The sequence below is a fragment of the Mustelus asterias genome, chromosome 2, assembly GCF_964213995.1.
Source record: "Mustelus asterias chromosome 2, sMusAst1.hap1.1, whole genome shotgun sequence".
Classification (NCBI taxonomy): domain Eukaryota; kingdom Metazoa; phylum Chordata; class Chondrichthyes; order Carcharhiniformes; family Triakidae; genus Mustelus; species Mustelus asterias.
In genome coordinates, this window is record NC_135802.1 from 8,296,447 (window position 1) to 8,421,340 (window position 124,894).

Here is a 124,894-nt window from a genome sequence, read left to right on the forward strand (position 1 = left end):
TGAGGAGTTAAAGCAACCTCTTTGTTGCTTTGGAGAAAGGCAGAGGTGTGACTGGTGACAGGATTTTTGGGGTAAGATTTAATTTAAAGGACTTTTTCGCGGGTGTTAGTTATTTATTTAATGATTTTTAAATTTTGACGCGAAACCGGCAGTGGCCGCGGGGTTTACCAGGAAGGGTCTTTTGAGTTTATTTTAGTGCACGGGAGGTTTAAAAGGCAGGCCCCACTATCTAACAGGCAGCGTTGGGAGCGGGCAGCGGAGTGAGAGGGAGCTGAGTGAGAACTGAGGGGCTTTGGCTCATCGGGCTTAGGCAGAAAGGGCGGGAGGAGGCCAAGTGGGTGACAGCCAGGAAGGGTAAAACACAGGTGATTGAGAGCACCCCGGTGGATGTGCCCCTACATAACATATACTCCTGTCTGAGTACTGTTGGGGGGGGACAGCCCATCTGGGGGAAGCAGCAGTGGCCGTGTCTCCGGGGTGGAGTCCGGCCCTGTAACTCGGAGGGCCAAGGAAAGGAGGAGGAAGGCGGTATTAATCAGGGACTCGACAGTCAGGGGGACGGACAGGCGATTTTGCAGAGGCAGGCGGGAGTCTCGCACGGTGGTCTGCCTCCCTGGGGCTGGGATCCAGGATGTCGCTGGGCGAGTCCCAGAAATCCTGAGGTGGGAGGGAGAGGAGCCGGAGGTAGCGGTACATATTGGTACCGCTGATGTGGGTAAGAAGGGGGAAGGGAACATGAAAAAAGAGTATAGGGAATTAGGGAGACAGCTGAGAAGGAGGAAAGCAAAGGTAGTAATCTCGGGATTGCTGCCTGTGCCACGGGAAGGTGAGGAAAGGAATGGAGTGAGGTGGAGGATGAATGTGTGGCTGAGGGAATGGTGCAGGGGGCAGGGATTCAGGTTCCTGGACCATTGGGACCTCTTTAGGGGCAGGTGTGACCTGTATACTAAAAACGGGTGGCACTTGAATCCCAGGGGGACCAATATCCTGGCAGGAAGGTTGGCTAAGGCTACTGGGGAGAGTTTAAACTAGATAGGTTGGGGGGAGGGGATCAAAGCGACGTGACTGAGAGTGAGGAAGGTAGCTTGCAAACAGAGAAGGTTTATAGGCAGTGCAAGAGGGCAGGTGGACTGGGAACAGAGAAGGGGAGAGGTCAGACCATGGGATTGAGAGGTGTCTACTCTAATGCCAGGAGTATAGTGAATAAACAACTAGCTAAAGGAGGAGAGGGCTTGGGAGATGTTAGTAGCGCTTCAACAAACCGGGTCCAGATAAAGGCTGGCATAAAGACACTTTGCCTGAATGCACGAAGCATTCGAAACAAAGTAAATGAGTTGATGGCACAAATCCATACAAATGGATATGATCTAGTGTCCATCACAGAAACATGGTTGCAGGGTGACCGGGACTGGGAACTGAATATACAGGGTTATCAGGCATTTAGGAAGGATAGACAGGTAGAAAAAGGAGGTGGGGTAGCTTTGTTAATAAAGGATAATATCAGGACGGTAGTGAGAGACGACATAGGCTCTAAGGAGCAAAACGTGGAATCGTTGTGGGTGGAGATAAGGAATAGTAGAGGGAGAAAGACACTGGTAGGCGTGGTCTATAGGCCCCCAAATAATAACTTAGAGGTGGGGAGGGCTATAAACAAGCAAATAATGGATGCGTGCAAAAGTGGAACGGCAATAATCATGGGGGATTTTAACCTACATATTGACTGGTCGACTCAAATTGGACGTGGAGGGCTTGAGGAAGAGTTCTTGGAATGCTGTCGGGATTGTTTCATTGAACAGTATGTTAGAGAACCTACGAGAGAGCGAGCTATCTTGGATCTGGTTCTGTGCAATGAGACAGGTAGGATTAAGGATCTTCTTGTGAAGGATCCTCTTGGGATGAGTGATCATAATATGGTGGAATTTCTGATACAGATGGAGGGTGAGAAAGTAGGGTCCCAAACCAGTGTCTTCTGCTTGAACAGAGGGGAGTACGATAGGATGAGGGTGGAATTGGCTAATGTAGACTGGGCGAGCAGACTGGTAGGTAGGACAGCTGAGGAACAGTGGAGGATTTTTAAGGAGATTTTTTTAAGTACTCAGCAAAAATATATTCCGGTGATAAAGAAGGACTGTAAGAAAAAGGATAACCGGACGTGGATAACGAAGGAAATAAAGGAGAGTATTAAAATAAAATCAGATGCGTACAGAGTGGCCAAAAATAGTGGAGAATTAGTGGATTGGGAAAGCTTTAAAGAAAAACAGAACGATTAAGAAAGGAAAGATAGATTATGAAACTAAACTAGCTCAAAATATAAAAAATGATAGTAAAAGTTTTTACAAGTATATAAAAAGGAATAGTGGCTAGAGTGAATGTTGGACCCTTGGAAGATGAGAGGGGGGATTTAATAGTGGAAAACGAGGAAATGGCTGAGACTTTAAATAAGTTCTTTGTGTCGGTCTTCACGGTGGAAGACCCAAATAGTTTGCCGAATATTGGAGATCGAGAGTTGGTGGGAGGGGAGGTCCTTAATACAATTACTGTTACTAAGGAGGTGGTGCTTGGTAGACTAATAGGACTGAAGGTAGACAAGTCCCCGGGCCCGGATGGAATGCATCCCAAGGTACTGAAAGAAATGGCTGAGGTAATAGCAGATACGTTCGTAGTAATTTATCAAAATTCGCTGGACTCTGGGGTAGTGCCGGCTGACTGGAAAACAGCTACTGTTACGCCGCTGTTTAAAAAAAGGAAGTAGACAAAAGGCGGGTAACTACAGGCCGGTTAGCTTAACGTCCGTAGTTGGGAAGATGCTAGAGTCCATTATTAAAGAGGAAATAACAGAGCACCTGAATAAGAATGGTTCGATCAAGCAGACGCAGCATGGATTCATGAAGGGAAAGTTGTGTTTGACGAATCTACTGGACTTTTATGAAGATGTCACTAGTGCGGTTGACAGAGGGGAACCGGTGGATGTGGTGTTTTTAGATTTCCAGAAGGCGTTCGATAAGGTGCCTCACAAAAGGTTGCTGCAGAAGATTGGGGTACACGGAGTTAGGGGTAAGGTGTTGGCGTGGATTGGGGATTGGCTATCTAACAGGAAGCAGAGAGTTGGGATAAATGGGTGCTTTTCTGGTTGGCAGTTGGTGACCAGTGGCGTGCCGCAGGGATCGGTGCTGGGGCCTCAATTGTTTACCATTTAAATAGATGATCTGGAGGAGGGGACTGAATGTAGGGTATTCAAGTTTGCTGATGACACGAAGGTGAATGGGAAAGCGAATTGCGTGGAGGACGCGGAAAGTCTGCAGAGAGATTTGGATAGGCTGAGCGAGTGGGCGAGGATCTGGCAGATGGAATATAACGTTAGCAAATGTGAGGTTATCCACTTTGGAAGAAATAATAGTAAATTGGAATATTATTTAAATGGAGAAAAATTACATCGTGCGACTGTGCAGAGGGACCTGGGGGTCCTTGTGCACGAATCGCAAAAACTCAGTCTGCAGGTGCAGCAGGTGATCAAGAAGGCGAATGGAATGTTGGCCTTTATTGCGAGGGGGATAGAATATAAAAGCAGGGAGGTCTTGCTGCAACTGTACAAGGCACTGGTGAGGCCGCAACTGGAGTACTGTGTGCAGTTTTGGTCCCCTTATTTGCTAAAGGATATATTGGCCTTGGAGGGAGTGCAGAGAAGGTTCACCAGGTTGATACCGGAGATGAGGGGTGTAGCTTATGAGGAGAGATTAAACAGATTGGGTCTGTACTCGTTGGAGTTTAGAAGGATGAGGGGTGATCTTATAGAGACATATAAGATAATGAAGGGGCTGGATAGGGTAGAGGTGGAGAGGTTCTTTCCACTTAGAAGGGAAACCAGAACTAGAGGGCACAGCCTCAAAATAAGGGGGGGCCGGTTCAGAACAGAGTTGAGGGGGAACTTCTTCTGAGGGTAGTGAATCTCTGGAATTCTCTGCCCATTGAAGTGGTGGAGGCTTCCTCGTTGAATATGTTTAAATCACGGGTAGATAGTTTTCTGATCGATAAGGGTATTAGGGGATATGGGGAGCAGGCGGGTCAGTGGAACCGATTCGCTTCAGATCAGCCATGATCTTGTTGAATGGCGGGGCAGGCTCGAAGGGCCAGATGGCCTACTCCTGCTCCTATTTCTTACGTTCTTATGAACTGACTGCTGGGACAAACCCAGACAAGTCTGAGTGAATTCCCAACTCTGCTCCTGCTTAGGCTAGCAGGTCACATGATCCATTCTGGGGAACACCCCTTAAGGGCTAGTACACCACAGATAGACTAGGTTATCAAGGGTTTGGTCAACAGGTGGGTTTTAAGGAGTGTCGCAGAAGTAGTGAGGTAGTGTCAGGTGTAAGGAGGGGATTCCTGAGCTTCAGGCCTTGGTAACTGAAGGCACAGACACCAATGGTGGACCAATTAAAATCCAAGATACTCAGTCCAGAATTGGAGGAGCTCTGATATCGGAGGCTGGTGTTGGAAGAGGATTAGTGATTGGAAGGACTGATATTGAGGGATTTTAAAATCAGTCAGTGAGCACAGGGCTGACAGGAATGCCATGTTGTTGTCCTTGTCTTAATCCCAGCACCAAGTTTCTGGAGGATTTGTGTGGGAGATGAGTTCAGACTAAAAGCATGAATGAGGGTTTCAGCGGCAGCTGAACTGAGATGGAGAGAAGTGATTGAGGTGGAAATAGAGAGACCTTATTGATGGTAGAAACTCCTGTAATCAAATGTGTCAAAGTTGTTGCAAACACAGACTTAATGTCAGACTGTTGCCAGGGAGGGTCAGACAGAATGTTGGATAAACAATCTGCTGAGGTGGAGCTGGTGTACAAAAACTGTAGATTCACTGGCAACATCCTGGTAAATCTTTTCTGCACCCTCTCAAGCCTGGTGTGGCGACCAGAATTGAACACTATATTCCAAATGCGACCTCGCTAAGGTTCTATAAAGCTGCGACATGATTTGCCAATTTTTAAACTCAATACCCCGGCCAATGAAGGCAAGCATGTCGTCTGCCTTCTTGACTACCTTCTCCACCTGCATTGCCACTTTCAGTGACCTGTGTACCTGTACACCCAGATCCCTCTGTCTGTCAATACTCTTAAGGGTTCTGCCATTTACTGTATATTTCCTACCTTTATCAGATCTTGCAAAATGCATTGCCTCACATTTGTTCAGATCAAACTCCATCTGCCATCTCTCCGCCCAAGTCTCCAACCGATTGATATCCTGCTGTATCCTCTGACAGTCCTCATCACTATCCACTATCCACAAATCTGCCAACCTGTGTCGCCCGCGAACTTAATAATCAAATCAATTACATTTTCCTCAATCATTTATTTTATATACGTATTACAAGCCAGGGTCCCAGCATTGATCCCTGAGAAACGCACCCTTCCACTGCTACCCTCTGTCTTCCATGACCGAGCCAGTCCTGTATCTATCTTCCAGCTCACCTCTGATCCCATGGGACTTCACCTTCTGCACCAGTCTGCCATGAGAGACCTTGTCAAAGGCCTTACTGAAGTCCATGTAGACAATATCCACTGTCCTACACATCAATCATCTTCGTCACATCTTCAAAACTCGATCAAGTTAGTGAGACACAACCTCACCTTCACAAAACCATGTTGCCTCTCACTAATACATCCATTTATTTCCAAGTGGGAATAAATCCTGTCTCGAAGAATCCTCTCCAATTTCCCTACCACTGATGTAAGGCTCACCGGCCTGTAATTACCTGGATTATTCTTGCTGCCATTCTTAAACAAAGGAACAACATTGGCTATTCTCCAATCCTCTGGGACCTCCCCTGTAAGAAGTCTCACAACACCAGGTTAAAGTCCAACAGGTTTATTTGGTAGCAAATGCCATTAGCTTTCGGAGCGCTGCTCCTTCGTCAGATGGAGTGGAAATGTGCTCTCAAACAGTGCACAGAGACACAGAAATCAAGTTACAGAATACTGATTAGAATGCGAATCCCTACAGCCAGCCAGGTCTTAAAGGTACAGACAATGTGGGTGGAGGGAGCATTAAACACAGGTTAAAGAGATGTGTATTGTCTCCAGACAGAACAGCTGGTGAGATTCTGCAAGTCCAGGGGGCAAGCTGTGGGGGTTACTGATAATGTGACATAAATCCAACATCCCGGTTTAGGCCGTCCTCGTGTGTGCGGAACTTGGCTATCAGTTTCTGCTCAGCGACTCTGCGCTGTCGTGGGTCGTGAAGGCCACCTTGAAGAACACTTACCTGAAGATCTAAGACTGAATGCCTGTGACTGCTGAAGTGCTCCCCCACAGGGAGAACAGTCTTGCCTGGTGATTGTCGAGCGGTGTTCATTCATCCGTTGTCGTAGCGTCTGCATGGTTTCCCCAATGTACCATGCCTCGGGACATCCTTTCCTGCAGCGTATCAGGTAGACAACGTTGGCAGAGTTGCAAGAGTAGGTACCGTGTACCTGGTAGATGGTGTTCTCACGTGAGATGATGGCATCCGTGTCGATGATCCGGCACATCTTGCAGAGGTTGCTGTGGCAGGGTTGTGTGGTGTCGTGGTCACTGTTTTCCTGAAGGCTGGGTAGTTTGCTGCGGACAATGGTCTGTTTGAGGTTGCGTGGTTTGAAGGCGAGAAGTGGGGGTGTGGGGATGGCCTTGGCGAGATGTTCGTCTTCATCAATGACATGTTGAAGGCTCCGGAGGAGATGCCGTAGCTTCTCCGCTCCGGGGAAGTACTGGACAACGAAGGGTACTCTGTCCACCGTGTCCCGTGTTTGTCTTCTGAGGAGGTCGGTGCGGTTTTTCGCTGTGGCGCGTTGGAACTGTTGATCAATGAGTCGAGCGCCATATCCTGTTCTTATGAGGGCATCTTTCAGCATCTGGAGGTGTCTGTTGCGATCCTCCTCATCCGAGCAGATCCTGTGTATTCGGAGGGCTTGTCCGTAGGGGATGGCTTCTTTTACGTGTTTAGGGTGGAAGCTGGAGAAGTGGAGCATCATGAGGTTATCCGTGGGCTTGCGGTACAGTGAGGTGCTGAGGTGACCGTCCTTAATGGAGATGCGTGTGTCCAAGAATGCAACCGATTCCGGAGAGTAGTCCATGGTGAGTCTGATGGTGGGATGGAACTTGTTGATGTCATCATATAGTTGTTTCAGTGATTGCTCACCTTGATTTCTGTGTCTCTGTGCACTGTTTGAGAGCACATTTCCACTCCTCCATCTGACGAAGGAGCAGCGCTCCGAAAGCTTATGGCACGGTAGCACAGTGGTTAGCACTGCTGCTTCACAGCTCCAGGGACCTGGGTTCAATTCCCGGCTTGGGTCACTGTCTGTGTGGAGTTTGCACATTCTCCCCGTGTCTGTGTGGGTTTCCTCCGGGTGCTCCGGTTTCCTCCCACAGTCCAAAAATGTGCGGGTTAGGTTGATTGGCCATGCTGAAATTGCCTTTAGTGTCCTGAGATGCGTAGGTTAGAGGGATTAGTTGGTAAATATGTAGGGATATGGGGGTAGGGCCTGGGTGGGATTGTGGTCGGTGCAGACTCGATGGGCCAAATGGCCTCTTTCTGTGCTGTAGGGTTTCTAAGATTCTAAGAAGATTTGCTACCAAATAAACCTGTTGGACTTTAACCTGGTGCTGTGGGACTTCTTACTGTGTTCACCCCAGTCCAACGCCGGCATCTCCACATCATGACCTCCCCTGTAGCCAGTGAGGAGACAAAGATTTCTCAAGCCCCAGCAATTTCCTTTCTTGCCTCTGTGTTCTGGGGTATATCCCATCAGGCCCTGGGGTCTTGTCTACCTTAATGTTTCTCAAGAACCCCAATACCGCCACCTTTTTGATCTCAACATGATTCAAACTATCTCCACACCCTTTCCCTTGGTGAATACTGATGCAAAGTAATCATTTAATGCCTTGGCCATTTCCTCTGGCTCCATAAAGAACAAAGAAAATTACAGCACAGGAACAGGCCCTTTGGCCCTCAAAGCCTGCACCGACCATGCTGCCCGAATTAATAAAACTCCCTACCCTTCTGGGGACCGTATCCCTCCATTCCCATCCTATTGATGTACTTGTCAAGATGCCCCTTAAAAGTCACTACCATATCCGCTTCCACTACCTCCCCCGGCAACGAGTTCCAGGCACCCACTACTGTGTAAAAAAAAAATCTGCCTCATACATCTCCTTTAAACCTTGCCCCTCGCACCTTAAACCTGTGCCCCCTAGTAATTGACTCTTGTGACTATCCACTCTGTCCAGGCCTCTCATAATCTTGTAGACCATGCATAATTCCCTCCCCTGTCCTCGAGTGGGCCAGCTGTCTCTCTGGCTACCCTCTGGCTTTTTATAAATGTATAAAAAGCCTTGGGATTTTCCTTAATCCTGCTGGCCATTGACTTTTCGTGACTCCTTTTAGCCCTCCTTACTCCTTGCTTAAGTTTACTTCTACTTATATTCCACACTTGCTTCGTGTGTTCCCAACCTCCTATTTTTCTTGAAGGAACTCTTCAAAATGCAGCTAATGAAAATACAATAAAACTTACTCCAACTTATAAATCAAAAAGGGTTTAATAAAGAAACATCATTACTCCAAAATTGGGGCCTCACCCTGGGCCACTCCAAGCTCTCCACAATTCTATATAGTTCCTTACAAAGAACAATACAGCACAGGAACAGGCCCTTCGGCCCTCCAAGCCCGCGCCACTCCCCGGTCCAGGATTGAATCCTGAATCCAGGATCCCCGCCCAATTCTCCAGCCTATCTACATCCTAATATCCTATCCACCGAGCTGTCCCTCACAGCTACGATGCTTTGTTCATCACAACCTATTAACTCACCCCCACCCCCCCATTCCAGACCATGTGATCTCCAGGGAGAGGCGAAAACCCAGAGTGAAAACCCCAGGGCCAATATGGGGGAAAAAAAAATCTGGGAAATTCCTCTCCGACCCCCTGTGGCGATCGAAACGAGTCCAGGAGATCACACTGGCCCTGATCAGAAAATGCTTCCCAACCCTATTCATTTCCACTTCTGCTTTACGAACACCATCTGAATTCCCTGCCCCCGAGACAGGTTCCCAACTATCCGCAGTCTCGCTCTGTACTGGCACCAGCAAGATGATCATAGAATGAAGCCTTGAAACGAGAAACAAAGAGCAATTAGCCCGCGCCGCTCCTGGTCCAAACTAGACCACTCTTTTGTATCCCTCCATTCCCACTCCATTCATCTAGCTGTCTAGATAAGTCTTAAACGTTCCCAGTGTGTCCGCCTCCACCACCTTGCCCGGCAACACATTCCAGGCCCCCACGACCCTCTGTGTGAAATATGTCCTTCTGATATCTGTGTTAAACCTCCCCCCATTCACCTTGAACCTATGACCCCTCGTGAACGTCACCACCGACCCGGGGAAAAGCTTCCCACCGTTCACCCTATCTATGCCTTTCATAATTTTATACACCTCTATTAAGTCTCCCCTCATCCTCCGTCTTTCCAAGGAGAACAACCCCAGTTTCCCCAATCTCTCCTCATAACCAAGCCCCTCCATACCAGGCAACATCCTGGTAAACCTCCTCTGTACTCTCTCCAAAGCCTCCACGTCCTTCTGGTAGTGTGGCGACCAGAACTGGACGCAGTATTCCAAATGTGGCCGAACCAACGTTCTATACATCTGCAACATCAGACCCCAACTTTTATACTCTATGCCCCGTCCTATAAAGGCAAGCATGCCATATGCCTTCTTCACCACCTTCTCCACCTGTGACGTCACCTTCAAAGATCTGTGGACTTGCACACCCAGGTCCCTCTGCGTCTCTACACCCTTTATGGTTCTTCCATTTATCGTGTAGCTCCTCCCTACATTATTCCCACCAAAATGCATCACTTCGCATTTATCAGGATTGAACTCCATCTGCCATTTCTTTGCCCAAATTTCCAGCCTATCTATATCCTTCTGTAGCCTCTGACAATGTTCCTCACTATCTGCAAGTCCTGCCAGTTTTGTGTCGTCCGCAAACTTACTGATCACCCCAGTTACTCCTTCTTCCAGATCATTTATATAAATCACAAACAGCAGAGGTCCCAATACAGAGCCCTGCGGAACACCACTAGTCACAGGCCTCCAGCCGGAAAGAGACCCTTCCATTACAACCCTCTGTCTTCTATGACCAAGCCAGTTCTCCACCCATCTATCCACCTCCCCCTTTATCCCATGAGATCCAACCTTTTTCACTAGCCTACCATGAGGGACTTTGTCAAACGCTTTACTAAAGTCCATATAGATGACATCCACGGCCCTTGCTTCGTCAACCATTCTGGTCACTTCTTCAAAAAACACCACCACATTAGTGAGGCATGACCTCCCTCTCACAAAACCATGCTGACTATCGTTAATGAGTTTATTCCTTTCTAAATGCGCATACATCCTATCTCTAAGTATCTTCTCCAACAACTTCCCCACCACGGACGCCAAGCTCACCGGCCTATAATTACCCGGGTTATCCTTCCTACCCTTCTTAAATAACGGGACCACATTAGCTATCCTCCAATCCTCTGGGACCTCACCTGCGTCCAGTGACGAGACAAAGATTTGCGTCAGAGGCCCAACGATTTCACCTCTCGTCTCCCTGAGCAGCCTTGGATAGATTCCATCAGACCCTGGGGATTTGTCAGTCTTTATATTCTCTAACAAACCTAACACTTCCTCCTTTGTAATGGAGATTTTCTCCAACGGTTCAACACTCCCCTCCGAGACACTCCCAGTCAACACATCCCTCTCCTTTGTGAATACCGACGCAAAGTATTCATTTAGGATCTCCCCTACTTCTTTGGGCTCCAAGCATAAGTCCCCACTTTTGTCCCTGAGAGGTCCGATTTTTTCCCAACAACCCTTTTGTTCCTAACGTATGAATAAAATGCCTTGGGATTCTCCTTAATCCTGTCTGCCAAGAACATTTCGTGACCCCTTTTTGCTCTTCTAATTCCCCGTTTGAGTACTTTCCTACTTTCTTTGTACTCCTCCAGAGCTCCCTCCGTTTTTAGCTGCTTGGACCTAACATACGCCTCTCTTTTCTTTTTGACCAGTCCCTCAATTTCCCTGGTTATCCACGGTTCTCTAATCCTACCCTTCCTATCCTTTTTTACAGGCACATGCTTGTCCTGTAGCCCTAACAACCGTTCCTTAAAAGACTGCCACATACCAGATGTGGATTTACCCTCAAACAGCCTCTCCCAATCAAGAGCTGCCAATTTCTGCCTGATCCCAATAAAGTTAGCCTTCTCCCAATCCCAACACCTTACCCTTGGGACACCACTCATCCTTTTCCATCACTATCCTAAAGCTAACAGAATTGTGGTCACTATTTGCCACATGTTCCCCTACCAAAACTTTGAAGACCTGACCGGGCTCATTCCCCAGTACCAGGTCCAGTATAGCCCCCTCTCTAGTCGGGCTGTCTACATATTGTTCCAACGAACCCTCCTGTACACATTTTACAAATTCCCCCCCATCCAGAGTCCCTGCCCTCAGCGATTTCCAGTCTATACCAGGGAAATTGAAATCTCCCACTACAACAACCCTATTTTTCCTGCACCTATCCAGTATCTCCTGACATATGCATTCTTCCACTTCCCTTGGGCTGTTGGGGGGCCTGTAGTACACCCCCAACATAGTGACTGCGCCTTTCCTGTTTCTAAGCTCCACCCAGAGTGACTCGTTACACGACCCCTCTGAATTGTCCTCCCTCTGCACCGCTGTAATATGCTCTCCAACTAATACCGCTACTCCCCCACCTCTTTTGGCCCCTCCTCTGTCTCGCCTAAAACACTTGTACCCTGGAATATTCAGCTGCCAGTCCTGTCCCTCTTTCAACCAAGTCTCTGTCACCGCAACCACATCCAAATTCCTTGTGTGCATTAAGGCCCCAAGTTCGTCTGTCTTGCCTGCTACGCTCCTTGCATTGAAGTATAAGCACTCCAGACCTCCAGGCCCAGTGAGGTCGTCCTCCCCCAGAGTGCTCTTCTTCTTTGCCAGCCTTGTCCCAGCCCCAAGCTCTTCCCCAGCCTCCACACTTATAGACCTAATAGTTTGTTCCTGAAAACTTCCCATTGATCTATGAAAATGAAGCCCTCCCTCCTGGACCAGTCCTTTAGCCAGGCATTCATTTGTACCAACTCCCTATTCTTAGCCTCACTGGCATGAGGCATTGGGAGCAGCCCAGAGATGGCCACCCTAGTGACCTTACTTTTTAACCTATTTCCCAACTCCCTGAATTGCTCTCTGAGGATCCCCCTACTCTTCCTATCTACGTCATTTCCACCAATGTGTATAATGACCTCCGTTTCTTTATCTTCCCCTTTTAATATGCCTCCTATCCGCTCGGAGACATCCGTGACCCCAGCACCAGGTAGGCAGACTACCATCCTGGAGTCCCGTTCGCACCCACAGAATCGCCTGTCTGTGCCTCTAACTGATGCATCCCCCACCACTATCGCTCTCCTAACCCCTCTCTTCCCTTTCCGGGCCACAGAGCCTGACTGTGTGCCAGTGACCTGGTCACTGTGTCTTACCCCTGGAGAGGCACACTCCTCCACACTATCCAAAACAATATACCTGTTTTGGAGTGGGACAACCACAGGTGACCCCTCTTCTAACTGTTCACTCCCCTCCCCTCTCACACCTGTCACCAAGCCCTTCCTATTTTGAGAGACCACCACTGGAGTACTCCCTGGTACTTTACCCTTCTGCCCTTTACTCCTCCTAACTGTGACCCACGTGTCTTCCTCCCGATGCCCCGGTGTAACTAGTTGCCTATAACCCCTGTCAATTTTTCTCCCATTTTCCCTGACTAGACTAAGGTCAGCGATCTGCAGCTCCAGTTCCATGACACGGTCCCTCAAGAGCTGCAGTTCCACGCACCTGGCACATATGTGAACCTCTGGGAAGCTAGGTGTTTGCAGGAACTCCCACATCGGAAGCACTGAACTGGCCGATCACTCATACCTGCCCTTATCCTTTATAGGGTTGGATAAAAAATAACTAGCCTTGCCTCGCCCTTTCAGCCTAAGCCCTGTGAGCCAAAGCCCTTATAGTTCACACTCTGCTTCCCACTCACTCAAGCCCTGTGAGCCAAAGCCCTTATAGTTCACACTCTGCTTCCCACTCACTCAAGCCCTGTGAGCCAAAGCCCTTATAGTTCACACTCTGCTTCCCACTCACTCCACTGCCCGCTCCCGACGCTGCCCGCTGTATAGTGCAGCCGGCTTTTTAATGCTCCCGGCGAACGCCCCAGGTAACTGCCTTTTATACTAAGACTCAACCTCCCAGAACCCCCTTCAGCTGACCTCACTTCCTCAATTCAGGTGTGCTGGTCCTGGGGATACTGGAGGGGGAGGGGGAGGGGGAGGGGGGGGGGGTGGCGGGTGTTGATAACCTGGGGTACAGGTTGTGGACCGTGGTTTAGGCCCGGTGCTGTGGGGTGAGGGTTGGGACTTCCTTGTGACTCAAAGACTCCTTCCAGGGTGACATGGTATTGGTGAAAATTTTGCTGGGAGCTGAATGCCTTCATTTGGTTCACATGGTACCACCCGGCTTTCTTGTGGTCTACCATGACCTTGTATACATAAGAACATAAGATAAGAACATAAGAAATAGGAGCAGGAGTAGGCCATCTAGCCCCTCGAGCCTGCCCCGCCATTCAATAAGATCATGGCTGATCTGACGTGGATCAGTACCACTTACCCGCCTGATCCCCATAACCCTTAATTCCCTTACCGATCAGGAATCCATCCATCCGCGCTTTAAACATATTCAGCGAGGTAGCCTCCACCACCTCAGTGGGCAGAGAATTCCAGAGATTCACCACCCTCTGGGAGAAGAAGTTCCTCCTCAACTCTGTCTTAAACCGACCCCCCTTTATTTTGAGGCTGTGTCCTCTAGTTTTAACTTCCTTACTAAGTGGAAAGAATCTCTCCGCCTCCACCCTATCCAGCCCCCGCATTATCTTATAAGTCTCCATAAGATCCCCCCTCATCCTTCTAAACTCCAACGAGTACAAACCCAATCTCCTCAGCCTCTCCTCATAATCCAAACCCCTCATCTCCGGTATCAACCTGGTGAACCTTCTCTGCACTCCCTCCAATGCCAATATATCCTTCCTCATATAAGGGGACCAATACTGCACACAGTATTCCAGCTGCGGCCTCACCAATGCCCTGTACAGGTGCATCAAGACATCCCTGCTTTTATATTCTATCCCCCTCGCGATATAGGCCAACATCCCATTTGCCTTCTTGATCACCTGTTGTACCTGCAGACTGGGCTTTTGCGTCTCATGCACAAGGACCCCCAGGTCCCTTTGCACGGTAGCATGTTTTAATTTGTTTCCATTGAGATAGTAATCCCATTTGTTATTATTTCCTCCAAAGTGTATAACCTCGCATTTATCAACGTTATACTCCATTTGCCATATCCTCGCCCACTCACTCAGCCTGTCCAAATCTCTCTGCAGATCTTCTCCGTCCTCCACACGATTCACTTTTCCACTTATCTTTGTGTCGTCTGCAAACTTCGTTACCCTACACTCCGTCCCCTCCTCCAGATCATCTATATAAATGGTAAATAGTTGCAGCCCGAGTACTGATCCCTGCGGTACGCCACTAGTTACCTTCCTCCAACCGGAAAAACACCCATTTATTCCGACTCTTTGCTTCCTGTCGGATAGCCAGTCCCCAATCCACTTTAACACACTACCCCCAACTCCGTGTGCCCTAATCTTCTTCAGCATTTGCCTTCTTAATTACCTGCTGCACCTGCAAACCAACTCCTTGAGATTCCTGCACAAGGAATGATGGATGTCAGAGCCACCGGCCGGTCAGTTGCGCCTCCACGAAGACTGCATGTGCCCTTGGGTCAGAGCACGACCATTGTAAGGTCCCGGATGGCTTTGACCGTTTGCCAGACGGCCATCCCTGCATGCTCAGTCAGCATGTGGGGGCTCATCCAGCCCGCTCCTCCACCCTCCAGCACGTCCCTGATCCTGGTCACCTCGAGGTCCACGGCCCTCCTCTCCGCCAGCCACCTGAAGTTACACGACTGGAGGAGCGGATTCCAGAGCAGCGGCTCTCGCACGAGAGCCACTATTCTGGGGGGAGAAAGTGCAGAATGTAATGTTAGTCATAGCTGGGGTGTGGAGAAAGATCAACTTAATGCAAGGTAGGTTCATTCAAAAGTCTGACAGCAGCAGGGAAGAAGCTGTTCTTGGGTCAGTTGGTACGTGACCTCAGACTTTTGTATCTTTTTCCCAACAGATGAAAGTGGAAGAGAGAATGTCCGGGGTACGTGGGGTCTTTATGCTTATTAATTTTGCTGAGTTCTCTGATTTACAAGCCCTCTGACTTGGTAACTTGCAGCCTGTTCAGCCATTCAGTTTGATCATGGCTGATCTCTACCTGTACCAGAAACCTGAGCCTTGACGAACCATGTCCAAGTTTCAGTTCAGTCCCAATCTCAGCAGTTTTTTAGGGTTGAGACTTCCATATCCTGTTAGCTTTTGTGTGAAGTGCTTCCTGACATCATTCCTGAATGGCCTGGCTGGAATTGCAAGCAATGCCCTTGTACCACCAAAGGAAATGGCTTCTCTTTATTTTTCCTATTAACTCAATCCCTCAATTAGATTCACCCCTTTATCTTCTACATTCAAGGCTGGTCAAGAGAACACGTACACAATTTAACCCCTTGAACCCCAGTAACCATTCTGATGAACCTGTCACTCTCTGGCCCATAGATCCAGGAAACATTACTGATTCAATCTTGTTTGGTTCCTTGTGTATTTCTGATTTACTTTTGACTAGATAATGAAGCGATGGTCTCTGGTGAATAATTAAATCATCAGTCCTCATTGGTTGTGTTCTTCCGCGGTTGACTGCCATTGTCCTGTGCTGCCCCCTCATTCCAAATCAGTCAACTGCATCTGTTCCATTTATACCCGTCATTCATTTTCTCTGCTGCTTCCCCTCCTACATTTGGTGCCAATAGCTCTGTCTTTTTAAACACTTTTCAAGATGACTGTCATTGGTTAGAACAGCATTTATTGCCCATCCTGAATTGCCTTTGAGAAGGTGGTGGTGAGCTGCCTTCCTGAACCGCTCCAGTCCATGTGATGTAGGTGCACCCAGAGTGCTGTTAGGGAGGGAGTTCCAGGATTCTGACCCAGTGACAGTGAAAGAACGATAGTGTTTCCAAGTCGGGATGCTGAGTGCCTTGCAGGGAAACCTTCGGGTGGTCCCAGGTACCTGCTGCCCTTGTGTCACGAGGTGATAGAGCTCATGGGTTTGGAAGTTGCTGTTGAAGCCTTGATCCATCGGTTGTGGGATTGCTTAGCTCCTTTGCAAAGCTGCTTTCGCTGTTTGACATGCTCTGTTTAAAAGGCATGATCTTTATGTTCTGAGCTGGTGCTTGGTGTTGAGAAATCTAAATTAATGAAATGCCTTTTAATACAATGAAACCTTGCAGGGTGCTTCACAGGAGCATAAAGCAAAGTGAACCAAACCACATTCAGATATTAGGCCAGATCGAGGGTTTGGTCAATAGGTGGGTTTTAAGGAGTGTCTTAAATGAGCAAAGTGAGGTAGCGTCAGGTGTAAGGAGGGGATTCCCGACCTTCGGGCCTTGGTAACTGAAGGCACAGACACCAATGGTGGAGTAATTAAAATCCAAGATGCTCAGGCCAGAATTAGAGGAGCTCCGATATCGGAGGCTGGTGTTGGAAGAGGATTAGTGATTGGAAAGACCGATGCTATTGAGGGATTTGAAAACACGGATGGGAATTTTCACATTTAGACCAGGATGCAAGTCAGTGAGCACCGGGCTGATAGGAACACAATTGTTAGTGTGAATGAGTTCAGGAGAATCACTGCACATGGGTCTGCTCTGATTCTCAAACAGTTTATTGAGCGCTCTCGCCAGCGGGGAGAAGTCACAACACAAGCCCAAATGCAACTCCACTGAGGCAAAGGAAATCACCAACCTTTATACAGTTACTTGGCCCATTTCAACCAGACAAACCATTCATAGAGTTTATTGATTACATACATGATCCCTTGATCCAATTGAAGTGGCTGTTAGTCATGGTGGGGTGTCTGCATCAGTGGTTATCTCTGGCATCTTGGTATTCTGGGATATATCCCATCAGGCCCTGGGGACTTGTCCACCTGAATGTTTCTCAAGAACCCCAATACCACCACCTTTTTGATCTCAACATGACCCAACCTATCTACACACCCTTCCCCAGACTCCTCACCCACCAAGTCCTCCTCTTTGGTGAATACTGATGCAAAGTACTCATTTAATACCTCGCCCATTTCCTCTGGCTCCATGAATAGAATTCCTCCTCTGTCCTATAGTGGGCCAACGCTCTCCCTGGCTACCCTCTTGCAATTTATATATGTATACACAGCCTTGGGATTTTCCTTATTCCTGCTGGCCAATGCTTTTTCGTGACCCCTTTTAGCCATCCTTACTCCCTGCTTGAGTTTCTTTCTACTTTCCTTGTATTCCACACTTGCTTCGTGTGTTCCCAGCCTCCTAGATTTGACAAATGCTTCCTTTTTCTCTCTGACTAGGCTCACAATATCCCTCGTTATCCAAGGTTCCCAAAACTTGCCATACTTATCCTTAATCCTTACAGGAATGTGCTGATCCTGAATTCCTATCAACTTGGGAAGCTTGAAAGAGTCCCACATGCCAGATGTTGATTTGCCCTCAAACATTTGCCCCCAATCTACATTCTTCATTGTTGTAATTAGCCTTGCCCAGTTTAGCACCTTGATGCGCTACTCAAACACGAGGCCTGAAGCTCGGTAAATGAAAGGCTTTTATTTACTGTAATGAAGCTGCCAGAACTTATATACACTATCCCAGACTGAAGGGGTCCCGGCCAGAGCAGGGACTCTTATACCTCTCCCAGGAGGCGGAGCCCGACTGGGATGTGCCACAACACTACAGTACAAAGGTGTAACAACCCCACCCTAACCCCAACAGCAACAATAGCACAACCCAACAGTAACATATGTACATCCTTGTAGTACTGGCCAGCCCCTGGCTCAGTACTATCCAGTGGGAACCAACGGTGGTTCACCACACACCTTCACCTGAGGACTACTTGTCTTTATCCATCAGTACCTTAAAGCTTACTAAATTGTGGTCACTGTTCCTGAACTGCTCCCCTACTGAAACATCAACCACCTGGCTGGGTTTTTCCCCAATACCAGGTCCAGTATGGCCCCTTTCCTAGTTGGACTATCTACATATTGTTTCAAGAAGCCCTCCTGGATGCTCCTTACAAACTCTGTCCCATTTCATGCCCCTAGTACTAAGTGATTTCCAGTCAATATAGGGGAAGTTAAAATCCCCCACCACAACAACCCTGTTACTTTTACACCTGGCCAAAATCTGCCTACATATCTGTTCCTCTATCTCCCGTAGGCTGTTGGGAGGCCTATAGTAAACCCCCAAGATTGTGACTATTCTTGAGCTCTACCCATATTGCCACGCTATATGAGCCCTCTGTAGTGTCCTCCCGGAGTACAGCTGTGATGTTCTCCTTAACCAGTGGTGCAACTCCCCCCACCCCTTTTACATCCCCCTCTATCCTGTCTGAAACATCTGTATCCTGGAATGTTAAGCTGCCAATCGTGTCCTTCCCTTAACCAAGTCTCTGTAATGGCAACAACATCGTAGTTTCTAGTACTAATCCAAGCTCTAAATTCATCTGCCTTACCTGTTACACTTCTCACATTGAAACAAATGCACTTCAGTCCACCACACCCTCTATGATTCGCAACCCCACCCTGCCTGCTGTTTCTGAGTCTGACTGGCTCGACTCTCTGGTTCCCCTTCAGCTAATTCACCTTTGCTTTGGTTCCACCCCCCCCCCCCCCCCCCCGGCCGGCTGGCCGGCCAAACTAGTTTTAAATCCTCCCGTGTGACACTAGCAAACCTCCCAGCCAGAATATTTATGCCCTTACAGTTTAGATGCAACCCGTCCTCCTTGTACAAGTCCCATCTGCCCCGGAAGAGATCCCAATGGTCCAGATATCGGAAACCCTCCCTCCTACACAAGCTGTTTAGCCACGTGTTGAGCTGCACTATCTTCCTATTCCCAGCCTCACTGACACGTGGCACAGGGAGTAATCCTGAGATTACAACCCTAGAGGTCCTGCTTGTTAACTTTCTACCTAACTCCCTAAACTGCTGCTGCAGGACCTCATCACTCTTCCTGTCTGTCGTTCATACCAATATGTACCAAAACCTCTGGCTGTTCACCTTCTCCCTTCAGAATGGTTTCTGCCCATTTTAGAGACCTCCTGGACCCTGTCATCAGGGAGGCAACATACCATCCTGAAATCTCTTTCCCGTCCAGAGAAACGCCTATCTGCACCCCTAACTATAAGGTCCCCTATCAACTATTGCTGTAGCCCTCTTGGTCTCTCCCTGCTTAGCAAGAGCCAGACGTGGTTCCACTGCTCTGGCTGCTGCTGTTATCCCTTGATAGGCCATGCCCCCCAAGAGTATCCAAAACGGTATACTTGTTAGAGAGGGGATTTCTGCACTGACTGCCTGCCCCTTCTGGCGGTCACCCATCTATCTGCCTGCACCTTCAGTGTGACCACGTCTCTAAAGCTCCTATCTATGATGCTTTCCGCCTCCTTCATGCTCCTAAGTGCATCCAACTGCTGCTCCAACCTATCCATGCGGTCTGTAAGGAGCTGCAATTGGGTGCACTTCCTGCAGACATAGTCGTCCGAGACGCTGGAAACGTCACGGATCTCCCACATCTCACACGTGCAACACTTAACCCCACTGACCGACATTTCGAGCACCAATTAAATTATTTGAGAAAATTTATAAAACTCTTACCTTCACTTTTACCTTCTCACAGTGGCCTGTTTTTTTTGGTCAGAGGAGGGGGGAGGGAGGGAAACACTAATGTAGTGTTTTAGGCTAACCACTCCTTGACACCAGATCTTCCGCTTCCCACTTCTTGGTAAACGTTGCTGGTCCGACTTCTCCCAGAATGCAGCAGTGAAATCCCTCATCTACTTGATGTTCTTCCTCCTGTTTTATCACTGGAGGGAGTTCTTTCACTTCCAAGTTCTTCGATTGTTTTTCTCAAAAATATACTTTATTCATAAATACTCTGAAATAAACCATTACAGAAACAACACTTCCAATCAGTACAAACAGTGCAAAAAACAGCTCCGTTCCAAGACATTACATTTATTACAGTTCAGTTCTTCAACAAAAACTCTATACGTTCCTCACATTTCACTGTGCGCTGTTTTTACACTCAGTTACGCAGTGTCTGCCTCGGTTGAGACGCTTTACACGGTGGCCTTTCCCCATTGTGCCTTTGCGGCAGCTGCCCGAAGCTTGAGAGTGTCCCTTGGCACATAGTCCTGGACCTTGGAATGTGCCAGTCTGCAACACTCGGTCGAGGACAAATCTTTCAACTGGAAGATCAGCAAGTTTCGGGTGGACCAAAGCGCGTCCTTCACTGAGTTGATGACCCTCCAGCAGCAGTTGATATTTGTTTCGGTGTGCGTTCCCGGAAACAGCCCGTAGAGCACAGAGTCCTGCGTCACCGAGCTGCTCAGGATGAACCGCGACAAATACCACTGCACCTCACTCCAGACCTTCTTTGCAAAGGCACATTCCACAAGGAGGTGTGCGACCGTCTCATCCCCCCACCCAACCGCACCCCCCCCCCCCCCCCCCACAGCCTCTTCGAGGGCAGCGTGCGCTGGTGTTGAGACCTCGAGCGTGCATGAAGGATCTGATAGGAAGTGCCCTTCTCACCACCAGCCAAGCCAGGTCTTGGTGCTTGTTTGTGAGTTCTGGTGATGAGGCATTCTGCCAGATGACACTGACAGTCTGCTCAGGGAACCATCCGACAGGATCCGCCATCTCCTTTCCCCTCAGGGTCTCCAGGACATTACATGCTGACCACTGCTTGATTGCCATGTGGTCAAAGGTGTGTTTCCGGAAAGATTTCTCCATGAAGGACAGGTGCTGCGGTACGGTCTGACTACTGGGAGCGTTCCGCGGCAGTGTGGCCAGACCCATCCTCCGCAACACTTGGGACAGGTAGAACCTCAGTAAGTAGCAGCACTTGCTGTTAGCGTAGCGAGGATCTACACACAGCTTGATGCAGCTACACACAAAGGTAGCCATCAGGATGAGGGCGGCTTTGGGAACACTTTTCCCTCCGTTCTCTAGAGATTTGTGCATTGCTTCCCTCCGGACACGATCCATCTTTGATCTCCAGATAAATTTGAAGATGGCCTGGGTCACTGCTGCTGCGCAGGATTTGGGAATTGGCCAGACCTGCGCCACGTACAACAACACGGACAGTAGCTCACACCGGATGACCAGGTTTTTGCCGGTGATAGAGAGAGAGCATTGCTCCCACAAGCCCAATTTCTGCCTTCCTTTGGCGATGCACTCTTCCCAATTTTTGGCGCATGCCCCCACCGCTCCAAACCATATCCCCAGCACCTTAAGGTAGTCTGCCCTGATGGTGAAGGGGACAAAGGATTGGTCAGCCCACTTTGCTCGTTGACTTGGCTCCCGAGGCCCGCTTGAACTGCTCACAGGCTTGGAGCAGCTTGCGAACAGACAACGGGTACGAGTAGAAAACAGCCACGTTATCTATGTTCAAGGAGGCTTTGACCTGTGTGCCTCCGCTGCCTGGGATGGTAACCCCTTTAATACCTGGGTCCTTTCTGATGGACTCGGCAAAGGGTTCAATGCAACACACAAAAAGGATGGAGGGAGAGAGGGCAGCCCTGTCTGACTCCAGACCTGATCTGAAACATATCTGATTCCCACCCATTGAGACTGTGCTGCTGATGTCTGTGTAGAGCAGTTGGATCCAATTGTGGATTCCCTCCCCAAAGCCCGTTTTGGAGAGCACATCCATCATGTAGGTGTGCGATATTCTGTCAAAGGTCTTCTGGTCTAGGCTGATGAGGCAGGTATCCACCTGCCTGTCCTGCACGTAGGCAATCGTAGCCTCGCGCTACTCGGGGATATCAGAGATCTTCCTGCCCGGTACAGCACAGGTTTGATCAGGATGGATCACTGACCCCGGAGCAGACTTGACCTGGTTGGCGATGACCTTGGCTAGAATTTTATAATCCACTTTCAACAGTGAAATGGGTCGCTAATTTCTAATTTCTTCCCTTTCCCCCTTTTGCTTGTAGATGAGGGTAATGATGCCTTTCCTCATGGACTCTGACATGCTGCCTTCCAGAAGCATACTCTCGTATACTTCCAGCAGGTCCGGGCCCATCAACTCCCACAACGCCAGGTAAAACTCAGCCGGTAAGCCATCGCTTCCGGGAGTTTTACCCTTCTGCAAGGACTCGACGGTCTTTGTCAACTCATCCAGAGATACCGGTCTGTCCAGGCTCCCCCGCTCGCCATCGTTTAAGACCCTCGTGATAGACGACAGGAAAGACTGGGAGGCCGTGCTGTCTGTTGGCTTCAGGTCATACAGTCCGGCATAGAAGGATTTGCAGATCCTCATTGTCAGACTACGATGACCTTCCAGAGCCGCCATCTTCCTTCAGGCTGCTGATCAGAGGTTTCTCTGTGCACCTTCTGGAAGAAGAAACGCGAGCACGTTTCATCCTGCTTCACGGAGCGGACCCTGGATCGGAAGATGACCTTGGAGGCCTCTGAGGCAAAGAGTGAGGCTTGCTGGCTCTTCACCTCCCGGAGATCCTCCTTGACATCAACCCCCATCGACTGCAGTTGGAGCAGATTCTGTCTGCTTTTCTGGAGTCGGGACATTTCCCCCCCGTCTCTCCCTGGCCTTCTGAACCCCTTTACCGATGAAGAACCTTTTGATGTTCCCCTTGATTGTTTCCCACCAGAGCGTTGGAGACTGAGGGTTTTGCAGTTCTCCAACCCTGGTAATCCCTTTTTTGAGTTCCTCAGTTCTCTGGGGTCAACAGTTCTACGTTTAGCTTCCAGGATCCCCGTCCGCTTTCTGATTTTCCTCTAGGTGACAGTTGGCCAGTAGGAGGCAGTGGTCGGAGATGAACACCGGCTTGACGTCGGTGGATCTGACTGCGAGCGTGTGGGATACAAACATTAAATCAATCCTGGAGCAGACAGACCCGTCTGGCCGCGCCCACATGTCTACGCTGTGCTCCGTCTGCAGGGCTGCTGAAGACATCATGCAGCTTTGGTGTCTTTAACTGTTTCCAGCAGGAGGCTGGACCTAGCGCCCAGTTTGCTGTCGGCCCAGCTGGATCACCCGGCCGTGTCGATGATACAGTTCAAGTCCCCGCAGAATGATTGGCCTGGAGGTGGTGAGCCGCAGTGGGAGTTGTTGAAAGACTGACGGCCGGGGCATACACATTGATCAGCCTGAGAGGGCAGTTCTTGTCCGTGACGTCTGCTACGAGTTGGCGTCCTCCCATCACCTCAACTTCGGAGATGGTGAAGTTGCTTCCTCTCAGCAGGATGCCTCGGCCGGAGGAACGGCAGTCGTTCCCGCCTGACCAGATGGACGGTCCGTGGGACCACACACACTCCCAGCGCCTGTAGCTGCTGAGGTGAGCTATCCCACACACCTGCAGGAACAACAGGTCAGCCTTGACCTTGGCCAGGTAGGTTAGGTTGGCCGCACATCGCAAAGTGTCTTTAATACTTCGCACATTAATAGATGCAAATTTCAATGACATTTCTAAAGTGTAAAAGATTTGCCAGTTCTTCAGTGTCCGGAGTCTATCAGTCAGCATGCTCCAGTTGCTGCATGCCTGTGGTGCTGACACAGCTCTGCAGGGATACAGGGCTGAGGGAGCAGTCCCACACTGCCTCAGGTACCTGTCCACGACTGGGTGACATCGGCGGTGTTCTGTCACCCTGGGTTGGTGCCGGGGTTTCCGGACAGTCTGTCTTGGATGTTGTTGCTGTCGGTCTTTGTGTTTCCGGGGGTCGGGGGAGCCTTGTCCGCACTGCTGCTTCCATTGGCTGGATGTTCCCCAGCTGTTTCATTGTGGGTGGTCTGCGCTGGCTGTGGTTCCCGTGCTGTCTTTGTGCTGAGCCTCTTGTTCTGCCAGCTTGTTTTTCCTCGTCTGAGGAGGCGTCGCCACTGGAGGCTCTCGCTGCGAACGATTTCCACTTTCGATTCTTGTTCCTGGAGATTGGATGCTGCCAGGGCCCCTCGAGATCTCCGCCCTCCTGCTGCAGGGACCGTACACTCTCTGCTGGGGGTGTGGGTGTGTCATCCTGCTGTTCCGGGGCATCCACCTTTGCTTCGGATGCTTTCTCTGTGCCAGCTTCTTGTGCGGTGGAGTTCTTCTCGGAGGAGGCAGGAGTTTCCTTTGTTGCCTTTCTCGCTCCGCCACTGGTGATCTGGGTGTATGTGACCTTTCATAGAACATAGAACATAGAACATAGAACATTACAGCGCAGAACAGGCCCTTCGGCCCACGATGTTGCACCGACCAGTTAAAAAAAAAAACTGTGACCCTCCAACCTAAACCAATTTCTTTTCGTCCATGAACCTATCTACGGATCTCTTAAACGCCCCCAAACTAGGCGCATTTACTACTGATGCTGGCAGGGCATTCCAATCCCTCACCACCCTCTGGGTAAAGAACCTACCCCTGACATCGGTTCTATAACTACCCCCCCTCAATTTAAAGCCATGCCCCCTCGTGCTGGATTTCTCCATCAGAGGAAAAAGGCTATCACTATCCACCCTATCTAAACCTCTAATCATCTTATATGTTTCAATAAGATCCCCTCTTAGCCGCCGCCTTTCCAGCGAAAACAATCCCAAATCCCTCAGCCTCTCCTCATAGGATCTCCCCTCCATACCAGGCAACATCCTGGTAAACCTCCTCTGCACCCTCTCCAAAGCCTCCACATCCTTCCTGTAATGTGGGGACCAGAACTGCACACAGTACTCCAAGTGCGGCCGCACCAGAGTTGTGTACAGTTGCAACATAACGCTACGACTCCTAAATTCAATCCCCCTACCAATAAACGCCAAGACACCATATGCCTTCTTAACAACCTTATCTACTTGATTCCCAACTTTCAGGGATCTATGCACACATACACCTAGATCCCTCTGCTCCTCCACACTATTCAAAGTCCTCCCGTTAGCCCTATACTCAACACATCTGTTATTCCTACCAAAGTGAATTACCTCACACTTCTCCGCATTAAACTCCATCCGCCACCTCTCGGCCCAACTTTGCAACCTGTCTAAGTCTTCCTGCAAACTACGACACCCTTCCTCACTGTCTACCACACCACCGACTTTGGTGTCATCAGCAAATTTGCTAATCCACCCAACTATACCCTCATCCAGATCATTAATAAATATTACAAACAGCAGTGGCCCCAAAACAGATCCCTGAGGTACACCACTTGTAACCGCACTCCATGATGAATATTTACTATCAACCACCACCCTCTGTTTCCTATCCGCTAGCCAATTCCTGATCCAATTTCCTAGATCACCCCCAATCCCATACATCTGCATTTTCTGCAGAAGCCTACCATGGTGAACCTTATCAAACGCCTTACTAAAATCCATATATACCACGTCCACTGCCTTGCCCCCATCCACCTCCTTGGTCACTTTCTCAAAAAACTCAATAAGGTTAGTAAGGCACGACCTACCTGCCACAAAACCATGCTGACTATCACCTATCAATTCATTACTCTCCAAATAACTATAAATCCTATCCCTTATAATTTTTTCCAACATCTTGCCGACAACAGAAGTGAGACTCACCGGTCTATAATTCCCGGGGAAGTCTCTGTTCCCCTTCTTAAACAATGGGACAACATTCGCTAACCTCCAATCTTCTGGTACTATACCAGAGGCCAACGACGACCTGAAGATCAGAGCCAGAGGCTCTGCAATCACTTCTCTTGCCTCCCAGAGAATCCTTGGATAAATCCCATCCGGACCAGGGGATTTATCTATTTTCAGACCCTCCAGAATATCCTGCACATCCTCCTTATCAACTGTAATACTGTCTATTCTACTCCCTTGCAACCCAGTGTCCTCCTCAGCTATATTCATGTCCCCTTGCGTGAACACCGAAGAGAAATATTGGTTCAATGCTTCACCAATCTCCTCCGGTTCCACACATAACTTCCCTCTGCCATCTATAACTGGCCCTAAACTTGCCCTAACCAACCTTCTGTTCTTGACATACCTATAGAACGCCTTAGGATTCTCTTTAACCCTATCCGCCAAAGTCTTCTCGTGTCCCCTTTTAGCCCTTCTAAGCTCGCTCTTCAACTCCCTCTTAGCCAATCTAAAGCTTTCTAGTGCACTACCCGAGTGCTCACGTCTCATCCGAACATAAGCCTCCTTTTTCTTTTTAACCAACAAAGAAACTTTTTTGGTGCACCACGGTTCCCTAGCCCTACCAATTCCTCCTTGCCTGACAGGGACATACCTATCACAGACTCGCAGTAGCTGCTCCTTGAAAAAACTCCACATGTCGGACGTTCCCAGTCCCTGTAATCTCCGAGTCCAACCTATGTTTCCTAATTCTCTCCTAATAGCCTCATAATTACCCTTCCCCCAGCTAAAACCACTGGCCCGAGGTTCATGCCTATCCCTTTCCATCACTAAGGTGAACGTAACCGAATTGTGGTCACTATCACCAAAATGCACACCAACTTCCAAGTCTAGCACCTGGTCTGGCTCATTTCCCAGCACCAGATCCAATATAGCCTCACCTCTAGTTGGCCTGTCTACATACTGAGTCAAAAAACCTTCCTGCACGCTTTGAACAAAAACTGACCCCTCTAACGTTTGGGGCAGACCTTGTAAACATGGCCAGCCTCCCCGCACAGGTTGCAGCGTTTGCTTTCTTTACAGTCATGAGTCGCATGTCCCTCCTGCAAGCAGTTTCTACAGAAGGTGGTGCTGCAGCTTGCAGCAAAATGGCCGGTTTTTCCACAGATGCGGCACACTCGTGGCTGTGCCCCGTGTAACAGAGGAAGCCTCTGATCCCTCCGATGGCAAAATTGGAGGGGGGGGGGGGGGTGCGGTGCAGGAGGCCTCCATTGGGGTCAGTTTTCGAGGTGAATTTCACCTGTCGCTATCACGTCCAGACACAGTACTTGTCCATCAGATCCACGCTCTCTCCCTTCACCTCCACACACCTGGAGAGGAACGTCAGCAGGGGTTATACATCTGGAAGGTGATAACCCGGTTCCGCTGCGACGGCATTGTGAACAGAGGCTCTGCTGTCAGGATGGAGAGGGGCCCCTGGGTGCCTTTTTCCTTCAACACCGTCAGGAACCTGATGCAGCTGGACAGGCTTCTGAAGCTGACATTAACAAACGGCTGGTTCTTTTACTCTGCCACTCTGTAGAAGTCTGCTGCTTTAAATCCATGTCACTCGAACAGCCCCTTCTTCATGAGGTAACCCCGATCCACAGGCCAGCCTCCTCCTGAAGGCTTCACCCGGACCGTGTTCAGCAGCCCTTGGCCTGTTGCTCTCGGAGCAGCTGCAGTCTTGGCTCTAAACACTAATGCAGTGTTTGGGGCTTACCGCTCCTTGACACCAATTAATGCTGCTCTTCCTGTTTATCACTGGAGGGGTTCTTCTGCTTCCCACTTCTTAGCAGATGTTGCTGGGCTGACTTCTCCCAGAATGCACCAGTGAAGTCCCTCAGCTGCCTCAACCGGACTTGTTTATTATCTAATTCACGATCCACCTCTTTAAAGCAAAACACACAATACAGTTCACTTGGAGCCAAATTAGTTAATTTGGTCCAGAAATCTGTCAAATTAAAAATAAAAATCCATCTCCAATGTATATAAATTCTTAATTGCCAAGTTAGGTATGTAATGAATCTCAGAAAATAGTGTCGTCTCTGCCAGTTAAAAACACAAGAGGTGAAACCGATTCCAATGTGATAACCTCACTGTATCTTCAAAGACGAGGCAGAGGGAAGTGAGCACATGGTTTCCTCCAAACTTTAAATAATCCTGGATTCAAATTGTGAAAGGAAAGGATTTAAAGTTCAAACTGATTATTTCAAACTCCAATTTGTGTACTGACTAAAATTTCAATTTACTTTCCAAAAATTATGTTCAAAGTAACTTCCCATATGTATATCCTCTATCTCTTGAACAACTGTGGCCATTGATTATACTCAAGATTAAGGAATTTCAAATCCCTTCGCTTTGCGTTAATTCAAAATCTCACTTCTGGATTAAACTAAAGGAGGAAGACAGGTACTTTGGCCCAGAAACATAACTGCGCTGAAATATTAATCCCTGCTCCCCCTATGCCTGGCCATTGGAAGATGGATCCTAGTCCCTCTTGCGGACAGGTATCGGGTTACCACCACCTCTGTTTAAGCTAGCTCTGCTGTTGTTTCATCAACTGAAATGTCTGGGTTGTTATTTACATGGCAAATAAGAGGTTCAATTGAGCTTCAGCTGCCTCTTATCGAGCCCACCACTGGGCTGTTAATATTACTTGGCTATTAATTGGAACACCCTCCAAGCATTCCAGTTTAATGACACAAACTGGAGCTGACTCTCTCATTATTTGATTTATTATTGTCACGTGTATCAGTATACAGTGAAAAGTATTGTTTCTTGCGCGCTATGCAAAGTATACTGTACATGGAGAAGGAGAGAGTGCAGAATGTAGTGTTACAGTTATAGCTAGGGTGTAGAGAAAGATCAACTTAATGCAAGGTAAGTCCATTCAAAAGTCTGACAGCAGCAGGGAAGAAGCTGTTGTTGAGTCAGTTGGTACGTGACCTCAAGCTTTTGTATCTTTTTCCTGACGGAAGAAGGTGGAAGAGAGAATGTCCGAGGTGCGTGGGGTCCTTAATGATGCTGGCTGCTTTGTTGAGGCAGCAGGAAGTGTAGACAGTGTCAATGGATGGGAGGCTGGTTTGCGTGGTGGATTGTGCTACATTCATGACCTTTTTAGTTCCTTGCAGTCTTGGGCAGAGCAGGAGCCATACCAAGCTGTGATACAAACAGAAAGAATGCTTTCTATGGTGCATCTGTAAAAGTTGGTGAGAGCCATAAAGGACATGCCAAATTTCCTTGGTCTTCTGAGAAAGTAAACACATTGGTGGGCTTTCCTAACTATAATGTTGGCATGGAGGGACCAGGACAAGTTGGTGATCTGAACACCTAAAAGCCTGAAGCTTTTGACCATTTCTACTTCGTCCCCATTGATGTAGACAGGGGCATGTCCTCCATTATGCTTCCTGAAGTCAATGACTTTTTTTTGTTGACACACATTCATTCAACCATCTCCCTTTATTTATGTAATAAGGCCTCAGAGGTGGAAGTCCCTTGACCAGAATTCCTTTATTTACAAGATCCAACAACACTATACAGAGTGCTCTGTGTGCCAGAGGAACTGACACAGAGCATGGCGCTCCCTGATTGGACCAGCAATTAGGCTCTTTTTTGTTATCAAAGCAATTACAAAAATTGTAATGATGGATGTCAGCGCCATCGGCCGATAGTCATTAAGGCTGCTTGGTTTTTCTTAGGTACCAGGATGATGGTCATCATCTTGAAGCAGATAGGGACCTCAGATTGTTGTAAAGAGTGGGTGAAGATGTCTGTGAATACCCCCGCCAGCTGATCCACGCAGGATCTGAGTGCACGTCTGGGTACCTCATCCGGGCCAGTCGCTTTCCATGGGTTGACCTTCAAGAAAACTGCTCTGACATCTGCAGTGGTGACCCCAGATACAATTACACTATTCAAGAAAAAAAATGCCATCTCAATTACAAATTATAAAGATAACACTTAACAAACAACAACAAACATGTTTAATATTTAACTACAATGGCACTAACAAGGAAGCACCATAACAGGCAGCTGGTATTCTTTGCAAGTTGTCCACAACCCACCTTCAAAGCTGCAGACCACTCGCACCCACAATAGGCCAGCAAGTTTTACCATCAATTAGGCTTCACTCGGGGAGTTCATATTCAAGCAGGCCAACTTCAATTGCCTGATTCACATTCCCACCTCTGCCCCCCTCCCTCCAACGAAAGTCCGAAGAATCCTTGCCGTTTGCCTCACGGGTCTTTTCCTCCGTTGAGCTCCCTTTCCTGGGAGGTGTTTGTTGCAGTCTCGGTCGCACGCGCTCCCCCCCCCCAATGCCCAGACCCAGGAACCCGCGTACTCGCGTACTCGCGTCACCAGGCCCAGCACGAGACAGAGGCATCAACGGGCCCAGTTGATAAAATAGAAGAGGGGCCAGTGTGACTGGGGTAGTGGGGGTCGGGGTTCCATTCTTCCCTCTCCCCCCCCCCCCCCCCCCCCCCTTTTTTTTTTTTTTGTGGTCTTCTGGCCAGGTGGGATGCTGTGCTCTCCCCCCATTGGCAGCCAATGTGGCAGCGGCTGCTGGTGTGGCCTCCCCTTGCGGGAGGCCAGGTGGTACTTGGTTGCGGGGGCTCTGGATGCCGTTGCTCCTGCATAAGTGGGCCTGAAGCAGGGAGCACAGAGGGATTGACACTGCTGGTTAAATACAGGACATGGGGCTCCCTAATTGAGCCATCATTTAGCTCGGCAATCAGGGGCATCTTTCGATGCCAACCGAATAAACCAAAGCAAACTAACTTGGACAACTCAAAGGGCAGCTCCCTCAAAGGAGGGGGAACAGCCCGAAACAAAAAACAGAGCACAAAGGAAACTTAACCACATTTTAATTTGATGTTTTATCGGGGTTTATAATATACCCCAGCCCCTGCGGTGCCCAGCAGGCACGGAAGGCATCAACTGTGCCCATGGACACCACATGCTCCCTCTCTAGGGACACCTGGCTGCGAATATAGCCACAGTAGAGGGGCAGACAGTTTAGGATGGATGACCCCCATCGATCGCCTGCTGCCTGGACCTGTGGATGGTGCACCTCGCCAGGCCCAGGAGCAGGTTCACCAGAAGGTTGTCCTCCTGACCCGCCCCCCTCCGTACCAGGTGCCCATAGATCAGGATCAGTTTGAAGTGCAAACAAAACAGCAATAAAAGGTTTTTGGGGAAACTGAAAAGGGTGTGTAGCCTATAACACACAACATAGACACGGCACTCAGCAGTCGGAGTTTATACTCGAGCAGGCCAACCTCAATTGTCTGATTCAAGTCATCAGCGTTCTTTACAAGTCTCCCATGTGGGACCTTGTCAAAGGCTTCACTGAAATCCATATAAACTGCATTGACTGCACTACGCTCATCTACACACCTGGTCACCTCAGAAAATTCAATCAAATCTGTTAGGCATGATCTCCCTCTGACGAAGCCATGCTGACTATCCCTGATCAAGCTTTGCTTCTCCAAGTGGAGATAGATGCTCTCCTTCAGAAGTTTCTCTAATAGTTTCCCTACCACTGAAGTGAGATTCACTGGTCTGTAGTTCCCTGGTTTATCCCTACAATCCTTCTCAAATAGCGGAACCACATTAGCTATTCCCCAGTCATCTGACACCTCCCCCGTGGCCAGAGAGGAATTGAAAATTTGGGTCAGAGCCCCTGCAATCTCCTCCCCTGCCTCCCAGAGCAGCCTAGGGCACAATTCATCTGGACCTGGAGATTTATCCATTTTCAAGGCTGCCAACATCTCCAATGCTTTGTCCTTTCCTGTGTCAAGAACCTGTCTCTCTCCCTGAATCCCATAACATTGCCTTCATTCTCTTTGGTGAAGCCAGATGTGAAGTATTCGTTCAACCTCCACCCACATATTGTCCCCAATGGGCCCTACTCTTTCCCTGATTATCCTCTTGCCATTGATATACTTATAGACTATCTTGGGATTTTCCCTACTTTTACCAGCCAGAGTTTTCTCATATCCCCCCTTTGCTCCATCCTGCATTTTCTGTAGATTTCCCAACATTTGAGCCCCCCCCACCCCCGGCCATTGCTCTTTTGTAGACTACCCTCCAAGTAGCTGTTCCGTCTACATTGGTCATTTTTACTAAAATCCGCTCTTCAGTCCAAAACGCTTTTTGCAACTTGTCCATTTCTTTGTCCATAACAAGCTTAAATTGTACCATGTTGTGATCACTATCACTCAAATGCTCCCCCATCACCACCTCAAACACCTGCCCGGCTTCATTCCCCAGAATCCGGTCCAACGCAGCTGCTTCCCACTTCTACCTACAAAGGTTCATTCGATACCAAAAGAGAAAATGCTGGAAAATCTCAGGTCTGGCAGCATCTGTAAGGAGAGAAAAGGTGTGAGAGTCCAGATGACCCTTTGTCAAAGCTAAAAGGCATAGAAAGTGGGAGATATTTATACTGCATGGGGAGGGAATGAAAGATGAAACCTTCATTCGATGCCCCCTCCCAAGATATCATCTCTCCTTGCTGCAGTAACTGCTTAACAAATAATGCAATACTCCCTCTCCTCTCTCGCCTGAAGATTCTATCTCCCAGAATCTTGAGTTGCTAATCCTGCCCCTCCCTCAACTATATCTCACACCCATGTGTCAATCATCGCCCTTAACTCATCCGTTTTACCCGCAATACCCGGGGCGGCACGGTAGCACAGTGGTTAGCACTGCTGCTTCACAGCTCCAGGATCCCGGGTTCGATTCCCGGCTCGGGTCACTGTCTGTGTGGAGTTTGCACATTCTCCTCGTGTCTGCGTGGGTTTCCTCCGGGTGCTCCGGTTTCCTCCCACAGTCCAAAGATGTGCGGGTTAGGTTGATTGGCCAGGTTAAAAATTGTCCCTTAGAGTCCTGGGATGCGTAGGTTAGAGGGATTAGTGGGTAAAATATGTGGGGGGAGGGCCTGGGTGGGATTGTGGTCGGTGCAGACTCGATGGGCCGAATGGCCTCCTTCTGCACTGTAGGGTTTCTATGTTTCTTTCTATGTTTCTAATACTCTTGGTTAAAGGAGAGGCCATCCAGCCCGTCCTTACTCCCTTAACTTAATACAGCTGTACCTCCCTCTGACTTGATCGTTTTACTCTATGATTCTGTGCCCTTATTCTAACAGTCTGTGTCCCCTCCCCCTGCTAAATTAGTTTAAACTCCTCCCTAGAGGACTAGCAAAATATCCCACAAGGGTGTTAGTCCTGTTCTAGTTCAGATGCAGACGGTTCCGCTTGTACAGGTCCCACCTTCCCCAGAAATAATCCCAGTGATCCAGGAATCTAAGCCCAGTTCAGGGACGAGGTTTACACATGGAGCACGAACCAATAAAGCCTATCGTCAGAAAATCCTGGATAAACTGAGCAAGTCTGGCAGTATCTGTGGAGAAAGAAACAGTTAAAGTTTTGAGTCCTTATCTATATTTAAAAAACTGACAATGGGAACAAATGTGGTGAACTTTACACTTGGAGGGGATGGGGCAGAACAGACAGCCAATGATAGCTAAGGAGAGATTGACAGATGTCATGGACATGAGACAGTGTTAACAGTGGCAATAGCAGAGAATGTGTTAATAAGAGAACCAAGGTCAGTGCTCCGTGGGAACAAGACTGAACAACGAGACTGATGGCCATGTGGGGTTGGGCTGGGATTGTGTAGGGACTGGTGGTGGCGGCGGCCAGTGGAACTGAATAACAGAAAAGCAAAAGGGGAGACAAGTTGGAGGTGAAACCAGAGTACCCGGAGGAAACCCACGCAGACACGGGGAGAACATGCAAACTCCACACAAGTGACCCAAGCTGGGAATTGAACCTGGTGCTGTGAGGCAGCAGTACTAACCACTGTGCCACCGTGCTGCCCATTTAGGGCCTTAAACAGGAGAAGGTAAATGGGCAGGTGTTGCACAACCTGCGACTTTGCGGTGTTGTGGGAAATTTACCACTTCAGAGTCAGACTTGGAGGTTTCAATAATACAGTTTTATTTCGGACAAAGCTTTGGGAGAAAGCACTGGTACTCCGCAGTACTTGGCAGCTACCTTCTCAACTACACAATGGTAGTTGATCATTTTTAGACCTTTTTAGACAATAGGCAGTACGGACATTAGCCGTTAACACATCGTTACAAGTTGAGTAGACAGATACGGACATCGATAGTTAACACATCGTTACAAACAGACAGATACGGACATGGACAGTTAACATATCATTGTTCATCGAATGGATACATTTATGCAGTTATGTGCTCTATCAATGACTGGTTTCGATATATACATTCAGTGGCTGATCTTGTTACATTTATGTCCCCATTTGTGGCTGACATTATCAGACTCATTGTTCTGGGTCTGCTCTTATCTAAAGTGCCTCAAGCTCTGAACAGCTTCCTGCAGCAATTCAGATACTGCAGGTTTTAACTTTTTGTGTAACTCTGCCAAAAGCCAGTGCCTTTTAATGTCCCTTCCCAGGTAACCATTTTGTGTGCCAGGTAACCATTTTGTGTCCATCACTTTAATTCCACCATAACAGCAGGAAGATGGTGTGGGAAGGGGATGAAGGGTTGGGGGCAATGCAGGAGTGGATCAGGGTGTTGTGGATGGACAGGGGAGGTGATGGCCCAGTGGTATTATTGCAAGACTATTAATACACAAACTCGGCTAATGTTCCGGGGACCCGGGTTCAAATCCCACCACAACGGATGGTGGAATTTGAATTCAATTAAAACAAATCTGGAATTCAGAATCTAATGATTGTCGATTGTCGGAAAAACCCATCTGGTTCACTAATGCCCTTTTTAGGGAAGGAAATCTACCATCCTTACCTGGTCTGGCCGACATGTGACTCCAGAGACACATCAATGTGGTTGACTCAACTGGCCTCAGGAAACTAGGGATGGGCAATAAATGTTGGACCAGCCAGTGACACCCACGAATGAATAAAAAAGCTGTTCCTATGGAATTCTGACAGTGCGGGGTGAGGGGAAGATGTGTTTCATGGCACCATTTGACAAAATGGGAGTTGACAAATGGCAGGGGATTATCCTTTGAATGCGGAGGCTGATGGGGTGAAAAGTTGAAGACATAAGACACACTTTCTTGGTTCTGGGAGGGAGGGAAAGAGTGAAGACAGTATGCGGGAGATAGGCTGGCCTCAGTTAAGTGCCCTGTTTGCATGATTGCTTTTGGAGCCAGTCACATGATTTGATAACATTAGAGTTGGGAGCAGAAGTCGTCAAATTCAGCCCTTCGAGCCTGCTCCGCCATTCAATCAGATCATGGCTGATCTCTCCCTGGTCTCCAATCCACCTCCTCACCTGTTCCCCATATCCCTTTATCCCAATTTTTATTAGAAATATATCTATCTCTCATTCTTGAAACCATTCAATGATTCAGGCTCCACTGCACTGTGTGACAGTGAGTTCCACAAATTCACCACCCTCTGCGAGAAGTAGCTCCTCCTCATCTCCATTTTAAATCTACTGTCTCTCAACCTATACCTGTGACCTCTTGTTCTAGATTTCCCCATAACAGGAAACATAGAAAACTACAGCACAAAACAGGCCCTTCGGCCCCACAAGTTGTGCCGAACATATCCCTACCTTTTAGGCCTACCTATAACCCTCCATCCTATTAAGTCCCATGTACTCATCCAGGAGTCTCATAAAAGACCCTATTGAGTTTGCCTCCACCACCAGTGGCAGCAGCCGATTCCACTCGCCCACAACCCTCTGTGTGAAAAACTTCCCCCTAACATTTCCCCTGTACCTACCCCCCAGCACCTTAAACCTGTGTCCTCTCGTAGCAGCCATTTCCACCCTGGGAAAAAGCCTCTGAGAATCCACCCGATCTATGCCTCTCAACATCTTGTATACCTCTATTAGGTCTCCTCTCATCCTACGTCTCTCCAAGGAGAAAAGACCGAGCTCCCTCAGCCTATCCTCATAAGGCATGCCACTCAATCCAGGCAACATCCTCTTGTAAATCTCCTCTGCACCCTTTCAATCTTTTCCACATCCTTCCTGTAATGAGGCGACCAGAACTGAGCACAGTACTCCAGGTGGGGTCTGACGAGGGTCTTATATAGCTGAATCATTATCCCCGGACTCCTAAACTCAATCCCTCGATTGATAAAGGCCAGCACACCATACGCCGCCTTAACAACCACCTCCACCTGCGGGGTCGATTTTAGAGTCCAATGGACCTTGACTCCAAGGTCCTTCTGATCCTCTACCATACTAAGAGTCTTTCCCTTTATATTGTACTCCTTCATCCCATTCGACCTGCCAAAATGGACCACTACGCATTTATCTGGGTTGAAGTCCATCTTCCATTTCTCCCCCCAGCCTTGCATCCTATCTATGTCCCTCTGTTACTTCTGACATCCCTCCAGACTATCCACAACCCCACCAACCTTCGTGTCGTCGACAAACTTACCAACCCATCCCTCCACTTCCTCATCCAGGTCATTTATGAAAATGACAAACAGCAAGGGTCCCAGAACAGATCCCTGGGGCACGCCACTGGTGACCGACCTCCAATTAGAAAAAGACCCATCTATGCCCACTCTCTGCCTCCTTTGGGCAAGCCAGTTCTGGATCCACAGGGCAGCAGCCCCTTGGATCCCATGCCCTCTCACTTTTTCGAGAAGCCTTGCATGGGGGACCTTATCAAATGCCTTGCTAAAATCCATATAAACCACATCTACCATTTTCCCTTAGTCAATGTGTTTGGTCACATTTTCGAAGAACTCCACCAGGCTCGTAAGGCACGATCTGCCTTTGACAAAGCCATGTTGAGTATTCTTGAGCATACTAAACCCCTCTAAATGCTCATAAATCTTGTCCCTCAGGATCTTCTCCATCAGCTTACCAACCACTGAGGTTAGACTCACCAGTCGGTAATTTCCTAGACTCAATTTACATGAATAATGGTTGGAATGCGAATACTTACAGCTAATCAAGTCTTTAAGAAACAAAACAATGGGAGTGGAGAGAGCATCAAGACAGGCTAAAAAGATGTGTATTGTCTCCAGACAAGACAGCCAGTGAAACTCTGCAGGTCCACGCAACTGTGGGAGTTACAAATAGTGTGACATGAACCCAATATCCCGGTTGAGACCGTCCGCGTGTGTGCGGAACTTGGCTATCAGTTTCTGCTCAGCGACTCTGCGCTGTCGTGTGTCGCGAAGGCCGCCTTGGAGAACGCTTACCCGAATATCAGAGGCCGAATGCCCGTGACCGCTGAAGTGCTCCCCAACAATCACAAGTGCTCGACAATCACCAGGCAAGACTGTTCTCTTCCTGTTGGGGAGCACTTCAGCGGTCACGGGCATTCGGCCTCTGATATTCGGGTAAGCGTTCTCCAAGGCGGCCTTCGCGACACACGACAGCGCAGAGTCGCTGAGCAGAAACTGATAGCCAAGTTCCGCACACACGCGGACGGTCTCAACCGGGATATTGGGTTCATGTCACACTATTTGTAACTCCCACAGTTGCGTGGACCTGCAGAGTTTCACTGGCTGTCTTGTCTGGAGACAATACACATCTTTTTAGCCTGTCTTGATGCTCTCTCCACTCCCATTGTTTTGTTTCTTAAAGACTTGATTAGTTGTAAGTATTCGCATTCCAACCATTATTCATGTAAATTGAGTCTGTGTCTTTATAAGCTCTGTTTGTGAACAGAATTCCCACTCACCTGAAGAAGGGGCTTAGAGCTTCGAAAGCTTGTGTGGCTTTTGCTACCAAATAAACCTGTTGGACTTTAACCTGGTGTTGTTAAACTTCTTACTATATTCTCCTTAACCAGTAGTGCAACTCCCCCCACCCCCTTTACATCCCCCTCTATCCTGCCTGAAACATCTGTATCCTGGAATGTTAAGCTGCCAATCCTTCCCTTAACCAAGTCTCGTACTAGGAACTACGATGTTGTTGCCATTAAAATCCAAGCTCTAAGTTCATCTGTTACCTGTTACACTTTTCGCATTGAAACAAATGCACTTCAGTCCACCACACCCTCTGTGATTAGCAATCCCACCCTGCCTGCTGTTTCTGAGTCTGACTGGCCCGACTCTCTGGTTCCCCTTCAGCTAATTCACCTTTGCTTTGGTTCCCACCCCCCTGTCAAACTAGTTTAAATCCTCCCGTGTGACACTAGCAAACCTCCCGGCCAGAATATTTATGCCCTTCCAGTTTAGATGCAACCCGTCCTCCTTGTACAAGTCCCATCTGCCCCAGAAGAGACCTCAATGGTCCAGATATCTGAAACCCTCCCTCCTACACCAGCTGTTTAGCCACGTGTTGAGCTGCACTATCTTCCTATTCCTAGCCTCACTGGCACCGGGAGTAATCCTGAGATTACAACCCGAGAGGTCCTGCTTTTTAACTTTCTACCTAACTCCCTAAACTGCTGCTGCAGGATCTCATTGCTCTTCCTGCCATGTCGTTAGTACCAATATGTACCACGACCTCTGGCTGTTCACCCTCTCTTCAGAAAGCTTTCTGTCTGTTCAGAGACATCCTGGACCCTGGCACCAGGGAGGCAACAGACCATCCTGGAGTCTCTTTCATGTCCACAGAAACGCCTATCTGCACCCCTAACTATTGCTCTAGTCCTCTTTGTCCCTCCCTGCTTAACAACAGAGCCAGCTGTGGTACCACTGCTTTGGCTGCTGCTGCTGGTATCCCTGATAGCCCATCTTTCCCAACAGTATCCAAAACGGTATACTTGTTAGAGAGGGGGATGACCACAGGGGACTCCTGGACTGACTGCCTGCCCCTTCTAGCGGTCACCCACCTATCTGCCTGCACCTTGGGTGTGACCACGTCTCTAATGCTCCTATCTATGACACTTTCCACCTCCCTCATGCTCCTAAGTGCATCCAACTGCTGCTCCAACCTATCGTTCTATAGTTACCTACTTTTTGCCCCCTCCCTTTTTTTGAATGGGGCATCACAGCGTGTTTCCAATTCACAGGGCCCGTTCCAGAATCCAAGGAATGCACTCACTATCTCTGCTGCCGCCTCCTTTAATACCCTTGGGTACAGGCCATCAGATCCCGGAGACTTATCTGCCTTTAATCCTATTAGTTTATTCAATACCTTCTCCCTGGTGATGGTTATTGCAGCAAGTTCCTCTGCATTAACTGCAGTTCCTGGAAAATGTTTCATTATTCGCTACAGTGAAGACGGGCAAAATATTGGTTGCGTCCCTGCCATCTGTGTTCCCCATTAATACCTCACCAGTATTGTCCTCTCAAGGGCCAACACTTACTTTAGCTATTCTCTTCCTCTTTACAAACTTGTCGGAGTTTTTGGTATTTTTTTTGCTATGTTTTCTGCTAGTTTCCTTTCGTAGTTCACCTTGACTCTTGTTTATTTTTAGTAGCCTTTTGTTGAACCTTTAAAGTTCTCCCAATCCTCCGGCTTACCACTAGCTTTTGCAGTTTGTTACACCCTAGTTTTGCCATTATGTCCTCTTTGACTTCCTTGTTTAGCCGTGGAACGTTTTTCTTCCTTTTACTATTCCTCTTCCCTTCAGGAATGTACTTCAGAACAAAGAAAATTACAGCACAGGAACAGGCCCTTCGGCCCTCCAAGCCTGCACCAACCATGCTGCCCGACTTAACTAAAACCCCCTACCCTTCCGGGGACCATATCCCTCTATTCCCATCCTATTCATGTATTTGTCCAGATGCCCCTTAAAACTCACTATCGTATCGGCTTCCACTACCTCCCCCGGCAATGAGTTCCAGGCACCCACCATCCTCTGTGTTTAAAAAAAAACTTGCCTCGTACATCTCCTTTAAACCTTGCCCCTCGCACCTTAAACTTAGTAAGTGGTCTCACAACACCCGCTTAAAGTCCAACAGGTTTATTTGGTAGCACAAGCTTTCGGAGCACTGCCCCTTCGTCAGGTTAGTGAAGAGTTTGGTTCACAAACAGGGCATATATAGACACAAACTCAATTTACAAGATAATGGTTGGAATGCGAGTCTTAACAGGTAATCAAGTCTTTACAGATGCAGACAATGTGAGTGGAGAGAGGATTAAGCACAGGGTAAAGAGATGTGTATTGTCTCCAGCCAGGACAGTTAGTGAGATTTTGCAAGCCCAGGCAAGTCGTGGGGGTTACAGATAGTGTGACTTGAACCCAAGATCCCGGTTGAGGCTGTCCTCATGTGTACGGAACTTGGCTATCAGTTTCTGCTCAGCGACTCTGTGTTGTTGTGTGTCATGAAGGCAGCCTTGAAGAACACTTACCCGAAGATCAGAGGCTGAATGCCCATGACTGCTGAAGTGTTCCCCAACAGGAAGGGAACACTCCTGCCTGGTGATTGTCAAGCGGTGTCCATTCATCTGTTGTCATAGCGTCTGCATGGTCTCGCCAATGTACCATGCCTTGGGACATCCTTTCCTGCAGCGTATCAGATAGACAACGTTGGCCGAGTCGTAAGAGTATGTGCCGTGTACCTGGTGGATGGTGTTCTCATGTGAGATGATGGCATCTGTGTCGATGATCTGGCATATCTTGCAGAGGTTGCTGTGGCAGGGTTGTGTGGTGTCGTGGTCACTGTTCTCCTGAAGGCTGGGTAGTTTGCTGCAGACAATGGTCTGTTTGAGGTTGTGCGGTTGTTTGAAGGCAAGAAGTAGGGGTGTGGGGACGGCCTTGGTGTTCGTCTTCATCGACGACATGTTGAAGGCTCCGGAGAAGATGTCGTAGCTTCTCTGCTCCGGGGAAGTACTGGACGACGAAGGGTACTCTGTCCCGTGTTTGTCTTCTGAGGAGGTCGGTGCGGTTTTTTGTTGTGGTGCGTCGGAGCTGTCAATCGATGAGTCGAGCGCCATATCCTGTTCTTATGAGGGCATCTTTCAGCGTCTGGAGGTGTCTGTTGCGATCTTCCTCATCTGAGCAGATCCTGTGTATACAGAGGCTTGTCCGTAGGGGATGGCTTCTTTAACGTGTTTAGGGTGGAAGCTGCAGAAGTGGAGCATCATGAGGTTATCCGTGGGCTTGCGGTACAGTGAAGTGCTGAGGTGACCGTCCTTGATGGAGATACATGAGTCCAAGAATGCAACTGATTCTGGAGAGTGGTCCATGGTGAGTCTGATGGTGGGATGGAACTTGTTGATGTCATAGTTGTTTCAGTGATTGTTCACCATGAGTCCAAAGGAAGAAAATGTCATCGTTGTATCTAGTGTATAGCATCGGTTGAAGGTCCCGTGCGGTGAAGAAGTCTTGTTCGAACCTGGTGCATGAGGATGTTGGCATATTGAGGTGCGAATTTGGTCCCCATGGCTGTTCCGTGTGTCTGGATGAAGAACTGGTTGTGAAGGTGAAGACATTGTGGTCCAGGATGAAGCGGATGAGTTGTAGAATTGCATCTGGAGATTGGCAGTTGTCGATGTTGAGTACTGAGGCAGTTGCAACACTGCCGTCGTTGTGGGGGATGCTGGTGTAAGTGCCGAGACATCCATTGTGACGAGGTGTGTTCCTAGTTCAACTGCTCCATGTGTGCTGAGTTTCTGTAAGAAGTCTGTAGTGTCGCGACAGAAGCTGGGGATTCTTTGTACGATGGGTTTCAGGATGCCCTCGACGTAGCCAGAGAGGTTCTCGCATGGTCCCGTTGCCTAATACGATGGTATGGCTGGGTGTGTTGGCCTTGTGTATCTTCGGGAGACAGTAGAGATCTCCAACACGGGGAGTACGTGGGATGAGAGCACGGAGGGTGCTCTGAAGGTCCGGATCAAAGGTCTTGATCAGTCTGTTGAGTTGAAGGGTGTGTTCTTTGGTCGGATCTGCGGGTAACTGTCTGTAGTGTTCCTCGTTGTTCAGTTGTCGGTACACTTCTTTGCAGTAATCCATTCTGTTCAATATGTCGGTGGCCCCTCCTTTGTCTGCTGGTTTGATGACAATGTTGCGGTCGGTCTTGAGAGCGCGGATGGCGTTGCGTTGTGCTTGGTGACGTTCGGGGCTGTCTTGAGTGCAGTTGATGAATCTGGTGTTGATGCACCTCCTGAAGGCTTGGGCATACATGTCAAGGGCAGCAGCCTTCCGGAGGAGTCCAATTCGACTCTTTCCTCTTCGTTTGCTGCACTGCGGATCTCTCTGACGGCTGTTCCGGTTCATTGGCTGTCTCATTGTGTTCGCTGTTGGCCTCTTGGAGTTTGTGGAAGAACTCCCGCAGCCTCATTCGCCTGATGAATTCCTCTGTGTCCGCTGCGAGACTGATGGGGTCTATTTTGGTGGTGGGGCAAAAATTGAGCCCTCGGCTGAGAACTTTGATTTCATCTGGTTGAAGTGTGTAGTCCGACAAGTTGACAATGGACTTCCCTGCAGTGGCACTGTTTTCTACTGTGGTACCAGGACATTTGGTTGTTGCTGGGGATGCCGAGACAATAAATGAATGGACACCGCTCGACAATCACCAGGCAAGAGTGTTCTCTTCCTGTTGGGGAACACTTCAGCAGTCACGGGCATTCAGCCTCTGATCTTCGGGTAAGCGTTCTCCAAGACGGCCTTCACAACACACGACAATGCAGAATCACTGAGCAGAAACTGATAGCCAAGTTCCGCACACATGATGGCCTCAACCGGGATCTTGGGTTCATGTCACACTATCTGTAACCCCCACGACTTACCTGGGCTTGCAAAATCTCACTAACTGTCCTGGCTGAAGATAATACACATCTCTTTAACCTGTGCTTAACCCTCTCTCCACACTCTCATTATCTGCACCTGTAAAGACTTGATTACCTGTTAAGACTCCCATTTCAACCATTATCTTGTAATTGAGTTTTTGTCTATATATGCCCTGTTTGTGAACCAAACTCTTCACTAACCTGATGAAGGGGCAATGCTCCGAAAGCTCGTGCTACCAAATAAACCTGTTGGACTTTAACCTGGTGTTGTGAGACTACTTACTATGCCTACGCCCGTCCAATGCCAGCAACTCCACATCATGACCTTAAACTTGTGCCCCCTAGTAATTGACTCTTCCATCCTGGGGAAAAAGCATCTGACTATCCACCCTGTCCATGCCCCTCATAACCTTGTAGACTTCTATCAGGTCGTCCCTCAACTCTGTCATTCCAGTGAGAACAAACTAGTTTCTCCAACCTCCCCTCATAGCTAATGCCCTCCATACCAGGCAACATCTTGGTAAATCTTTTCTTTACCCTCTCCAAAGCCTCCATATCCTTCTGGTAGGGTGGTAACCAGAATTGAACACTATATTCCAAGAGCAGCCTAACTAAGGTTCTATAAAGCTGCAACATGACTTGCCAATTTTTAAACTCAATGCCCCGGCCGATGAAGGCAAGCATGCCGTATGCCTTCTTGACTACCTTCTCCACCTGCATTGCAACTTTCAGTGACCTGTGTACCTGTACACCCAGATCCCTTTGCCTATCAATACTCTTAAGGGCTCTGCCATTTACTGTATATTTCCCATCTGTATTAGACCTTCCAAAATGCATTACCTCACATTTGTTCGGATTAAACTCCATCTGCCATCTCTCCACCCAAGTCTCCAACTAATCTATATCCTGCTGTATCCTCAGATGGTCCTCATCGCTATCTGCAAATCCACCAACTGTTGTCGTCCGCAAACTTACTAATCAATTCCGTTACATTTTCCTCCAAATCATTTATATACACTACAAACAGCAACGGTCTTAGTCTGCCATGAGAGACCTTGCCAAAGGCCTTACTGAAGTCCATGTAGACAACATCCACTGCCCTATCTTCGTCAGCCATCTTCGTCACTTCCTTGGAAAACTTGATCAAGTTAGACACGACATCCCCTTCACAAAACCATGTTGCCTCTCACTAATACGTTCACTTATTTCCAAGTGGGAATAAATCCTGTCTCGAAGAATCCTCTCCAATAATTTCCCTACCACTGCTGTAAGGCTCATCGGCCTGTAATTACCTGGACTATCCTTGCTACCCTTAAACAAAGGAACAAAATTGGCTATTCTCCAATCCTCTGGGACCTCCCCTGTAGCCAGTGAGGATACAAAGATTTCTCTCAAGGCCCCAGCAATTTCCTCCCTTGCCTCTCTGTATTCTGGGGTATATCCCATCAGGCCCTGGGGACTTGTCTCCCTTAATGTTTCTCAAGAACCCCAATACCACCACCTTTTTGATCTCTACATGACTCAAACTATCTACACACCCTTCCCCAGACTCATCATCCTCCAAGTCCTTCTCTTTGGTGAATACTGACACAAAGTACTCATTTAATATCTCACCCATTTCCTCTGGCGCCACGCATAGATTCTCTCTGCTGTCCTTGAGTGGGCCAACCCTCTCCCTGGCTACCCTCTTGCTCTTTATGTATGTATAAAAAACCTTGGGATTTTCTTTAATCCTGCTGGCCAATGACTTTTTGAGACCCCTTTTAGCCCTCCTTACTCCTTGCTTAAGTTTCTTTCTACTTTCATTGTATTCCACACTTCATGTGTTTCCAGCCTCCTAGCCCTGACAAATGCTTCCTTTTTCTTTTGACTTGGGCTCACAATATCTCTCGTTGTCCAAGGTTTGAGCGATATTCTCCCTGAACAACCGCCATTGTTCCTCGACTGTCCTGCCCTCAATTATTTGTGCCCAGTTTACTTGGGCCAACTCTTTTTCCTCAGGCCTGTATAATTAATTACCTCTGCCCAACATTAAAACTCTAGTATGGCACTCCCTTCTCTCGTTCAATCTGAATCTGAAATTCTAGCATGCTGCAAACAATCTCCAAGAGGATCTTTAACAACAGGGCTATTTATTAACCCTTCGTTATATAACACTAAATCTAAACTAGCCTGCTCCCTGATCGGAACAATCCCTCATACATTCTGAAATCTCCCTCCAGGCTGTCCGTGCCAGTTTGATTAATCCAGTCAATATGCATGTTAAAATCACCCATGATTGCTGTTGTACCGTTCTCACACGCCCTCATTATTACTTGGTTTATACTATGCCCCACTTTGCAAGTATTGCTTGGGGGCCTGTAAATTAATCCTATCAGTGTTTTCTTTCTTTTTATTTCCACCCAGATTGATTGGCCCTTAGTGCCATTGGCATTTCTTAATACAGCCTTGATGTCATCTTCAACCAATAAAGCAACTCCACCTCCTGCTCCATCCTGTCTATCCTTCCGGAATACTTAATACCCTCGGACATTCAACTCCCAGTCCTGGTCCCCCTGTAACCATCGTTCAATAGTCCCCACCAAATCATGCCCATTTGTCTCGATTTGTGCCGTCAACTCATTGACCTTATTCCAAATACTGCGTGCATTTAGGTGCAGAGGTTTTAAATATGTCCTCCTGATTTGTCTTGTATGATGATGTCAATGGGGTGTTTCACTGGCTCCTGCTGAGTTTCATTTTCTACTCTGCAGGCAACTTCTCCAATAAACCTGTTGTTGCTAGATTGAATCTACACGTGCAAACCACATCTTTTTATTATTGTTTAAAACCCACAACCCCTAACCTAGTTAGGTCATTACAAGAAGGAAATTGGCGATGAGTCAGAATTTTGTTGTTTTTTTTCAATTCTAAGAAAATCTTGTGGCTCCTCGCAATTTGAATATTAGGCTGGGGAAAACCAACAGCAGGTTAGGGTGGCACAGTGGTTAGCACTACTGCCTCTCGGCACCAGGGACCCAGGTTCAATTCCAGCCTCGGGTCATTGTCTCTCTGGAGTCTGCATGTTCTCCCCGTGTCTGCGTGGGTTTCCTCTGGGTGCTCCGGTTTCCTCCCACAGTCCAAAGATGTGCGGGTTAGGTGGATTGGCCATGCTAAATTGCCCCTTTAGTGTCAGGAAGAGTCATAGGGTAAATATGTGTGGTTATGGGGTTAGGGCCTGGGTGGAATTGTTGTCCGTGCAGGCTCGATGGGCCGAATGGGGGCCTCCTGCACTATAGGGATTCTATGATTAAAGTACCAGTGAAGGAAGACAGAGTAAGGACAAAAAAGGGGAAAAGCATCACATTTCTTAGCAAGAAAAAAATTTGAGTAGACTCCTGTAAGCTGCAAGGTCCTTGCACATGTTGTAGTGTGTAGGGCGGCACGGTAGCACAGTGGTTAGCACTGCTGCCTCACAGACCTAGATTTGATGCCCGGCTTAGGTCGCTGTGGAATTTGCACATTCTCCCCATGTTTGTGTGGGGCTTCCTCCGGGTGCTCTGGCTTCCTCCCACACTCCAAAGACATGCTGGTTAGGTTCAGTGGCCATGTTAAATTGCTCCTTATTGTCAGGTGCACTAGTGGGATAAATGAGGCTACGGGGATAGGGTGGGATTGTTGTTGGTGTAGACTTGATGGGCCAAATGGCCTCCTTCTGCACTGTCAGGATTCTATGTGGCAAAGTGGGAGACTCACTGCCCAGTTAAAGGGTGGAAGCTCTGTGATTTTAAGATAGGCTTTCTCTGTTTAGAGAAGAGTGAGATTCCAGGCAGTATCTGGGATATTTAAATAGAGGAGATTCTCTGCTGTATCTGGGACCATTTGAGAAAAAAAATACATCAAGTTAATGGTCTCCAGGGTAAAAAAAGAGCACTGAAAAGACAGTAAAATAAAAATATATGGAGCAGTCTTGAGTCACTTGTGCCTACAAGAGAAATGACGGGTCAATTTGGTGCCGAGGGCTCTTTCAATGAAGAAAATTAATCATGGAGTTTCTGCAGAGCATTTTCAGTACTTTATACAAGCAAATAAAATTGCAATCTAATTGCCCATACCAGTTTTTCTCCGTACAATAGGAAGTAAAACCTACAATTTGCTCTGAAACTTGGTTCGTCCACCAAAGCCAGGAACTTACAATGACTTGACAAAGGATTGTTGAAGAGCATTACTCTCCACTGATCATTGTGGAACGGTTCAGATTCCACCAATAGAATCAAGTGGAAGGAGAAAGTGGTTTGTGGTAACCTTAAAGGCTGGCACAATAGAGAGGTTGGTGAGTTATTAGGAGATACTCTTTGAGATTGTCTGGTTTGTGCTCTCCAAAATGAGCCTAGCCAGAGAAGATTGCTTTCTGAACATGCCTTGATAAACTGTATTAGACAAACCTGTGCTAGCAGCCTTGGATTGTAACCAAGTATTTAAATAGCCATCAGTGCAAGTGAGATTGAGGTAGAAGCCGTCCTCCTACAGGAAGATGAATCCAGAATAGACACCAATTGTGTACTTAGCTTAACAAACTAATCAGGCATCAGAAATGGTATTCCACAGTCGTGAAGGAAACACTTGGGGTCTCTCAAGGGCTTTGAGCTATATCCAGAAGTTGGCAAATGGAGTATAATGTGGGTAAACATTAAATTGTTTTAGCTTAATATCTAAATGAAGGATTGCAGAGCTGAGATTAAGAGGGATCTGGGTGTCCCAGTGCATGAATCACAATAGGCTAGTATACAGGTTCAAAAAGTAATCAGGAAAGCTAATAGAATGTTATCATTTATTGAGAGAGGAATTGATTACAAAAGTAGGGAGGTTATGCTTCAGTTGTACAGGGCAGACCATATCTAGAGTGTTGTTACAGTCTTAGTCTCCCTATTTAAGGAAGGATATAAATGTGTTAGAAGCTGTTCAGAAAAGGTTCACCAGACTAACAGCAGGAATGGGCGGGTTGTCTTGAGGTTAGGTTTGTATCCACTCGAGTTCAGAAGAGGATGATGTGATTTGACCTGAACCGTTAAGATTCTGAGGGATCTGGACAGGATAGATGTGGAGAGGATGTTTCTCGAGAATCTAGAACTAGTTGCTCAGTTAAGACAGATGGGGATTTTTTTCCCCAGAGGGTGGTGTGGAAGCAGAGACTTTGAACATTTTTAAGGCAAAGCTGGATAGATTCTTGATGAAGAGGGGGAATGGCTATCGGGTGAACCGGAATATGGGATTGAAATTCCAATCATGATCTTATTGAACGGCGGAGCAGGTTTGTGGGGCCACTGCTTCTAATTCGATTGTCTGTGAGAGTACAGACACCTCAGGCTAGACTGACTATTATCCATCAGTGTTTGTGGAAAGGTTTATATTCCAGAATGCAGGTTTTGTTGGAGTTTGTTCCTTCAATCACCATGCCACTTAGAATCATAGAATCCTACAGTGCAGAAGGAGGCCATTCAGCCCATCGGGTCTGCACTGACCACAATCCCACCCAGACCCTATCCCCATAACCCCATGCATTTACCCTAGTTAGTAGCCCTGACACTAAGGGACAATTTAGCACGGCCAATCCACCGAACCCGCACATCTTTGGACTGTAGAAGGAAACGGGAGCACCCGGAGGAAACCCACGCAGACACGGGGAGAACGCGCGGACTGCACACGGTGACCCAAGCCGAGAATCAAACCCAGGTCCCTGGCGCTGTGAGGCAGCAGTGCTAACCACTCTGCCACCGTGCTGCCCACAAATCACCCACTTACCTGGGGAATTGAATGTGATTGCAAACGCCCTGTCCAGAACTTCAAGAAGCCCAGTTCGGACTGAGAAAAGATTAATGGATGTGTGTTTTATTTTATTTTTCCTTTTTGTATGGAAATGAGAATGAATCTTCTTTCATTCCTTGAGGAAGGAAAGTGTCATCATGATGGAGAAAAATACCACAGAATTGTGCTCAAAATATTGAACCTTAAAGTCCGGAGTTTTATATTTTAAAATTAACACAAATCCTGAGGTTGGCTGAGAATGTACAGTTAGCCACTGACTGGAATGTCTGCAGGATGTTTCTCTGAGGGACAATGGAATCCATCCCTGAGGATAAGGGGTAAACCTTTTAGAACTGAGATGAGAAATTTCTTCACCCAGAGGGTGGTGAATGTGTGGAATTCACTCCCACAGAATGTAGTTGAGGCCAAAACATAGTCTTGATTTCAAGAAGAAATTAGATATAGCTCTTGGGGCTAAACAGATATGAGGAGCAGGGAGGATCAGAATATTGAATTTGATCAAAATGAATGCAGAGCAGACTCGAAGGACCGAATGGCCTACTCCTTGTTTCTGTTTCCGGACAAGGTACTTCTGAATCCATTCAGAGACTGATTACAATCTCCAGTAAAGACAAAGGAACGTAATGACTATCTCCTCTCGAGTGTGTGTACTAGCTAGGAACAGGAGTAGGCCATTCAGCCCATCGAGCTGCTCTGTCATTCAATACAATCATGACTGCACATCCACTTCAATGCCTTTCTTCCCCCATAACCCTTTAAGTTATAGTTAATCAGAAATCTGTTAGACTCTACTTCAAACACACTCAATGACTGAGCTGCCACAGTGATCTGGGGTAGAGAGTCCCAAAGATTCACAATCGTCTGTATAAAGACATTTCTCCTCATCTCATCTCCCTTATTTGGAAATTGTGCCCCAACCAGGGGCAACATCTTGCCCATATCTACCCTGCCTATTCCTTTAATTGTTTTATAAGTTTCAATGAGATCACTCCTCATTCTTTGAAACTCGATATTAAACAGTCCCAGTTTCCCCAATCCCTCTTCCTACAACAGTCCTACCATCCCCAGAACAAGTCTGGTGAACCCTCATTGCACTCCCTCTATTGAAACTATCTTCTTCATGAGGTAAGGTGACCAAATCTGCACATGGTGCTCCAGACAACTAGGCAGATTAGTGGATTCAGTTTTCCACTTGGAATATACAAGGAAGGGGTGAAAAGCTGCCCCAGTGTGTCTGTGTGTGCCCTGCATATCCCTAATCTCTCTCTGACCGAGGAAATCAGCCCAGCCAGTCATCCTCCTCACCTGAGTTTGTAATTTGGTGCCATGGACCTGGGTCTGGCCGTACTCCCCGTCACACTAATCAGTATTCAGAACTGAATCCTGGTTGGCGAGTGGGATGTCTTCAGACTTCTGGACTACCTGCCTGTTTTCTTTTGACTGCCTGGTGGTCATACATTCCCTGTCTCCCTGCATATTCTCAAGCTATGGGTGATTGCATCAATAAATGTTATAAACGTGCTCCGCATATAGCCCTCAGCCTCCAAGATGCACTGCTGTGAGGCTAGTTGCTACTCAACTTTTGAAACCCGAAGCTCAAGCTGCTTCAACAGATACCACTTCCTGCACAAATGGTTATTCGGGACACTGGGAGTATTGTAGTGTTCCCACATCACACGGGACATGCACTCTCTCGAGTTTAGTACAGGTCTGCCATTACTTTATTAACTCTTAACCTTACCAAAACACAAAGCTTTGTCAATACTAGGATACTTTACTAACAGTAGTAAGGTAGCATGAGAGTGCTACCTGCAGTGAGTGGATATCGGGAGTTTAGGTAAATGGAGGAGGCTGTTCCTTGTTTCCTTTAGAACGTCCACAGGTCAGTGAGTGGAGGAGCAGAGAAGACCAGCTTACAACATCGAGAGAAAACGCTCGTGTAATATCACAGAGAGGCAGACCCGATCAGTTTCAAGAGTGGGGGATGGGAGCTGACAACTGAGTGACAAAGAAAATTACAGCACAGGAACAGGCCCTTCGGCCCTCCAAGCCTGCACCGACCATGCTGCCCGACTGAACTAAAACCCCCTACCTTTCCAGGAACCATATCCCTCTATTCCCATCCTATTCATGTATTTGTCAAGACACTCCTTAAAAGTCACGCAGGACATCAGGAAAACCGTGAATTGATTGGTAAGTGGCTGCTCATTTAGAACATATAGAACATAGAAAGCCACAGCACAAACAGGCCCTTCGGCCCACAAGTTGCGCCGATCACATCCCCACCTCTAGGCCTATCTATAGCCCTCAATCCCATTAAATCCCATGTACTCATCCAGAAGTCTCTTAAAAGACCCCAACGAGTTTGCCTCCACCACCACCGACGTCAGCCGATTCCACTCACCCACCACCCTCTGAGTGAAAAACTTACCCCTGACATCTCCTCTGTACCTACCCCCCAGCACCTTAAACCTGTGTCCTCTCGTAGCAACCATTTCAGCCCTTGGAAATAGCCTCTGGGAGTCTACCCTATCCAGACCTCTCAACATCTTGTAAACCTCTATCAGGTCACCTCTCATCCTTCGTCTCTCCAGGGAGAAGAGACCAAGCTCCCTCAACCTATCCTCATAAGGCATGCCCCCCAATCCAGGCAACATCCTTGTAAATCTCCTCTGCACCCTTTCAATGGCTTCAACATCTTTCCTGTAATGAGGTGACCAGAACTGCGCGCAGTACTCCAAGTGGGGTCTAACCAGGGTCCTATAAAGCTGCAGCATTATCTCCCGACTCCTAAACTCAATCCCTCGATTAATGAAGGCCAGTACGCCGTACGCCTTCTTGACCGCATCCTCCACTTGCGAGGCCAATTTAAGAGTCCTATGGACCCGGACCCCAAGGTCCTTCTGATCCTCTACACTGCTAAGAATGGTACCCTTCATATTATACTGCTGCTTCATCCCATTGGATCTGCCAAAATGGATCACCACACACTTATCCGGGTTGAAGTCCATCTGCCACTTCTCCACCCAGTCTTGCATTCTATCTATGTCTCGCTGCAACTTCTGACATCCCTCCAAACTATCCACAACACCACCTACCTTGGTGTCGTCAGCAAACTTACCAACCCATCCCTCCACTTCCTCATCCAGGTCATTTATGAAAATGACAAACAGCAAGGGTCCCAGAACAGATCCCTGGGGCACTCCACTGGTCACTGACCTCCATGCAGAGAAAGACCCCTCCACAGCCACTCTCTGCCTTCTGCAGGCAAGCCAGTTCTGGATCCACAAGGCAACAGCCCCTTGGATCCCATGCCCTCTCACTTTCTCAAGAAGTCTTGCATGGGGGACCTTATCGAACGCCTTGCTGAAGTCCATATAGACCACATCCACCGCTCTTCCTTCGTCAATGTGTTTGGTCACATTTTCAAAGAACTCAACCAGGCTCGTAAGGCACGACCTGCCCTTGACAAAGCCGTGCTGACTACTTTTGATCATACTAAACTTCTCTAGATGATCATAAATCCTGTCTCTCAGGATCCTCTCCATCAACTTACCAACCACTGAGGTTAGACTCACCGGTCGGTAATTTCCCGGGCTGTCCCTGTTCCCTTTCTTGAATATAGGGACCACATCTGCAATCCTCCAATCCTCCGGAACCTCTCCCGTCTCCATCGACGATGCAAAGATCATCGCCAAAGGCTCCGCAATCTCCTCCCTCGCCTCCCACAGTAACCTGGGGTACATCCCATCCGGTCCCGGGAAATAACTTCTGGGAAATAACTTTTCTAAGTTGCTTTCAGATTAATGGTAAACAGGAGAAATATTTTTCAGATTTTAAAAAAAAACTAAAGGCCTGTCAAATTTTAAAAGCAAATTAAAATCTAATCAATAAGATAGTGGTACAGGGCCAGGCCGTGTGTTTTACCTGCACCATGTGGGAGCTGACGGACCCCATTGTGGTTCATAGTGAACATGTATTAGCATGTATTGGTTTCTCGAGGAGCTTCAGCTCAGTTAGTGAGCTGGAGTCTGACCTTTTGGCTCTGCAACACATCAGGGAGAGGGTGATGTACCTGGATGCTGCAGTCACACCCCTTCGATTAATTTGGCCAGTGGTCAGGGACAGGAGGGTGTGACTGGGAGGGAGACAGGTAGAGGGATCCAGGAGGTAGGGTTGCAGGAGCCTCAGGCCTTGTTCAACAGGTTCTGAGATTCTTGCTCCTTTTGTGGATGAGACTGGGGACTATAGGGAAGATGATCAAACTGACCATAGCACCATGGCACAGGGAATCGTTCAAGTGGGGGTGAGCAGAGAAATGTAATCTGAGTTGGAGACAATATATTTAGGGGAATAGACACTGATCTCTGTGACCAGGGTCGAGAGTCCCATAGGTTGTGTTGCCTACCTGGTGCCAGCATTACTGGACTGCAGAGGATCTTGGAGTGGAAATGGAAGATTCAGCTGTCGTGATCCATGTGGATACCAACAATATAACAATGTAGATAGAATAAGGATAGAAGTTCTGCTGAGGGCTAAATTAGAAAGCAGAACCACAAAGGTAATAATCTCTGGATTACTACTTCAGCCATGAGCTAATTGGCACAGGGTCAATAAGATTAAGCAGGTAAATGCATGGTTTAAAGATTGGCATGTGAGAAATGGGTTTGAGTTCATGGGACATTGGCACCAGTATTGGGGAAGGAGAGGGCTGTCCTGATGGTCCCAGCATGATTCAGATGAAGACCGCCCCAGAGTCCTGGCGGATTACATGACTAGGGCTTTAAAGTAAGTACTGGGGGTCGGGGGTCAGTCACATGGAAAATTAGAAACTTAAAATTAAAAGTGAATGTAGGAGTGCAGAAAATAAAAGAAAGGGACAGAATATGTGAACATCATGTAACATCACAGAATTTTGCAAGGATAGGGAAATTTGATAATAGAACAACCTTTAAAGGTTTTGTATCTGAATGCACAAAGCATTTGCAATAAAATTAATGAGTTAGCAGCACAAATAGAGACAATGGGGTACGGTTTTGCAACGATTACTGAGACATGGTTACAATGAGACCAGATCTGGGTGTTGAATATCCAAGTGTACTCAGTATTTTGGAAGGATAGACAGAAAGGAAAAGGAGGTGGTGTAGCTTTGCTACTGAAGGAAGGGATCAGTGCTGTAATGTGAAAAGATATTGGCACTGGAGACCAAGACATAGAATCAGTCTGGGTAGAACTAAGAAATAGCAAAAGGGAAGAAGTTCCTGGTGGGAGTAATCTATCGGTCCCCAAACAGTTCTGGAGTGGGACACAGTATAAACCAGGAAATACTGGGAGCCTGTAAGAAATGTACGACAATAATTGAGTGGTTTTACCATGCATATTGACTGGAATAATCAAATTGTCAAGGATAGACTTGAGGGCGATTTCATTGAATGTATTAGAGATTGTCTTTGTAACAATATGTTGTGGACCCAACTAGGGAGCAGGCTATTCTGCATTTGGTGTTATGTAGTGAGCAGGGATTAATTAATCTCATTGTTAAGGATCCTCTAGAGAAGGGTGATCATGGCATGCTAGAATTTCAAAATTCAGTTTGAGGGTGAGATTGGAGTCCCACACCTATGTAGTTACCTTGGTTTAACTCCAGAACACAAGGTCAGATCTGGCCCTACTGGACTGAGCAGGAAGACTAAAAGGTAAGATGATCAGATGTTTGAGGAGATATTCAATTCCTCCCAACTAAAATACTTTCCAGAAAGGAGGAAAAGTGGTAAGAGGCGGTAGACCAAAGGCGGGTAACTATAGGCCGGTTAGCTTAACTTCTGTTGTAGGGAAAATGCTTGAATCTATCATCAAGGAAGAAATAGCGAGACATCTGGATATAAATTGTCCCATTGGTAAGACGCAGCATGGGTTCATGAAGGGCAGGTCACGTTTGACTAATTTGGTGGAATTCTTTGAGAACATTACATGCACAGTGGACAATGATGAACCTGTGGATGTGGTGTATCTGGATTTCCAGAAAGCATTTGACAAGGTGCCGTACCAAAGACTGCTGCATAAGATAAAGGTGCACGGTGTTACGGGTAATGTATTAGCATGGATAGAGGATTGGTTAACTAACAGAAAGCAAAGAGTGGGGGTAAATGGGTGTTTTTCTGGTTGGTGATCAGGTGACTAGTGGTGTGTCTCAGGGATCAGTGTTGGGACCGCAGATGGCATTAAGATGAGTGGCAGAGCAAAGTGTGCAGAGGACGCTGAAAGTCTGCAAAGGGATATAGATGAGTGGGCAAGGGTCTGGCAGATGGAGTACAATGTCAGTAAATGTGAGGTCATCCATTTTGGTAGGAATAACAGCAAAATGGACTATTATTTAAATGGTAAAAAATTGCAGCTTGCTGCTGTGCAGTGGGACCTGGGTGTCCTTGTGCAAGAATCACAAGGAGTTGGTTTGCAGGTGCAGCAGGTAATTAAGAAGGCAAATTGTTTTTAAACTCCATCCCTCTAGCAAAGGAGGACAAAATTCCGTGAGGTTATGTTGCAGCTGTATAAGGTGCTGGTGAGGCCACACCTGGTGTACTGTGTACAGTTTTGGTCTCCTTACTTGAGAAAGGATATACTGGCATTGGAGGGGGTGCAGAGGAGATTCACTAGGTTGATTCTGGAGTTTGAGAGGGTTGGCTTATGAGGAGAGACTGAGTAGACTGGGGCTATACTCATTGGAATTCAGAAGAATGAGGGGAGATCTTATAGAAACGTATAAGATTATGAAGGGAATAGATAAGATAGAAGCAGGGAAGTTGTTTCCACTGGCGGGTGAAAGTAGACCTAGGGGGCATGGCCTCAAAATTAAGGGGGGAACAGATTTAAGACTGAGTTGAGGAGGAACTTCTTCTCACAAAGGGTTGTGAATCTGTGGAATTCCCTGCCCACTGAAGCAGTTGAGGCTACCTCATTGAATGTTTTTAAGGCAAGGATAGATAAATTTTTGAACAGTAAAGGGTTATGATGAGTGGGCGGGTAAGTGGAGCTGAGTCCACCAAAAGATCAGCCATGATCTTATTGAATGGCGGAGCAGGCTTGAGGGGCCAAATGGCCTACTCCTGCTCCTATTTATGTCCTGGAGGATTCAACAGCCCCTCCCCAAACTAAAAGAGCGAGTTGAGCAGCTTCTGGAGACTGAATTCAAATGTCAGCGCTCCTCTCCACTGCCCCCCCCCCCCCCCCCCTCAGTTTTAGGAGATTCCCTTTGGAGGGTGAGAGAGATCTACAATTTTTCTACCTGACTGGAAAAGAATGCGTAAAACCGAGGGGGAGATGTCGTTTCTTCTGGGATCTTGCTGAATGTGAGGTTATCCAGATTGGTTGGAAAAAAAAAGGTAACCTCTTATCTAAATGGAGAGAGACTTTGGGGTGTTTTGGTGCAGAGGGGTCTTACTGTCCTCCTGCACAGATCACAGTGTGGAGGTATAGCAGCTAATAACGATGGCAAATGGAATCTTGGCATTTATAGCTAAAGGAATAGAATATAAAAGTAGTGAAGTGTTGCTACTGTACAAAGCATTAGTTAGACCGCACTTAGAATATTGTGTACAGTTTTGATCCCCTTCAGGCAGGATGGAGTTGCATTGGAGGCAGTTCAGAGGAGGTTCACTAGATTGATTCCGGAGATCAGGGGTTTGTCTAACGAGGAGAGATTAGGCAATTTAGGCCTATACTCGCATGGGTTTAGAAGAATGAGGGGTGAAGGAGGAAATTTTTCAGAAAACCATATTTTGTAGCATCAAACATATTTACTTATTGGACTAATTGGCACCACTCATAACGGGCCAACAATGCAGAGGGGCACCCCCGGATGGATATTCGATCGGGTCCCCCCCTGCACAGCTGAGAGACTCGCGAATTTCAAGGACGATCAAGATCCCCACGAAACGAGACATAGAGTGGGTTATCAAAACCAAGCTATCACTGAAATATTACCAATTCGGCCAAGGCAGACATAAAAATCTGATAAACTAAGATATAAGAATAAAAGATTAGAATGAAATACTCCAGACATCCAACAGGACAGGATGACATTAACACTCAATCTCACAAGCAGGAAACACAGACACGAAACACTAAGATCAATTCAGATAAGAGGACACATAGAGAAGATAATGGGAAACGCATTTAGACACCGGGGCAGGACCAAGTAATCCCATTAACACGAACACACACCATACAAATGCTAATCGATGAAACTTCCTCGGGACTTTTTAAACTGACAGACCACTTTACATATTGTAAAAATGCATAATCAAATGTTCCCGCTCGAATTTGGATCCCTATAAAGATCCAGAGCTGATGTGAAAGGATTGAGATCAACGTGGCCAAGCCACTGTTTCTGAGCTGGCTACGGGGGTCTCCCTGGGATCCCAGTAATTGTACAATAAAGACACGCTTTGAACCTTGATTTGCGACTCAACTTCTATTCTGCACTGGTAAAGGGATATTTCCCTACAACAAAATGGCGTAGTCACGGCAGGATTTGATATCTGACTTCTGACTGATGGCCACAGTTTGAAAGTCGGGATCAAATTTAAACGAATCTGATACAAATCCAGAGCAGTCAAAGGCGAGTGCAGGTCTCCGTTCAAAGTGAGGTACCTTTAAGGGTTAGGGTTTGTCTGTTTTAAGTATTGTTGTCTTGTAGAACTGTATAATCTTGCCTAAGTTTTTAAATTGAAACAGAAGTCCGCACTAAAGAGGTACAGGTCAGAACGACCGCGTGGAAGAAGGTAAGTAACTTTTAACTTTAATAGGAGTAAAGGACCAGAGGTAAAGATAACAGGTTTTGGGCTATTTGATAACAAGAATTAAGACTAATATAAAGATAAGTACCGCATGCAGAACTAATTGGTGTAACTAACCCAGGATTGTAAATGAAACCGCTGTCTGTGCCAAGGCAATAGGACAAGGGAGTGCTTGACTCAAGGTGCCCTACCCTAAACTGGACGTTAAGAGGAGAAATCTCCCACGCTAAGGTTGGGTTTTGAAGCGGGTGCTAAGAGGCACAGGCACTCAGGGTGCAAGGCACGGACAGTGTAAATCGGGTAACAACACTGACTCTGAAGGGACGAACAACCTCAGAGTCGATACAGTTACTAACTATAACAGGGGCTTTGATAACAGATACATATGTGTAAGTGTTGAGGAAAAGGGGACCCGATCCATCCTGACCAAGAGACACGACGACGGAGGATCCATTAGGGACCCGGGCGGAGTTTGATAACCTTGTTCGTCTGTAGGGAACACCACAGCCCATAGCAGGATACCCGGTTTTGGGGTAACGGATCAACCCTGCTAGTGGGGGTGGTGGCCGAGCGGGAGGCGTTGTACTTAGAGGGGCTGGGAACAGGGGCCGACAAACCCACTAAACAACCAGCACACATCCCAATAAGACAACACAAAATAGACCAAGCGTGAGGTGTCAGGAATAGTTGGGGGAGCCCAGGGGAAAGAGACCCACTGGAACCCCACTACGAGGCCCTACAGCAATACAGACGGTGCTGGGGCAGTATCAGTGACAGGAGATAAGGGAGAGAGTTGAGGCACTTTTACTGTTGGAGCCAGCATACGGGGGTTGCAGGACTGCTAGACAGAAAAATGGCAGACCACGTTGTTAAGGGAGAAACTGCAGTAGCTCTCATTTTGAAGTATCTGTTAGCCAGAGAAGCGATTGTTGCAAAGATGAAACGGAACGGGTGGAACGCATCACAAACTTTAGAAGATCAAAGAAAGTGGGTAGACGGAGTTAAACGGGACAAAACAAAAGTAATGGGAGTAATATTAGTGACCCAGTTAGCTGGACTAATTGAGGAAGTAAATGCCTCAATGGAGGAGAGACACAAAGAGACAGAACAAATTAAAGTATTACAGGAGCGAGTGAGGGAATTAGAACACAGAAGCCACACTGCGGAGATAACGCAGAGATCAGAGGAAACGGACCCTCGGCGCCCATACGAGTCAGTGCAGAAACATACAGCCACTCCAGCATCAGAAGAAAACATAGAAAATTATAATCTAGCGCCAGTCACGAGAGGAGGGACGTTAGCACAACCAAAGGCAACCTATAAGCCTTTTACGCCAGGGGAAAGGCAGCAGATGGATAGGAGAGATCTTAGTTTTTTTATTTGTGTGTTTGTGAGATCTGGTAGCTTGTCGAATGTAGGTGGTTGTTGTTGTAATGAGATTGAGAGCAGGGAGCTCTTTGTTCCTGTGGAATGTTTGCTACAGGCAGTGGGTGCAGTACATTGCACCTTGGTTTAGCCTCAGGGGGCTGGGAGAGTGTTAAAACTGTTAAAGATTAAAGTGATAGGATTTCTTGAATTTACTTCTGTTTTGAGTTAATTACAGTTTGGAAGAAAGAAGAATAAAAGCGATTGTCTTAATCAATGTTCTGTATTCTCTTTGAATATTTTATACTCATCCCAGTCTGAAATGATAAGTTTGAATGAAAAAGGATGTACTGTGGAATGACTTTTGGAAGCTTCCATGTGTGTGTGTGTTTAAACAAAGTGGTTGCGTGGATGCTTTGTTGTTTGCTTTAATGCTTTAATGTTAAGAAAGGATTTAAACCTTGGAAGGAAGCATGTGCTCTTTCCTTTGTCTTGAAGTAGAAATTATAAGAGTTAGTTGAGGAGTTAAGAGAAGAAAATAAGTTATTTTGTGGAAAGGTAGAAAAGCAGGAACAAAAGACTGAGGTCTATGAATTAGTTTAAAGTATATCAAGTCAGTGAAATACAGTATTAATCGCAGAATATCGCGATTTGCGAACGTCAGATAGTTTAGTATTCTGAACTAGTTAAAATTATGTACTGCCGTCGGAATTTCATGAGCCATCAAGGTTCAAGGTTTGCCAAATATAAAAGCACTGCAAAGCTTAAAACCTAGCCAGTTAAGAAACCAAAATGTTCCTAATCAAATAACTGGTATGTATTGTACCTGCTTTGATTTTGATTCGGCGCCTGTTACTTTTCCTAGAGTGTGGGGGTTTCGATCTGGAGCTCAGTTTAAAAAAAAGAAACGGCTTAAATTAAAAGGGTTTGGATATCACGGGTACGATGTGTAAAGTGGTATGATACAACTGCCGCTTGATTATTTTTATTATACAGTATAGCACTGCCATATAGACACAAGAATAACATCAAATCCTGAAAAGCCTTAACCAACTTTGTATGATATATTCATATACTATATTGGGCATTGATAAAGACATAATTATTTTGTGAAGTACTGTGGTGTAGCGCTTGCACGCAAACAAATGATCAAATTAGAGATAGTGTAAGAGTACTCATATAAAGATCGGAACTGTATGGCATGTGATTTTAATGGGGAAAGCGATGTCTTTTGATAAGATTACATACAAATGAATGGATGTCCAATTGCAGCCAAAAAAGGCCAGTACAAAGTGTTATTTAATTCACACTAAGCTTGCTATGGATGGGGGATGCCAATTCAAGTTGATTCGGACCAGGGAACACATTTCACAGGAAAGGTTCTGAAAAACATTTGCCAACTATTAGGAATAAAACAAAAATTTCACATCCCCTATCACCCACAAAGTTCCGGGATGGTGGAGAGGATGAATCGGACTCTAAAAATAACAATGGCAAAAGCAATGCAATCCTCAGGTAGAAATTGGACAGAAGTCCTACCTGCAGTTCTGATGAGGCTTAGGGCGACCACAAATCGAACTACCGGCTTGACTCCATACGAGCTGATGACCGGGCGAGCAATGCACTTACCCGAAAACATTATTACAGGCTGGACAGATGTGGGTCCGATAAAAGATAGGATCCGACAATACATCCGAGACCTTAGCACCCAATTGAAGGGGATGCGCCGGTCCGTAATTTCTAATCAGGCACAGGTCGACGCAGAGGGGGACTCAGAAATATTACCAGAAGTCCCAAAAGCCGGGAGCCGGGTATTAACAAAAGTGCTTCCTGCAAAACCAGGATTTGCCCCAAGATGGCACGGACCTTACGAGGTCATTATTAGGGGAGATACCTGTGCCTGTATAGATATAAGGGGACAGGGGGTCTGGAAACACTGGACCCAATTAAAACTATATGAGGACAAATGAACTAAAAAAAAATACCGTTTTGCTCATTCAACTTCCACAGGAACCAGGACCAGATCTACTATCAAGACGTCGGAACCAACTACTTTTAATTTAATTGCCTGTTTATTTTCTGTATATACTGTAATTGTAAAATACTGTTGAAAAAAAAAGAGCGATATGGGAACAGGGACATATCTGATAATAACCCTGACCATTGTAAATACACTCCAACATATGGGGGTTAGGGGAGCAGAACCACCAATCATGGAAGGAAACCTATTCCTGAAAAAACACATCCAGATCTATGGGAATAGGACCGCTTGTTACCCCTCAGCGCGATCAGTAAACTCCCTATTCATCGCAACACCAGGGTGGCTCCCACAAGAGTTATTCACTATTGACACATCGGGGGCACCCTGCAAAGAACATATTGGGTACTTTAAGCAAGGGATACAAGGAAGGTGTGTAGAGCTCACTGAGCCGGGAATTCTAAGGGGGACGGGACCCCAACCGGAGGAGACACATGGGAACTACCCACAATGTTTTAAGGGAGAGGGATGGGGGTGCGTGCATGCCTTTGTCCCTAAAAATGATTCGTGCGCTGAGGCACATTGTGCTCTCCAGGAGTGCCGGGTCCGGGAAGGACACTTCACTTGTGACTGCAAGCAACAAAAATGCATTGCAGTCACCGCGGGTAGGCAGCTTATGTGTGGCAAGTGCAACAGCACCCACGTAAGCTCAGCCTCAGGGACATATCCATTTGATTCTCACCAAGAGGTACAATCAAGTGGACAGTCCAGGGGGAGGGAAGGTTCCACAAGATGGGGCCATGCGGTCAAACGACCCCGGGGTAATGCATGTTATCGGGTTAAAGATGGGTACGTGTTTTTATTTTAAAATGTATATATGACGGCCACAGACAGGCCTCCAAGGTTCTTTTCCGTAGGGACAATCAGACCTCTCACGGTTCCATGCCCAAGTGAAGGGCATGTCCAGAAACGCATAGTGACCAGGGCCATCAGCGCAGAATTCTGCGCCGACTGGCAGGCCCCTGTCACACTAGGATCTTCTTTAGGATATGAATTTCTGGGGACACTATCCCTGGGAGGCGCCGCAGGGGTGATCAGTGCCAGTAATAGGAATTTCTTCATATGTGGACTGACCATTTTAGGAAACAACACCCTACAAGCATTAGGCGCAATTGACCAAGAAACTCGCAGAACTCAGACTATACACACAACAAACGAGATACGCGGTGGACTATCAGCTAGCCAGACAAGGGGGGGTATGCACCATCATCAAGGAAAAATGCATCACATACGTACACGACGAGACACTAAACATAACAGCAGCCATGTCCGGGATACAAAAGCAATTGGATAACTTTAAACAGGGGTTAACAGGGACTGATGGGTGGTTAGGATGGCTGTTTAACACAGTTTGGGGAGCATATATTATGAAGGGATTAATCCTAGTAGTAGCCATCCTGTTCACACTCTGCCTTGGCCTAACCTGTATTAAAGTGATATGTGCAAATATTACATCAAGAATGCTACCCACTGCCAGTATCCAGATGCAAGAACTTAACAACGACACAGAAGAAGAGGAACAACGGCAAGGACAACAGCTGTACAAATCACTGTTCCTCTGAAGGTCGTCCATGGGGGGTCGGCCATGAATGGCACCCCCTGGACGAGAGGAGGGACTGAAGGAGGAAATTTTTCAGAAAACCATATTTTGTATCATCAAACATATTTACATATTGGACTAATTGGCACCACTCATAACGGGCCAACAATGCAGAGGGGCACCCCCGGATGGATATTCGATTGGGTCCCCCCCTGCACAGCTGAGAGACTCGCGAATTTCAAGGACGATCAAGATCCCTACGAAACGAGACGTAGAGTGGGTTATCAAAACCAAGCTATCACTGAAATATTACCAATTCGGCCAAGGCAGACATAAAAATCTGATAAACTAAGATATAAGAATAAAAGATTAGAATGAAATACTCCAGACATCCAACAGGACAGGATGACATTAACACTCAATCTCACAAGCAGGAAACACAGACACGAAACAATAAGATCAATTCAAATAAGAGGACACATGGAGAAGATAATGGGAAACGCATTTAGACACCAGGGCAGGACCAAGTAATCCCATTAACACGAACACACACCATACAAATGCTAATCGATGAAACTTCCTCGGGACTTTTTAAACTGACAGACCACTTTACATATTGTAAAAATGCATAATCAAATGTTCCCGCTCGAATTTGGATCCCTATAAAGATCCAGAGCTGATGTGAAAGGATTGAGATCAACGTGGCCAAGCCACTGTTTCTGAGCTGGCTACGGGGGTCTCCCTGGGATCCCAGTAATTGTACAATAAAGACACGCTTTGAACCTTGATTTGCGACTCAACTTCTATTCTGCACTGGTAAAGGGATATTTCCCTACAACAGGGGAGATCCAATTGAGGTATATAAAACGATGCGAGGAATTGACAGGGTAGATGTAGAGCAGATGTTTCCTTTTATAGAATCCCTATAGCGCAGAAGGAGGCCATTTGGCCCATCAAGCCTGCATCAACAACAATCCCACCCAATACAGTGAAAACTATTGTTTCTTGCGTGCTATAGAGACAAAGCATACCGTTCATGGAGAAGGAAAGGAGAGAGTGCAAAATGTAGTGTTATAGCTAGTGTGTAGAGAAAGATCAACTTAATACAAGGTAGGTCCATTCAAAAGTCTGATAAGAGCAGGGAAGCAGCTGTTCTTGAGTTGGTTTGTACGCAACCTCAAACTTTTGTATCTTTTTCCTGAAAGAAGATGATGGAAGAGAGAATGTCCGGGGTTTGTGGGGTCCTTAGTTATGCCAGCTGCTTTTCCAAGGCAGTGGGAAGTGTAGACAGAGTCAATGGATGGGAGGCTGGTTTGTGTGATTGAGCTGCACTCATGACCTTTTGTAGTTTCTTGCGGTCTTGGGCAGAGCAGCAGCCATACCAAGCTGTGATACAACCAGAAAGAATGCTTTCTATGGTGCATCTGAAATTTGGTGAGAGTCGTAGCTGACATGCCAAATGTCCTTAGTGTTCTGAGAAAGTAGAGGCGTTGGCGGGGCTTTCTTAACTATAGTGACGGCATGGGGGAGAACCAGGATAGATTGTTGGAGATCTGGACACCTAAAAACTTGAAGCTTTCGACCATTTCTATTTCATCCCCGTTAATGTAGACAGGGGCATGTTTTCCACTGCGCTTCCTGAAGTTGATGACAATCTCCTTCCTCAACGGAAAGATTATGATTGCCTCACCAGTTCACCAGATTCTCTCTCATTCCTGTACTCTGTCTCGTCATTGTTTGAGATCCGACCCACTACGGTGGTGTCATCAGCAAACTTGAAAATCGAATTGGAGGGGAATTTGGCCGCACAGTCATAGGTGTATAAGGAGTATAGTAGGGGGCTGAGAACACAACCTTGCGGGGCACCGGTGTTAAGATTGATCGTGGAGGAGGTGTTGCCTATCCTTGCTGATTGTGGTCTGTGGCTTAGGAAGTTCAGGATCCAGTCGCAGAGGGAGGAGCAAAGGCCCAGACCACGGAGTTTGGAGATGAATTTTGTGGGAATAATAGTGTTGAAGGCTGAGCTGTAATCTATGAATAGGAGTCTGACATAGGTGTCTTTGTTATCTAGGTGTTCGAGGGTTGAGTGCATGGCCAGAGAGATGGTGTCTGCTGTGGACCTGTTGTTGCGGTAGGCGAACTATAGTGGATCCGGGTAGTCCGGGAGGCTGGAATTGATTCGTGCCATGACTAACCTTTCGAAACACTTCATAATGATGGATGTCAGAGCCACTGGCCGATAGTCATTAAGGCATGCTGCTTGGTTTTTCTAAGGTACCGGGATGATGGTCGTCTTCTTGAAGCAGATAGGGGCCTCAGGTTGTTATAAAGAGGGGTTGAAGATGTCTGCGAATACCCCACCAGCTGATCCGCGCAGGATCTGAGTGCTCGTCCGGACCAGTCGTTTTCCGTGGGTTGACCTGCGAGAAAGCTGCTCTGACATCTGCAGTGGTGACCCCAGATACAGGTTCACCCAGGGCTTCCAGGGTGGACGGCATGCTCTCGCTGACCTCTTGCTTAAAATGGGCATGGAATGCATTGAGCTCATCAGGGAGGGGTGAGTTGGAGCCGGCGATTTTAGATCTTGTAACCTGTTATGTCCTGCAGACGTTGCCAGTGTCAGCACGGTCTGTGTGGCTAGCCTGGGACTCTAGCTTGGTGCGGTACGGTCTTTTGGCATCTTTGATGGATCTCCTTAAATCATATCTGGCTTTCTTGTAAAGGTCAGAGTCGCCTGACTTGAACACCTAAGACCTGGACTTCAGCAAGCAATGGATATCCCTATTCATCCATGGTGTCCGGTTGGGAAACATGAGGATTTTCTTCATCTGGACTCAATTTGGCTCTGTTCGCTCCCCACAGATGCCATCAGACCTGCTGAGTTTCCAGCATTTTCTGTTTTAGTTTTGTTGCCAAGTCCCCAAGACTTTTAGATGGAATGAAATACTGGAATATCTCCAAATTGCACATAAGTCTAGTGTTCCACAGTCTGTTTAAAGAGATTTATTTTGTTAAATTCAATTTCTCCCAATAAGGTAAGCAAGTGAAAGATCTATGTACTGATGCCACCCTGATGTTCACTGCCCACTTACTGACACAACTTCCCAAATGATGCCATGTGCAACCCCACTTCCTGCCCTTGAGGCATGCAATTGGTGAGTGAAGCAACACTAAGGTACAGGGGAATGATCTGCCTGCGTTTTTCAACATGCAGAATCTGGCACTGGTGATGGATGAGTTTAAAGCTCACCATTACTCAGGCGGTTTGTTGTGCAAGATTGGCCAAAAGAGTGGAGAAGAAAATGCCCATGAAACATTGAGAGATGGAGGAACTTTATGGGCAAAGCTAAATATTCAATCCACAAATAGCGGCAGCTTTACCTAGAAAAGATTATACCCTTGATGAGGATTATCTGACGTGTATACCACACAATGCACAAGAATGGGATGCTTGTAATTTTTTTGGGAGAATCGCCCCCATAATCGTTGCATAGTTTCAGCTCTAAGTGTTGAATTTGTGTAAAAACTGTTTTTTCAGTTTCAAAATGAACCTCCCACACCCTGCAGTGCACAGAGTGCCTCAGTGTGATTCACGTGAAAAATCAGGGGGTGGGGTCTATTTGCCCTGGAGAGGCGGGTAACATAGTGCTTAGTGGGCCATTGCACATGCACTGATCTGTCAGCATTGAGATCGGCGCATGCACAGTGGTCCTGCATTGCCAACCTCCCGATCGCTGGCTCCCCTTGATGTGTTCGGGCCAGACCCCCACTCCCTCAAGTCCTGATCGATTTGCAAAATGCAAACCTAATGAATAATGATGGAATAAAAACAAATAGCAAAGTTTGTGATTGAGATCATGAAATCTTTTTATTGGCTTTGTGATGGAATCCTGTCAATATAATTTGCTACATATCAAGTTTACAAATAAATATACAAATAATAAAGTATGCAGGTGCAAATATATATACATTTCAGCAGATGCAAATTTCCATTGTCACTTCTGAAAAATCATTTTGGGCTGCAGTTCATTGTCTCAATTTTTTAAGGGTAACTCCACATGAAGAGACTATATTGATTCCACTTCTCTTTTGAACCTATTTTTAAAATGATCCTTTTAAGTTGTGGAGACTAGAATTTTACTGATGCCTGTATTTTGAGTAGAGTGGGAAAGTTTAAGGTTTGAGTCAATGGCTCAACCGCTGGGGTTGGATTATTCTTGGGTTAGGAACTCATTCTGAAAGCCAAGTATTTGGGAAATGATTGGTGTTTAATTTTAAAATATTCTAATCATAGAATCCCTATAGGAGGCGGCAATTTGGTCCACTGAGTCTGCACTGACACTGAGCTTTTTACCAAAGCACCTCCCCCCCACCATAGCTAATCCACCTAGCCTGCACATCTTTGGATTGTGGGAGGAAACCAGAGCATCCAGAGGAAACCCACGCAGACACGGGGAGAATGTGCAAACTCCATACAGACCGTCACCAGAGGCCAGAATTGAATCCAGGTCTCTGGCGCTGTGAGGCAGCAGGGTTTTTGTTTAGCAGTAACCAGTTTGAACTGGTGTGTACATATGGCTTGAAAAAAATCACACTTTTTTTTTAAACAAAGGGATTGGTGGTTGACATAGTTACCATGAGAACTTTTTCCCTGCTCCCTGTTCAAACTAGGGACAGTTACAATGAAGAATGCCAGGAATCAAATAGGAATGTTTATTGATATATTTTTTAAAAGTCTTAATTCATTCATGGGATTTGGGCATCTATTACCCATTCTACACACCCATAGTCCTGTTAGGGAGTTCCAGTGAAGGAATAGCTGATGCATTTTGAAGTTGAGGTTGGTTAGTGACTTGGAGGGGAACCTCCAAGGAAGTAGTGTTCCCAGCTATCTGCTGCCCTGCCAATACAAGTCCTTCTACGAAGAGATCCTTCACTGGTTTGGAAGGAAAAGTCTTACTAGGAAGTAAATCTGACAGATGTAAGACTGAGCAAAAGTAAAGTTTATTTATTTGTCACCAGTAGGCTTACATTAATACCGCAATGAAATTACTCTGAAAATCCCCTGGTCACCACACTGTTCGGGTACACTGAGGGAGAATTTAGCATAGCCAATGCACCTAACCAGCATGTCTTTTGGACTGTGGGAGGAGACCGGAGCACCCAGAGGAAACCAACGGGGAGGACGCGCAGACTCCACACAGACAGTGATCCAAGCCAGGAATCAACCCGGATCCCTGGCGCTGTGAGGCAGCAGTGCTAACCACTGTGCCACCGTGCTGCCACAAGGATTGTGGGATGAGACGTGGGCAAAATCTGATTTTAAAATCACGCTTTCAAAATGACATGCCAGATATAAGTGTGGTGCAAGTATGAGCTATTGTATATAAAATGTCTAACAGATAAAAGCACATGGTAAAAGGCACTAGCTGAGCAATTGCACAAACAGGAACATGGTTAATACCATCAGAATAGTAAGAAATCCTTTTGAAATCATTGTGCAGATTGACACTAAATTATTCTGAAAATCAATTTCTGCATGGAGTTATATAAAAAGAATGGGCAAGGAATATAAATCCCTGAGATGGATGTAGACAGAGCTGGAGAAGCTTTAATTCCATGCATGATCTTTTATTTTAATATTGAGTGAGACGTGTCAAACCAAGTCGATAGTGTTTGGAGATTACATTCTGAAATGGAGTTTAACACACATTTTCCACCACAAATCATCAGGGTTATGGAATAATGAAACAAAAATCTAATGTACAGTTAGTTCATCCCCACCTATAGGTTAGAGAAAGGAAGCGTGATCAAGAACGACAAAGACGAGATGAGGGAGTAAGATCCTGTCCTTACAATGACTTGAGATTGAGTGGGCATTTCTTGCTTAAGAATTAATGAGTGGACTCGAATGACAGAGAATAGAGTCAGAGGTTTACAGCATGGAAACAGGCCCTTCAGCCCAACTTGTCCATGCTGCCCTTTTTTAACAATTGCCCGCACTTGGCCCACATCCCTCAATTGCATAATTGAATTATGCAATTCAAAGAGGCAGTATTGTGACTGGTCTAGTAATCCAGACCCCAAGGCAAGATCCAGGGACCAGGAACAAATCCCACCATTGGAAATGGTGAAAATTGAATTCAGTAAAATAAATAGTCCAATGATGACCATGAAATGATTGTTGAAAAAATCTATCTGGTTCACTAATGATCTTTAGGGAAGGAAATCTGCCATCCTTACCTGATCTGGTCTACACGTGACTCCAGACCCACAGCAATGTGGTTGACACTCAAGTACCCTCTGAAATGGAAGGCAGTTAGGGATGGGCAATAAATGCTGGCCCAACCAGCCATGACCACATCCCCTGAGTGAATTTTAAAAATCCATCCTTTTGTGTATGATAGCATCCATTAGTGATGGGAATCAGACAAATGAGACCCTGGTATCCAGAGTCCTTTTGGCTACCTCATTTATGGAATGAGGTTAAGGAAGAAATTCCTGATGTCGGTTGTGCTGCGTTGGACCAAATGAACACAGGAACTGGGAGATGGGGTACACAATTCAGCCCCGCGAACCTGCTCCGCCATTCAATACAATCATGGCTAATCTCATCTGGGCCTCAACTCCACTTTCCTGCCCACTCCCCATAACCCTTCAAATCCATGACCAATTAAAAACCTATCTCATCCTTAAATTTGTTTAATGGTCCAGCATCCACCACACTCTGGGGTAGTGAATTCCACAGACTCAAGATCCTTTGAGAAAAGTCATTTTGCCTCATCTGTTTTAAATCTACCACCCCTTATCCGAAAATTCTGACCCCTTGTTCGAGATTGCCCCACAAGAGGAAACATCCCCACCCCCCAATCATCTTGTACACCTCAATTAGAGATCTCATTCTTCTAAATTCCAGAGAGTATAGGTCTAAACTGCCAAATCTCTTTGCAAGACAAACCCCCTCATCAGTGGAATCAATCTCGTGAACCTCCTCTGAACTGCCTCCAATGCCACATCTGTCCTCAAGAAAGGGGATCAAAACTGTGCACAATAATTTAAGTGCGGTCTCAATAATGCTTTGTACAGTAGTAACACTTCCTTACTTGTTATACTCTATTTTTTGCCTTCCTTATTGCCTGCAAGCCATGCACGAAAGCACCCAGTTCTCTCTGCACCAAAGCATTCCAAAGTGTCTCTCCATTTAGATAAGTTGCCTTTCCAATTTTCCTGCCAAAATGGATAACCTCACACTTATCCAGGTAAAACTCCATCCACCATATTTTGCCCTATTCACTGAACCTATCCATTGGTAAATTTATTTCATTATCACAACTTACTATCCCACCCAGTTTAGTGTCATTTGCAAATTTGGTACCTACAATCCCTATATCCAAGTCATTAATTATAGATTGTAAACAGTTGGAGACTAGGGATCTGGCTCCTTGGATTAGGAGCTTTTAAATGTTGGAACTGTACTTATCTAGGCAAGTGGTTGAGATTCTTGCTTTTTACTAATTTAATAGAATGTCTACCATTAATTAATTGTGTGAGGGATCAGAGATGCATTTCATCCTCAAGATAGGACACTAGGTAACCCACACCCCATGATTTTATATTTTTAATTATTTTATGAGTTGCATCCTTAGCATTGCTCACAGCATGTGGACTTGAGATAGATTGTCTCTTCTTTGATTAGATTAAACAAACAGTTACTTAGACTAATCAAGGAGTATGTATGGAAGGGTTGAGACTGATGAATCAAGTCAATAATGGCCAAATATGATTTGAAAAGGGCTGGAAGACAAATCAAATTTTAAAATGACACAAGGCTGACTAAGACCTGACCCACAGCAACTCGTGCAGCAAGAACTGAAGATTATTACTGAACAAATTTCACTTGATTCACTGTATTTTCCAGATCTGTATTTGGATCACAGGCCAGTTAAGAGTGACTTTTACAGAGAAGATAAAAGTGACTGCCCTTGACATCACGGCAGCATTCAACAAAGTGTGGTATTAGGGAACCCTAGCAAAACTGGAGTCAATGGAAATCAGGGGGAGAACTCTCCACTGGCTGTGGTTGTAGTGCAATTATCTCAGCTCCAGGATATCACTGCAGGAGTTCCTCAGGATAGTGTCCGAGGCCCAACCATCTTCAACTCCTTCATCAATAACCTTCCCTCCACCACAAGGTCAGAAGTGGGGATGTTCGCTGATGACTGCATAATGTCATTCACATCTCCTCAAATACTGAAGCTCTCTGTACCCATCTGCAGCAAGACTTGGGCTGATAAACGGCAAGGCAGCTCACCACCCCCTCAGGGCAATTAGGGATGGGCAACACATGCTAGCCAGCGACAGCCACATCCCATGAACTGGCTTTGCCAGTCAGTGACACTCATCCCATGAACAGTGAATATAAAACAAAAAGTTTTGCTCTCCAGCGAGCTATGGGTAACCAGGCGATAATGCACAAAAATGGCAGGGCTTCATTCACTATTAGCTAGATTGGATAGTGGATGAGGAAAATGGGATTGAAGGGAGGCAGTGCATGATTAGGATGGGTGTCTGTGCTGCACTGCGGGTGCGTGCACACCAGATGGACTGCAATGGTGGTTCATCAGCACCTTCCTGAGTAACAGCCAATGAGTTGCCGTGCCAATGCCACTTGCCTCCCCATGGAAGGAGTTACAGCACAGTAGCTGACAGAAGGAAATTAATGAAAAACATTCAAAATCCATGCACAAAGCTAACCTGTTGTGTTATTTTAAACAGGCCAAGACGGATACTCAAGGTGAGAAACAAGACGACCCCCCCCTCCACCATCAGCTTACTTTGTGCAGGGTGATGTAATGTCCTTCCCCACATCTGTGTACATCACCAGTGATGCACAGGAACTAAAATGGAATAAAGTCATCTCAAAGAGAAAAATAATTCAATTTTAATGTATACATCTGAAGAACAACATAGTCGGGCTCAAATCAAATCTACATTTCTTATTCAGCAGCTAATTGTCCTTTTTAACCCTGCGTTGTGCACTTTGTACAATGATCAAACAGGACTGGGGTAATTCAAGGTAGCAGTGAGCAACACTGGAGGTGTTGGTGTCTCAGTAATCAGATAACAGGATTACTGTGGAGATGTCACCTGCCCCAATTTCCACATGAGACACAAGCAGTAAATACTGGAACTAGCAGGTCAGACAGCATCTGCAGAAACACACACACACACACACAGTTGTCTTGCTTGCCATTTTGATTGTACATTTTGCTCCCACTCTGACCTTTCTGTCCTTGGTCTGTTAGTGTTCCAACAACACAAGCTTGGGAAACTGTTGTCTATTTCTCTCTCCCCAGATGCTGCCTGACCTGCTGAGTATTTCCAGCACTTTGGTTTTAACTAGAGATTTGCAGTATTTTGCTTTTATCCTGACCAGTTATGAGGCAGATAGTTGGTGCTGCTGCTGATGAGCGGACCATCATTCCTGCACCCCAATTTCTCTGTAATCCACAGGCTGCCTGGTTAATTTTACAGTGTCTGCACCATGGTTTCTGGCAGAATGTAGTATTGCACACAAGCAGTTCTTCAGGAGGTAAATAGCCATTTTAGGAATGGCAATAAATGGTCTAGTCAGCGACATCCACATCATGAATGAATTAATAAAATAAAATTCTGCATTCAGCCATTTCAGCGCAGTTGTGATGTGGAATGAAAATCCTCTGTAGGAAATCCAATCCCATCCCTTATTACTCCCTGATGACCAATGGCTTCACAAATGCATAGACAGCGATCAGGAATGTGCTGTCAGGGATCAAGCAAGGTGCACAGACACACACACACACACACACGTGTGCACAGACAGAGGGAATATTGTTGAGGACAGGCTCACTCTGCTGCCTCTGGCTTCTTTGAAAAAACATTTAAAACATTAAAATAATTACACGCTTCCAACTCCTGTACAACTCAAGGTGCCATTTTTCCACGCAAATTGTGATTTATACCAGATCACACTGTGGTATTAAATACCTGGGCCCAAAGCTGGTGACCTTGAAATAATCATACAGTGCAGAATGAGGCCATTCAGCCCATCGAGTCTGCACCGACCACAATCCCACCCAGGCCCTATCCCCATAATTCCATGCATTTACCCTAGCTAGTCCCCCTGACACGAAGGGGCAATTTAGCATGGCCAATCCACCTAACCTGCACATCTTTGGACTGAGCGAGAAAACCAGAGCACCCAGAGGAAACCCATGCAGACATGGGAAGAACGTGCAAACTCTACACAGACAGTGACCTGAGGCCAGAATAGAACCTGGGTCCCTGGCGCTGTGAGGCCACAGTGCTAACCACTGTCTCACCCACCTCAATCTAACTGATCAGCCAATGTCCACAACTGGCTTGTGGGTCACTCAAATAACCTTCAGCACCTTAACAATCTGGAGTCCAGCATCCGACGCTTGCTGTGTTTTAGACATGCTGTATAAATTTCACTATGCTGAGCACAGCCTCTCTCTCCCTCCTCTCCCCTCCCAGATATAAATACAACACAGGACTCTCCTGCTTTGGTTCATGTGAGAATGAGTTAAACAGAGGTGGATTATTATATCCATATTCTAATAAGGTCTGATACTCACCAATACTTTAAACACTCAATAAAATGTCTCATATCTCCAATTTGACAGTTTGACAAAACTGTCCGTCATTCTTAAAGGCACCTATTTGGCAAATTGCTACTTCACCTGTGACTCAGCAGTGTCAGTGAAAGGGTTAATGGTTCGATGGCCACTGTAACCGAATAGCACAGCATGTGGGCGAACTGATTTGAAAGAATGGATTAACTAGATTCTCTCCGTATTTACAACCTCACGATGCACAAACTGGTTGGAACATCAAAGGTTGGCCCAGGGATGCAGCAGAACTTCAGAGAGCCTGTCCACAGTTTCTTCGTAATCACTTGCATGTTCTCTCAAAGCTGGACACTGAATCAGGGCAAGATTCAGTCTCTCTATCGAAGTGCGCCTTTGTTACTATCGACCTTTGCAAAGGTCGAGGGTATAGGTTAGCTCACATCTCAACCTTCCCCAATACTCACAACCAGCCTCTCGAGGCTCCATTTCAGGATTCAATAAACCCACCTTCCATTTCACACTGAATCCATTGGCTAAGGGGCTGGATTGAATGCAGAGATGGAAAAGAAAGAATTGGTTCCACTGAGCGCTCTGTATATGCACACAGGCAGGGGAAGACATGGAAGAAAATGGCTCAGCTAAATCCTTCCTTAAAAAGATAAGCCAATGAACTGAAATTTATTACAACTGCGCCAATGATTTTTAAACTGTAAGGTTAGAGATATATAATTATAATCTAATGATAAAATAGTGAACATATAAAACCAATTCATATAAATTGTATCTGTCTCAAACGCATTTAATACAAGCTGTTCCCTGTTGTTTAAAAAACGATGGCTGTTTTAGTACAACTGCAACATATCGAGTGAGAAATCATTGTATAACTCGACTGTTGTAACAATATCTGTTCGCACTGCTTTTAACCGGATCTCGTTCAGTTCAGCATCAACCCGACTCAGTTTCTCCTGATCGATGCTGTAGTCAATAAGGTCATATGTAGATGGGGGCCAGGGGAGTCCTTCTTCATAGCAGTCAACTGGGATAGGATGCACAACAATCTTAAGGACTGGTAACAGGACTGCTGTGTGCAGCAGGGCCTTGAGGCCCTGGCTGGATATCGGGTTACAGAAGCAGCTGAAATACTGGAGCTGAGAGCACTGCCTGAGGGCAGGCAGGAAGGAGGTGAGCTGTCTGTCCATCACCCTGCACTCCATGATGTCCAGGTAGACCAGTGAGGTGGAGGAGTGCTGCAGGATCTGGCAGAAGGGGCCCAACAGGACGTCAGACAGATTGTTGCCACTCAAATCCAGCTTCCTCAGGAAAGGGGCGTGATGACTGGTGGCCAGGTACGTTGCATCGGTGGGTAGAAGGTAGCAGTAAGCAAGTTCCAGGCTCTCCAAGGGTTTCTGCAAGACACTGTTTGAAACAAATCCATTACACTCCACAGGAACAGGGCCCAATGTGTCAGAGTTGTACAGCAAACAGCACAGAACCAAACCATTTCCTGTAGCAAACTGCCCAGGCCCAGCTTGGGACCGCACAATTAAGGGATGGATGCTGGGACAGACAAGAACTCATGCTCATATCACCTCAGATCTCGGAGGATCCCACAGCCCTTCATACAGCACAGGGGCGCAGGTGCTCTGAAAGTGCTAAATAGTCCCGTTCCCATTCAAAGTGTCAGCTTGCTCAGTGGGTAGTAGCAATCTCACCTCTAAGTCTCACTCCAGAAAGCTGAACACCTGACTTAGTGTGACACCAGTGCTGCACTTGTCGAGATGTTAAACAAAGGCCCCTCTCAGGTAGATATGATCTCGCAGTGTTACTTCAAAGAGAAAAAGAGCAGTTCTTCCCATCAATATTCATCCCTTTACTAACAGCACTAAACAAACAAAAACAATGTGCAAATGGACTGCTTTCTTCCCCACAGCAGTGATTAAAATTCAGAGGTCCCTCCTCCCTATCCAAAGACTTATTTTAGGTGATGCAGCATTTCATTAGCACCTCCTTCAGGAAATGGGGAGGTTAATCAGGTTAACAGCTAAACTTGAGATCAAAACAATATAACTGCCAAGTAACAAAACTAACAGGCATCTAGAGGAAGAACGAGATGCGATTTGCCCAGTAACAATATTTGCAGGCGTCTAGAGAACTTGAGGTGCTAATGCCATATCAGAAGAAATTGTTTACCAGATATCAGTGCAGCTATATAACTGATAACTACTAAAGACAAGGAATTGGAGAGATAGACAGCTGAATCCATAGGGTGGTATATCCCTTATTGGGAAGCAGGCTAGTTTTACGTCCAACAGGCCGAGAGGCTGGAGTTACATTCAACAGCCAGGCAGGCCAAAATCTTCACAGAGGCCAGTTCCATCTCTGAGCAGAGACCTGTTCTATCTAACATTTAGAGCCATGACAGATTGCAAATATTCTCCTCATAAAGATAGAGTTTTGTGCCTTTGCTGAACCAAGAAAAGGTGTTTTCCCAGACCTGGTCATCTAAGCTAGATTGTGTGGAAACTATGAGCTGGATTTGACTTACAGTTAGTAAATTGGATGTTGTTTGGGAAAAGGGGTGTCACACTGAGTTCAGGGGACGGGGGTATATTTTGGGAACAGATAAATTTCAGATAAAATGGTTTGTTTAGTTAATATATTTAAGTGTCATCTTCTTGTCATGTGTCTTTCTTTTCCTTGAATAAATATTCTTCATTAACTGTTTACACAATGATTGGACTGTTCTCACACTGGGTTGTATGTTGCTCCTAACAATCCAAACAAATTTACACCACTAACAACTAGTGTTTCAAGTTGGGACATCTTTGCATATATCAGCAGGGTTTGTGACAGTCATACTCGCTACTCCCAATGCCATCTATTATGCATTGGGAAGACTAAATGCAAACTGGGTGGCCGCTTTGTGGAACACCTTCGCTCTGTCCACAAGCATGACAGGATTAGACAGGGTAGATTCAGAAAGAATATTCCCACTGGTGGGGGAGTCCAGAACTAGGGGTCATAGTTTGAGGATAAGGGGTAAACCTTTTAGAACTGAGGTGAGGAGAAATTTCTTCACCCAGAGGGTGGTGAATGTGTGGAATTCACTGCCACAGAAAGTAGTAGAGGCAAAAATATTGTGCGATTTCAAGAAGAAATTAGATATTGCTCTTGGGGCTACAGAGATCAAGAGATATGGGGAGGATGGGAGGGGGGGGAGAAATCGGGGAAATCAGGTTCCTGAATTTGATAATCAGCCACGATCAAAATGAATGGAGTAGACTTGAAGGGCCGAATGGCCGCCTGCTTCAAGATGACCCCAACCTTCCTGCTGCTCTCATGCCCATGTCTATCTTTGATGCTCCAGTGAAGTCCAACACAAACTGGAAGAGCAGCATCTCATTTTCTAATAAGGTACATTACAGCCCTCAGGACTCAACATTGAGAATTTAGACTGTGCCTTTTCCCCTCCATTATTGACTGCACCCCTCCCACCACAACTGAAATGTAGTCACTGTTATAACGTCACAAAATGAGGTGAGAAAGTAGGTGGTGAGGAGAATGCAGAGTGATATCTGCAGAGTAGAGAAGTGGACAAGAACATGGTGAATGGGGGTACAATATGATGAAGCATGAAGTTATCCAGATGGTTAGAGAATGGAAAAAATTTCTGTTCAGAGGGACCTAGGTGTCTTTGTAGATAAAGAACAAAAGTTAGCATGCAGGTAGTAAGGCAAATGGCACCTTCTTCTTACTTTTCACCCCTTCCCCTGCCATGGTGAAGATATGGGCCTCATCATCCTTGTTGCATCCTACTCACCTCATCACTAAAATGCTGGCTCTCTATTGCCTACACATCCCACCTCAACACTGAAATGGTGCTTACAGAGCCCTCATGCTATCCCAGAGACCTTCAGAAGATTGCAGTCACCACTGGTTTGATATCCTTCCCACAAACAGCACCAAGGTAAATCTGTTTCTGCTGACATCCATGAGAAGATTGGTATTTTTTTCTATTCAAAGGATGTGGGCGTCCTTGGCTGGGCCAGCATTTGTTGCCCATCTCTAATTGCCCTTTAACTGAGTGGCTCACTAGGCCATTTCAGAGGGCAGTTGAGAGTCAACCACATTGCTGTGGCTCTGGAGTCACATGCAGGCCAGACCGGGTAAGGATGGCAGATTTCCTTCTCTAAAGGACATAAGTGAACCAGATGTTTTTTTCCGACAATCGGCAATGGTTTCACGGTCATCAGTAGATTCTTAATTCCAGATTTTTATTGAATTTGAATTTCACCATTTGTTTTAAAGTTTTTAAAGTTTATTTGTGTCACAAGTAGACTTACATTAACACTGCAATGAAGTTACTGTGAAAATCCCCTACTTGCCACACTCCGGCACCTGTTCAGGTACACTGAGGGAGAATTTAGCATGGCCAATGCACCTAACTAGCACGTCGTTCGGACTGTGGGAGGAAACCCACGCAGACACGGGGAGAACATGCAGACTCCACAACTTTCTGATTCACTCACTATGCAAAGGCTTTTGTAGCTGAAAGGAGAATTGAGGAAAGAAAAATAAACTTTTGGACAGAGATACGATAAAAGGACTCAACTTAATCCTATTGCTGCTCACACGAGAATGGTCCTCACTCGGTATCATTGTGAAATCAGAGAGCCCCAAACCTTTATTTTAGGACTATTTCTCGGACTAGTGTGAATGCAAGTGACAGGGACAAGGAGTGGAACAAGAGACACGCGTGTTTGATCACTTACCTCAGCAGTTCACGGATGCGTCCGGATAGTCTGGAGGATGCCAGGTTTAACTCTTTGACATTAGGCAGCTGGCTGAAAGCTGCCACCATGCTCTGGAAGGACTCCTCCATCTCAGGGGTCATGTGCCTCACGTCAATATTACTGTAGGGAAGCTTGAGGCTGATCAGATTCCCAAATATGGGGAAGTAAGGGAACACAGCATTGAGTCCACTCAGACCCAGATTATTGTACCGCAGCTCAATCTTCCTAAGAACCACTGGGTCTAAGAGTTCCAGGATACTAACTGTCTTTTTTGCAGACAATTCCTCTGCTCGAAGATCTCGGCATTTCAAACACAAGAGAGAGGTTTTGCCAATTTGTAGCGCGTCCCTTACTGTTGTGTAGGAGTTGCTTGTGATGAAGAGATTGGCGTGGATCTCGACACACATCTGGCTGTCACAGGCTCCATCCAGTAGGGCACCACCTTTGCCTTTCCTCCGCTTCGATGAACTGTACTCGTCCCTCTTACTAGTCCGAGATATATCAATGCAAGCTTTGGCCAAAGCCACAGTTCGGGACCACTGACCAATGGTATCTGCATCTTGCCTGTCTCCATCATCCTGGAGTCCTGTAAGGTCCACAACACGGAGCAGTCGGTGTTTCCTACAAAGCAAAGACGGAAATCATTGGGATCACCATTACTCAGCTTCAGAACATCACAATGCCTCGACTATCTCATTAGACAAAGAAGCAACCCTCAGCCCAAACATAAACACAAAATACCTATTATGGTATGGGGGCAGCTTTTAAGATTGAACAGGGTGGCACAATATTAGCACTGCTGCATCACAGCACCAGGGACCCGGGTTAGCACAGTGAACAAAGAACAAAGAAAATTACAGCACAGGAATAGGCCCTTCGGCCCTCCAAGCCTGCACCGACCATGCTACCCGACTGAACTAAAACCCCCTACCCTTCCGGGGACCATATCCCTCTATTCCCATCCCATTCATGTACTTGTCAAGACACCCCTTAAAAGTCACTACTGTATCCGCTTCCACTAACTCCCCTGGCAACGAGTTCCAGGCACCCACCATTCTCTGTGTAAACAATCTGCCTCGTACATCTCCTGTAAACCTATGCCCCCTAGTAATTGACTCTTCCATCCTGGGAAAAAGCTTCTGACTATCCACTCTGTCCATGCCTCTCATAATCTTGTGGACTTCTATCAGGTCTCCCCTCAACCTCCGTCGCTCTAGTGAGAACAAACCCAGTTTCTCCAATCTCTCCTCATAGCTAATGCTCTCCATACCAGGCAACATCCTGGTAAATCTTTTCTGTACCCTCTCCAAAGCCTCCACATCCTTCTGGTAGTATGGTGATCAGAATTGAACACTATATCCCAAGTGCGGCCTAACTAAGGTTCTATAAAGCTGCAACATGACTTGCCAATTTTTAAACTCAGTGCCCCAGCCGATGAAGGCAAGCATGCCGTATGCCTTCTTGACTACCTTCTCCACCTGCATTGCCACTTTGTGACCTGTGTACCTGTACACCCAAATTCCTTTGCCTATCAATACTCTGAAGGATTCTGCCATTTACTGTATATTTCCTATCTGTATTAGACCTTCCAAAATGCATTACCTCACATTTGTCTGGATTAAACTCCATCTGCCATCTCTCCGCCCAAGTCTCCAACTGATCTATATCCTGCTGTATCCTCTGATGGTCCTCATCACTATCCGCAAATCCACCAACCTTTGTGTCGTCCGCAAACTTACTAATCAATCCAGTTACATGTTCCTCCAAATCATTTATATACATTACAAACAGCAAAGGTCCCAGCACTGATCCCTGAAGAACACCACTTGTCACAGCCCTACATTCAGAAACACACCCTTCCACTGTTACCCTCTATCTTCTTTGACCGAGCCAGTTTTGTATCCACCTTGCCAGCTCACCTCTGATCCCATGCGACTTCACCTTCTGCACCAGTCTGCCATGAGGGATCTTGTCAAAGGCCTTACTGAAGTCCATGTAGACAACATCCACTGCCCTACCCTCATCAATCATCTTCGTCACTTCCTCGAAAAACTCGATCAAGTTCGTGAGACACAACCTCCCCTTCACAAAACCATGTTGCCTCTCACTAATACGTTCACTTGTTTCCAAGTGGGAATAAATCCTGTCTCGAAGAATCCTCTCCAATAATTTCCCTACCACTGATGTAAGGCTCACCAGCCTGTAATTACCTGGATTATCCTTGCTACCCTTCTTAAACAAAGGAACAACGTTAACTATTCTCCAATTCTTTGGGACCTCCCCTGTCGCCAGTGAGGATACAAAGATTTCTCTCAAGGCCCCAGCAATTTCCTCCCTTGCCTCTCTGCATTCTGGGGTATGTCCCATCAGGCCCTGGGGACTTGTCCACCTTAATGTTTCTCAAGAACCCCAATACTTCCTCCTTTTTGATCTCAACATGACTCAAACTATCTACACATCCTTTCCCAGACTCATCATCCACCAAGTCCTTCTCTCTGATGAATACTGACGCAAAGTACTCATTTAATACCTCGCCCATTTCCTCTGGCTCCACGCATAGATTCCCTCCCTTGTCCTCGAGTGGGCCAACCCTCTCCCTGGCTACCCTCTTGCTCTTTATAGATGTATAAAAAGCCTTGGGATTTTCCCTAATCCTGCTTTTAGCCCTCCTTACTCCTTAAGTTTCTTTCTACTTTCCTTGTATTCCACGCTTGCTTCGTGTGTTCCCAGCTTCCTAGCTTTGACAAATGCTTCCTTTTTCTCTTTGACTAGGCTCACAATATCTCTCGTTATCCAAGGTTCCCAAAACTTGCCATACTTACCCTTCATCCTTACAGGAATGTGCCGATCCTGAATCCCTATCAGCTTACACTTGAATGCCTCCCACGTGCCAGATGTTGATTTGCCCTCAAACATCTGCCCCCAATCTACATTCTTCAGTTCCTGCCTAATATTGTTGAAATTAGCCTTCCCCCAATCTAGCACCTTAACTTGAGGACTACACTTATCTTTATCCATCAGTACCTTAAAGCTTACTGAATTGTGGTCACTGTTCCCAAACTGCTCCCCTACTGAAACATCGACCACCTGGGCCAGGCTCATTCCCCAATACCAGGTCCAGTATGGCCCCTTCCCTAGTTGGACTATCTACATACTGTTTCAGGAAGCCCTCCTGGATGCTCCTTACAAACTCTGCCCCATCCATGCCCCGAACACTAAGTGAGTCCCAGTCAATATGGGAGAAATTAAAATCTCCCACAACAACCCTGTTACTTTCACACCTTGAAAGCACAGTGGTTAGCACTGCTGCATCACAGGGACGAGGTGAGATGGTCTTTCAGAGAGTTGGTGCAGACTTGATGAGCCAAGTGGCTTCCTTCTGCACTGTGGGGATTCTAAGGTTCCACAGCTCTAAAGGTTGGAAGAGAGAAAGCTCAGGGGTTATCTGATAGAAATATATTCTACCCTATTAAAGAATTCTATCTGTGGAGAAGACCAGAACTTGAAGTCATAAATATAAGATAGTCTGTCCTAAATTCTTCTTGGTTTTATCTGAAACTTATTTACTCAGAGTGGTGTGAATATAGAACTGAGGTGAATAACAAATGCTTTTACGGGAAAGTTAGACAATATATAAGGGAGAAAGGAACAGAAGGCAGCTCTGATAGGCTGAGATGAAGTTCAGTGCTTGGAGAAGGCTCCTTTGGAGTATCAACACTAGAATGGGCTGAATGGCCTGTGCAGTAAATTCTATGCAACTTTTCCAAAAGGAAAAAGAATCAATTTCTTTTACAACCCAGTTTAGACCAGAGTCTGTAACTTTGCCAGTGATGGTGCTCTTTAAACACAAAATGTGCTCCAAAAGTAATTAGTCAGATCTTGCTCCCTGCCGACCAACCAGATTTCTGAATCTCAACACCTTAAACCCATAACTCTCATCCTTTATATCTCTCCATGGCCTCCCTCTTCCCCCCCACCTGCACCTCATGGTGAGCTCTGACAGGCGAGATATCAGGTACAGGTACTAGCTTGATCCGAGTGATTTGACACTTTAGTGTTAATACAGCAAAGGTTCCTAAATTGGTCCTTGGAATGAGAGGGTTGTCCTATAATGAGAGACTGAGTCGATTGGATCCACATTCTTTGGAGTTTGAAAGAATGAGACGCGATCTCTCGGGGGAAGGTGCTGGTGCAGTGGTATTGTCATTGGACTAAATCCAGAGACCCAGAGCAATGTTCTGGGGAGCCAGGTTTGAATCCCAGCACAGCAGATGCTGAAATTTGAATCAAATAAAAATCTGAATTAAAAGTCTAGTGATGACCATGAAGCCGATTGTCAGAAAAACCCATCTGGTTCATTAATGTCCTTTAGGGAAGGAAATCTGCCGTCCTTATCTGGTCTGGCCTACCGCTGACTCCAGACCCACAGCAATGTGATTGTCCCTTAAATGTCCTCTGAAATGGCTGAACAAGGGCAATTAGGAATGGGCAATAAAATGCTGGCCCAGCCAGCACCACCCACACCCCCTAAACCAAAAAAAAAGAAACTTGTAAGATTCTGAAGGAGTTTGATTGAGTAGACACACACACACAGATTGTTTCCCCTGGTCAGGGAATGTAAAACATGGGGCACAGTCTCAGTCTGAAATGATCAGCCCCTTATCCTATGAGGAGAAATTTCTTCACTTAGAGGCTTGTGAATCTTTTGAATTTGCTAACCAGAGAGTTGCGGGATAGAGGATACATTGAAAGCTGGGATAAGCAGACTTTCAGTCTCTCAGGGAATTAAGGAATATGGGGATTGGGCACAAAATGGAGTTGAAACCCAAGATCAATCATGATCCTACTGAATTGAGCAGACTCATAGTATACCACAGTGCAGAAGGTCATCATTTGGCCCGTCGAGCCTGCACCGACAACAATCCACCTAGACCCTACCCCCTACCCCCTGTAACCCCACGTATTCACCCTGCTAATCCCCGACACGAAGGGGTAATTTAGCATTGCTAATCCACCTACTCTGCACATCTTTGGACTGTGGGTGGAAATCGGAGCACCCGGAGGAAACTCATACGGACACAGGGAGAACGTGCAGCCTCCACACAGTGACCCGAGACCGGAATTGAGCCTGGGTCCCTTGCACTGTGAGGCAGCATTGCTAACCACTGTGCTGCCCATCGATGGGCTGAGTGATCTACTGACTGCTCCTATTTTGTATGTTCTTGTCCACTTTTGTTGACAACTTGGGAGTGTGTCCAACCAGATATTCAGAATAGAATGTCAGTCCACAAAATAGCTACTTCACTGTGGGATCCAATCTGTCAGTGGGGTTTTAATAACAACTCACAGAACAACACTTCACATCAGATCCTTACAACCAGCAGAGAGCGGAGACCAGGTTTATTATAAGGTCACATGTGAAATGGTCAAAATATACACCCTTCTGAATGAGATAGTATTTAGCATCTCAGCCTATAACTGACCTGGGCTCAGTTGACATAGTAATTGAAAAGCATGTTATGATCAAAGACTGATATCTCTGGCCAAACAGACACACAATCCACAAAGTGAGATTAGAGTAAAAAATAAAGCACACCATCGCAAACCCTGGTGCTTAAAGGAATTTAATTTTGCAGAATTGATTTGTAGCTTAAAAATAATGAGCACCAACACTACTCGATAACATTGGAATGTCAATATTATAATTAGAACATAACAGTGCAGTACAGGCCCTTCGGCCCTCGATGTTGCGCCGACCAGTGAAACCAATCTAAAACCCATCTAAACTACACTATTCCAATATCATCCATATGTTTATCCAATAACCATTTAAATGCCCTTAATGTTGCAGGCAGGGCATTCCACGCCCTTACTACCCTCTGAGTAAAGAACCTACCTCTGACATCTGTCCTATATCTATCATCCCTCAATTTAAAGCTATGTCCCCTCGTGCTAGCTATCACCATCCGATGAAAAAGGCTCTCACTGTCCACCCTATCATAGAAATCATAGAAACCCTACAGTGCAGAAGGAGGCCATTTGGCCCATCGAGTCTGCACCGACCACAATCCCACCCAGGCCCTACCCCCACATATTTTACTCACTAATCCCTCTAACCTACGCATCTCAGGACTCTAAGGGGCAATTTTTTTTTTTAAACCTGGCCAATCAACCTAACCCACACATCTTTGGACTGTGGGAGGAAACCGGAGCACCCGGAGGAAACCCACGCAGACACGAGGAGAATGTGCAAACTCCACACAGACAGTGACCCGAGCCGGGAATCGAACCCGGGACCCTGGAGCTGTGAAGCAGCAGTGCTAACCACTGTGCTACCGTGCCGCCCCCTATCTAATCCTCTGATCATCTTGTATGGCTCTATTAAGTCACCTCTTAACCTTCTTCTAACGAAAACAACCTCAAGTCCCTCAGCCTTTCCTCATAAGACTTTCCCACCATATCAGGCAACATCCTAGTAAATCTCCTCTGCACCCTTTCCAATGCTTCCACATCCTTCCGATAATGCGGCGACCAGAACTGTACGCAATACTCCAAGTGCGGCCGCACCAGAGTTTTGTACAGCTGCAACATGACCTCCTGGCTCCGAAACTCAATCCTTCTACCAATAAAAGCTAACACTCCGTACGCCTTCTTAACAACCCTATCAACCGGAGCGCCAACTTTCAGGGATCTATGCACGTGGACACCGAGAGCTCTCTGCTCATCCACACTACCAAGTATCTTACCATTAGCCCAGTACTCTGTATTCCTGTTACTCCTTCCAAAGTGAATCACCTCTCATTTTTCCGCATTAAACTCCATTTGCCACCTCTCAGCCCAGCTCTGCAGCTTATCTATGTCCCTCTGTAACCTGCAACAACCTTCCGCACTGTCCACAACTCCACCGACTTTAGTGTCATCCGCAAATTTACTAACCCATCCTTCTGCGCCCTCATCCAGGTCATTTATAAAAACAAACAGCAGTGGCCCTAAAACAGATCCTTGCGGTGCACCACTCGTCACTGAACTCCAGGATGAACATGTCCCATCAACCACCACCCTCTGTCTTCTTACAGCTAGCCAATTCCTGATCCAAACCGCGAAACCACCCTCAATCCCATGCCTCTGTATTTTCTGCAATAGCTTACCGTGGGGAACCTTATCAAACGCTTTACTGAAATCCATATACACCACATCAACTGCTTTACCCTCATCCACCTCTTTGGTCACCTTCTCAAAGAACTCAATAAGGTTTGTGAGGCACGACCTACCCATCACAAAACCGTGTTGACTGTCCCTAATCAAATTATTCCTTTCTAGATGATTATAAATCCTATCTCTTATAATCCTTTCCAAAACTTTGCCCACAATGGAAGTAAGGCTCACCGGTCTATAATTACCAGGGTTGTCTCTACTCCCCTTCTTGAACAAGGGGACAACATTTGCTATCCTCCAGTCTTCTGGCACTATTCCTGTAGACAATGACAACATAAAGATCAAAGCCAAAGGCTCTGCAATCTCCTCCCTAGCCTCCCACAGAATCCTAGGATAAATCCCATCCGGCCCAGGGGACTTCTCTATTTTCACACTTTCCAGAATTGCTAACACCTCCTCCGTATTAACCTCAATCCCGTCTCGTCCAATAAGTCTTAAGACAGAGTTGAGGAGGAACTTCTTTTCCCAGAGGGTGGTGAATCTCTGGAATTCTCTGCCCACTGAGGTGGTGGAGGCTACCTCGCTGAATATGTTTAAAGCGCGGATGGATGGATTCCTGATCGGTAAGGGAATTAAGGGTTATGGGGATCAGGCGGGTAAGTGGTACTGATCCACGTCAGATCAGCCATGATCTTATTGAATGGCGGGGCAGGCTCGAGGGGCTAGATGGCCTACTCCTGCTCCTATTTCTTATGTTCTTATGTTCTTAATAGTCTGTATCTCCGTATTCTCCTCGACATCATTGCTGTAAATGATTAAAAGTCTGATCACAAAGAGGCCACGCAGCTCCTCAAACCTGCTCCTCCACTTTTCGAATTGATTTGATTTATTATTGTCATGTTACAGTGAAAAGTATTACTACTTGCGTGCTAAACAGACAAAGCACACTGTTCATTGAGAAGGAAACAAGAGTGCAAAATGCAGTGTTACAGTCATAGCTAGTGTGTAAAGAAAGATCAACTTAATGCGAGGTAGGTCCATTCAAACGTCTGATGGCAGCAGGGAAGAAGCTGTTCTTGTGAGTCGGTTGGTACGTAACCTCAGGCTTTTGTATCCTTTTCCCGACAAACGAAGGTGGAAGAGAGAGTGTCCAGGGTGCGTGGGGTACTTAATTATGCTGGCTGATTTTCCGAAGCAGTGGGAAGTGTAGACAGTCAATGGATGGGAGGCTGGTTTGAGTGATTGACTGGACTTCATTCACAACCCTGTGTAGTTTCTTGCGGTCTTGGGCAGAACAGGAGCCGTACCAAGCTGTGACACACCAGAAAGGATGCTTTCTATGGTGCATCTGTAAAAGTTGGTGAGAGTCGTAGCTGATGTGCCAAATTTCTTTAGTCTTCTGAGAAAGTGGAGGCGTTGGTGGGCTTTCTTAACTATAGCATCCACATGGAGGGACCAGGACAGGTTGTAGGTGAGCTTGAAGCTCTCGACCATTTCTACTTCATCCCTGTTGATGTAGACAGGGGTATGTCCTCCACTATGCTTCCTGAGGTTGATGACTATCTCCTTCATTTTGTTGACATTGAGGGAGAGATTATTGTCATCGCACCAATTCACCAGATTCTCTCTTTCCTGCACTCTGTCTCATCATTGTTTGAGATCCGGCCAAGTGTCATCAGCAAACTTGAAAATCAAGTTGGAGGGGAATTTGGCCACACAGTCACAGGTGTATAAGGAGTAGAGTCTGGGGCTGAACATAGCCTTGCAAACCACCGGCGTTGAGGATGATCGTGGAGGAGATGTTGTTGCCTATCCTTACTGACTAAAGTCTGTGGGTTAGGAAGTCTAGGATCCAGTCGCAGAGGGAGGAGCCGAGCCCCAGGTCACGGAATTTAGAGATGAGTCTCGTAGGAATAATGGTGTTAAAGGCTGAGCTGTAGTCTATGGAGTCTGACATAGGTGTCTTTGTTATCTAGGAGTTCCAGGGTTGAGTGCAGGGCCAGGGAGATGACGTCTGGTGAGGACCTGTTGCAGCAATAGGTGAACTGTAGTGGATCCAAGCAGTCTGGGAGGCTGAAATTGATTCATGCCATGACTAATCTTTCGAAGCACTTCGTAATGATGGATTTCAGAGCCACCGGCCGATAGTCATTAAGGCACGCTGCCTGACTTTTCTTTGGTACCGGGATGATGGTCATCTTCTTGAAGCAGATAGGGACCTCAGATTGGTGTAAAGAGAGGTTGAAGATGTCTGCGAATACCCCTGCCAGCTGATCCACGCAGGACCTGAAAGCTCGTCCAGGTACTCCATCCGGGCGACTTAAGATTGTAGTTGATCAATTCCACACCTCCCCCCATCCCATATCTCTCCCTTACCTTAGTGCCCAAATATCTGTCAATCTCCATGACAGAGTATCCACAGCCCTGAATTAGTGAATTCCAAAGGTTCACAGCTCTTTGCATGAAGACATTTCTTCCCACCTCAGATAAGTGGCCAATCACCTATTCTGAGACCATGACCACAAGTTCTAGATTGCCCAGCCAAGAAAAATGCCCTCTTAGCATCTACTCTGTCAAATCCTCTAAAAACGTTATCTTTTTCAATAAGAACATTCTAAACAACGGAGAGCGGGGGCCCACCCTGCGGGGGCCCACCCTACTCCAATCTCATCCCAACTATCAGTCTAGTGAACTTAATGGCACACACAAAGGCAAGTCGACCAGATTCCCCACCCCGGCACCCTTAAAGAGAATCTCCTTTGTGACTGACAACCCCAGATGAGGAATCTCCATTGCCATGTCTTAATTCCCTGGGTTGGACAACCAACACGCTGCATTTCCCTCCAAAGTCAAAATAATCTACACAGCAATTTAACAGCAAGTTTATCTTTGGGTAAGTGTGCAGCTTGGGACAGACAGCTGTTTCAATGCCAGGTTCTCTCACACGTGTTTGCATTATTTTGAAAGCACACTGTGGCAGCCTTACAGGGGGCAGTTGGATGTCTTTGATCAGCATTTGGAGAGGGAATACTGATTGGAAGCAGACACAAGCCACCGGCTAATGGGTATTGTTCAACATACAGGAGACACTGTTTCCATTTTAAAATTCATTCTCAGTTGTTACTGGTTGGCAGTGGGAGAGGAGAATATTTCCGGAGAGCGTTAGTGCCAACCAGGCATAAAGCAGCCAAAGTACTTCCTCCCAATCTCCCCTCCATCCATCCTCCTTTCCAGGACATTACAGGGATAAGTCTATAGCTCTCCCACCATATCCCATCTCCCTGGGATAGAGGGTAGGGTCTATGACTTTCTCCCAAAGCATCATGACAAGCAGATTAACTAACTACCCACCTTCAGTTAAAGAGGACGGGACAAAGTCAAAGACTCTCCTATAATGCACAACAGGCAAGGAGAGGATTGCATCCCAAATTATTCTCAGCAGGTCTGGGTTTATTTCTGGGACTTGTCCTGTGACACACAAAAACTCTTTACATGATAAAATACTGTCTTTCTATGCTTTAATAATATTGGCTGTACCTAAGCTTGATATTGTCCTGAGATGTTGATGCTTTTGTTTTTCTGCAAAATAACAAAAAGTAGTTAACAATTCCAGCTCATCTTTCCTTTGTCCCCACTCTCAGCTTCCCTACAAATGCAGCAAGTCCCCCAGCCCTTTCCTTAGCTCATCAATAACCCCCAGATTCCCTCTGCCATACCTCCTGCTTTAAATCCAACTCCCATTGCCCTAAAAGAATCCAGTACAACCAAACATGTGATACAACACACACTGCACCCTGGATAAGAGGTCAGCCAGTCTAATGGACTGAGCGAGAGAGATAGTCTCAGGAAGAGAATTCCTTTTTGAAAAGGTGTTAGAATCTCCCCTTTTGACATGTCCATGCACTGAGGGCTGCTGAGCTGGTGCTGGGATATACACCAACAGCTTCAAAGGGTCTTCCCTTCTTTCTGCATTCCCATTTTCCCACAGCAGCATGGCCAAGAGAGAGCCAAGAAGAGAGAGTCCGATTTCTCTTATTCTTTGAGATACGGATGTCACTGACTGAGCCAGCATTTGTTGCACATCCCTAATTGCCATTCATAGAATCTACAGAGCAGGAGGCCATTCGGCCCATCGAGTCTACACCGGCAATAATCCCACCAGAGCCTATCCCCGTAACCCCACATATTTACCGTTAGTCCCCCTGACACTAAGGGGCAATTAATCATGGCCAATCAACCTAACCTGCACATCTTTGGACTGTGGGAGGAAACCAGAGCACCCGGAGGAAACCCACGCAGACACGGGGAGAACGTGCAAACTCGATACAGTCACCCAAAACCAGAATAGAACCCAGGTCCCTAGCGCTTGAGGCAGCAGCGCTAACTACTGTGCCAAGCCACAGAGTGGCTTGCTCGGCCATTTCAGAGGGCCAGACCGGGTAAGGATGGCAGATTTCCCTCCCTAAAGGACATTAGTGAAGCAGATGAGCTTTTACAACAACCATAATGATTTCATGGTAACTGAAATCATTTTGAGATTGCAGATTTTCTTCATCGGTGGGATTTAAGCCCACATCCCCAGAGCATTAGCCCAGGCCTCTGGGTTAGCAGTCAATGACATTACCACTACAACATCATCTCCACTTCCAAGCAGTCTGATGCTGTGACACAATATTCCAGGTTACAGGAGTAACAGTGTGCCCGACCACTGCGACTGGGCCAGAGGGCTCCACAAAATGATCTCTGAAGACCCTCCAGATCAGCTGCATAAGGTGTAGTTCCCATTGACAAAACCCACTGCAGTTAACTCAGCTTGGATATTATATTGTTCCTACCCCTGCCAGCCCACACTCCTGAACACAAGTACCTCCAGGGTACATGTTCACTGCTGGAATCCGGGGTACCTCAGCTAAGACACCATTCCTCATGTGGATGGTATATCGATGAAAGTCAGCATGAGATGGGGGGAGGGGGGTCCTCTAGCCAGTCATGCCTTCCCTCGCTTGTGGGGAGTAGGCAAGGTGAATTCTAGAAATGCCCAATGCTGAAGTTCAGCAGAGAATGGTGTTGGAATGCCCATGGTCTGTGTCACTCCACTGGTGTCAGTGGAGTGATCAAAATGGGTTTAATTTTACCAAAACAAATTTACAGATTGTCAAATGATTAACAGGCTCCCTTATTACAAAGCAGTACACTCGCGCTGGAACCATCCCAGTTAGTACCTGCTGACGGGGGTGCGGTTCTGTCGTAGCTCATTCATTAGGTAGTCCTTCACTCCCATTATTACTGCTTGCAAGCACTGCTTGTTGGGCTTCTCCCGGATCACATCACGGTCGCAGTGCTTGCACCTCTTCAGGATGGTGGAGAAGTTGAGAATGCTGAAGGGCCACCTCTGTACCACATCGCGGAGCACCAGTGTCCGTATGTCCAGGAAGGCAGCTTTGAACAACACCGGGTAGATCTCACGGGGGATGTAGTCCAGGGCTTTGCGGGTCGAGGCGTGGTCTGAGATCACTTTCTGTGCACAAAAGAAGACCAAAGAATGCATCCTTCCAAACAAACAGCCCAGATGTTGCAGTTAGTGGATGGCTGGAGGGAGAGAGAAATATACCCGTCAGGTCCAACAAACACAATGTTTTTGCAGCATTGTCTCCACTCAGCCTCTGGGCCAGCAACTTGTGCAGTATTACTATATAGGAGTGCTCACTCCCAATGATCAGAGCTTCTCAGGAGGTTAATGCAGTCTATTAAGTCTACACGCTGTCTCAAATAGTTCATTTTCAGTCACTGGGTAATACACATTGGCAAGAAAGACATGTTGCTGACGGTTCTTATTTTGCATTCAGCAGGACAAGTACAAGAATGCCAAATTTTAAACAATCAACAATTTATACTACAGGACAAAAAGAGTATCACTGGCTGAGACATTGCCATGGTGAAAGCAACAATGAACCATGGGCTCCACAAATTCCCAGCTAATTTTTAAAAAAGTGCAAGACTTAAACATTCTTTTTGTTGCAGAGTACAATACAATACCTACAGTGCAGAAGGAGGCCATTCGGCCCATCGAGTCTGCACCGACAACAATCGCACCTCGGCCCTATCCCTAAAACCCCACATATTTACCTTCTAACCTACACATCCCAGGCCACTAAGGGGAAATTTAGCACGGCCAATCAACCTAAGCCACACATCTTTGGACTGTGGGAGGAAACCGGAGCACCCGGAGGAAACCCACGCAGACATGGGGAGAATGCACAAACTCCACACAGACCCAAGCCAAGAATCGAACCCAGGTCCCTGGGAGCTGTGAGGCAGCAGTGCTAACCATTGTGCTACCGTGCTGCCCATAGGGGTCTCTATGAATGTATGTTGCCTCAAAAACACAAATGACCAATGTTACAAGCTCGGTGGATCATAAATGGGTTGTTAGTGTAGCTATCAGCAAGCACTGCCCAATCACAATCACATCAAACAGTTGACACTTTGTTTTGGGTATTGGGTTGATCGAGTACAATCTGTATTGTTACAAAGGGCAGCACAGTGATCAGCACTGCTGCCTCACAGCGCCAGGGACCCGGATTTGATTCTGACCTTGAATGACTGTGTGGAGTTTGCACATTCTCCCCATGTCCACATGGGTTTCCTCCAGATGCTCTGGTTTCCTCCCATAGTCCAAAGATGCATGGGTTAGGTTGGTTGGCTATGCTGAATTGCCTGAGTATCAGGGGGTTAGCAAGGCAATTACATGGGGTTACAGGAATAGGGCCTGGGTGGGATTGTTATTGGTGCAAATCGGATGAGTGGAATGGCTTCCTTCTGTACTGTAGGGATATTATGACTTAATCGCAGGAACGTGTTGTTTAATTCAATCAGCCAATTATCGTGATGTACATAGTTGATTTTCACTACACCGTTTCTGCATTCCTCAACCAAGGGAACATTCAACATCTGATCTCAAGATGCAGAAAATGTGTTACCACCCACTGAAAGAGAAAATGAAATCCATAATCCCTCTTTTTCTCTCTGTAGATGTTCTTTCATCTCCTTAATCAACGAATGGGGCAGCACTGCTGCCTCACAGCGCCAGGGATCCGGGTTTGATTCCCAGCTTAGATCACTGTCTGCGCAGAGTCTGTACGTTTTTCCCGTGTCTGCGTCGGTTTCCTCCGGGTGCTCCGGTTTTCTCCCACAGTCTAAAAGACATGCTGGTGAGGTGTATTGGCCATGCTAAATTCTCCCTCGGTGTACCCGAACAGGTGCTGGAGTGTGGCGACTAGGGGATTTTCACAGTAACTTCATTGCAGTGTTAATGTAAGAATACTTGTGACACTAATAAATAAACTTTTATATAGATTTGGTTTAGGTCAGTTGGCTGGACAGCTGGTTTGTGATGCAGAGCAAAGCCAACAGCATGGGTTCAAATCCCGTTCTGGCTAAGGTTATTCACGAAGGCCCTGCCCTCAACTTTGACCCTGGCCTGGGGTGTGGTGATCCTCAGGGTTAAATCACCACCAGTCAGCTCTTTCCCTCAAAGAGGATAACAGCCTATGGACATCTGGGACAAGGTGACTTTTTCTTTACTTATAATAGATTTCAATATCTTCTCTACAACTGATGTCAGGCTAACAGGTCTGTAGTTCTCCATTTCCTTTCTTTCTTAAATAGTGGGGTACATTTCCCACCCCCCCAATCTGCAGGATGGGAATCTATCAAGTCTCAGTTTCTCCAGTACTACTTTTTTTTTTACTAACACTAATTTCTTTTTGTTCCTCATTCCCACTAGGCCTTTGATTCTATTTCTGGGAGGTTTTCTGTCCCTTCCTCCATGAAGACAGACAAAGGAATTAGTTAGCTTCTCTGCCATTTCTGTATTCCCAAAATAAAATCTCCTGACTCTGCCCCCAATGGGCTCACATTTGTCTTTGCTAAACTTTTAACATAGCTACAGAAGTTTCTACAGTTCATTTTATGTTTCCTACTCTATTCTCCCTTCATCAGTTTCATGGTTCTCCTTTGCTGAATTTGAAAATGCTCCCAATCCTCAGACTTTCTGCTTTTTTTGGCATCTCGAGAAGCCTCTTTCTTTGACGCAATACAATCTTTAACTTCCTTTCTTAGCCATGGGTGACTCACTTTTCCTATTGGATTTTTGTGCCTTAAAGTAAAACCACATATTAATTCTTTAAATACTAACCATGTCTGTCTATCTCCATACCTTTTAACCAATTTCCCAATCCACCACAGCCCTCTTGTCCCTCCCTCATACCTTCATAGTTTCCTTTGGTTACATTTAAGGCCCTAGTTTTGGATTGAACAACATTTTCAAACTTAATGGAAAACTCTAACATATCACTGGCACACATTCCTAAAATTCTTTTACAACAAGATTAATTAGCTCTTCCTCATTGTATAGTGATGGTTTAACTGGGGACCTGGAGCTTCACAGCTCCAGGGACCTGGGTTCGATTCCCGGCTTGGGTCACTGTCTGTGTGGAGTTTGCACATTCTCCTCGTGTCTGCGTGGGTTTTCTCCGGGTGCTCCGGTTTCCTCCCACAGTCCAAAGATGTGCAGGTTAGGTTCATTGGCCACGCTAAAATTGCCCCTTAGTGTCCTGAGATGCGTAGGTTAGAGGGATTAGTGGGTAAAATATGTAGGGATATGGGGGTAGGGCCTGGGTGGGATTGTGGTCGGTGCAGACTCGATGGGCCAAATGGCCTCTTTCTGTACTGTAGGGTTTCTATGATTTCTTCTTCCTATAGTCAAAAATAGACCATTGTCTATTCACATTGAACTACCAGCAGCTGCTATGGTGGAGTTTGATCCAGTGCTGTGTTAACATCCAGAAGCCCCAGATCTGGTGACATGGATTCAAGTCATTCTCTCCCCCCCCCCACCCCCACCATGGCACCTGGTGGGATTTGAATTCAGTTAATATATCTGGAATATGAAGCTGGTCTGAATAATGGTGACCATGAAGCTATCAATTAATGTAAAAGCCCATCTGGTTCACTCACGTCCTTTAGGGAAGGAAATCTGTTGTCCTTGCCCGGTCTGGCCCACAAGTCACTCCAGAGCCACAGCAATGTGGTTGACTTGGAAATGACCTAGTAAGCCACTCAGTTGCATCTAAAAGGATTAGCCTTGGCCTCGAGACCAGTCCAGTGACATTGCCTTGCCACTACTGGCTGGATGGCTGGTTAGTGATGTAGAGCAGCACAGGTTATTCTTCTCACCCTTGCCCCGCGCCGGAGGTGTGGTGATGCTCAGGTTAAATCACCACCAGTCAGTGTTCCCCTTAAAGGAGAGAGTAGTCTATGGTCATCTGGGACTATAGCAACTTTACCTTGATTGCACCACTATCTCAGGCAGATAGAGGAACAGGACTTGCTGTGAATTAAATTGTGCTGCTTCTGTCTAAAACCCAGGTTGTGAGCAGTCTCCTGAGAGATTGGCCAGGGGGAGGTGGGGCTCTGCATTTGGTTCTTTAATATCAATGCCTCCCATTGCAGAAAAGGTACATTGCAGAAAGTACAGGAAAAGCAGCAGCAACAAGCAGAGATTTCACCCGGAGATCATAGAAACCCTACAGTAGAGAAAGAGGCCATTCGGCCCATCGAGTCTGCACCGACCACAATCCTACCCAGTCCCTTCCCCCATATCCCTACATATTTATCCGCTAATCCCTCTAACCTACGCATCTCATGACACTAAGGGGGAATTTTAGCATGGCCAATCAACCTAACCCGCACATCTTTGGGAGGAAACCGGAGGAAACCCACGCAGACACGGGGAGAACGTGCAAACTCCACACAGACAGAATCGAACCCGGGTCCCTGGAGCTGTGCAGAGCAGTGCTAACCACTGTGCCACCGTGCCGCCCAGCGACTGCAGAATTCACCAATAACTTCAAACCATCTCCCACTGCAACCCTGCCCGGGAAACAGGAGGCTCCAGCCGGGCCTCCGCCCGCCTGCCTCAGCAAGGCCCAGATTTCAGGTTTGGGGCCCGGACCTCTCCCTTCCCCCTGGCCCGGACCTCTCCCCGGCCCGGGCCTCTCTCCTCCCCGCTGCCCGCACCTTGCCTGTTCTCCGGCCGCGGTTGAGACTGGGTGTGAGCGCGGCGGGCGCGGAGACTCCATGGAGACGAAGCCGTTGCCATGTCCGCGCAGAAGAGCCGCGCCTGCGCACAGCCCAGTCTTCCCGTCCTGCTCTCCGGATTGTGACGTCAGCGCCCGGTAAAGGGGCGTCGCCCATGACGGAGCGAGCCCAGGGAGAGGGTGGGGCACAGGGTAAGGGGCGGGACCAGACTAGATAGGGGGCGGGGCTCAGGGCATGACACTCGCGACACTTCGGGGCCGCATCACAGCGCCACCCGGAGGCGGGAGGTCAGAAGGTACTTTGCTGCGCCAACTCCTGGCGGCTGGTGGAACTGCAGATTCAGGAAAAGGCAAAGATGGTGAGGAGCAAAACTTGAAAATGTAACACAAGAGTCCATTCGGCCCATCATGCTCCTTGAAATAGCTCTCCACTCAATCCCCCCCTGTAAAAGATGGGTTTTCCAAAGATCTATTCTTTTTTGAAAATAATTTACATATAGAAGCAATAACAGACATTAAAGGAGATCTTTCAATACTCTGGATAAAAATAGAGTTCATAGAAACTCTACAGTGCAGAAGGAGGCCATTCGGCCCATCGAGTCTGCACCGACAACAATCCCATCCCAGGACCTAGCCCCAATCCCACACATTTGGCAAGACTTGCAGATAGTGAGGAACATTGTCAGAGGCTACAGAAGGATATAGATAGGCTGGAAATTTGGGCAAAGAAATGGCAGATGGAGTTCAATCCTGATCAATGCGAAGTGATGCATTTTGGTAGAAATAATGTAGGGAGGAGCTATACGATAAATGGCAGAGCCATAAAGGATATAGATACGCAGAGGGACCTGGGGGTGCAAGTCCACAGATCCTTGAAGGTGACGTCACAGGTGGTGAAGAAGGCATATGGTATGCTTGCCTTTATAGGACGGGGCATAGAGTATAAAAGTTGGGGTCTGATGTTGCAGATGTATAGAACGTTGGTTCGGCCACATTTGGAATACTGCGTCCAGTTCTGGTCGCCACACTACCAGAAGGACGTGGGGGCTTTGGAGAGAGTACAGAGGAGATTTACCAGGATGTTGCCTGGTATGGAGGGGCTTAGTTATGAGGAGAGATTGAGTAAACTGGGGTTGTTCTCCCTGGAAAGACGGAGGATGAGGGGAGACTTAATAGAGGTGTATAAAATTATGAAAGGCATAGATAGGGTGAACGGTGGGAAGCTTTTCCCCAGGTCGGTGGTGACCTTCACGAGGGGTCATAGGTTCAAGGTGAAGTGGGGGAGGTTTAACACAGATATCAGAAGGACATATTTTACACAGAGGGTGGTGGGGGCCTGGAATGCGCTGCCAGGCAAGGTGGTGGAGGCGGACACACTGGGAACGTTTAAGACTTATCTAGATAGCCACATGAACGGAGTGGCAATGGAGGGATACAAAAGAATGGTCTAGTTTGGACCAGGGAGCGGCATGGGCTTGGAGGGCCGAAGGGCCTGTTCCTGTGCTGTATTGTTCTGTCTTTGTTTATTTACCCCGCTAATGCCAAATATTGTGCCTTTGTGTAAAAAGGGCTGCAGGGAAAAGCCTGGGAACTACAGGCCAGTGAGCCTCACATCTGTGGTGGGAAAGTTGTTGGAAGGTATTTTGAGAGACAGGATCTACAGGCATTTAGAGACGCAAGGACTGATTAGGGACAGTCAGCATGGCTTTGTGAGTGGAAAATCATGTCTCACAAATTTGATTGAGTTTTTTGAAGGGGTAACCAAGAAGGTAGATGAGGGCAGTGCAGTTGATGTTGTCTACATGGACTTTAGCAAGGCCTTTGACAAGGTACCGCATGGTAGGTTGTTGCATAAAGTTAAATCTCACGGGATCCAGGGTGAGGTATCTAAAGCCAAATTGGCTTCTTGACAGAAGTCAGAGGGCGGTTGTACCGAGTTGTTTTTCAAACTGGAGGCCTGTGACCAGCGGTGTGCCTTAGGGATCAGTGCTGGGTCCACTGTTATTTGTCATTTCTGTTAATGATTTGGATGAGAATATAGGAGGCATGGTTAGTAAGTTTGCAGATGACACCAAGATTGGTGGCATAGTGGACAGTGAAGAAAGTTATCTCCAATTGCAATGGGATCTTGATCAATTTGGCCAGTGGGCTGACGAATGGCAGATGGAGTTTAATTTAGACAAATGCGAGATGATATATTTTGGTAGATTGAACCAGGGCAGGACTTACTCAGTTAATGGTAGGGCGTTAGGGAGAGTTACAGAACAAAGAGATCGAGGGGTACATGTTCATAGCTCCTTGAAAGTGGAGTCACAGGTGGACAGAGTGGTGAAGAAGGCATTCGGCGTGCTTGGTTTCATAGGTCAGAACATTGAATACAGGAGTTGGGACGTCTTATTGAAGTTGTACAAGACATTGGTAAGGCCACACTTCGAATACTGTGTGCAATTCTGGCCATCCTATTATAGAAAGGATATTATTAAACTAGAAAGAGTGCAGAAAAGATTTACTAGGATGCTACCGGGACTTGATGGATTGAGTTATAAGGAGAGGCTGGATAGACTGGGACTTTTTTCTCTGGAGTGTAGAAGGCTGAGGGGTGATCTTGTAGAGGTCACTAAAATAATGAGGGGCACAGATCAGCTGGATAGTCAATATCTTTTCCCAAAGGTAGGGGAGTCTAAAACTAGAGGGCATAGGTTTAAGGTGAGAGGGGAGAGATACAAAAGTGTCCAGAGGGGCAATGTTTTCACACAGAGGGTGGTGTGTGTCTGGAACAAGCTGCCAGAGGTAGTAGTAGAGGCGGGTACAATTTTGTCTTTTAAAAAGCATTTAGATAGTTACATAGGTACGATGGGTATAGAGGGATAGGGGCCAAATGCAGGCAATTGGGATTAGCTTAGGGGTTTTAAAAAAAAAGGGCGGCATGGACAAGTTGGGCCGAAGGGTCTGTTTCCATGCTGTAAACCTCTATGACTCTAATCCCTCTAAGTACACATCCCGGGACACTATGGGCAATTTAGCACGGCCAATCAACCTAACCCACACACCTTTCAGCCTGAGGGAGGAAACCGGAGCACCCGGAGGAAACCCACGCAGACATGGGGAGAACGTGCAAACTCCACACAGAGAGTGACCCAATCCAGGAATCAAACCCCGGTCACTGGAGCTGTGAGGCGCAGTGCTAACCACTGTGCCACCCCATGTTCCATTGGATATATTCCATTGAGAGAGGAAGTTGCCACGAGAAGGATACAAAGAACAAAGAAAATTACAGCACAGGGACAGGCCCTTCGGCCCTCCCAGCCTACACCGACCATGCTGCCCGACTGAACTAAAACCCCCTACCCTTCCGGGGACCATATCCCTCTGTTCCCATCCTATTCATTCATTTGTCAAGACACCCCTTAAAACTCACTATCGTATCTGCATCCACTACCTCCCCCGGCAGTGAGTTCCAGGCACCACCACCCTCTGTGTAAAAAACTTGCTTCGTACATCTCCTTTAAACCTTGCCCCTCGCACCTTAAACCTGTGCCCCCTAGTAATTGACTCTTCCACCCTGGGAAAAAGCTTCTGATTATCCACTCTGTCCATGCCCCTCATAATCTTGTAGACTTCTAACAGGTTGCCCTTCAACCTCCATCGTTCCAGTGAGAACAAACCAAGTTTCTCCAACCTCTCCTCATAGCTAATGCCCTCCATACCAGGCAACATCCTGGTAAATCTTTTCTGTACCCTCTCCAAAGCCACCATATCCTTCTGCTAGTGTGGCGACCAGAATTGAACACTACATTCCAAGTGCGGTCGAACTAAGGTTCTATAAAGCTGCAACATGACTTGCCAATTTTTAAACTCAATGCCCCGGCCGATGAAGGCAAGCATGCCGTCTGCCTTCTTGACTACCTTCTCCACCTGCATTGCCACTTTCAGTGACCTGTGTACCTGTACACCCAGATCCCTTTGCCTATCAATACTCCTAAGGGTTCTGCCATTTACTGTATATTTTCTATCTGTATTAGACCTTCTTTCTGTGAGTAACTGAGGGAATTAAAAGAGGCATCAAATTAAAAGAAAAGCTGAGTGAAGTTGTACGGGTTAGTGGTGACCAAAAGATTGGGAAAAATTAGAAATCAGCGAAGGGCAACTGAAAAAAATAATAGAGGGAGAAATACAAGTATTAGAGAAAACTACAAAGAAATATAAAAATAGGCAATAAAAACCTCAGCAAGTATATAAAAAGAAAGTAAGTAGCTAAAATGAGCATTGGTCCCTTAGAGCAATGGTACCCAATCCCGTGAAGTATTCCGCGAAAAAAGGTTCAAAGTGACTCATAATTCATGTAATTAAACTAAGATTAATCATCACCTTCAACTCTGGTCGGCATCTCCAAGATCCGATATACCTGCCAAGTGAGGTAAATGGCATACCAGCCTCCCATCCATTGACTCTGTCTACACTTCCCGCTGCCTCGGCAAAGCAGCCAGCATAATTAAGGACCCCACGCACATTTTCTCTTCCATCTTCTTCCGTCAGGAAAAAGATACAAAAGTCTGAGGTCACGTACCAACCGACTCAAGAACAGCTTCTTCCCTGCTGCTGTCAGACATTTGAATGGACCTACCTCGCACTAAGTTGATCTTTCTCTGCACCCTAGCTGTGACTGTAACACTACATTCTGCACTCTCTCATTTCCTTCTCTATGAACAGTATGCTTTGTCTGTGTAGTGCGCAAGAAACAATACTTTTCAATGTATACCAATACATGTGACAATAATCAATCAAATCAACCCAATTAGGTTAATGGGGGGCTGGCAAATGGAGCATAATGTGGGAAAATGTGAGGTTGTCAACTTTGATAGGAAGAATAGTCTACATGGTTTTGTGAAAAAGGAAATAGTGTTTCACGAATTTATTGCAGTTCCTTGAAGATATAACAAACAGGGTGGGAGTATTAGATTGGAGTGTATTTGGATTTCCAAATGGCATTTGATAAGGTGCACAAAATAAGAACCGATAGTGTGATGGTGGGGCGAGGGGGGGTGCAGGGAATTGGCTAACAAACAGGAGGCAGAGAGTCAGAATAAATGGGTTATTTTCAGGTTGGCAAGCTAAAGTTTTAAAGTTTGTTTATGTGTCACATGTAGGCTTACATTAACACTGCAATGAAGTTACTGTGAAAATCCCCTAGTCATCACACTCCGGCGCCTGCTCGGCTTTGCCGAAGGAGAATTTAGTAGGGCCAATGCACCTAACCAGCACATCTTTGGAGTGTGGGAGGAAACCCACACAGACACGGGGAGAACGTGCAGACTCCACACAGACTGTAACCAGCTGTAACCAGTGGAGTGCCAGAGGAATCAGTGCTGGGTCTCAACTATTTACAATCTACATTCACAACTTGAATAAAGGGGCAGTACTTTCCTTTTCATCCATATTTTTGATTTGATTTGATTTATTATTGTCACGTGTATCAGTATACAATGAAAAGTATTATTTCTTGCACGCTATACAAAGCATACCGTTCATAGAGAAGGAGAAAGTGCAGAATGTAGTGTTACAGTTATAGCTAGGGTGTAGAGAAATATCAACTTAATGCAAGGTAGGTCCATTCAAAAGTCTGATGGCAGCAGGGAAGAAGCTGTTCTTGAGTCGGTTGGTACGTGACCTCAGACTTTTGTATCTTTTTCATATGGATGGCCTTTTAAAAAATATTATATATGGAGGTTGCACGGTAGCGCAGTGGTTAGCACAGCTGCCTCACAGCTCCAGGGACCCGGGTTCGATTCCCGGCTTGGGTCACTGTCTGTGAAGAGTCTGCACATTCTCTCCATGTCTGCATGGGTTTCCTCTGGGTGCTCCGGTAGGGATAAGCTTGCATTGGAAGCAGCTCAGAGAAGGTTCACTAGGGCTGATTCATGGGATGAAAGGGGTTGCCCCTGGAGGAGGCAGGTTGGGCCTATACACACTGGAGTTTAGGATAATGGGAGGTGATTATATGAAAGATACTCTATGAAGATTCTGAAGAGACTTGACAGGGTGGATGTTGAAAGAAAGCATCCCTTCATGAGGGAATGTAGAAATAGGAGGCACAGCTTCAGAACATTTAAGAAGGAGATGGGGAGGAATTTCCTGTCTCAGAGGGTGGTGAGTGTTTGGATTTCTCTTCCCAGAGAGCAGTGGGGGGTGGGACACTGAATACATCCGAGGCTGAGTTAGACAGAGTTCTGATCGACCAGGGAGTGAAGGATTATGAGGCAGGAGCAGAGCAGCTCGAGGGGCTGAATGGCCTCCTCTCTCTCCGGTTTCTTATGATCTTACAAAGAGGCCAACAAACAGGGTAACACTTATGTTGTTTAGAAAAATCGATCATGCAATGAAAAGGGTTGGCAGATCAGTCATCTCTCTCCATGGTGCAGTCGGAGTAAACCTTTCCTGTCCGTCAGTGAAAAAATTAAAAACAATTTAAATGCCATTGCATCATTGACCCAGTACTGTCATTTCTGTAAAGGTCATGCAAAGATATACCGATGCAAACTGACTCATTTTGTAAATGTTTACAGGATGTGGGCACCGCTGTCCAGGAGGACATTTATTGCCCATCCCTAATTGCCCTCGAGAAGGTGGTGGTGAGCTGCCTTGTTGAACCACAGCCATCCATGAGGTGTAGGTACACCCACAGTGCTGTTAGAGAAAGAGTTCCCAGATTCTGACCCAGCGACAGTGAAGAAACAGCGATATATTTCCAAGTCAGGGTGGTGAGTGGCTTGGAGGGAAACCTCCGGGTGGTGGTGTTCCCATGTATCTGCTGCCCTTGTCCTTCTAGATGATAGTGGTCGTGGGTTTCGAAGGTGCTGCCTAAGGAACTTGTTGAGTTCCTGCAGTACATCTTGTAGATAGTACACATGACTGATACTGTGCGTCAGTGGTGGAGGGAATGAATGTTTGTGGAAGGGGTCGTAATCAAGCCGGCTGCTTTGTTCTGGATGGTGTTGAGCTTCTTGAGTGTTGCTGGAGCTGAACTCATCCAGGCAAGTGGGAAATATTCCATCACACTCCTGACTTGTGCCTTGTAGATGGTGGTGTGGCCCAATGACCAACAGCCTGACCAACTAGGCCCGGTGCAGAATTGGACAATCTAAATTAAACAGCGGTCAACAGCCTCCATAGCCAGGCCTGATGGGTATGCAGACAGGCCAAGTTTAAACCCAGACACAGGTTAGAAGTGAGCAAGGGTAAGTCTGGCCCTGCCCTGGAGGCTGGAACCAGAAGTGCTCAGCCCTACAGTATTTGTGTATACCCCAGCTTTGGCCAGACTCTCTGGCACCTCCGATTCCCATCATTACCATAGATGGAAAGGGGACCACATGCGCCTGAGGATGGATACCAAGATGGTCCTGGCGCCATCCATATATGGAATCAGCAATCCCACTGGGAGTTGCGAACCCTGCCCGGTAACCTCATTGGTTGGAAACCAGAGAACCTTCCAGAAGGGCTGGAAGAGGAGGGATAAGAAGAGACACCTGGAGGGCACCCCCAGCAAAGACTCCACTCAACCCCGGTGAAGACTCGACCTACAGCGGAGTCTCAGTGTCTGCCTCCACCACCCTACTTGGCAGCGCATTCCAGGCCCCCATCACTCTCTCTGTAAAAAACGTCCCTCTGATATCTGAGTTATACCTCGCCCCTCTCACCTTGAGCCCGTGACCCCTCGTGATCGTCACCTCCGACCTGGGAAAAAGCTTCCCACTGTTCACCCTATCTATACCCTTCATAATTTTGTACACCTCTATTAGATCTCCCCTCATTCTCCGTCTTTCCAGGGAGAACAACCCCAGTTTACCCAATCTCTCCTCATAGCTAAGACCCTCCATACCAGGCAACATCCTGGTAAACCTTCTCTGCACTCTCTCTAAAGCCTCCACGTCCTTCTGGTAGTGCGGCGACCAGAACTGGACGCAGTACTCCAAATGTGGTCTAACCCGCGTTCTATACAGCTGCAACATCAGACTCCAGCTTTTATACTCTATACCCTGTCCTATAAAGGCAAGCATACCATATGCCTTCTTCACCACCTTCTCCACCTGTGCTGCCACCTTCAAGGATTTGTGGACTTGCACACCTAGGTCCCTCTGTGTTTCTATACTCTTGATGGCTCTGCCATTTATTGTATAACTCCCCCCTACATTAGTTCTTCCAAAATGCATCACTTCGTATTTATCTGGATTAAATTCCATCTGCCATTTCTCCGCCCAATTTTCCAGCCTATCTATATCCTGCTGTATTGTCCGATAATGTTCATCGCTATCCGCAAGTCCAGCCATCTTCGTGTCATCCGCAAACTTGCTGATAACACCAGTTACACCTTCTTCCAAATCATTTATATATATCACAAATAGCAGAGGTCCCAGTACAGAGCCCTGTGGAACACCACTGGTCACAGACCTCCAGCCGGAAAAAGACCCTTCGACTGCTACCTTCTGTCTCCTGTGGCCAAGCCAGTTCTCTCGACTCTGAGTTTGAGATACGGTAGAGCTCAGCAAATCGGACCCGGCAACTCAGTCAGGTTCATCGACACGGGTAGTATCAGAAATCTCCGTCAGAAGCAGAGAGTATTAGGTTATTATGGGAACTGAAGAGTTATTTTCGTATAGAGTTTGTATGTTAAGTGTTTGTTAATAAAATTGGGTTAACCATGAAACAACTCTTCTACATTGTTCATCTCATGAGTAAGAGCACCTGGGCAAATGAGTTTTAGTAGAAACAGACGAGAGTGGACAGGCTTTGGGGGGTCAGGAGGTTATTCTCCACAGGAGTCCTAGCCTCTGACCTGCTCTGATAGCCACAGTATTTCTATGGCTAGTCCAGTTCCGTTTCTGGTCAATGCCAACACCCAGGCTGTTGATAGTGGGGGTTTCAGCGATGGAAGTACAACTGAAAATCGGGGGAGAGGGTTAGATTCTCTCTTGTTGGAGATGACCATTGCCTGGCATGTTTGTGGCACAAATGTTATTTGCCTGAATGTTGTGGAGGTCTCGCTTCATATGGACATGAACTGCTTAAGTATGTGAGGAGTTGCAAGTGATACTGATACTGTGCAATCATCAGTAAACACCCTCAACTCTGACCCTTTGATGGAAGGAAGGTCATTGATGAAGCAGCTGAAGATGGTTGGGCCTCAGACACTTACTGAGGAACTCCTGCAGTGATGTTAGGGAGCTGAGATGATTGACCTCCAATCACCAAAACCATCTTGCTTTGTGTCAGGTATGACTCAAACCCAGTGTAGAGTTTTCTCCTTGATTCCCATTGTCTCCAACTTTCCTACAGCTAAAAGGGTTGAACTTGAGGTGAGATGGGAGTGAGTGCCCTTGACATCCAGGCAGCATTTGGCCACGTTTGGACCAAGGCTATAATAAGGTCAGGAGCTGAGTGACCCTGGCAGAACCCAAACTGAGCATCAGTGAGCAGATTATTGTTGAGTAAATGCTGCTTGACTGCACTGTTCTTGACCCTTTCTGTAATAACTCAGGAAGCCCAACTGGAAAGGAATGGTATTTATTGTTAAATATAAAATAAGGCCACTATTCTGTGGCGTACATATACAAGTCCCAACCGGTACAATAGTCCTGCGGACCCTTCCCGCTGTCTGCCTTGTAAAGGGCTCAACTGATGAGTTCCACCTGGGCAGGCCATTGCCTGTTACCAGGGGAACTCGTATTCAATGAGCACCACAGAGAGATCGATTAGAGATTCCCCATGGAACTCATGGGGGGTTATCACACCTTCCATCACTTTACTGATTGAGAGGAGAATAATGGGGCGGTAATTGGCCAGGTTGGATTTGACAAGCTTTTTTTGTGTACAGGACATACCTTGCTGGGTAGTTTGGTGATGTTACTAACACACCCTCCATAGCCATCAAAACCTGGAACCCAGGTGCTTCTGAACCAGAGGCAGGGACACTGCCCACTGCGTTATCAAAGATGGTGGCAACTGCCAGAAGTGTGCAACTCCTGCCTCAGATCATTGACATTTCAGTAAGGATGGTGATCAGACTGTGATTGGCACTGTCCAGAATAGCTGTCTCACCGCACTCCGAAACAAGAGTGCGAGGAGGTGCGCTGTACCCTTCGACAGCAAAAAACAGAGCTCCTTAAAAATATAATTATTGCCAAATGGCACATCAAATAAATTCACCCTTCCTGGAATTGAATGTTCAATTTTCTGCCATTCAGAACGGTGCAGATTGTCACGGAAGAGTAACAGGTTAAAATATTCAGCATTTAGTTTCACAGCTATACTCAGCTTAGAATGTTTGACTCCCCAGTCATCGCTCAATCTGGATAAGTTACCTTTTGAGTGACTGTTTAATTCCTGTTCTCTGCACTGTACGTGAATCAGTCTCTGAGCTGATATTCGTTCTATCTCTGGGGAGAGAATAGGGCCAACGTTTCGAGTCTGGATGACCCTTCGTAAGAGTCTGTCACCCAGACTCGAAACATTGGCTCTATTCTCCCTCTCAGATCTGCTAAGGTATCCCAGGGTTTTCTGTTTTGGTTTCAGATTCCAGCATCCGCAGTATTTTGCTTTGTTGTATCTCTGTTGCTTCATGCTGTAAATAATAACGAGTGAGGCTTTTCTTCTTAAATCCCACAGTGCAGTCCGATATGTTTTTCTTTTCTTTCTCTTGCGTTTTATTCCTTCAAAATTATGTTCTTCTCTTAATCGTCTGTAAAACTTTCATGTCCCTCTGTCAGGACCCAAACATGGGTTGCTGACGGATGCTATATATTCTACTTTCTCTCCTCGCAATGCCTCAGCACAACCTCTGTCAGGGTATGACCCAGTTGGTCCCAATATTGTATCTGTGCCCAGAATGAGAAATCTACTGTAACTCTCAAAGATCCTGTTTTAATCCTGCTCCCCTCAATGCCACTCCTTCTGCCCACTGACTCAGAGTAGCACAGTGGCACAGTGGTTAGCACTGCTGCCTCACGCGTTCAATTCCCAGCTTGGGTCACTGCCTGTACGGAGTTTGCACGTTCTCCCCATGTCTGCGTGGGTTTCCTCTGGGTGCTCCGGTTTTCTCCCACAGTCCAAAGATGTGCAGCTTTGGTGGATTGGCCGTGCCAAATTCTCCCTTAGTGTCAGGGGGTTAGCAGGGTAAATAAGTGGGGTTATGGGGATAGGGCCTGGGTGGGATTGTGGTCAGTGCAGACTCGATGGGCCAAATGGTCTCCTTCTGCACTGTGGGGATTCTATAACTCTATTATTCTCACGTCACTCAGTCAGAAATTTGATTCGCTATTTGTCCTGAATAACTCCACATCCTTCGGCCGAAGCTTAGCTGAATCTTCTTATTCAGGTTGCTATCTGGAGATTAAAGTACCCCGGACCCTCAGCTCAGGCACTGATCCCAGCAGTATTCTCCCCAGTACATCACCGAGCTCCACCTCCCACTCAGGCTCTCAGCTTCCTATTGTATAATCCAATTTGATCGGAATCTCTGCAGGAATGAACTGAGGGAAAGTGGCAGAATCACAGAAGGTGAGTATGCAGGTGAAAGAGTTAAAGTCGCCACAGTCCGAGGTGACCCATAGGCTGCTTTCCCCCTTGAGGGGGAGAGCTGATTGGTGGTGATTTAACCCGCGGGTCACCACACCTCAGGCGAGAGGCAAGGTTGAGAAGATGTGGCTTTGTGGATAACATGCAGGTACAGCATTAGGAAAGCGAATAGAATGTTATCATTTATCGTCAGGGGAAGTGAGTACATTGTGTCTGGAACGAGCTGCCAGAGGCAGTAGTAGAGGCGGGTGCAATTTTGTCTTTTAAGAAGCATTTAGTTACATGGGTAAGATGGGTAGAGAGGGATATGGGCCAAACGCAGGCAATTGGGACTAGCTTGGGGTAAAAACTGGGTGGCATGGACAAGTTGGGCCGAAGGGCCTGTTTCCATGCTGTAAACCTCTATGACTCTATGATTCTAAAAGAAGGGATGTTATGCTTCAGTTATACAGGGCATTATTGAGACCACATCTGGAGTATTGTGGACAGTATTGATCTCCTTATTTAAGAAGGGATATAAATGCGTTTGAAGCTGTTCAGAGAAGGTTTTCCAGATTAATACCAGGAATGGGTGGATTATCTTTGAGGAAAGGTTGGGGAGGTCAGGTTTGTATCCCCTAGAGTTTAGAAGAGTAAGAGGTGACTGATTGAAATCTTTGGATTGACAGGGTGGATGCGGAGAGGATGTTTCATCTTGTGGGAGAACCTAGAACCTGGGGTCACTATTCAAAAATAAGGGGTCGCACATTTAAGATGGAGACGAGGAGAATTTTTTTCCCTCAGAGGGTGGTGAGTCTCTGGGATTCTCTTCTTCGAAAGGCACTGGAAGCAGAGTCTTTGAATATTGTTAAGGCAGAGTGAGATAGATTCCTGATTAACGAGGGGGTGAAAGGTTATGGGGGGGTCGGCAGGATTGTGGGGTTGAGGTTACAATCAGATCAGCCACGATCTTATTGAATGGCGGAGAAGGTTCGAGGGGCCGAATGGCCTCCTCCTCCTCCCGATTAGTCTGTTTATATGTATGTAACATTTTTCATTCAGTCATTGGATGTGGGTGTCACAGGCAACAACAAGTTGCATTTATGTAGCACCTTTAATGTATTAAAACATCCCAAGCTGCCTCACTGGAGGGTAATCAGAGCATGACCCCCGGCCTCAGGAGGAGATTTAGGTCAGGTGACTAAAAGCTTGGTCAAAGAGGATGGTTTTCGAAAGAGTATTTACGGAGGGAAGTGAGGTGGAGAGGCGGAGTAGGGAGGGTGTTTCAGAACTCAGGGTCCTGGCAGCTAAAGGCAAGGGCACTGGAGGTGGAGCGTTTAAATTGGGCAATGCCGGAGGGGCCAGGATTACAGGATAGAGACATCTCGGAGGTTTGTGCGAGGGTTTGTAGGAGGTGACAAAGATAGGGAGGGGGCGAGGACATGGAGGGGAGATTTGACAGTAAGGATGAGAAGTTTGAAATCAATTGATTGCTCGACTGGGAGCTGGCGAAGGTCAGTGAGTGCAGGGGTGAAAGGTCAATGGGCATTCACTCAGAGCGAAGATTTGGGAAACAGAGCTTTGGAGATAAATGGAAATGAGGAGCGGAAAACCAGCTGAAACAGGGTAAAAATCAGGCAGGGCCTGCAGTTACTGCCCATCCGTAATTACCCTGGAGAGGGTGATGTGTGAGCCACCTTCCTGACAACTCAATAGCTCCCTGGACCATGGGAGAGGAGAAGATAGTGTTAACTACAGTCGCTGTGAGTCTGGAGACGCAGAGACCACAGCTGGTAAGGATGGGGCAGATTTCCTATCCTGAAGGACCAGGTGGGTTTTTACAATCGATAATCCGGTCGTTTCACACTCACATCACTTATACAGACTTCTTTATTCAAATTTAAATTCCCACAGCTGCCATGGTGGGATTCGAACTCATGTCTCCAGACACAAGGCCGAACCCTCTGGATTAGTGATCCAGTAACATTAACACAAAGCTACCATACTCAGAGTCAGCATCAGTCTCAATGTGTTCAGCACTTGCTGCAAGTTATAAGCTCTCAGTTCTGACATTACCCTGTGAATGGGCGGCACGGTGGCACAGTGGTTAGCACCGCTGCCTCACAGCGACCCAGATTCGATTCCCTGCCTCGGGCCCCTGTCTGTGTGGAGTTTGCACGTTCTCCCTGTGTCTGCGTGGGTTTCCCCCGGGTGCTCCAGTTTCCTCCCACAGTCCAAAGATGTTCGGGTTAGGTTGATTGGCTATGCTAAATTGACCCTAGTGTCAGGGGGATTAGCTAGGGTAAATACCTGGGTTTACGGGAATAGGCCCTGGGAGCAATTGTGATCGGTGCAGACTCGATGGGCCAAATGGCCTCCTTCTGAACTGTAGGGATTGTATGATGATTCACTGCTGCCTCACAGCGCCAGGGACCCGGGTTCGAATCCCTGCCTCGGGTCACTGTCTGTGTGGAGTCTGCACGTTCTCCCCGTGTCTGCGTGGGTTTCCTCCGGGTGCTCCGGTTTCCTCCCACAGCCCAAAGATGTGCAGGTTAGGGGGTTTGGCCATGCTAAATGGACCATTAGTGTCCAAAGATGTGTGGTTTGGGGGATTAGCGGGGTGAATATGTGGGATGGGGAGGGGGTAAGATGCTCTGCTGGAGGGAGATGGTGTGGATTCGATGGGCTGAATGGCCTCCTTATGCACTGCAGGGATTCTATAAATGCATTTCATATCTCTGGAGAGATTCTGCATTGTCTCCAGAATGTGACGGCCACATTGTGCAAACTAATTCACATCTGTTTCCAGATTCTGTTCCTCACTTCCTACTGAATCTGAATTTAAATACACCCCCTTCAGGAACTGAATATCAGCCAGGAGCAGCAAGGAACAGGGTGCAGTCTGCAGGCTCAATCCCCCTGCCTGCACAGCCCTGAGACGGCCACACAATATTACACAGCAATGGGAACAGCCAGAGACAGAGAGCGTCATAATCCCAGCAGCCATTTTATTGTTAAAAATAATTCTCAGACATGGAGGAACCCGGCCTGAAGCTGACAGGATTTAAACTCGCAGTTACTGCTGACACAAAGCTGCGACAGATTCCCCGTATTTACACCTCCAGCCCACACAGGAACTACAGGCAGAGTCAGACCCAACTTCTACCAGGTTAAAGTTCATCTTACTGGGGCCTGTTTGTCTTCAACATGGTGTTAGATACAGAGTAAAGCTCCCTCTACACTGTCCCCCATCAAACACTCCCAGGACAGGTACAGCACAGGGTTAGATACAGAGTAAAGGTCCCTCTACACTGTCCCCATACAACACTCCCAGGACAGGTACAGCACGAGGTTAGATACAGAGTAAAGCTCCCTCTACACTGTCCCCCATCAAACACTCCCAGGACAGGTACAGCACAGGGTTAGATACAGAGTAAAGGTCCCTCTACACTGTCCCCATACAACACTCTCAGGACAGGTACAACACAGGGTTAGATACAGAGTAAAGCTCCCTCTACACTGTCCCCCATCAAACACTCCCAGGACAGGTACAGCACAGGGTTAGATACAGAGTAAAGGTCCCTCTACACTGTCCCCATACAACACTCCCAGGACAGGTACAGCACAGGGTTAGATACAGAGTAAAGGTCCCTCTACACTGTCCCCATACAACACTCCCAGGACAGGTACAGCACGGGGTTAGATACAGAGTAAAGCTCCCTCTACACTGTCCCCATCAAACACTCCCAGGACAGGTACAGCACAGGGTTAGATACAGAGTAAAGGTCCCTCTACACTGTCCCCATACAACACTCCCAGGACAGGTACAGCACGAGGTTAGATGCAGAGTAAAGCTCCCTCTACACTGTCCCCCATCAAACACTCCCAGGACAGGTACAGCACGGGGTTAGATACAGAGTAAAGCTCCCTCTACACTGTCCCCCATCAAACACTCCCAGGACAGGTACAGCACAGGGTTAGATACAGAGTAAAGGTCCCTCTACACTGTCCCCATACAACACTCCCAGGACAGGTACAGCACGAGGTTAGATGCAGAGTAAAGCTCCCTCTACACTGTCCCCCATCAAACACTCTCAGGACAGGTACAGCACGGGGTTAGATACAGAGTAAAGCTCCCTCTACACTGTCCCCCATCAAACACTCTCAGGACAGGTACAGCACGGGGTTAGATACAGAGTAAAGCTCCCTCTACACTGTCCCCATCAAACACTCCCAGGACAGGTACAGCACGGGGTTAGATACAGAGTAAAGCTCCCTCTACACTGTTCCCATGAAACACTCCCAGGACAGGTACAGCACGGGGTTAGATACAGAGTAAAGCTCCCTCTACACTGTCCCCATCAAGCACTCCCAGGACAGGTACACCACGGGGTTAGATACAGAGTAAAGCTCCCTCTACACTGTCCCCCATCAAACACTCTCAGGACAGGTACAACACAGGGTTAGATACAGAGTAAAGCTCCCTCTACACTGTTCCCATGAAACACTCCCAGGACAGGTACAGCACAGGGTTAGAAAGGGTTAGATACAGAGTAAAGCTCCCTCTACACTGTCCCCATCAAACACTCCCAGGACAGGTACAGCACGGGGTTAGATACAGAGTAAAGCTCCCTCTACACTGTCCCCCATCAAACACTCTCAGGACAGGTACAACACAGGGTTAGATACAGAGTAAAGCTCCCTCTACACTGTTCCCCATCAAACACTCCCAGGACAGGTACAGCACGGGGTTAGATACAGAGTAAAGCTCCCTCTACACTGTCCCCATCAAACACTCCCAGGACAGGTACAGCACGGGGTTAGATACAGAGTAAAGCTCCCTCTACACTGTCCCCATCAAACACTCCCAGGACAGGTACAGCACGAGGTTAGATACAGAGTAAAGCTCCCTCTACACTGTCCCCATCAAAAACTCCAGGACAGGTACAGCACGGGGTTAGATACAGAGTAAAGCTCCCTCTACACTGTCCCCATCAAACACTCCCAGGACAGGTACAGCACGGGGTTAGATACAGAGTAAAGCTCCCTCTACACTGTCCCCCATCAAACACTCCCAGGACAGGTACAGCACGGGGTTAGATACAGAGTAAAGCTCCCTCTACACTGTCCCCATCAAACACTCCCAGGACAGGTACAGCACGGGGTTAGATACAGAGTAAAGCTCCCTCTACACTGTCCCCATCAAACACTCCCAGGACAGGTACAGCACGGGGTTAGATACAGAGTAAAGCTCCCTCTACACTGTCCCCATCAAACACTCGCAGCCTTGGGTGGGGTTGGTTCACCGATAGAAGAGGGTTAGAGTGGGGTGTGTGGGAGGTGTGAATGGGGAGATGAGGGGGAACGAACAGAGAAATAGAGGGAGGAACGGGGGGAGAGGGGGAAGGGATAAAAACAGGTTTGGAGGATGAAAAGAGGGATCTGGAGCTGCTGTTTGCAGGTGGAGCTTTAGGGCGTTTGCTTTACAGAGGCTCAGAGCAGCCAGGTGTCAGAGTGCTGCACACAGTAACAGGCCTGTGCAAGCACCTCTGCCAGGCCCCCATCGAGCTCCCGCCGCCACCCTAGCAGCAGCTGGTGGTGGTTGAGTGTCTGCAGGTTGGGCACTCCCTCCTGGAGGAGGCTGTAGAGGCAGGGCCAGCGACTCTGCACGGCCAGCTGGGTCTGGCCATTCAGGATAATCCCCCTGATTGTCTTCCTGACCTTCAGCTCCTTCAGCTGAGGGAGGGCCAGGAGGTTGAAGACCAGGCCTCGGCTCTGGGAGACATCCAGGAACTCCAAGGAGGCGGATTCCAAAGTGTACGTGACCTCCAGGTCCCTAACGGGGATCAGAACCTGCAGCGTCAGCCTCTTGAGGTTAGGTAGGCCGCGAGTTAGCTGCTGCATGCTGCTGGGACAGACCCCTTTAAACACCCAGAAGTTCCTCAGTTCCAGGCACTTTAACTGCTGGAAGGCAGTCAGTAAGTGGACCGAGTGTTCTGACCAGTCAAAGGGCAGGCTGACCTGTCGGAGAGCTGGAGACACGAGGTTCAGCCTCTCCAATAGGCTCTGAAAGTTGATGACCTGATCTGCCTTGGTCATGCCCACTTGGGCCATGCTGGAGTGGCGAGGAGTGGGCAAAGGCTCCAGAGGAGTGACGGTCCAGTTCAGTTCTAGTTCCTCTAAATCCCGGCAGCTCACCCCCTCCAGGAAGCTCAGGAGGAACTGGGTCCAGTTGGTCTGCTCGTCCCCCAGGTCAAAGCTGGCACATAGCGCCGTGAGGCTGGCACCGCGTGACGTCAGGTGGTAGGCATAGTTCTTGACCCGCTCCTTCCAGCGCTCGTGGTCCCTGGCGGCGGGCAGTAGCGCTCCCTCCCAGCCCCACACACATCCCAGACGGGCAAAGTCGGCTCGCTGCCAGAGTCTGGAGGTCCTCATCAGTTGGCTCCAGCCTTGGCAGACCAGCGCTGCCCGACACTTCTCCACGTCCGACAGGAATGAGAAGCAGTGGAGTTGGCACTCAGGTGGCAACGCGTTGAAGGGGAAACACCGGCGTGTTGTCAGCTCTCTGCCAGTCCCTCTCTGTGTACCGCTGCCAATGGTGCCACCACCCCTGGCACGGCAAACTCGTTTCCTCTTGCAGGGCATTGTCAAATGATGCCGACTTGGCCAGAGTCATCGCAGTCTCAGTCTGACAAAGACATGAATTCCTCACTCAGTGGGGGTCGGCGGGGCAGGGGGGGTGGTGTCGGGAACACTGATCTCTCACCAACCAGCTACGGAATCCTCATCATCTTCAGGACCTCCTGGCTGCTGGAAATTCCTGAACGGAGAGAGAGGAATAAAAAGAGGGAAATGACCATTTCACAGAATCATAGAATTCTTACTGTTCAGAAGGAGGCCATTTGGCCCATCGAGTCTGCAGGCCCTATCTTCATAACGCCACTTCTTTATCCTGCAAGTTCTCTGACACTAAGGGACAATTACACCCCTGCTCCCAGTATCAGGAACACCCACTCACTGTCAATCTCTCCTTCTGTACTTTAGCCACTTTCAAACCCACACCAGCACTGTCCATTTAAGAACATAAGAACTAGGAGCAGGAGTAGGCCATCTGGCCCCTCGAGCCTGCTCCGCCATTCAATAAGATCATGGCTGATCTTTTCGTGGACTCAGCTCCACTTACCCGCCCGCTCACCATAACCCTTAATTCCTTCACTGTTCAAAAATGTATCTTATCCTTGCCTTAAAAACATTCAATGAGGTAGTCTCAACTGCTTCACTGGGCAGGGAATTCCACAGATTCACAACCCTTTGTGTGAAGAAGTTCCTCCTCAACTCAGTCCTAAATCTGCTCCCCCTTATTTTGAGGCTATGCCCCCGAGTTCTAGTTTCACCCGCCAGTGGAAACAACTTCCGTGCTTCTATCTTATCTATTCCCTTCATAATCTTATACATTTCTATAAGATCTCCCCTCATTCTTCTGAATTCCAATGAGTATAGCCCCAGTCTACTCCTCTCCTCATAAGCCAACCCTCTCAACTCTGGAATCAACCTAGTGAATCTCCTCTGCACCCCCTCCAGTGCCAGTATATCCTTTCTCAAGTAAGAAGACCAAAACTGTACACAGTACTCCAGGTGTACTCCATCCCTTAGCTCTGTCATGTGGCACTTTGTCAAACATCTTTGGAAAGTCTGTTATTTCAAGTTAATCGAGCACGATTTACCTTTAACAAATCTGGGATTAATTTCATTACCTAAACCCACATTTTCTCAGATATTAATTCATTTCATCCTGAATTATTGCCTCAAATATTCCACCTTTAGGCTGACTAACTATCGTGGAGCTGTTGATCTCATTCCCTTTTTAAACAGAAGATTTAAACCTTCCTCCACCAATAACATACATCAAGGTAAAAGGTAAAGTCCCAAGTGACCAATGGCTGGGTGGTGATTTAACCTGAGGATCACCACACGTCAGGCCAGGGGTAAGGTTGAACAGGCATGAATAACCTCGGCTGCAATGGGAATTGAACCCACGCTGTTGGTGTCGCTCTGCATCACAAACCAGCCATCCAGACAACTGAGCTAAACCAACCCCCAAACTCATTTATGCAAAGGTTTGAAAGACTGAGGAACCTCTGCAATTTCAACCTTTACTGCCCTCAGCGTCCTGGTACACAACCCATCCTAGACCAGTTCACCTCTCAGTCCAATGGGAGGCTGTGGCTTAGTGGTATTATCACTGGACTAGTAATTCGAAGACCCAGGGGAGCTGGGTTCAAATCCCATCAGAAATTCAATGAAAATCTGGGATTAAAAGTCTAATGATGACCGTAAACCCATGATCATAAAAACCCATCTGGTTCACGAATGTCCTTTAGGGAAGGAAAGGAGAGATGACGGCCTAGTGGTATTATCGCTGTACTATTAATCCAGAAACTCAGCTAATGTTCTGAGGACCTGGGTTCAAATCCCACCACGGCAGATAGTGGAATTTGAATATAATTTTAAAAATCTGGAATTAAGAATCTACTGATGACAATTGTCGGAAAACCCAACTAATGTCCTTTAGAGAAGGAAATCTGCCATCTTTACCTGGTCTTAACATGTGACTCCAGAGCCACAGCAATGTAGTTGACTCTTAAAGGCCTCTGAAATCACATCCCATGATTAAACAAAAAGTATAATCTATCTATTTTTATAATATCCCCTTTCTCTAACTCCTGTAGAAAGCTAGAAAAGAAAAAGGCTACTATAAAATTGGCAGATTCTGCTAGGGTTTTTGTTTAATCAACTTAAATGTAGAATTCACTTTATCAATGGGGAACAAGTTTGTTAGTAATTGTAATGAAGTGTTTTAAATACTTTGTATAGAACATAGAACAGTACAGCACAGAACAGGCCCTTCGGCCCACGATGTTGTGCCGAGCTTTGTCTGAAACCCAGATCAAGCTATTTCCTCCCTATCATCCCGAAGTACTCCATGTGCCTATCCAATAGCTTCTTAAATGTTCCTAAAGTTTCTGACTCCACTATCACTGCAGGCAGTCCATTCCACACCCCAACCACTCTCTTGAGTAAAAAACCTACCTCGGACATCCTTCCTATATCTCCCACCATGAACCCTATAGTTATGCCCCCTAGTTACCGCTCCATTCACCCGAGGAAATAGTCTTTGAACGTTCACTCTATCTATCCCCCTCATCATCTTATAAACCTCTATCAAGTCTCCTCTCAACCTCCTCTGCTCCAAAGAGAAAAGCCCAAGTTCCCTCAACCTTTCCTCATAAGACCTACCGTCCAAACCAGGCAGCATCCTGGTAAATCTCCTTTGCACTCTTTCCAGTGTCTCCACATCCTTCTTATAGTGAGGTGACCAGAACTGCACGCAATATTCCAAATGTGGTCTCACCAAGGTCCTATACAGTTCGCAGCATAACCCCACGGCTCTTAAACTCAAACCCCCTGTTAATGAATGCCAACACACTATAGGCCTTCTTCACGGCTCTATCCACTTGAGTGGCAACCTTCAGAGATCTGTGGATATGAACCCCAAGATCTCTCTGTTCCTCCACATTCTTCAGAACCCTACCTTTGACCCTGTAATCCACATTCAAATTTGTCCTACCAAAATGAATCACCTCACATTTATCAGGGTTAAACTCCATCTGCCATTTTTCAGCCCAGCTCTGCATCCTATCTATGTCTCTTTGCAGCCTACAACAGCCTTCCACCTCATCCACTACTCCTCCAATTTTGGTGTCATCAGCAAATTTACTGATCCACCCTTCAGCCCCCTCCTCCAAGTCATTTATAAAAATTACAAATAGCAGAGGACCAAGCACTGATCCCTGTGGCACTCCGCTGGTAACCGGTTTCCAGTCTGAAAAATTTCCATCCACCACCACCCTCTGTCTTCTGTTAGATAGCCAGTTACCTATCCAATCGGCCAAACTTCCCTCTATCCCACACATCCTTACTTTCTTCATAAGCCGACCATGGGGGACTTTATCAAACGCCTTACTAAAATCCATGTATATGACATCAACTGCACTACCTTTATCAACACACTTAGTTACCTCCTCAAAAAATTCTATCAAATTTGTGAGGCAAGACTTGCCCTTCACGAATCCGTGCTGACTATCCCGGATTAAGCTGCATCTTTCTAAATGGTCGTAAATCCTACCCCTAAGGACCTTTTCCATCAACTTACCGACCACCGAAGTAAGACTAACCGGCCTATAATTACCAGGGTCATTTCTATTCCCTTTCTTAAACAGAGGAACAACATTCGCCACTCTCCAGTCCTCTGGCACCAACCCCGTGGACAGTGAGGACGCAAAGATCAAAGCCAAAGGCTCTGCAATCTCATCCCTTGCCTCCCAAAGAATCCTAGGGTATATTTCATCAGGCCCAGGGGACTTATCAACCTTCAGTTTATTCAAAATTGCTAGTACAATTTTACTACAAAATTGTAGTTTTAAAGGTACATGTAATACCTTTAATTAATCCATACATATCAATATATTTTCTATACATTTTTAGAAATTAAATAAAGAAACTTTGATGCACAGTTACAGAGTGCCCCTTTGATACCAAACATATGTCAGATACATTCCTTTAAAGCACCCAACTGTTGGAATCACAAGGCCATAAAGGAGGGTTAATTGCCTCACCAGACACCTTATCAGAAACAACTGATACAAGAGTGAGTTTGAATGAAGCTGCCTTCACAGTTTCTCATCAAAACAGAGTCAGAAAGATATTAATGTCTTAGCTAACGAAAAAGTTGTGGTCGGGGACTTAGTGGGAACTGACAAGAATTAATGGTGACGACACTCGAAACTGTAGGTAGTGATAAAAAGCTCAGTCATTGAATTGATAAGCAACATATACATGTGTTTCATTATGTTGGCAATTAACAAACTTATCAGGGCTCTAATCGGGGAATATCCTGAAGGCAAGTTGAGTTGACCACATCCCTTAGAGATTCAGTTAACTTCACTGACAAGGCCATAAAATACTAATGGCTTTTGTAGGCTGCCCTTTATCAATTAAAGGATGCCCAATGTGAGACTGTTTTAGTGAAGATGCTTTGTGAGGCTGCTATCAGAATAGAGACATGAAGTCTGACTAAGAGACTAGAGGATAGACTTAGGGATGATACATTGGGGTATCCCACGAGGTATCGTGATCTCATAGATCAGGGTGGTTCAGTATTTTTTCTATTGGATCAATACGTAAAGTATGTCATTTGTAACACTTTTGATTGGATTGTGTCCAACTGACTGTGAGCTGCAGAATTGTATAAACCAGGATGATTTTCTTTGTCTGGTGGAGTGGTGTCTCTGATCCATTGGGTCAAGATTCCTCCCCTTGCGAGCAAGTAAAATAAAGACAATCTGTCGGTTAAGCGTCTTGTGTTAATGTGTGTTTGTGTTAAAGTCAAACTCGGAAATCGAGATTTCAACACTCCTTCTTTACTGACATGGAAAGAATCTTTGTTAGTGAAGTTAGACGCAGAGAACCCATTTACTACCTCACAATGTTCCTTGACCTCTACAGGAACATTGCTCTTCTTATTCCTAATTGGCCCCACCTTTGATATATCCTTTTAGTATTTGTGTTTATAATAAATCTTTGAGTTCCTTTCTGTTACCCACTAACTGATTCTACCTCAAACTCTCTCTCTCTTTATGAATGCACGAATCAGGAGCAGGAGAAGGCCATTCGACCCCTCCATCCATTCAATCAGAACTTGACTGATCTGATTGTAACCTCAATCCCACATTCCTGTCTACTAAAGGAGGTGACCACAAAAATAGTAGATGTGGTGACTGTCAATCTCCAAAATTCTATAGCTTCTGGAACAGTCCTGGCAGATTGGAGGGGGTGACAAATCTAACTCCATTATTTAATAAAAGGAGGGAGGGAGAAAACAGGGAATGGCAGACCGGTGAGCCTAACATCAGTGAAAATGCTGGAGTCTGTTATAAAGGAAAACAGAACACTCAGGAAATATCAACGGGATTAGACAAAGTCAACATGGATTTATGGAAGGCAAATCAAGTTTGACAAACCTACTGGATGTAACTAGCTAGAATAGAGATGCTTCAGCGTGATTTGCACAGGCTGAGTGTGTGGGCATCTGCATGGCAGGTGCAGTATAATGTCGATAAATGTGAGGTTATCCACTTTGGTAGCAATAATAGGAAGACAGATTATTACTTGTAAATTGAGAGGGGTGGATACTTAGTGAGATCTTGGAGTCCTCGTGCATCAGTCTGATGACACCAAACTTGGTGGGAATGTGAGGGGTGAGGAGGATATTAAGAGGCTTCAAGGTGATTATTGAAGTGGTGATGGATTTGGAATTGTTGATGTACAAAGAGACCTGGGTGTCCTTGTACACCAATCACCGAAAACAAGCATACAGGTACAGCAAGCAGTTAGGAAGGCAAATTCTAAGAAAGGATATACTTGCCATGGAGGGAGTGCAGCGAAGGTTTACCAGACTGATTCCCGGGATGGCAAGATTAGTGTCTGAGGAGAGATTGGGTCAACTGGACCTGTATTCACTGGAATTAATGAGAGAGGATCTAATTGCGAGGTATAAAATTCTGACAGGGCGGGGCAGTCTGGCTGCAGGGATGTTGTTTCCTTTGACTTGGGGGGGTTTGGAACAACGGTGAGAAGCTGAGGCCCAAGGGGCCACATGAGGTCTATCTGGGGTCTGAGTGTGGCCCACAAGACATTTTGTTGACTGTTGCCCATGTGCAGGGTTGCCGCATTCTGCTGGTTTCCATCCGTGTAGTTTTTTCCAGAACGGTCTGACTGAAGTGATTCGCACGTAAAGCAAGGCGGGTGAAGTGGGGTGCGTGCAGATCGCTCACTACACTGACTGAGAGAGCCGTGTGCTCCCTCTGTGTCCAAAATATAAAAATTTAGTTTGTTTTTATCATTTGAAGTTTATGACAGTTCTATTAATGTATAATGATTAAGTATTTTCTCTAACTTGTTGTGAACTATTCAGTGTGTATTAAATTATAATGTATCTTCTTCATGGTTAGTGAACAAGCCTGATTTCAATCTTGTGGCCACTGAAACACTCACCAGCCGAGGTTTGCTCTAGAAAAAGGGGGCAAGGTTTCAGGATCCAGGGTAGACTATTAGGACTGAGGTGGGGAGAAATGTCTTCACTGAGAGAGTGGCAAACCATTTAAAAACCATCGAAGCCCTACAGTGCAGGAGGAGGCCATTCAGTCCATCAAGCCTACACTGACAACTATCCCACCCAAAGGCCTATCCCTGTAACCCCATGTATTTACCCAGCTAGTCTCCCTGACACTAGGGGTCAATTTATCATGGTCAATCCACGCAACCTGCACACCTTTGGACTGTGGGAGGAAACCGGAGCACCCGGAGGAAACCCACGCAGACACAGGGAGAATGTGCAAACTCCACACAGAAAGTGACCTGAGGCTGGAATTGAACCTGGATCCCTGGTGCTGTGAGGTATGATGTGGAGATGCCGGCGTTGGACTGGGGTAAACACAGTAAGAAGTTTAACAACATCAGGTTAAAGTCCAACAGGTTTATTTGGTAGCAAAAGCCACACAAGCTTTCGGAGCTCCAAGCCCCTTCTTCAGGTGAGTGGGAATTCTGTTCACAAACAGAGCATATAAAGACACAAACTCAATTTACATGAAAAATGGTTGGAATGCGAATACTTACAACTAATCAAGTCTTTAAGAAACAAAACAACATGAGTGGAGAGAGCATCAAGACAGGCTAAAAAGATGTGTATTGTCTCCAGACAAGACAGCCAGTGAAACTCTGTGAAACTCTGTGGGGGTTACAAATAGTGGGACATGAACCCAATATCCCGGTTGAGGCCATCCTCGTGTGTGCGGAACTTGGCTATCTATTCTTAAATGGTTTGCCACTCTCTCAGTGAAGACATTTCTCCCCACCTCAGTCCTAATAGTCTATCCTGAAACCTTGCCCCCTTTTTCTAGAGCAAACCTCGGCTGGTGAGTGTTTCAGTGGCCACAAGATTGAAATCAGGCTTGTTCACTAACCATGAAGAAGATACACTGAATAGTTCACAACAAGTTAGAGAAAATACTTAATCATTATACATTAATAGAACTTGGCTATCTATTGGAACTTGGATAGCCAAGTTCCGCACACACGAGGACGGCCTCAACCGGGATATTGGGTTCATGTCCCACTATTTGTAACCCCCACAGAGTTTCACTGGCTGTCTTGTCTGGAGACAATACACATCTTTTTAGCCTGTCTTGATGCTCTCTCCACTCCCATTGTTTTGTTTCTTAAAGACTTGATTAGTTGTAGTATTCGCATTCCAACCATTTTTCATGTAAATTGAGTTTGTGTCTTTATATGCTCTGTTTGTGAACAGAATTCCCACTCACCTGAAGAAGGGGCTTGCAGCTCCGAAAGCTTGTGTGGCTTTTGCTACCAAATAAACCTGTTGGACTTTAACCTGGTGTTGTTAAACTTCTTGCTGTGAGGCAGCAGAGCTAACCACTGTGCCACCGTGTTGCCCCAACCTATGGAAACATGTTCTCAGTATCAATCTTATCACATTGCTTCAGAATTTGATATGTTTCAATCAGTTTGTCTCTCACTGCGATGTCTCCTTCCTCTTCCTTGCCAGTTGGCAACTTTACCCCTGTTAGGTCAGTCTTTGCCCCCCTTTATAGACAGTCAGAGCCCTGGGGGTGGGGGTTAAATCTCTGGGGTATCTCAGGTCAGAGGCAGTGACTGGGGATGAGCTGGGAGACAAGTTAGAATCAAAAAGCAGAATGAAAGCAATGGCCAGGAATCGGAACATGTCAGAGGCCAGGACAAGATGACAAAGGGAGCTCGAGTCGCTGTGTTTCTCCAGGGCAGGGGATCCTGGTCAGGATAAAACCAGGTCGGGAATGGGCAGGAACATTTGCTGCAAAGCCCACACACACAAAGCTTGTTGCTGTGCACAGATCCCACTTACCATCCCCTCCCTGCACAACCCCCTCGCTGCAAAATCCACTCGCTGCATCCTGCGGCTCAGGGAGCCGGGCCCCGCGCTCCGCTCCGCTCACGGCGGCTGCGATTACAACCACTCTCCCCGGGAACAGCGCCCAGGATCCGGATCCAACTCCCAGCGGAACCCGGAGCGGGATCGCCCCAGTGCGGACACTGCCGGTACTGCAGCTCATCACCTGTAGCCCACAGCGCCCCAGTGCGGACACTGCCGGTACTGCAGCTCATCACCTGTAGCCCACAGCGCCCCAGTGCGGACACTGCCGGTACTGCGGCTCATCACCTGTGGCTCACAGCGCCCCAGTGTGGACACCGCCGGTACTGCAGCTCATCACCTGTAGCCCACAGCGCCCCAGTGCGGACACTGCCGGTACTGCAGCTCCTCACCCGTGACTCACAGCGCCCCAGTGTGGACACCGCCGGTACTGCAGCTCCTCACCTGTAGCCCACAGCGCCCCAGTGCGGACACTGCCGGTACTGCAGCTCCTCACCCGTGACTCACAGCGCCCCAGTGTGGACACCGCCGGTACTGCAGCTCCTCACCTGTGGCTCATAGCGCCCCTGTGTGGACACTGCCGGTACCTCAGCTCCTCACCTGTGGCTCACAGCGCTCCTGTGTGGACACTGCTGGTACTGCAGCTCCTCACCTGTGGCTCCCAGCTCCCCAGTGCGGACACTGCCGGTAATGCAGCTCCTCACCTGTGGCTCACAGCTCCCCAGTGCGGACACTGCCGGTACTGCAGCTCCTCACCTGTGGCTCACAGCGCCCCAGTGTGGACACTGCCGGTACTGCAGCTCCTCACCCGTGACTCACAGCGCCCCAGTGTGGACACCGCCGGTACTGCAGCTCCTCACCTGTGTCACAGCGCCCCTGTGTGGTCACCGCCGGTACTGCAGTTCCTCACCTGTGGCTCACAGCGCCCCGGTGCGGACACTGCCGGTTCTGCAGCTCCTCACCTGTGGCTCATAGCGCCCCTGTGTGGACACTGTCGGTACTGCAGCTCCTCACCTGTGGCTCACAGCGCCCCTGTGTGGACACTGCCGGTACCTCAGCTCCTCACCTGTGGCTCACAGCGCTCCTGTGTGGACACTGCTGGTACTGCAGCTCCTCACCTGTGGCTCCCAGCTCCCCAGTGCGGACACTGCCAGTAATGCAGCTCCTCACCTGTGGCTCACAGCTCCCCAGTGCGGACACTGCCGGTACTGCAGCTCCTCACCTGTGGCTCACAGCGCCCCAGTGTGGACACTGCCGGTACTGCAGCTCCTCACCTGTGGCTCACAGCTCCCCAGTGTGGACACTGCCGGTACTGCAGCTCCTCACCTGTGACTCACAGCGCACCAGTGCGGACACAGGGGGTACTGCAGCTCCTCACCTGTAGCTCACAGCGCCCCAGTGTGGACACTGCCGGTTTTGCAGCTCCTCACCTGTGGGTCACAGCGCCCCAATGCAGACACTGCCGGTACTGCAGCTCCTTACCTGTGGGTCACAGCGCCCCAGTGTGGGCACTGCCAGTACTGTAGCACCTCACCTGTGTCTGTGTGGGTTTACTGGGTTTCCTCCAGCAGGTTTATTTGGTAGCACAAGCCACAAGCTTTCAGAGCACTGCCCCTTCATCAGGTGAGAGGCAGTGCTCCGAAAGCTTGTGGCTTGTGCTACCAAATAAACCTGTTGGACTTTAACCTGGTGTTTTGAGACTTCTTATTGTGCTTATCCCAGTCCAACGCCGGCATCTACACATCATGGGTTTTCTCCCACAGTCCATAGATGTGCGGGTTAGGTTGATTGGCCATGCTCAATTGACCCTAGTGCCAGGGGGATTAGCTAGGGTAAATATGTGGAGTTATGGGAATAGGACCTGGGTGGGATTGTGGTTGGTGAAAACGCAGTGGGCCGAATGGCCTCCTTCTGCACTGTAAGAATTCTGTGGTTCTATGAACAGTGTGGGTTCAATTTCTGTACAGGCTGAGTTTATCCACAAAGGCCCATCTTCCCAACTTTGCCCCTTGCCTGAGGTGTGGTGACCCTCAGGGTAAATCACTACCAGTCAGCCTATGGTCATCTGGTTCTGTGGTGACTTTACCTTTATATGCAGACAGTAACTTTAAACAGGGTCTTAAATGTATTTATTTTAGATTGGGGGGGTCCATGCACGACCCCTCAAAATGAAGTCCTGAGGAGGTAGCTCAGCCTGTGTGGTTCAAAGTGAATTCTCCCCGAGGCAGCCTGTCCCTCAGGATGCTGAACACTGGAACCTGCTTGCCTTCCAACCCTCTCAAAAAGTATTTAATAGAAAAACCACTTGAGAGAAAAATAACAGCCTCACGGAGTAGAAAAAAATACATTTATTCTCAGAATGTTAGCTGCATTTCCTACGCATTGCCAGCTGTTCTTGAACCGCTGCAGTGCATGTGGTGTAGGTACATCCACAGTGCTGTCAGGGAGGGAGTTCCAGGATTTTGACCCAGCGACAGTGAAGGAAAGGTGATATGTTTTCAAGTCAGAATGGTGAGTGGCTTAGAAGGGAACTTTCAGGTGGTGGTGTTCCCAGGTATCTGCTGCCCTTGTCCTTCTAGATGGAAGTGGTTGTGGGTTTGGAAGATGCTGTCCGAGGAACCTTGGTGAGTTCCTGCAGTGCATCTTGTAAATGGCCCATGCATGGCTGATACTGTGCGTTGGTGGTGGAGACATTAAATAGTTTAGTTTGAGAATTAGATGTCAATCAAGCAGATTATTTAGTCCTGGATGGCGTCACGCCTCTGGGTATTGTTGAAGCTGAACGCATACAGGGTAACGAGGGATGGGCAACTAATGTTGACCTTGTCAGCAACATTCACAAACAATTTTTTAAAATGGAGAGAATTCCATCAGACTTGTTCCTTACAGGTAGTAAAGGGGCTTTGGGAGATGTTAAGAACATAGGAAGAAGCCAATTGGCCCCTTATGTTCGTCCCATCATTCACTCAGGCCATGTCTACTCAATAACCTGCCTTGGCTCCACATCCTTGTCCCATGTCAGGAGGTGAATACAGGATAGTCACCATCTGAACTGCTCTTGTCGTACAGAGTATTTATATGGTGTGTCTGGTACAGTTCCTGCTCAATGGTGACCCCAGTGCTGATGGTGTGATTGGTAAGATTCTTTTCCATATGGACTTCCAGAAGGTGTGCAATAAGGATCCTCCGAAAAGGTTATTGTCACTAATGAGTGCATATGGATTCAGAGGCAGTACCTTGACATGGGTTGGAATCTGCTTTCAGATCAAGAGTGGGAATAAAGGACATGTACTAAGGATGTGACACGTGGTGTTCCGAAGGAATCTATTCTGGAGTTAGAAATTCCTCATATTGGTGAAGGAATAGGGAATTGTACATTCCAGGTTGTAGCTGAGATGGAGTTAGGAGGAAGAGTAAGGTACACAGAGGGAGAGAGAGTCACCAAGTGACAGGGACAGATGGAATTTATTGGGGAAGTGTGAGGTCATCCCCTTTGGCGTTGGGAAGATAAACTGGAATATTTTCTAAATAGTGA

At 47.0% G+C, this 124,894-nt stretch overlaps 2 protein-coding genes across 6 annotated transcripts; both read right to left on the minus strand.

Annotated features, from left to right (window-relative positions):
* Positions 1 to 29,332: 29,332 nt before the first annotated feature.
* Positions 29,333 to 94,896, minus strand: LOC144505152 (leucine-rich repeat-containing protein 14-like). 5 transcript variants are annotated; one of them, XM_078231090.1, is made up of 6 exons: positions 94,747 to 94,896; positions 89,889 to 90,255; positions 88,204 to 88,245; positions 77,491 to 78,132; positions 33,241 to 33,294; positions 29,383 to 29,800 (listed from the first exon to the last, which is right to left on the minus strand). In XM_078231090.1, exons 2-6 carry the CDS (start codon positions 90,212 to 90,214, stop codon positions 29,542 to 29,544), a joined length of 1,323 nt encoding a protein of 440 aa, XP_078087216.1. In that variant the 5' UTR covers positions 90,215 to 90,255; positions 94,747 to 94,896; the 3' UTR covers positions 29,383 to 29,541. The 5 variants fall into 5 exon arrangements, with proteins under 5 accessions (XP_078087226.1, XP_078087216.1, XP_078087188.1 ...); XM_078231100.1 differs by lacking the exon at positions 33,241 to 33,294 and having other exon boundaries at positions 29,333 to 29,800; positions 94,747 to 94,882; XM_078231062.1 differs by lacking the exons at positions 29,383 to 29,800; positions 33,241 to 33,294 and adding an exon at positions 71,006 to 74,134 and having other exon boundaries at positions 94,747 to 94,882.
* A 15,027-nt stretch (positions 94,897 to 109,923) lies between these two features.
* Positions 109,924 to 121,479, minus strand: LOC144504939 (uncharacterized). Its single transcript, XM_078230659.1, has 2 exons — positions 121,333 to 121,479; positions 109,924 to 113,133 (listed from the first exon to the last, which is right to left on the minus strand). The coding sequence occupies exon 2, from the start codon at positions 112,956 to 112,958 to the stop codon at positions 111,807 to 111,809; it is 1,152 nt and encodes a 383-aa protein (XP_078086785.1). The 5' UTR covers positions 112,959 to 113,133; positions 121,333 to 121,479; the 3' UTR covers positions 109,924 to 111,806.
* Positions 121,480 to 124,894: the final 3,415 nt, after the last annotated feature.

Bases quoted from the DNA above. Each gene is read 5' to 3' on its own strand.
- LOC144504939 (XM_078230659.1), bottom strand. From the start codon at position 112,958: ATGCCCTGCAAGAGGAAACGAGTTTGCCGTGCCAGGGGTGGTGGCACC.
- LOC144505152 (XM_078231062.1), bottom strand. From the start codon at position 90,214: ATGCATTCTTTGGTCTTCTTTTGTGCACAGAAAGTGATCTCAGACCAC. The intron at 88,246-89,888 runs GTACTAACTGGG...GTTATTTTGCAG, and splicing joins AACCGCACCCCCGTCAGCAG to AAAAACAAAAGCATCAACAT. The intron at 78,133-88,203 runs GTACAGCCAATA...TTTGCTTTGTAG, and splicing joins CAGGACAATATCAAGCTTAG to GAAACACCGACTGCTCCGTG.